This window comes from Anolis sagrei, chromosome 2 (genome assembly GCF_037176765.1).
Source record: "Anolis sagrei isolate rAnoSag1 chromosome 2, rAnoSag1.mat, whole genome shotgun sequence".
Taxonomy (NCBI): Eukaryota; Metazoa; Chordata; class Lepidosauria; order Squamata; family Dactyloidae; genus Anolis; species Anolis sagrei.
The window spans coordinates 110,260,713-110,404,891 of NC_090022.1; the positions used below are offsets into that span (position 1 = coordinate 110,260,713).

Consider the following 144,179-nt stretch of genomic DNA (forward strand, 5'->3'; position numbering starts at 1 on the left):
GAGTGACTCTACTCCAAGTTAGTTGGGCCAAACCACTTCCTAATTACAATTTCTAGTAGAAATCAACAACATTCTTGTTCTGCCTTCCTCCACATTTAGAATTTTTAAGGAGAAGATTGAAAATGAGGAGGAGAATAAGGAGGCATGGCAAGAATGAGGAAGAAGTAGAAGGGGGATAATAATGGCAACTTTTCCATCTCACTTATACAATAATTTGCAAATTTGATATCAAAAAGTAAACATATGGAACTTTTATGCATTTCCATTAGTCAGATAATCTCAAGAATAGCTAGTCCCAAGAGAAAACATGTTGTACCTGCTTCCAAAGAAGCAATTAAAGAGGAGGAACCTGTTGTTAAAGCATTAATTTAACAACAAAAATTGTAGTTTTAAAAAGCACTTCGAATTTAGATACATCAGTGTGCATGCAAACATGCAAACAACAGATAAACCTAGGGTACTTCCAGATAGCACTAAATAATGAGTTTTAAACAGGGGCCAAAATCCTGGGACTTCAGGAGGGGTCCACATGCAGATCTGTTGGTCCTGGGATTTCTGCCTCCATTGTCTAGACTTTATGCTTTGTTGTGAGAGTTAGAAGCTCCCAAGATGGCTACCGCAGGACTTCTGCTAGAAACTTTGGTGGTTTTTTTCTGGCACACAAACATTTTTTTTTTGCCTTCTACTCAAGTGTCACCTTCTTTTTAGGAAGCGACCAATCAGGTACAAACATCTAAAACCCAGGAATAAACCCAGATTAAAAATTCCTGTGATTTAAAATTGCAGGGACATACAGACATGTGAAGATCCACATATTTGGCTCAAAACCACAGTATTCCCACACCTGGAAATCTTATGTTTTTTGCCTTTTGTAGTGATTGCTTCCGTGTTTACAGGAAATGATATCTGGCCACCCTCCTGTTTGCTGTGGAAGCTCATGGGATAAAGGTACTGTTTGGATGGGCCTCTAGTTATACATCTCAGGCATTAAAATGACTATAAGCATGTGTGCATCAATTTTTCTCAGAAAAAAATCATAGACATATACATTTCTCAGAATAGCACAATATTTTTGCAGTGGTGGGATTGTGTGGGCCTTGGGAAGAGTCTCTGCTAATGGCAGCAGTGCTGATGAAAGGGTCTTCCATGTCAGATAGGATTTTGCTGAGGAGCCAGACTAAGTGTGGAGATGTGCAAAATTTTGGAGTTTGTTTCGAATTTTGGGAGATTTGGGTGATTCGTAATTAGGAATCACCGAAAAACAAACCAGGAAGCCAGCATCCGAATCTTTCCAAAACAAAACAGCCATTCCAAAATGTTTCAGAAAAATTTCAAAAACATTCAGAGATTTGGAGTATTTTTTTTACAATGTAACAAAATTGCCTGGGGCAGAGGAAGGAAGGGGCTGAATGTAGTAGCTGCAAAGCTAGTTTCCTCCCCTCAGCGAAAGTTGAGTGCTTGAGAGATCAATTCTTTGTTGATTAACACTGAAACTTTAAAAGGGTTTAAAATAACACTCCTCTTTTCCTAGCCCTAGCAGGAAGATGGAGTTACTATACACCAGCCAAGCCCTCCCAGATGGTCATACAGCATAAACAGTCCCCTGTTACATGGGCTTAAGTTGAAAAAAACTCCTAAAAATCAATAGATGAACAAATATTTCTGAAACCTTGCAGGATTTTGTCATTGTGCAGAAACTCAAAGGAATCCCTCTTGTAATATATTTTAAAAAAAATATTTGCAGAATTAAAAAATATTAAAAATCAATGGATGACTGAAAAGTTCTTGGACTTCGCAGGCTTACAGTCATAAATATGGCCTATAAGTGTGGCAAGTTTCATCCTGATAGCCATAACAATTATAGAGAAACAAGCCTTGAAAATTTCCCCATTACCGCTAATGTAACAAATCTTACCAAAACAATAACAAAACTTCTCAATTTGGATTAAAATCCCCCCGAATCTTTCTGAATCAAAAGAGGGAGCCACCCAAATTTTGAAAAAAAATCCAAAATTGATTTCACACACGTCTAACTAAATGTGCCAAGCAACTACTGGTGTACTGTGTGGGTGTATGAGGGAGGTGGTGGCACTGGTGGATGATCTCTCAGAGGCAACAATAGTGGCATCATAGCTAATATCTTTTAGCATTTTGCAGAAGACGAAGCGTTAGGGATGGTGATTATGATGATTGCTTTATACACATGTACCATTTTTGTTATGATACACTTGGATTGCCTTGTAAGCCACCCCAAGTCCCTTTCGGGAGATAGTGGCAGGGTATAAATAAAGATTGTTGTTGTTGTTATTATTATTATTATTTCTTACTTACCTCTCCTCATGGCTCGAGGAGGTTTACAACATTGCTAAAACACACGAATATCTAAAAGGATTCTGTGAAATACACATTTTAAAACATATCTGTACAAAATACATATTAACATTCACAGAACAAAGTTACAAGTTTAAAATTTGTGATTAAAACTGGCTGGGTATGTCTGCTAGAAGAGATAGGTCTTCAAGTGTTTTTTAAATTCTGAAAGCTGATCTAGCTGTTGGAGGTCTTCCGGCAGGTCATTTCACAGTCTTGGGGTGGCCAATGAAAGGGTGATGGTTGCCAGTCACGTTCTGGCAGGCTGGAGTAGCTGCCCACCATAAAACCTCAGTGTCTGGGGCAGATTGTACGAGTTTTGTAGGTAACCTGGATCCAAATCATGAAGGGTTTTAAAGGTCAAAACTAACACTTTGTACTTTGCCTGGAAACTAACTGACAACCAGCAGAGTGACTTGATATAGAAACTCTTATCTGCCTTGCTTACATCTAGATTGGACTATTGCAATGCGCTCTATGCGCTCTATGTGTGGCTGCCCTTGAACTTGGCCCGGAAGCTTCAATTGGTACAATGGGCACAGCCAGGCTCCTTACTGGAGCAAATTATAGGAAGCATACAATGCCCATTTTATAAAACAGCTTCACTGGCTGCCAATAAGTTGCTGAGCCGCATTCAAGGTGCGGATTAAGACTTATAAAGCCCTAAACCTATTTTCACAATTGGATCTCCCTCTATGACCTGGCACAAACTTTAAGATCTTTTGGGGAGGCCCTCATTTTGCTTCCACCACGATCAGAAGCATGATTGGTGGGAATGAGAGAGAGGGCCTCCTCGGTGGTGGCCTCTTGCCTCTGGAATGCCCTTCGTAGAGAAATAAGACAGGCCCCATCCCTCCCCTCCTTTCGTAAGAGCTTGAAGACCTGGTGGTTTCAACAAGCCTTTGAGAACAACTAGTTCTAGCTCAGGCCCAGACATTGTCAAATATGGCCAGATCTTTTTCTACCAATTACCCAGGTCATTTTCCCCTAATAGGCCCTGGAAATGAACAGCCATAGGAGATACCTGTTATTGTTGTGGCCTGCTATAGCACTGCACCTATTGTCCTGGGCCCTCTAGAAACTTTGAGCTTGCACTAGCCTCGGACTGGCCTTTTAAATTGCCCAACAGGCTGGATTATTTTTATATATACATGTGCTACTGTGACTTTTTATGCCTATATTGTTTTGTTAATTTATGTTTATGTTATTTACTTTGTATGTCTTGATGATGTTACTTGGAAATCACTCTGAATCCCCTCATAAAAAGGTGGTATTTGAAGAAGGGAGTTTCTGAATTCAATTACAAAAGAGGGGGGATACAATACACAACAAGTAACTTATTCCTGCATTTGTTAAACAAGTGCCAGCAAAGATTGATGTATTTAAACATGCAGCAATATCACAATTTTGACAGAACCATGCAAACCAGGTAATCCAGCCAATAGTTGCAAATGCCTGAGCAAATCAGGAGATTTTAACCAGTGTTGAAAGAAATACGCATTTGAGTTTGATGTGCCTCCCTGGGCAGTGCTTTCCAAAGCTAGGGTCCCTTATCTTTTGTAGATTGCACTTATCCTGTAGATGCATCACAGAGAAGAATTGTGCTCTGACAGTTTTAATGCCTGGACAGTTCTCTCTTTGTCTCTATCTCTTTCAAGAGCAGGGATGGGAATTCAGAAAGCTTCCTGATGTTATCAGACTTCAAATCCCAGCAGTCCAAGCCCACATAGCGAATGGTGAAGAATGCAGTGAACTAAAGCCCAGCTGCACCCGAAGGAACCCATGATTTTTACCCCTGATCTAGGAACAGAATAGGAACAGAGAGGGAAGACATTTTAGAGACCTTTTGAAAGAAGTATCCTTCAAACAGGCCTCATATTCTGCTCCCAAATAAGGTTAGCTAAATAGAGCAAGCAAGATGCTCCCTTTGGCTTTTTCCCTGCTATTTTTAGACATTCCCCACCATTCTCTCCAAAATAAGAGTACTGTGGAATACTGAACAAGTTTCACTAACAAGAACAACATTGCATTGTGTTTGATGTCTGTGAATGTCCTAGTCAATTAGATACGTGTGTGTGTGTGTGTCTTACACATACATATCAGGATATATATAATAGAACAGGCCCTCATCCTTCACCTCTACCTGTCAGAAAATATGCTTTTTTCTTTCCTTAACATGGGATGGCAGCAGTAGAGGTCAGGTAAGCACATAACCAAAAGAAAAAGAAAAGAAATCAAGATAACCTGAAAAGAGGGCAGTGAAGAAGGAGGGGAAATTCACCTTGTTCACCCATGCCCTCTATTGTATTTGACACGTGAGCTTTCCCCTTTCCCCCATGCTACTCATTTACACCAACATAAACATAAAACAGTCTAGAGCGCAAATATATGAGAGAGAAACATATCAGAAATTATTTTAGAAACTCATGGCCATCACCCTTTCCAGAGCAAATACCCAGATGATCTTTGGTATAGTTGTAGTATAGTTCTAGAATTTTTTCAGAGGAGGAAATGCGGGCGTCTATTTAGAACAAAGGACACAAAGGATTTCATTTCTCCTTTCAAGGGAAATGAAATGTAATTTTAGCTACTTTCACTGAACTATGAGCAAATATTTGAAAGCCACAATTTTCTAAAAATATTTGCAATTCAAGATTTATTCTATCAAATATTCACACATGCTTTGTGCAGAAAATTTTCTTGGAGGAAGCAGTATTTTCTGCATAAAAAAAGTTGTCTTCTGGACAAAACAATCATGTTATTGTTTGTAAAGAACAAATCCCAAATTGTGAAGATTCCTGTCAGCTTATTGTCATTTTGGTCAGAGTTCTAAGAAAAAACTTTTGATTTAAACAGAGAGGCAATTAAACATAAGTACAAAAGCTCATATTTCCCATTTTCTAATATAATTGTGATGGAATTACATTTTTAACTTATTAATGATTAACTGAATGCATCAACTATCATCTTAGTAATCATTAAACAAATGCAATAACCATTTTTGACTTACCACTGGTATTGATGAGCTATTACTTTTAGCAAAAAGAGAAGAAGATGTCTGGAATAAATGGAAAGCTGCTTTTGGTGTGGGAAAGTAAAAAATTATATCAAGGATAATTCAGAAATGAAAACACATAGAATCTTAAATATTTAAATCAGAAATGGAGACTCAAGCAGCATGTTTATAGATAGCAACATTTTTAAAGTGGTAAAAAAAAAACCCCAAGTAGGCTATTAAGAATATCAAAACAATCTTTCCAGATTACCTGAATGAGCAATATAAGGCAAAAGGTATTTCCAACTATACTGCTTCCTTTATATATTAACATTATCATTTATAATGCACCCAGTTAATGTTGCACATAACCAAAGCACAAATTCAATTAGCCATGAATTTTGATGTATCCTTTATTAATTGAATAGTGTTCATGAGTTAGTACAATTATCTCATAAACTATAGCTCATAAAGTTGTCAGCAATCTAGTGAGATATTATGCCATCAAAAATGATAGTTGAATTATGACATTGTAGGAAATGCATATTCCCAAAAAACGATGGTAACTGTAGCTAGCTACACCAGGACAATCAAGACCATTAAGCAATCTAGCTGATTCCATTGCACAATGTTTCCCAAAGCTCAATGTGTTCCAAAGCACAACTTGTCCCAATGCATAGTGCAATGGGAACCACCATTGTGCAATGGGACAGCTTAAATGATGCTCCATTGTACATCATTGCAACTCATTAGGATGCTTGGATATCATGTCACTCCATTTTCATAATCTAGTCTCTGATGTCAGATCTCAGCCAAGGTTATTAAAGCACAGTAAAGACAGTAATACAATTCCCAGGAACCATTTCTTGTAAACGTTTACTATTTCTGGTGAGCAATATGGTAACGTTATTCTATTGTCTTTTTTAAAGAGGGGAATCCTAATTCTATATAAACGGCAATTTGAGCTGTACAAAATAATTTTTCCATGATGAGCATTGATAACTGCTAGTTTTTGAAGAATAAACATTTGTGATAGAAATGGAAGCAGAGATCAATGAAAAATTGGCAACTCTTAAGTAAAGTCTTTTGCATCACAGTATAAACCTTATATGTGCTTCTGAAGTCAACACTTAAAATACACCCAGGACTGCAAACACAAGCTGCCCAGCATTTTAATGTTCTTGGGCTAATTATATTATTACCTTGACAGGCAGTATTTTCCATTCGTCAGCTAGTAGTGCTTTTGTTCTACTGATTTGTGGAATCCCATCCGCCACTTAGTGCAAGTTCTATCATACGTTCACAGAGGAATTTGACAAAGTTCTACTTTTCAGCCATTTTCATTCCCAAAGCATGAAACTGTGATACATATTTGTGTGCTCATTAATGCAGAGGCTCAAAGTGGTTTTATATCCTTAGGGGTCTTGTCATAAAGCTGGATATTTTAAGCCAACCCTCATTACCTTAAATTGAGCAAGAACAAGGTTGGACTGCTATGCCAGTTTAACAAAAAGTTTTGTTATCCACACAGCTATCTATCACCTGTCAGATAGATGCACTACAACTATTTGATGGGAATTGTATGCCTAGGTTGCTAGCAGCTAGGGTGTTAACAACCTGAAGTCCCTGGGGAGCTTTCACAAAATAGTCTGTTCTTATTTTAAAAGCTACCAAGAAAAAACTGAAACTTGCATGATAGTGGTGTGTGTGTGTGTGTCCGTGTGGTAAGGTATGCCACCTAGAGAATATGTCAGTCCCTTATAATTCATAATGATTTTGCTGTATACGGATCCTATCCCTATATTCTCTGTGTGTGTTAACAAAGCAACGAACTCTGCAAGGAGCTGATTTGTATAAAGTCAGAATTAAATTAGATGCCACAGAGAATGTGCATTTATTGTGATTAACCCACTTCCCTCGAACAGTTTTTAAGAGATCATCAATCAGACCCACAAATGAAGCCATATTTATTTTCTAATGGCCAAGAGCTAAACAAAACATGCGAAATGCAAGATACATACAGTAGCTGATAATCTTGAACTATGAAATACATATGTGTCACCATACAGAGAGCTCATTTGAATAACAGTGTTAGAACACAATAATGGTGCAAGATGTGGGTTATTTTAGCCCCCCTACAAAAGGAATTCAAGAGCATAGAAGCAACCTCCAAGAAGTTCAATGTATTGTCGAAGGCTTTCATGGCTGGAATCACTAGGTTCTTGTGGTTTTTTTCGGGCTATAGGGCCATGTTCTAGAGGCATTTTTCCTGACATTTCGCCTGCATCTATGGCAAGCATCCTCAGAGGATGCTTGCCATAGATGCAGGCAAAACGTCAGGAGAAATGCCTCTAGAACATGGCCCTATAGCCCGAAAAAACCCACAAGAACCTAACCTCCAAGAAGATTGTCTCTCATGTACCTATGAAAGAAGTAGCAGCCAATAGTGAAAGGGCCAAGGCAGAGACATCTCCAGCTCATCCCTTGTTTGGGTATCAGCCAGCACGTCAATGACTTAAATCAAGAAATAGTTTTCTAAGATCTACAGAGACACTCGCTGTAACACCCCAGCAAGCGAGAGTTCAAAAGTGGCAGGCTCAAACCCAGAACCTCAACCAATAGCTGATATCAAATGAAAGACTCCACCCTGGGCACACAAAAGACTGGGCAACTTGGAAGGCACTGAACAGACTGCGCTCTGGCACCACAAGATGCAGGCTACAAAGTGGAATCCACGACATGCGAGTGTGGAGAAGAGCAAACCACTGACCATCTACTGTAATGCAACCTGAGCCCTCCTACATGCACAATGGAGGACCTTCTTGCAGCAACACCGGAAGCACTCCAAGTGGCCAGATACTGGTCAAAGGACATTTAATCAACTACCAAGCTTGCAAATTTTGTGTTTTGTCTGTTTGTTTGTTTTGTTCTGTTAGAAATGTAATACAATTGTCTGGTTGCCTGACACGATAAATAAATAAAACCTATGAAAGATGTCTATGAGGACTGGGGGATGAAGGGGGAAATATCTTTTCAAGATTTCAATACTGAGACAAACATATAAAAGTTTACATTGTGCCAGAAATATATAAGTAGCCAGTAGAATTGTTGTGAGAAGAGAGTTGTATACTTCTTGTGACCAGTCCAAGTTAACTGCTAGATTGCAGTTTCTGAGCAGTTTCCAGAGGCAACGTCTATATACTGTTTTAGGGTAATCTAAAGGCAGTGTCTAAGGCATATATCATTTGGACGAGATCTGGCCTCTTTAATAATGGAAAATATTGGTGAACTATTTTAACTATATAAATGCACTACTGCAGACATCTGGGCATTCCAAGTCCAGGGTCAATAGGTGTTTCTCCAAACTGTGAAACTGTTCTCAGGGGTGGCATAGCTGTGTCTAGAACAGGTTGATTCCCTTTTTTAAGTCTGCCTTTTGACTGATCAAGCACATCTCTGTCTTGCCTGGATTATGCTTCGATTTGTTTGCCATCATCCAATTTATTAGATAACCAATGTGATGTAGTGGTTTGAATGCTGAACTCTGGAAGGCCAGTGTTTGAATCAACCATAGAATCCCACTGGGTGATCTTAGGCAAGTCTCACTCTCTCTGCCCCAGAAGAAGGCAATGGCAGACACCATCTGAACAAACCTTGCTTTGAAAATGATATGATAGGGTCATTTTAAGATTACCATTCATCAGAATGAGTTGAAGATACATGTAAGTCTATTGCTGACATCAAACAGGGATTTATACTTTCCTTGGGATTAGGTGGAGTAGAAACACAGAGTGTAGTGTGGTACTGAATCCCAGATCACCATAAAACTCCTCCAAGCAGTTTCATGTATATTTAAAATAGCATAGTGAATGAAACAGAAGCATGGGGCAATAGCCAGGATGTTCAACAGGAATCTTCCAGCACCACATTCTGAACTCATTTCCCTAGGAAGGTTATAAGCTATCATAAAATGGTGCCTCCGACTCCCATTCCAGAAAGGCAAACCAGAATGATACCATAGTCAATGTTATCAAAATCTACTGATAGGTCGTATAGAACCAACAGGGGTTTTTCTTGTCTGATTCAGATATGAATTAAACCCTGACTGAATCAAGTCCAAATTATCCCAAATTCAATTGGGGTGGTGAGACTAGATCTACTAGCATGTATTCCATTAGAAATTCAGCAAGATTGTGGAGACATGAATATTTAGACCCAAAACGAGATCTTCAACTTTAGGATCAACTTCCAGATTTTAAATAACAAGATCCCACATTAAGTAAATTGATTTGCCTTGCCAGTAAAGGTGATAAATTAATCTAGACAAAGTGGGAAACATGATTAGTTGCTGGGTTTTTTTCAAATTATAAAAGATCAGCAACAATTACAGAACAACCTACAAACTAGGAAAGAATGAACTATAAGGATAATTGGTCTGACTCAGAACAAATCATGCTACTTAGCAAGAAAGATCTTCTGAAGATCCAGATTTAAGCTTTGGAATGCACCTGAAGATTGTGTTTCTTATTGTTTGATTATTGGAAGAAATGTGTCAAAACTAATGTTTGGTCACATTACTTAGATGTATTTTAATTTATTTTATAGTTTACATTGACATAGCCCCACTCAAACGGTTCTGGATATGAAAATGACAAGACAAAATAGTGTGTCATATAAAATCTGAAAAATCTAGATATACTTGTAGATCTGAGGCAAACAACAGTGAATATAATAATGTATGTATTGGGTAAGCATGTTAAAACGTCAATGAAAATTGAGTCAGTGCTGAATACGAATGAACTGAGTCAGTGCTGAATACGGAGCGGGACGCAGGGAGCACACAACGCCCTTGCTGTCCCAGCTCCACTGGCTGCCGATTTGCTACCGGGCCCAATTTAAGGTGCTGGTGTTATCCTACAAAGCCCTAAACGGTTCCGGCCCAAAATACCTTGCTAACCGCATCTCGGCCTACGAGCCCACGAGGACCTTGAGATCATCTGGGGAGGCCCTTCTCTCGGTCCCGCCTGCCTCACAGGCACACCTGGCGGGGACGAGAGAACGGGCCTTCTCGGTGGTGGCCCCCCGGCTGTGGAACTCCCTCCCTGCTGAAATCAGACAGGCGCCTTCCCTCATGGCCTTCCGCAAGGGCCTGAAAACCTGGCTCTTCGAAAAGGCCTTCAACTAAGTGCTATGATTTTGGAATGACCAGCGGAATGGACTATGACTATGAGATTGATTACGACCCAAACTAGACGAAGCGGATTTTTAGTTTAATTAGTTGTTAGTTAGTTGTTGTATTAGTAAGATGTCGTGTATGGTCTTGATCTACTGTAAATTGTTGTCTTTCTATGTTCTGTACACCGCCACGAGTTGCCCTCGGGCTGAGAGTGGCGGTTAACAAGTGCAAATAATAAATAAATAAATAAATAAATAAATAAATAAAACTGGAAGAGAGGTATTTCTCAATAATCTTTTCCAGGTTGGGAGTGTCTGTACAAATGGAAAGCTATGAGTACAATATGAGAAAAGCATCAGTCCATGCTCATGACTTCATGTTCCTTCATAAAATTGGTGAAAGCAATATCAGCTAAGCTCCAAGCTGTTTATTGATTGGTGAAAGATGACTGGATGTGTGGTATCCAAGTAAAGTAGGAATGAATAACTTCATTTCAGTTCACATTTCCTGATTCATTAAAAAAACATAGCTCTATCCCATTAAATAATGTTCAATGTGTTAAAGCTGATTTCAGACGTGCTGGTGCAAGCCCTTCTTTACAAAACAGCAGCCTCAACACATGGATGAAAATAAATTTGTCAAGCTTTTCATTTCTTTGGTGTCATTTTAATGTCCAGATTTCAGGGAACTGTCCACCTTGATTTGCCTGAATCCACACAGGTTTTCCCATAAATGTATAGCAAAATTGTTATAGACCCAGAAACCCTTGTAAAAACATATGCCCATTCTATTACATGTGAGAAACTCAATGTGACTTCACCACATTGCATGCATCAGTGAGAGCTGATGGAATTGGATGCACAACTACCCTATTATGCCAATAGGGAAGTTGTGCATGCAATTCAAGTTTTAGACCAAACTATAAAGGAAATATACAAGGTGCTGAGCTCAGGTTCCACATACTGGCATGGGCCAATGAATCTGTTCAACATTATTAATTTTCTTGCTGAAGAGGAATCATTGCTAAATTTCCAGTACTCACAGTTTCTATAAGATTAACTTAAAATTATTCTTCTGCAATAGGGAGGTCCCTTGAGATGGATCAAAGTGGAGGAAACAAACTGACCAAGAATGCTAAGCGAGCCATATGTCACGCTGCCTATGGCATTATATGAACTCTGCATGGAATAGTCTGTCTTCAGATATTTTTTTGAATGTAGAAATTCATTTATAAAATGATGGTGTGAGAAGTTGATAAAATAAATCCACATATTATTCAGTCCTAGAGATGGTTGTACACATAACAACCTCTGCAGAGGCTTTACTAAGAGGTTTTACATGCATTCAATTAAGCATACATGATTTAAAAGTTCAAATAAAAAACTATGGTCTTTTATTGCTTTGAATATGAAATGGGGGAAAGAAAAGAGAGAAAGAGAGTCCTATAAACAAAGATCGAGGGTTTTTTTAAAAAAAATCATTTGGATATATCAGTGTGCCTGCAGGTAAAGTATTCATGCAGACACCCATGCACACAGATTCACCCTAGTTATACAATTCAGACACAAAAAAACCCACTGTAAACTTTAGTGCAGCAATTTTATTGGAAAAAAAAACTATGGATATGTGCATTTTCTTCATTAAAATACATTAAGGAGCAGTTGATGATCAGGAAAGAGTTATACCTTTCTATACATATTTATTTCCAAAACTATACAGACATTGGAAAACTGTCCTTAAGTCTCTGTATTGGCTATCAGTAATATCATTAATTCTGTAATGATAATATATATATATATAGATTATTCCTCCTTCCCAGCTGCAAGCCTACTTGAGATGAGCTTGTGTTCTCAGTATGTGACTGTAAAAAAGTCAGTCTTTATTTACATGTGCTTAAGTTTGCATAACTGAGCATTGCACAGATGTTTGAAAAGAAGCCAGTTAAATGACATTGACAATTCACCCAACTGGGTCTCTTAAAGCACACATACTATGCAGATATTGTTTATTAACAAAGACAATTCCCCCCCTTTCATTTTTGTTTCAAAATGGTTGCTATGCTATGTTTTAGCTTGTGATAGACTACATAACAACCAAGAGACCCGAGAGAAAGAGAGAGAGAGAAAGAGAAAGAGAGAGAGAGAAGGGAGTTTTTTTAAAAAAAACAAAAAACAACAAAACAAAACAAAAGGAGCACTAACATTATCACACAAATGTATGGTCCATATAGTGGAACAAATGAAAATGTCCCAGCTTCTGCCTGGGAAACAAATGTATATGTGAAAAGCAAACAGTAAGAACAATATTCAGTTCTAGTTCATTCAGATGGATCGTGCATCTCAGCAAACATATTCTAGGTACAAATGATGAGCATTTGGAGTGAGGAAAAATCCCTTCACTACAAACAAATGCTTCAAAAGACCACAGCCAATCTTGCCATACAGAATAATTGCAGGTTCAGTTGACATGGAAAGTGAGGAATAAAACAGCAGCTAACACCTGGAGCTAAGCTATAGACTAAAGTATTATTTATATTGGCCTTACTGAATTGTACCATGAAATGGGTATCATTTTGGTCAACTTTTTAAGGCTTGTCTACCTTCTCATGGATTGCACTGTTCGTCCAAATCTCCCATGCATGGTGGTAATGGTCTTTCTGCTTGAAAAACAAGATGATTTTTACCAGTATTTTTCTGCTACAGTAGCAAAATCAGGGATACAGAATGAAAGACAATACTGAATATGGTACCTTCATTCCATTTAGTTTGCCCCTGACCCCCCCAGTCTTCATGCACTAGACCCAAGCACTACAAGGTAGTGGAGTATTTACAGCATTTGTACATGCGCTCTTCAGGAGGGCACCCAAGCACACAATTTTTATTCAGGTGCAAAGAAAAAACTCTTTCCCCCTTAGTTAGCGTGGTCTGAACTGAGAGATGACTCTTCCAAAAAGAAAAGCCCACAGTGGCCAAATATATCACATATTTATAATCAATGATAACAAACTATACAGTGTTTTTTTCACTTTCTTAATTATAAATGATGACTATTGATAGCTAAAATTGTAATACTCAAACACTGAGCTTGTGAGGGCCTTATCCCACACATTCTCTGGTGGATTTCTAATTGATACTTGGTTTGGCCTGTATCAAATTTCTTAAAATATAGTATGAGAGCATTCAAGCCATAATGATTTTACAGTAGCCCAACAATGTTATGGTTAATATTTACTGAATTATGGCACTAAGGAATTGAAACCACTGTGTAATAAAGCTGTTCTAAGTTCCATGAAAGTCTGGCGCTTAATGCAGCTTAGATGAGCCAGGGTTGACCTGTTCCCACCTGCCCTCATTCATCCATGTCAGGGAATGCTGTGTGTGTGCATATTGGTGCACTTGCAGCATACTCCCTGAAACTGAAGAGAAGGTGGTGGCTCCAACTTGCAGGAACATCCCTGTGTTTGTTGGTCCACATGTTCACTACAGCCACTAAGTCATGGCATCTGAGCAAATTAGTATAGGAAACCATTTCATACATTTTTTGAGAATAAGGCTTGTGACACAAATTTCCTTTCTGCTTGTTTAAAGGTAAAGGTAGGACACCCAGTAGACCAGGTTAAACAAACAAAAGGCAGTGGGGAAGAATATGCGGGCATAAGAGTCCATTTTGGCAATGCGAATATGTATCCTCCCATGCCGCCATGCTCCTGTTCGGCAATCCTCAAAGCAGCAGAAAAAACTTGCACAGTCCTTGCCATCGAGACATTCATACCCATATTCTTCATCCCGTTCTTGGAGGTGTGTGGCATTGTTCATTTGGATAGTAGCTGACCTTGGACGGATATCAATTGTAGGTGCCTAGGACAAATGAGCCATGGAGAGCGGAAAAAAGGAAAAGAGTGAATGATTGCATTTTTTTTCAGCCAGTCCTATTTATACTAGTATTTGGTCTGTGAAAGTGTGCTACTCTACACAATGGACAAAAGAGGGGTTCCCCAAATTCTTAAGGATATTAATAAGGATGTTAACAAAGAAATTTCACTTTGAATTTAATTGGAACAATACACAGTTGGCCCTCCACATTTGTGGGTTTAACTTTTGTGGTTTTAATGATTTGCTGTTTCGATTAAGTTGCTCTCTCTATGAATATTTAGGTCACACTAAGAAAATGACGTCACACTGGAGAACATAGAGAGTTCCAGAGAGAACACCTCTCAAGGAATCTCTGTGTCCTCCAGTGCAGTTCTATGATCATATTCTGGTGGAATCTGACCATACAGGAGAACCTAGAGATTCCTAAAAAAGTGTTATCTGAGGTTCTAAAAAAATAATGTTTTTTTCCATTTTGTTTTTGCCCACTTTCATGGGGCTCTTAAATCCCAGAAAGTGGAGGACCTACAGCCCAGTGTCTGTGCTTTGAATTCACATTTCCATAAATGTAGGAATTTAGCAGGGTATAATTCCAAATATGAACATAGCCTAAAATGCACTTGATTCATTTTTCATTGTTCAAAGATTACTTGACATAGTGAAGCAATCATAATTAGCACTATAAAAATTTAAAAGTGAAGAAATTGATGCTTTATGTTTATATAAGTAGAAATCTAAAACTGGTTAAGGGTAAGGGGATACTACTGGATACATTACTTGAATGTAAGTTAGATGGTTATTTCTGATACTATGTATTTTTGATAACATGCAACTTTGAATAAGCTGTTCACCAACCAAAAGCTTCATAAATGCCAACACAGTGAATAGCATTTGTATGTATAATCATTTGAATATTGTTTTACCAATAAGCTTTTCTGATCCTTTGGTGGACATGCTGCATGAAGCAGCAGTTAAGTACATGAGCAATAAAAAAGAGTAGCTTCTTAAAATGAAAGCTGGAGATAGAAACATGATTAAAATTAGTTTTAAAAATCATTTAATTCACCATGAATTTATATTTTTTAAAACCCAGAAAAAGATATCTTCATTTCTAAACGATGGATATTTGAATTTGTTATACAGCTACTTGTATTGGTCACTTTGAATAGCGTGTCTGAAGACCTAGTGATAGCATTACATGTAAGCACCCTTTCAAAACTCCAATAGTTTTCATAAGAACAATATTGAGAATATATCCAAATGGTACTTCATTGTTTCATACAGATCTTACATAGATATAGAGTTTGCATGTCTTCAAATGAGATAATTAAGACTCAGAACCGAGTTCTAAAAGGGTTTATTGTGGATTTTCAGTGTAGCTGGATTGGATCCCATGGATAAACTAAAAGAGAGCAACACAGATGTTTGGGGTATACTACTAGGCTCTCTTCATTCATGCGATCCAAACATGTTAAAATCCTTTGAACTTATTCTAAGTTCAAAACGTTAGTGAACTGGTGTTTAGGCTGCTGAATCTACATCATGGTAATTTCTAAATGTGATCCATTCTACTTCACACCAAGGCTGTTCCAAGTAGAATGCAGAAATGTCTAAAAATCTATATTGAAGCTCTATTTGTTCAATTCAGCAGTCACATGCAGTGGATTTCTATACCAAAAATATTATACCTTGAATGAAAACATCCGAAGAAGCTTTGATTTTGTAGACAGAGAAAAGAGAATCAGAATTTTTAAATTAAAGAAAGGAAAAAGGGGAGGAAGGAGACAAAAGCAGCATGAATTAAAGATACTTTTCTAAACTATATCAAATTTTGGGGGAGGAAAAGAAATAGAAAATGATTTAAGATAGAATTTTCAACATGAACTTTAATTGAAAAAATGGCTACTATATAAGAAGGATCTAAGATATAAATAGTGAAATTCCACTTTAAAACATGTTGATAACAAAGGATCCTGTGATTTGCATGATTTCCAAATTGGGATAAAAACACGCTGTGGGCCAGCCATTCAAATGCTCTGTTTGATGACTCTTCCTCTACTGGGGAGAAAGACCCAGTAGTCTTGAAGAGACACCATTTCAAGGCTTCTAAACCATAGTCCACTGCCCATATTTTCATCCATGCTTTTCCACCAATGAATCACAAAATAAATAAATAAAAGGAACTCTGTTTATATAGAACACTTACATACCACCTTTCATCAATGATTTCAAGGCAGTTTATCAAAGGTAAAACAAGTAGAACTGAAATAAATACCTATAAAACAAACAGAAGATTTTTTAAAGAAAAAAACCTACATGTTTAAAGCTGCAATCATATAATTCATTGAAAGGGCACCTCAAGGGACAAGAGGCATAGAAGGTCTCCCTCCCCATGCACAATAAGGACATCCATGGACAGAGGAGGAGCTCCACTGTTGGTTCTCAGCTCCACTGTTGGTTCTCTGACACTTGTAATTGCAAAACGGGCACATGGGAGCTGGATATTTTGAATATATTGTATGCAAGAACTACCTATTTTCCCAAGAAAAAACTATGCCAGCTTTGAGGCTGGTGTATTTATTTATCCTCCCAAATAGACCAAAGAGATATAATTGGGAGTATGGGGTCACAAAGAAAAAATAAGACACACGAACCCTAACCAGACAGTGTGAGTCTGATTTAAGGATTTCACAAACCTTTGCCTAAGTGCCCTTTTACACTATACTAAAACCTAAGAGGAAGGAGGGGAATTAAAGCAACCTGCTTCCTCCTGGGTTTCAGTCATCATCCCTCACCCAAACCTTGGGTTTCCCTGGGAGGAGTGGCTAGATGGCATCATGGGTCAAACAAAACTTACCAGAGAGGCCTGCTGGCAGTGTGGCCTCTCTCTACAGGTCTTCTGGCATGAGGAAATGATGCATCAGGAATGTGGAGGAGGGGAATTTCTCCTCCATGCCTCCTACCTCCTGATGTTTTTGTAGCCTGAAGAAGCAGAAATAGCTGTGTGAACTCATCCCCAGGACTGCAGAAGCAGTCCCAGAAGTCAGTCTCCACAGGCTCAGCACCTCAACAAACTCGGACCTTTCATTAAGGTCTAGATCTATTGAGGTGTTTAATTAATCCAAAGCAAACCGAGAAAACCTAGTTTACTTTGGATAAATCTGGGTTTACTGGAGGCATCATTTGGACACATCCATTAAACCCATTACTTATCATGGATTTTGGGCCTGTGTAGAAGATGCTGTTTGTCTCACCCTATCTATCTCCCTGAAGAATTGCCCTGTCATCCTGAGTTTAAGACTTGTTAAAAGATTGTCCTATAAATGATTTTAAAGATAATGCCCATATACTGTAAATAAACAATAAAAATACAGCAGTGTTGAAGCCAAGAAACGTTTTTGTACCAGTTTTGATTTTAGTATTTGCTGATTATTTTCTGCAACTATTCTAAACATGAGGCTTCTCAAGTACAAATGCATTCAGGCAAAACTAACTAAAGGTGCATTTACACTGTAGAAGTGATGCATTTTGACACCACTTTATTCGTCATGGCACAATTCTATGGAGGCACGGGATCTGTATTTTGATGAGGCATCAGCACTCTTTAGCAAAGAAGGCTAAAGATGTTGTAACTACAGTGCTGATGATTCCATAGTTTTAAGTCATGGCAGTTAAAGTGGTGTCAAACTTCATTAATTCTATGGTACAGGTTCACCCTAAGAGATGTGAATACTATCGTACTAATAGAGGTGTTATTGCAGTGTTGTCATAAAAGATTGTATAATGTGAAGCTGATAAATCTGAGGCCCTCTAGAACTTATCAAGCTTCACTTCCCATACATTCTAGACGGTTTGCACAATGATATAGTATGATGAGTGCAATGTCCAGAATCTTGGGGGTCACAGTTATTCCTACACTCTGCCCCAAACTAAAATGGTAAATGGTAGGGGGGGGGGGACCAAAATGGAAAGTTCAGTCAGGGAAAAGGAAGGGGAAGGGGATAAAGAGAGACAAGAGAATCACGAGAAGAGACATTTCATCTTACAACATTTAAAATAACAACATCCATATTGTATTTCTAGGCTTCAAAGTGCACCCCATATGGGAGAGGTATCACAAATGGAGGTAACCGAATTGATCCCATTCCTTTCAGCTTTCAATATAAGTGTAGGATTCAGAAAATTTCAGGAAAAGAATGGGTCACGTTGCATGATAACCACAAGGGACAAAAAATCTACTAAGGTCCTTGGGTAGAAGAAGCTGCTGATAACACAATGTAGTTGATGGCTCTTGATGTGTCCCAGCTCTGCCTGAACATGACATAAATTGGTGTTGGCAGAAAAAATGTTATTCAGTTATGGTCATGATGTGCTCCATTACTTCCAACCAACAAGAACTATATTGTATACTATTAAAGCATGTTAAAGATACCTAACCTGCACCCTCCTTTCTATGGCGTGTATACTTTGTAGGGTTTGATGCTTTAAACATGTCCCATTGGGAGCTAATGGGAACACAACAATATGGCTACAAAAATATTCCTGTCTGGAAAACAAAATTAAAACAATGTCATAGTCTGTGATGTAACAAAATACATACAGGGTTTTTCTTCTTTTTGTCTTTATCCTTGCTTGGCTTCCTGTTACTGACAAAATAATGAAGAGTCCCGTACTCCACCAGTGCAGAAAACACAAAAATGAAGCACACTGATACAAACAGATCCATTGCTGTCACGTAAGAAACCTTGGGAAGAGATTTGCGAGCAATTGTACTAAGAGTAGTCATTGTCAGGACAGTTGTGATACCTAAGGAGAGACAATTTTTAAAAAATGAAGTTGTTTTTAAGATGAATTACTTACAGTGCAACATGAATAAAAGTTGAGACAGTCTCATGTGAAAACATAAGATGCAACCAATAAGTTCATCCAGGGGGTCACACATTGATTAAATAAATTAACTGGCCTATGACACAATAACCAGTTAGTTGGCAGCCTTTCTTCTTTCTCATTGTAAGGGCCCTTCCAACCAAGATAAGAACATGAAAATCATACTATCTCCGCCAAAGCATGGAAATTACTTGATAAAAACTACTGGTCATGAGAGACTTCCACTTTGCATTCAAACATTAACAGCCACTATTAAGAAAAGCCACATGCACAGAGCATTAAGTATTAATCTGCTTATTATGCTGAACCTTATTGGGGGAGGATCTGTGTATAGCATCTGTATTTTTCTTTTTTTAAAAAAAAGGTGGAGAACACCCAGCCAGTCACTATATCCTTCTAAAACCAAAATTAATCTTCTTTTTCTTGCTTAACCATAAATAAGCAGTCTATAGGGCACACACTATTTCTCCAGCTCCTCCTGCTCTACCAGAGGATTGCTAGCATTCTGGGATGCCCTCAGGAATTACTAATAGGGCTATAATCAAGGACTTGCTTCCACCAGATTCCCTCTTGAGATCTTCAGCCTGACTATGTTAAGCATGAGAGTTGAACTAGCATGGCTGAACAGATTTGGACCAGTTTTAGAACAGGGCATTGCTATTTTTCTGTATGTTGTCTGAACACGTGACAAGGAACTTCTAAGGGGAAGAGTCATGTTGTGAAGGTCCAGAAGTGTGTTCATAGAAGCCAACATGTTTTTGGATTCCTATGGGTTTTCCCTGCCATACCTTACTTTTTAAACTATGGTACAATTTCAATTTTTTTTTGTCTGAAGTGCATATGGGTTGAGTTAATCAAATGCATGAATGTTTATATTATTCAGTTCTGATTTCTCCCTCTTGGAGATTTTTGAAATGGTACCCACTTCCCATATTTCCTAGCTACATATCTGCCAGAATTCCCCCTAGCTATACTCCATCCTCTTCTTTATCTGTCTCTTCATCTCTAATTTACTATAAGTTTGTATAGCTCGTTTCTAACTTCAATTTATTGTTGTGTTGTCACCAGTTGTTTTTATTTGAATTCAAATTGTATTACGTTATTTACTGTAAGTTTTTATTTTCTATTACTTGATGTGCATTTTTATTGGTGTTTGTTGTCTGGCTGCTGGAGTTTGAAGCTCCATTTCAAGATGAATTTCAAGATGAATTAAGCACATGCACTACTGATGAGTTGTATAGCCCCAATGGGCTGAAAAATAAATTGTTTAAAAAGTACCAAACTTCATACTAATATTATTGTGCAGGACACACAGTCCACTTCTTCCCATACTTAACAGAACAAACCGAAGGACACTGTACAAATGCAAAATCAGCATACGAATTAAGCCTGATTTATTCTGGGGGTGGGGAGATCTGTCAAACTGCAGGAGATCACATTACAGTAGGAAACTATTGTAAATAAGTAATTTTTTATGCTGGTCTAGCACAGGCCAGTCTCAAATTATCCTCTTTCATGTTATCATATTTTAGGTCAGTCCATGTGGATAAGCCACAGAAACCATTACCTTCTATTTATAATGACAGAATATTATTTATCAAAGCCACCCTTAACATGGGTTGTAACTATGGTCATTTAATTCTGGCTCCTTCCATGTTGGAGGGAATCTTGATTAGCTCAAGATTCCTACTTACATTAACAGTCTACACATGCCAGGCATGAGGCCAGTTCACACATTGAACCAGAGCTAGCAAGAACTGCCTGGATTTTATGAATTTCTCTCTTAGATATGAATCAATGTGGAAAAGTGTTCATTTGAATCCCTGTTATTTAATTCCAGATTAACCGTCTACTTCCCAATTAGATTTTCTTTTTTTTTTATGATTATGGAAATGACAACAACCAACATTTCAATTCAATTGGCCAGGGTTGGCAAATAGCTTTGCCTATAAATTGTGATATATGTGAAATTCCTGTGAGAAAGGCAAGCATGTATTTCAGTGCCTCTGGTCAAGGTGAGTAATACATCATAATAATGCCCTTGGGTCTTTGCAAATGCCGCTTTTCCCCCCAAATCTCTCCAAGCATTTATAAATATTGATTAACTGAGCTTCCAAATAGCTCTCTTTTACTTAAGATCTATGTATGACCACTGACCGTGTAAACATCTCACTCAAGTCTGCCCTGAGGTACAAGAAGTGTCACAATATTGTTAATGGCAATGTTTATCACACACAGGATCACATTCATATGAAGTACTGCCTGAACTAAAAGAGCTGAATTTTCTATTTTATCTGAGGACAAGATTGTAATACACACAACAGCTCAAGTGCCTAACACAAGTTTTGTTTTCACACCATGGAGCTACTGAATTCACAAAGAAAGTGAATAATACAATACAACTGGGACACCAAGACATTTTGATCCTAATGCAACAGCATAATAAAAAGTAGCCTTTTGGATTCTTTTAAATATATCAGTAACTCAGGTTATTAACTGGTGCTTCTTACAGGAAAGGGTCAACCCTCCTGTTTAATGAGCTCCACTGGCTGCCGTTCATTTTCTGGTCCCAATTCAAGATGCAGGTTTTGACCTACAAAGCCCTGAACGGTTTGGGACCGCATTTCTGTGAACCCACATGATCTCTTCGATCACCTGGAGAGGCCCTGCTCACGCTCCCACCTCCTTCGCAGGCATGATTGGTGGGGACGAGGGAGAGGGCCTTCTCAGTGGTGACCCCTCGACTCTGGAACTCACTTCCCAGTGACATTAGACATACCCCAACTTTGGCAGTCTTTAGGAGGAGCCTGAAAACGTGGTTGTTCCCATGTGCCTTCCCAGAATAAGGAAACTCTCAGCAATATGCCCTCAAAAGGCACTTTACCATTGATCTAGGACTAACTGCATTCCCTCAATTCTCTCTAAAAATGCTCATGTCACGTCAGCATTATTTTAATTTTAATCTATTACATTTAGCCCAGCCATTGGTTTTTACCATGTTTGCATGTCACTGTTGATTGTTTATTGCTTATTTTTGTTATGTTTATATGAATTGTATTGTATTGATTGTTTTATTTGATGTTTTGTTTATTGATGTGTTGTGGGCTTGGCCTCATGTAAGCCACACCGAGTCCCTTGGGGAGATGGTGGCGGGATACAAATAAAGTTTTTTTTATTATTTATTTATTTTATTATAAGTATGTCAATTTTTTCCAGGTCAGGTGTGAGAGAATTGGCTGTCTGCAAGGACATCGCCCAGGGGATTCCCAGATTTTTGATGTTTTTTACCATCCTTGTAGGAGCCTTCTTTCATGTCTCCACATGGGGAGCTGGAGCTGACCGAGGGAGCTCATCAATGCTCTCCCTGGATTCAAACCTCCGACCTGTCAGTCTTCAGTCCTGCCGGCACTGGGGGTTCCTGATAATATGTCAAATAAGTACCATATATACTTGTTGACTTCATGCTTTGACGCATGAATAATTTCAGAATAAAACTTGCGGAGCGGGGGGGGGGGGGTGACAAACAAATCTTGGCTAAAGAGAAGGAGAATATCAGTTTATTTGTGGGGTTATTACCTCTGTGTGCATAAACTTAAAATGTCTACTTCAATACAAACACAAAAAGGAATATAAATGAGTCTAAAGAATAAATACCTCTGTTAAGGACTCAATGTGATGGCAGCAAAAAGAGGCACAGGAAATAAGTAGTTCACCCCACCACTGCCCCATACCCAAACTGGAGAAAGAAAGGCAACCCTTCCCTCCTTTTTCATATTCTTTTTCAGCTTGAATGGCATTCAGCATTGTCATTTTGGGCAGAGCAAAATGGTAGTGGCTGTTTTAACAGATGCTTTCTGTAGGCTCTCTGCAAATCATATGAAATCAGACAACACTTATACAGGAAGCCACTATAAAAATGGCCACTGATACTTCGGATGCTTCAAACATCCAAAACAGCAGGGAGCACAAATAATTTAGAGCACTGCGCCATGAATAAGTTAAATCACGTTTTGGTTTTTTTTTGTCAGATATTTCCAATGTATGTACAAGTATATATGATAGGTACAAATTAGGTAGTTGGATGCTACAGTTCTGTAGCTGGAGCCTAAATAAGATTCAAAAGAATATAATTACATAGAATGTTTTCTCCCTAAAAAATTCCATAGGTACACTTTAAAGGAAAAATGTTTCTAAACAAATCTCTGGATTTATGATATTTTATGTCTATGGAGCCCCGATGGTGCAGTGGGTTAAACCCCTGTGCCAGCAGGACTGAAGACCAACAGGTCGCAGGTTTGAATCTGGGGAGAGGCGGATGAGCTCCCTCTATCAACTCCAGCTCCTCCTGTGGGGACATGAGAGAAGCCTCCCACAAGGATGATAAAAACATCAAATCATCCGGGCATCCCCTGGGCACCTTGCAGACGGCCAATTCTCTCACACCGGAAGCGACTTGCAATTTCTCAAGTCGCTCCTGACTCAACAAAAAAAAAAGTCTATGTCTATAAGCAAAGGCTGCAACCCTGTGGAAATGTAAGAGCATTTTAAGAATATTACCAAATGAGAGAAAAGTACTGACTTACCCAAAGATGTTCGGGCTGGAACAGCATCCTTATTAATCCAGAATGAAACCCAGGACAATACTACGATGAGTGTGCAGGGGATGTAAGTCTGAATAGTGAAGTAACCCATCCTTCGGCTTAGGTCAAAGTAGACTGCCATGACAACATAATCTCCTGCAAAATATATTTTAGACAAGACAATACTCCGTGTTTCAGTAACTGGACTATTGGTTGTGGAAACCCTAGAGCTTTCAAGCTCTGTGGGTTTGAGAGAATTTAATCTTTTTCTCTAACACCGAAAGCTTGTCTTTTTAAATTCCATCTGCACCACTAGACCTTTGCTCCTTCCAGCTGGACTAGTCAGCTAATTGGCAATTACATAAGAACACCCTCTTGATTGGTATGACTATATGTAAGATGACTGGTCCATTAACTGTAATGGGCCAAGATAAGTGGGATTCAATTAACCTTGTGTCCACCACAAGCTAGAAATGAACAACAGCATGGATGATCCCTTCTCTTACCAGTTCTTATTACACTTTGCCATAGATACCCAATCCTTCAGTGTCAGATGAATGATCTAACTGGTCTAATTCATTATAACTGTATTATTTTATATACTCTCCTTCCAAAAGATTCTGCAGTTATCACACCTTCCTCACAGAAATTCTATGTGTGTTGTTAATCATGGGTGAAAGATATTGACAGCACAAAGTCATTCACATGCCCAACAGACTTTGTTTTTTGTTTTGTTTTATGTTTTGCAATCTTCTGGAAATCAATGTTTATGTAGTGAGAGTGTCCCACATACAGCCAGCGTCCCTGTGGTGCAAAGTTTAGGAATCACATATTTAGGCATTAATTAGATTAAAAAGACTAAATTATCTCAAATGATAGTACTTGTGTCATCAAGGCATATTAGATCAGGACTAATGCATGGGCCTACTTTGTATTGTTGGGAACATGCAGGCACTGACTTCCTCTCTGTTGCAACAAGGTTTTTGTTGAACTAGGCTATGCATGCAAGACTAAGGACAAGACAGGGGATGAAAGACTATATAACTAGAAATTTAAAATAATATATAGCATGTTTTGGGTTTCTTAACAACTTCATCACATATTTTATTTGAGGATTTTCTCAGATGGCTGCTGAAATGTGTTGTAGGCACCAGAAAGCCTGATTAGCATTGAATCCTAAATGTTTTAGTCCCTGATGAGTTAGTTGTATTCACCATATACAGTAAGATTCAGTTATTGTCAAGTAGATCCCAATCATTTATGCAGCATTATTTACAGTAGTGTGCTAGAAGCAGTGAATCTTTACTTCCGAAATCCATGCCACTGCATTCAGTGTGTTGTTGGGAGAGCAAAATATCCTACACAATCCTGATGGTGCACAGTTCTTTTGTTGAATAGCAATTTTGCATAATAGTATGCACCCTCAAATGTGCATCTGCTTGTCCAATGGCACCACATGTGAAACTCCACTTCTGTAACCTTGAATTGAATATAGACATTCTACAGTAGAAAAGGAAGTCCAACTATTTCCATTGAGAATTTATGTACGCACAAGATATCATTAGGTTTTCAGTCACCAGCTAAAACATAAAGCCTTAAGAGGTTCTTCCAGCAAATCCCTGCAATTCTCTTTGTATTCAAAGGAGGGGAAATGAATAAGTGAGTTAGTTCCAGAAACTCCCATCATCTAAGGGAGGGAGAAAACAAAATACCAATGGCTATTGCTAATAATAATAGTAACTTTATTTTATACGCCGCTACCATCTCCCCTAGGGGAGTCTGGGGGGCTTACAAGGGACAAGCCCAAAAATTACAGATAAAAACAGAGACACAATTAAAATCAATCAAATAAAAATAATAAAAACATAACACAGTCGTAGACATTGTCATAAAACAATATGGCTGAGATAAAAGTTATAGCTGAGTTCAGGCTCAATGAGCATACATAGGTAATGTGAGCAGAAGCAAAATGTAGAATTGAAGTGGGAATTGCTACAAGCAAAGCCTGCTTCCTTCCAACATAGAGAGAAAAGAAGACAGAAAAGCACAGCTGTTTGAATTTTCATGGGAACAGTGCCACTTTCTGAACACCACCTTCACCAATAAAAAAGAATCTACTGCAGTGGAATAAAAGGTTTGGATTATTCAAAAAAAAAAGGAGTTTACAACTATTATCAAGGTAGCAGCGACTTTGTAAATAAGCGAATCCAAGGAAAAAACTAATATTCCAAAACATTTTCAAAGTGTTGAAAAACACTTGATGAGAAGAATCCCAGACTGACAAGAATTTTCATCGTTTGGGACTTATGCTCTGCTAAATTCTTATATGGTAGTCTTGCTCAGGAAAACTGCACTTTGTATATAGGAAATAGCATTTCTCTATGTAGAAAAAAATACACAAAAACATTACTTCTTGTATAGAAAATGCTTTACTTAGTGATTTAAAATGTGCAAAATTCTCACGTGTTTGATTTGGATAGAAAACACATTTATTTATTTATTTATTATTTGAACTTATATGCCGCCACTCCCCTGGAGCTTGGAGCAGCTTACAAAAACAGGCTAAAATCGAACACAATTTAAAACAATTTAAAAACAATCAGAGATCAAAGGCCCATCGAAATAGATATGTCTTACACGCCCTGCGGAAAGCTGATAAATCCCACAAGGCACAGACTTCAGGTGGCAGAGTATTCCAGAGTGATGGTGCCACTGCTGTGAAGGCTCTGCATCTGGTTGCTGTTAGACGCAAGGTCTTGATACTGGGAATTTCCAATGGATCTTGGTCCTCCGAATGGAGGGATCTCTGGGGTTGGTAAGGGGTGAGGTGGTCCCTCAGGTACATCGGCCCCAGACCATGCCAGGCCTTAAAGGTGAGTACCATCACTTTGAAAGTGATCCGGTGCTCAATTGGTAACCAATGCAGCTGCAGTAAGATTGGTGTTATGTGGCATCTCATCGGAGTTCCCGCAAGAAGCCGAGCAGCTGCGTTTTGTACCAGCTTGAGCTTCCGGATCACCGACAGAGGAAGGCCAATGTAGAGGGCATTACAGTAGTCCAGTCTTGAGATGACCGTAGCCTGGATCACCGTAGCTAGGTCGTCCCTGGACAGGTAGGGGGCCAGCCGTCTAGCCTGCCGCAGATGAAAAAAGGCGGTTCTGCTAGTGGCGGAGACCTGAGCCTCCATCAGCAGAGGGTCCAAAAGGATTCCCAGACTCTTTACCAATGGTGATGGGCATAGCGCCTCGCCATCCAGGGTAGGCAGCTGGATATCCCCACTGCCTGGTTGACCCAGCCATAGGATCTCCATCTTTGCTGGATTCACCCTCAACCTGCTGGCATGCAGCCATCCAGTAATGGCCTCAAGGCACTGATGGAAACAATCGGGTACAGAGTCTGGTCGGCCTTCCATCTTCAGCACAAGCTGAGTGTCATCAGCATACTGGTAACACTCAAGCCCAAAACCTCGAACCAGCTGAGCAAGTGGTCGCATATAGATGTTAAACAAGAGAGGGGAGAGAATGGCCCCCTGAGGAACCCTACAAGATAGAGGGGACCTCTCAGAGACCAGGCCTCCCCTCTCCACTCGCTGTCCACGGTTGTGAAGAAAGGAGGACAACCAGTTTAAAGCTGTCCCCCTGACTCCAGCAACAGCAAGGTGGTGGGTCAAAAGATTGTGGTCGACTGTGTCAAATGGTGCTGTGAGATCCAATAACACAAGCAGCACTGACCCGCCCTGGTCAAGCTGGCATCAAAGGTGATCCGTGATGGAGACCAGCACAGTCTCTGTCCCATGCCCCGCACGGAAGCCTGACTGGAAGGGATCTAGTCTGGCTGTGTCGTCTAGGAATTGCTGCAACTGCTCCGCTGCTGCCCTCTCAATCACCTTGCCCAGGAACAAGAGATTCGAAATTGGGCAGTAACTGGAGGGAACCGAAGGATCTAAATCTGGTTTCTTCAGCAGGGGAGAGACCATCGCCTCTTTTAAACCCTCTGGAAAAACTCCTTGCTCAAGGGAGCTGTTTATGATCTTCAACAGAGGGTCACGTAATCCCTCCAAGCAGGATTTCACCAACCAAGAGGGACACTGATTGAGGGAGCAAGTGATCGGTCTACCTGCAGCTATGAGCCTATCGACAGCCTCTGCGTCCAGCAGGATGAACCGGTCGAGGACGGGCCCAGCAAGTGGCCACAGAGTCTCAAATTCTCTCACTGTATCAATTGTGGCAGGGAAGTCCCGGCAAAGTAGCGAGATCTTGTCTGCAAAATAGCTCTGAAAATCCTCGGCTGAAGAGGCGTGATCACTGCTTTTTGGGACGGTAGGAACCGTCGTTAGAGATAGAATTATTTTGAACAATTTTGCCAGGCGTGAGCTAGCAGACGTTATCAAAGAAGCATAATATACTCACTTTGCCTCGGTGATAGCAAGCTCATAAGATTCCCTAAATGCCTCATAAGCTGATCTCGATGCTCCGTCACGGAGTTCTCGCCACACGCCCTCTAGCAGTCTTTTTTCCCGCTTCATCAGTCGAAGTTCCTCGGTGAACCAAGGAGACTGATTTCGGCGGGGTCAGAGAGGGCGTTTAGGGGCAATCTCGTCAAGTGCATTGGATAGCCTGATGTTCCATGTGTCCACCTGCACATCGATCGAGTCGCTAGCAGGCTCCAGATCCCTCAGAGCATTCTGGAACCTACTGGGTTTCATAAGTCTCCTAGGGCGAGCCCAAATTGGCTCGGCACCTTTGCAGGGTGGGTAGGCGTGCTCCAACCGGACTCTCAGAGCACAGTGATCCAACCGTGGAACCTCTATAGTAGAGGCTTGGGTCACTTGAATTCCTGCGCTGAAAATCAGATCTAGCGTGTGTCCCGCCTGATGTGTGGGCCCAATAATACAGAGTGAGAGTCCTAGTGTCTATGCCCCAATTTGGCTTTAAGTCCATCTTTAAATCTCTTTTCCTGTCCATCAACATTATGTTTTCCGTGTATTGTCGAAGGCTTTCAAGGCTGGAATCACTGGGTTCTTGTGGGTTTTTTCAGGCTATAGGGCCATGTTCTAGAGGCATTTCTCCTGACGTTTCACCTGCAACTATGGCAAGCATCCTCAGAGGTAGTGAGGTCTGTTGGAAATAGGACAATGGGTTTATATATCTGTGAAATGGCTGGGGTGGGGTGAAGATCCACCCAGAGGAAAAGTGTTCCTGCCATACATCAAGGGAACCACTGACCGCATAGGGAAGCTGATGAGGAAACACAACATACAAACAATCTACAAACCCACCAAGAAAATCCAACAAATGCCACGTTCAGCAAAGGACAAGAGGGATCCTCTCACCTCTGCAGGAGTCTACCATATACCATGCAGCTGTGGACAAGTCTACATAGGGACCACCAAACGTAGCATTGCCCAAACACGAGTCAAGAAACATGAAAGGCACTGCAGACTACTTCAGCCAGAGAAGTCAGCCATAGCAGAGCACCTGATGAACCAGCCTGGACACAGCATATTATTTGAGAACATAGAAATGCTGGACCACACCAACAACCACCATGTCAGACTACACAGAGAAGCCATTGAAATCCACAAGCATGTGGACAATTTCAACAGAAAGGAAGAGACCATGATAATGAACAATATCTGGCTACCAGTATTAAAAAACTCTAAAATTACAACAGCAAAACAACAGAGAGGAAACAACCAGGCACATCTTAACACCTCTTAACAAAAGATTTTCCCAGGCTCAGGCAGGCCTTCAAATGCTAATGAAGGTGGTCAGTTGAAACATTCACCACCTAGCTCTAGCAGAGAAGAGCTCTTTGCCCCACCCCAGCCATTCCACAGATATATAAACCCATTGTCCTATTTCCAACAGACCTCACTACCTCTGAGGATGCTTGCCATAGATGCAGGCGAAACGTCAGGAGAAATGCCTCTAGAACATGGCCCTATAGCCCGAAAAAACCCACAAGAACTTATTATGTTTTCCGTTCTTGAGTTGGGAGTATAGTAACTGCTCTGGGATATGGTGATCGGGTATTTGAACAGTGTGGCCAGTTCAACAGAGCTGATAGCATTGGAGCATCACTTCAATGCTAGTGGTCTTTGCTTCTTCCAGCATGCTGACATTTGTCCGTCTGTCTGATTTGCAGGATTATTTTTTTTTGGAGGAAATGCTGATGGAATTGTTCCAGAAGTTGAATGTGACGTCTATAAACAGTCCACGTGTCACAGGTATACAGCAGGGTTGGGAGGACAATAGTTTTATAAACAAACACCTTGGTATCTGTACGGATGTTCCGATCCTCAAAAACTCTCTGCTTTATTCAGAAAAATGCTGCACTCACAGAGCCCAGACAATGTTGTATTTCAGTGTCAATGTTGACTTTGATCTGAACTCTGATATTCCTCTTACCCTCCTGCTTACACTTTACTGAGAAGTTTTAAATGATATTCTCAATTTAACAATTTTGCTTTTTAAAGTGACATGAGGCTCGATGTACTCTATAAATTACATATTTGCTTTTTGTCTAATCCATGGTATCTATATAGTTCTTCTCCATCATCATATTTCAAATGATTTCATTCTTTTCCTACCAACTTCTGGCCAGCTTTCATAACCAACCAAACATACAAATCAGAAATATTATGACATGGTTGATTATGACTTTGATATTTAATGATATACATTTTACCTGAGGACCTTGTCTAGTTTCTTCATAACTGCCTTTTCAGTCTTAGTCACTTTCTGATTTCACTTCCCTATACCTTCCATTTTGATGGATGACTGAGTCAAGGTATGGAAAAATGTTAATTATTTCATCCACTTTATTTATTTATTTATTTATGTATGTATTTATTTACTACATTTCTATGCAGCCCTTCTCACCCTGAAGGGGACTCAGAACAGCTTACAAGATATAATTGTTTCAGATTTGTGCCCTATTTTCTTTGTACTTCATTCTGGTCTTGATGTAATATAATTAAGACACAAGGAGTCATTCAATAGGTGTTGCTATAGCCGGGCAGCTAGGCTGTGTGGCCATGAAGGCTCTCTGCCCAGGAGTTGTAAGGCAGCAGGGCCAAAGAGGTGTTGCTATGGCCCCGCACAGGTGTTGCTAAAGTTATGTAAATCATCCACGGTTATTATTTCTGTTCTCTTAATACTCAGCTGTATGTATGATAGCACTTTCTACCTTATCTTACATAAGTAGGTTTTCCAAGTACTTGCTGGTTCCAGAAAGATTTGCATCTTTAAAAGTTTCTTTTGTCTAAGGTACAGAAATATGAGTTAAAATCTTAACTTAGAATCAAATTCAGTGGACTCACCTCAACTGGAGCCTGGATGACACAACAGAATGCTTTTCATGGGTTATGTACTCCCCCCCCCCCCCCAGTTTGTATCAATAATAAATGGTGCCAGAATGCCAGATGGATGAGGAAAGAAATGAAGGAAAAAACATCATGTAAGACCCAAATTGGCTCAAAGTTTCCTGTGTGGATTATCAGTTGTTTCATAATGCCTGATAAAATGTTTAACAGCTGGAGGAAGCATAGACCACTGTTTCAATGAAAGCCAGTCAGCACACTTTTCTTGGCACAATTAATAGTAACCACATGGCATAGAGGAACCCCAATATATACCAGCTGTTTTAACAAACAGTTGCTATTTACAAGGAGGGAAAACACGAATGAATTAACAGGTGGATATTCTGTTTAAATCTGGTTTCAGTTTAATTAACAGCAGTAAGGCAAAATATTATTTAGCCTGATTCCTTAGGGACAGCAAGTTAAAATCCTTTGCAGCTCTGTATCCTTCAGCGTCTATATCTCTGCAAATGTTGCATACTAATTATTTGAATGGGCAGTGAGATATATAACTCTTGATCACTGCAAGGCATTTGAAACTACATAGGTGCTAAATGCTACACAATGTGTCTGTCCATTACATAAGAAGCAAAGCTGCCCACAATTAATACAGGCACTGCTTGGCATTGTGAGTTACATCTGCGTCCTCTCTCTCCCTTTCAGGCTCCTACTTCTCAGCCACAATTAGATTTACTTACATAATGAAATGAAACAATGTTATGTCTCTGTCAACATTTATACCAGAGTTCATTTATGTAAGATTCTCTGTGGGATTCTGCTACTCACATGCTTGGCTTTTCCATTCTGTTCTGAAGTCACTGTATTCTGTGACTAATTCAATGTGTGCATTGATGCATTGTTTCTTTGAATAAGACACTATGTGCTTAACTACACTGAGTTCAGAGGAGGAAAAGTGCCTGGATAAGAGTATCCAGCAATGTGTGGTCAGAGCATCATGTATCACTCATGTCAAAACCAATTGGGGAAACTTTGCATACAGAATCTTGTGCCTTGTCGTGAGCGTCTTTTCATAAATCTCTCTCCTGACATGACACCTCCATTTCAAAATGTAAGAAGCATTCTACTACCTGAGTATATGGATGCAACTAAAGATTTAAGAAGTATTTTAAGAGTTCTAGGTCTATCATATTTGAATTCAGAAGCAATTTATTATTGTGTTATTTGTTTGAAGAATAATTTAGCTTTCCTTTTTACATTACATTCATCCTTTCCAGAATAAATTTCAATAAATTTCTACCCACTCTTGAAAAATACTTCCATCTACACTTCCAGTTGCACTGCAACCTTATGTATTAAAAATGCAGTGGGATCACTGTAGCCCACTAGTTCCTTATAAGTTCAGGGGCTCAATGAATTTTTACAGGATTCAAGATTTTTCAAAAGATCACCAAACATTTTAAGATAGTGAAGTTTGGGCGTTCCTGTGTACCAAACAAAACAACCCAGGAAGTGAATTCATAGAAGAAAACAATTTGCCTTAAATATCTGTGTATATATCATGGCACAGCTATGGAGCTCTAGACTATGGGCACTGGGAAATATGCACATCCTCAATTCCTAAGAATTCAAGTAAGTTCTATGTGTTCTTTTATCTGTGTGTGCCCATTTGTCATGTAAACACACACATGTATGTGTCAGAGCCTGTGTCTTGTTTAGTTTTCCATCCATTTAATTCAGAAAGGCTTATAAAACAGTACTAATTATAGTGTATATTTTTACTTCTTTGACAAAAAAATCAAAATATAATTCAGGCAAGTGCAACATAATTAAAAATAAATGAGACTTTTTTTCACTTAACAAAAAGAGCGCAGTATCTGCCTGGGGATTAACATAGAGATGTCAGGGCAATTTTTGGAGCTGAGGATTAGCATCGATGTGAAGAAAACGTTCTGATGTCATAGATGGAACTCTCTCTGAATGTAACATTATGCATCAATGTGTAAATAATCTACAAATGAAAATGCATCAACTCTCTCTGCTTTAATTTCCTCTCCAATAAGCTTCCACCAGAAATGAGAGCAATTTTTTTCTTCTTCTGAGCTGTTCAGGCTGGTTGAAAGATTTAGTTTCCAATTAACCTGCTGAGTTCACTCTTACACCAATAGCATTCAGAGAAATTGCTTTATGGTTGTGAAATGGGTGAGATTATAATAGAGTAACATTACCCATTTACAGAATATGTAATGCAACTCCACCACGCCACCTCATCCCTCACAAAACTTTCCAAAGCAAAGGCTAAAATTCTACCAGCTCTGTCATTTTAAACTCTCTAAAAGAACCTACAAAATCTCTCAGCATCAGGCTGGGAATCATGTGAACTTACAGATGCTGTTGGACTACAAGTTGCAGCCACTATTCTAAAGCCTTTGACTGTGTGGATCATAACAAATTGTGACAAGGTTTTGGTGGTATGGGCATACCAAATCATCTTGTCTCTCTCCTGAGGAATCTGTACAAAGACCAAGTAGCAACAGTAAGAATTGACCATGAAACAACAGACTGGTTCAAGACTGGGAAAGGCATATGGCAGGGTTGTATACTCTCACCCAACTTATTCAACTTATATGCAGAACACATCATGCAATATGTGGGGCTTGACGAATGCAAGGCTGGGGTTAAAATAGCTGGAAGAAACATTAACAACCTTAGATATGCAGATGATACCACTTTGATGGCCAAAAGTGAGGAGTAGCTGAGGAGCCTTCTAATCAATGTGAAATAAGAAAGTGCAAAAGCTGGGTTGCAACTAAACATCAAAAAAACCAAAATTATGGCAACAAGAATGATCGACAACTGGGAAATAGAGGGAGAAAACATGGAGGCAGTGACAGACTTTGTATTTCTAGGTGCAAAGATTACTGCAGATGCAGACTGCAGCCAGGAAATCAGGAAATGCTTACTTCTTGGGAGGAGAGCGATGTCCGTTCTCAATAAAATAGTGAAGTGTTGAGACATCAGACTGGCAATGAAGATCCGCATAGTTAAAGCAATGGTATTCCCCATAGTCACCTATGGATGTGAAAACTGGACCATAGGGAAGGCTGAGTGAAGGAAGATAGATTCTTTTGAACTGTGGTGTTGGAGGAAAGTTCTGAGAGTGCCTTAGACTGTGAGAAGATCCAACCAGTCCATACTTCAGGAAATAAAGCCCGACTGCTCATTGGAGGGAAGGATATTAGAGGCAAAGATGAAGTACTTTGGCCACATCATGAGAAGAAAGGAAAGCTTAGAGAAGACAATTATGCTGGGGAAAATGGAAGTAAAAAGTAAGAGGGGCCAACCAAGGGCAAGATGGATGGATGGCATCCTTGAAGTGACTGGATTGACCTTGAAGGAGCTGGGGGTGGTGACGGCCGACAGGAAGCTCTAGTGTGGGCTGGTCCATGAGATTACGAAGAGTCGGAAATGACTGAACAAATGAACAACAACGACTTCCCTCGATCTAGACACTATACTAATTTTGAGGCAGTCCAAAATCCTATTGGCTTATTCCGCTGCTTTTGTATTCTCATCCTGTCTTCTGGAGTATTATCTATCCCTCTCAATTTGGTGTCATCTGTAAATTTGATAAGCATGCCCTCTAAACCTTCATCCAAGTCATTAATGAATATGTTGAACAGAACTGGGTCCAGGACCTAACCCTGTGGCACTCCACTAGTCATTTCTTTCCAGGATTAAGAGGTAAGCACCCTTTGGGTTCAGTCGCTAAACTAATTACAGATCCACCTAAAAGTAGCATTGTCTAGCCCACATTTGACTAGTTTGCTTGCAAGAAGGTCATGGGGACTTTGGCGAAGGCCTTACTGAAATAAAGATATGCTTGTTGACTTTTAGTCATCACAGCTGTCCTTTCTAAGAAATTGCAGACTGCCTCCTCAATGATCTGCTCCAGAATCATTCCTAGTATTGATGTCAGGCTGACTGGACAGTAATTGTTTGGGTCCTCTTTTTTCCCTTCTTGAAGATAGGGAAAACATTTGCCCTCCTCCAGTCTGCTGGGACTTCTCAAAGAATTCTCAAAGATTACTGCCAGTCATTCTGAAATGACTTCTGCTAGTTCCTTCAGTGCTCTTCAATACTCCTGAAGACTTTAATTCATTTAAAGGTACCAGGTATTCCTGAACTCCTTTACTTATTTTGGGTTGCATTTCACCTATTACCCCATCCGCTCCGTAGTCCTCAGGTTGAACCCCAATCTCCTTTTGGGAGAAGACTGAGGCAAAGATGTTGAGCAGCTCTGCCTTTTCTATATCACCAACTTCTCCTCACAGAGCCATTACTGTTTTCTTCCTTTTTCTACTGACATAACCAAATAAACCTCTTTTATTGGTTTTAATCTCTCTGGCAATCTTGAGTTCATGTTGTGCCTTAGCCTTACGAACCTTCCCCCTACATATGTTTGAATTTATCTTTGTTGATTTCTCCCTTTTCCATTTCTTGTGCATGTCTCTTTTAAACCTTAGCTCAGTTAAAAGTTCTTTGACATCATTTCTTGTTGTTTTTCACTTCTATTTTTTTCTCCTTACTGGCACTGTTTGCAATTGTACCTTCAGTATCTCACTTTTAAGAAACACCTTCTCTTTTAATATCCCTGTCAGGAGCTGTGGTGATGCAATGGGTTAAATGCTTGTGCTGGCTGAACTGCTGACCTGAAGGTCAAAAGTTCAAATCCATGAGACAGGGTGAGTTCCCAACTGTCAGCTCCAGCTTCCCATGCAGGGACATGAGAGAAGCATCCCACCAGCAGTTTCTCGAGCCGCTTCTGACATGATAAAAAGTATTCCTGTCCATGGAATCACACTCTAGGACAGTAGGCCTGGGTAACAACGGAAAAATTTGTTTCTAAAATCGATTTGTATTTTGGGGGTTTTTTTTGTTTCGATATTTAAAATAATTACAAAATTTTCCTTTTAAAAAGTTCGATATTTACGAAATTTCGTAAATGGTAAAAAATTAACGAATCGATTTCCGAAACAATAACGAATCGATTCATTAATGGCGGACGCGACCGCGAAATACGCTAAAAAACCTCCAAAACCTTCTGAAGCTTCCCTCTCCCTCTGTTGTTGACGGTTGGTGTGATATTATAATTTTTTTTCACTAATTAAACCATAAAACTGGCCCAGACATGCGGAAATAATAACGAAACGACCACAAAACAATAACAAAACGAATACAATATCTAAATACGAAGCATTTACAAAACGTTTTTGAAAATTCGTTTTTTTTTATAATTGCTCCGGAATGGTTCGTTATCGATTTGTAATTGAAAAAATTAACGAATTATTAACGAATTACGAATTAACGAAACGAAACCGCCCAGCCCTATAGGACAGTGGTTCTCAACCTGGGGTCCCCAGATGTTTTTGGCCTTCAGCTCCCAGAAATCCTAACAGCTGCTAAACTGGCTGGGATTTCTGGGAGTTGTAGGCCAAAAACATCTCGGGACCCCAGGTTGAGAACCACTGCTCTAGGAGCACATGGTCACTCCCACCTAAGGATCCCACCACTTCCATTCCATCGACCAGATCCTCAGTGTTGGTTAGAATCAGATCCAAAACAACTGATCCCCTTGTTGCCTCTTCTACCTTCTGGGCAATAAAATTATCTGCAAGACAAGTGAGGAATTTGTTGGACTTTGTACTCTCGGCAAAGTTTGTTTTCCAACAAATACCAGTCCCCCATTACTACTATGTCTCTTCTTTCAGCATGGTCATCTGGTCAAGGAATTCTTCCATCTTCCTTGGAGCTCTATAGTAGACCCACACAACTACATTTTTTACAGTCCTTATTCCCTTAATTCTTAGCTAGATGCTTTCAACCTGGTTTCCAGGATTGAGGTCTTGTATCTCTTCAGAGGTGTAAATACTTCTGACATATAATGCTACTTCATCCTCTCTCCTTTTTGGTCTATTTCTCTGAAATAGGTTATACCCCTCCATTGCTACATTCCAATTACAGAACTCATCCCATCAGGTTTCAGTTATACCTATTACATCATAACTGTTTGTTGTGCTAGGAGTTCCAGCTCATTTTGTTTATGTCCCATTCTCTGGGCACTAGTGTAAAGCCATCTAAGCCCATGAAATATTCCCCTTAGCTGTTTGAGACTATTGTCCCCTCGCTGCTTAGTACTTGTGTTTGTCCAACCCTCTCTTTATCCTTTTATATGTTCATTCCAGGCCTTGATAAACTACTGTTCTTAAGGATGATGTCACTCTCGCCCACACAACCTAGTTTACAGTCTGCCTGATCAGGATTGCCAGTCTCTGAGCAAAAACAATAGGCCATTGTTCTTCCTGACACCATCTATGGAGCCAGTTATTCACCTTTACTATTTTTCTTGTTTTTTGCTGGGCCACGTCGTACAATGGGAGAAGAGATGAAAAGACCACCTGTGCATTAAGATCTTTTAGCTTTCTTCCAGGAGCTTCAAAATCCTTTCTGATCTTTTGAAGACTATGCCTTGCAGTATTGTTGATTCCTACATGAACCAATCTGAATGGGGGGGGGGGGGGGGTCAGTGAGTTTGATGAGCCTTGTCAGCCACTGAATTATGTAGTGGATTTTTGCTCCAGGGGGGCAGCATATTTCTTTAGATATCCTATCAGGTTTGCAAATCACCGCTTCTGTTCCTTTCAGGAGGGAGCTGCCTACGACCAACACCCATCTCCTTTGATGACTGACAGGGTTCCTTTCCTGTAAGGTGTTCTGCAGATCTCCTGTAAACTGACGAAGTTGCTGAACCAGATTGTGTAGCTCTAAAGTCATTGCCTCCTCAAATACATCTTTAGATTGATTTATATATGTGCATATACAGTACTCCCTAACTTGCACTGTTGGAAATATGCTCATTTGGAATTGTTAAGCTAGTGCTATGTAAGGGAGCACATCTATTTCTCAGTTACTACATCCCAACTGCTTTCAGAAAAAAAATTACTGGTTTTGATGGTGGTTTCATTCAATTTTAATATGCTGTTAATGTGAATCAGTCTTAAGGATTCCAATGAAAATGCTGGAGGGAGGGAGGGAGTGAAGAAAATTTACTGAAGGAAAATACATTTGATAAACCTGTGAGAAAGTAATATAAAATAAATAATTGTCTTAAATATAACTTCTCAAAATGTGAAAGATCATTGTTTCACTGTAATATTATACACCTACAGAGGAAGCTCAATGAACTTCCAATGAGGAAGTCAACTTTGTCCATCAACTTTCCGGACTAGCAGCCACAATTTCACCTATTCACATCCAATGAAACACAATGTCTCAAGAATTGTCTAGATTTTTCAGGGCCACTTCCTGGTATTTCTGGCAAAAGTCATTCATTTCAGTAAAATTCACCACTATCCATGGTTTCCTGTTTCCACGTTTAGTTCAGGAACATATCTCCTGAGAACATGACGGTCATTCTGTACTTTCCATGGAATACTTATTCAGCAATGTTTCTTCATACATATTATAACATGAGTTGAATCATGTTAGAGCTAGGGAGTACTGGCCTGGTTGTTTGGCAACATTTTAGCAGTAAGGATAAGTTTACTTCCTCTGTGGTGAAATTTTAAAGTGAAAAAACTTTCACAAAGCTTCCTCCACCATTCTGTACCTTATTTGGTTCAATTCTACATTTGGAGGTCAAATCAACACTCATAGATCTGAATATGCAAATTAACTCAAATTGTCTGGATCATCAAATATTTCCCTTGTGACCTTACTGATGAAGATGTGATGCAATTCTCTGTCTCTCACTGGTGGGAATTTGATTAAATTTTCACATTTTTCTGCTTTTCATATCAGTTTGTTCACTGGTGTCCAGACTGTCCTGATGTGAAGAGTATGGAAGGCCTTCTTTACTGATCGCCCTTTTGAACTGTCTGGTAAAATGCAGTGTCAATTCATATTCACTAAAAGCTTTTGAAGAAGATAATGTCATTGAGCATACATGAGAGAAAAGGGCACATCTGCCCACCTCACAAACTACTGTAGGTTTATGACAGAAATGATCCCTTGAATTAATGCCATCAGAGAGCAAAGTGTGTCATGTATAAGGATGATGCCAAAAACACAAATTGCACAAGCAGGTTAACACTCAGAATTTTGCTTCGTCAACTCTTTCAAGCCTCCCTAGATTGCCTGAGGTAGGATAAAAGCCAGCTGAACATTCCTCTAAAAGCCTTCCATTCCCAGAGAGCAGGGAAAGGCAAGGTTACTGCACATTTAATCTTTGATGTTTGTATTTCCAGCTATTTTCAAAGGCAAGGGACAGGATTACATAATAAAACTGGCAATTTTCCTTCTCATTCAGGGAGTTGCTCTGTGAAGAAACTGAAGATCTCACAGGTTCGTTCTGCCTGAACCTACATCAGCAGAAATATTTATACAAGGAAGTGCCATTAGAAAATGCACTGGCATCACACTGATATGAAACAAAAGGCCAGAGGGATTCTGTATTGCAGACAAGATGAAAAGCTGTTTTATAGCTACTATCATCCCCCACCCCATCTCAATTCCATGTATTTTTGCCTTCCATCTTCTAAATATTTCAAAAGACTGCATCACCACTTTTTTACTAGAACATTTCTTTTGAAATCCCCCAGGAAAGAAATCTAAGCAAGTAAGCAATGGATAAAATTCATCTTGATGCAAGATTCTAGAGGGCAAAACAAAAGCAGGGCAGATCAAAAGCAACTTTCTTGGAAGCTACCTGTGATCAGTCAAGCTAATAGCAAGCATTATAGGCACCATAATGTTAAGCTGAACTGAATTTTGGGTCTACTATGTGCATAAAAGATTCAGAAAGGGAGGAGGAATATTGTGTAGGGTGACTTTTGAAAAGAATGTCAATGCACACATTTCCTTAAGAAATCTGTATTAGAGCCAACACTCAGTTCCCCATGTAAGTTCAATTTTAATGTTAACAGTTTCTAACAAGTGAGTAGACACACATTCACTAAAATTAAGTCCTCCTAAATTGAAAAAATCTCACCTAGACCGCTTACAGCCCCATGAAAGTATTTACAGGCATGTAATGCTGGTGGGTAATAGACAGAAAGACAGAAAGAGGAGGACCAACCTGCTGCCAATGATAAAATGGCAAAATCTTTCTTTTCATGTACAGAATCAAAATATACTGGCAAGAGGATAGTGCCCTCCACTGCACCTGAGGGTAACAGAACAGGTTAGGATATGTGAGCGGGCTAATGCTGGGGACCTGGTGTGGGAAGAACTGGGTAATGAAGAAGGAAAAAGACAAAAACTAACAGGAGTAACTGAAAGTGTCAGTGAAGTGTGCAATGGAGCATTCTAACAGCATGATTATTTAGAAGTTCCATTAACTTCAGAGGTGCTTATTCTCAAGTCATTGTGTATAGTATTAGGACTTACGTGAGCTAGTTCTATTTCAGGAACAAGATTGGACAAGTGAAAATTCCAAAATCTTGTCTAAAACCTGTGGCTAATAAATGGGACAAAAGCATCATTCAAGGCCCATCCTAAACTGTAGAGGCAGATTTCCCAAGTGCATGGACCTTCCTGGTATTAGGTCTCTTTTACTAAAGAACTGCCAGACAAAACACTTGTGTGTGTGTGTGTGTGTGTGTGTGTGTGTGTGTGGAGGGGGGGGGGGGTGGAAGAGGAAAAAAAGTGCAAACACAAAACCATTAGATCCTCAATTTTTAGAAATGTCTTTTTTTTTTCCCCTGAAAATATGGTATTTTATTTTTTCCCCGTGATTATCCAACACCTTCATGAAAGATCCAAAATCAGTGCAAAAATCAGTGGGAACACAAATTAACCTCAGTCTTAGAGCAGTTGTCCATCCTGTTCTATAGTCACTATAGTTAACTAACCTAATACTTTCAAAATAAGCTAAACAACAAACAACATCAACCTTGGGACATTGAGGGAGAACTTAAAATAAATTTAAAGTAAGGCCCAGCCTTAGTTTTTAAATGCGTCGTTGTGTTACTCTTTTTAATGTTTATTGTTATTGCTTTAATTTTTTGTTTGCTTTATGAGTTTTATTGTTGTATTTGTTATGCTGTTGTTTTATTGTGGGCCTTGACCTTTTGTAAGCCGCACCGAGTCCTTCGGGAGATGTTAGCGGGGTATAAATAAAGATAACAACAACAACAACAACAACAACAACAATAATAAATTCAGTGCTAAACATATACTTTCTATGCTGAAGACTTCAATCTGAATCCTTGGTTTGCCCCACTGAAAAGATAGGTAATAAATGATGGGAAAGAAACCCAGAGTTGTTCTACATGGACACAATATCCTCAAATCAATCTGGAGTGTTGAGTTCCGGATCAACTCTGGGATGTTCTTACTGCCAGCCCCTGAGCTGCTATGGAGCCAGAAAGGAGTGGCACTGAACCCAGTTTGGCACCCAGACAGCCATCCTTTCTTTCTCTCTCCTTTTCTCATCATAGTAGCAACCAGCTGCTATGATGGAAAGGGTGGGAAATGGCTGGTGGCTGTCTGTCTTTGTCTGGAATGACATTGCCCAGGGTGCCGGAGAGATGTGAAACATGAGAAGGTAGAATAGAGGAATTTCCCCTTTCTTTCCTGCCCTCCTCCTTCCTTTTTCTGATCCCCCTTGCAACCTGGCAAATATCATTCCAGGTGATGAGCTATGGCTACCAGACATTTTGAATACCCTGGTCACCACTACAATGAGAATAAGATGGGGACTGTAATTGCCATCCCATGAGCATTACATGGCCATCCTATCTCAAAACCAATCCAACTGTTTACATGGGCCCAAAGTTGCAGTTTTCTCTAGATTCTTTAGGAAACCCTAGAGCAATGGTTCTCAATTTGTGGGTCCCCAGGTGTTTTGGCCTCCAACTCCCAGAAATCCCAGCCAGTTTAGCAGCTGTTAGGATTTATGGGAGTTGAAGGCCAAAACATCTGGGGACCTACAGGTTGAGAACCACTGCTCTAGAGCAACCTACTATTTTTCTTAATGTGGTTAAAGGCCCATATTCACCTGAATGAGCTCCATGTGTCATGGAGCTGTCATGGAGCTGATTCACCACCCCATGAGATTAAGTGTCCTTGGAGATGTGCCCCTAATCATAGTATACAACACTAAGCAAGATGTACCAGTTGTCCAGTGGCCATGCTGAATAGAAGATTATAGGTTTACAAAGCAAATTATTCAAAGCTCTGGTCCCCCTGCGAGTTATAAATCAGCTTGTTGTTTTTTATGCAGCTAAAGTACTACTATTTTTGTTTATGTTTAACATGTAGGAGTATTATTAATGTCTAAAACCTTTCAAAAATGTTATAGCCTCTTTATAGCTGCCACTTCATTCTAAGAACTCTGCATTTACTTAGAGTGGTAAAAATACCCTCATATAATGGTTCATTTCCTGTATAGATTTTTAAACAGATTCTTTTTTTTATTTTAAAGTCTTTTAACGACTACTTAAGGGATCAGACTATATGCCACAAATAATTTATTTAGCCAAACTAAGAAAAAGATCATTTTACATGGAAGATGAGAACAGAGCAGGTAAAAATCCTATAGTTTTAAAAGCAAAGCATGTTCTTTTTTGTGATTTCACTATCTCTTTTTTTAAAAGTCAGAAACAGCATGTACAAAGTATATCACCACCAGAGTAGCAACAGCAGGCAAGGTAGAATACCAGAATACAGTCCACCATTTGCACACAATGGACCAATCTCTGTTCAAATTAATTATTCTTTGTATTTCCTAGAAAAAATTAAAGTTTTAATTTGAGCATTAGTTATTTGGAGTAATTGGCAATTTGGGTCTTTCAATAATTTAAATTCACTTGACAATAGACGTTCCCAGCAGCATGTACATAAATACAAGTCATGATGTTATGTGAATGGCACCTCAATTCACAATGTAGTTACACCAAGGTATTTATGATCCCAGTCACTCCACATCTCCCCATTCAAACCACATCCTACACAAACCCTATTGATTTACATCCTATTTCACTGGTTCCCATTCACTCAGATCTCAATAAAAGTTCCTTTCTACAATTGGAGCTGGGGGAGGGAGGGCCTCCGCATATTAGCTAAGTAGGTTACCAAAGTGTGGTATAGCAACATGAAGTTGAGAAGCCAGTAACTTCAGCTACATTGTGAAGGGATTTAATTGGGCAAGAACAGCCTTGGAGGCATCTGTGTTTATTATTGAGGACATATATATGCCAGAAGCCAAAACCATTTTTCCCTTCATTTGAGCAGGATCTCTTCAACCTGAATTGCTTAGTAACATTCCAGATTATTATTTCTTTCTGTTGTAAATCAAAATGTGACAGTCTGGCAACAGCCAAAAGCCTTCTTAGTTATTCAAAGCATATTTTATGAATGCAGATAACAAAGAGGAGCCAAGCTCTACCCCTATTCAGGGCCCCTCCATGCAGCCATATAACACAGAATATCAAGGCAGATAATCCACATTATCTGCTTGGAAGTGGATTATCTGAGTCTACACTGCCATATAATACAGTTAAATGTGGATTTTATACAGCTGTGTGGAAGGGGCCTCTGGGTCCTTCCATACAGGCATATAGCCTAGGGCGACTCTGATAACTTCTTTATTGTTGGAGTTACTGCAATAAAAAGGGGGCTGTTCAGATGACATCCCAAATTAATCTGCCACAAACCAGGAAAAACCTGGTTTGTGGCAAATTAGTTTGATAGTGGATTTATTCTGCGGTTTCTTGGAAGGTGTGAGATAAACCCACAACTCCCAATGTATGGACTGGAGAATACTGCAGTCCAAACAGTATTCTCACAGTTTTCCAGGCTAAATTAGCCTGGAAAACTGTGGGAATACTAACCCCCTCCCCAAAAGCCCCCTAAACAGAGTTTACAAAGGAAAGAACTCACCTGGCCACCATTGGATGGCTGTTGGAGTTCTCCTGGTGCATACAAATGACACGCCAGGAGAAAGGGGGGAGTAGGAAAATCACCCCCCCCCCTTCTCATGGCATTCATTTGTATGCACCAGGAGAACTCTGGCAGCCGTCCCATGGAGGCCAGGTGAGTTCTTTTCTTTTTAAACTCTATTTAGGGGGGCTTTTGGGGAGAGGGTTACAATGTGCCGGTGTTCTACCAGGACTTCCCAGTAGAACACTGGCAGTAAACCCGTTTTAGGGGGCTTTTGGGGAGAGGGTTACGGTGTGCTGGTGTTCTACAGGGACTTCCCAGTAGAACATCTGCACACCCATCCCAGAAAGCTTGTGCTTTCTGAGGTGTGTGTGTGCTGCACCCCAAGAACATTCGTGTTTTTAAATGTGAATGCTCCTTGGATATAGCCCTGTCTGAAAAGGCCCCTATACTATCAAGGCAGATAGTCCACAAGACCAGCTTTGAACTAGGTTATCTGAGTCCACACTGCCATGTATTCAAGTTCAAAGCATAAAATGTGGGATTTTATTCAGTTATTTGGAAGGGGCCTGGGTTATCTGAATCCACACTGCCATTTTCAATCCAGTTCAGTCCATGTGGATTTTATACAGCTGTGTGGTAGGGGTTTCAGACATCTGAATGTTCTCCTTGTGTATCCAGATGCAGAAAGAGGAATTCTGTTCAAGCTGTCAGAATGAATACACAGAGGTCAGTGTCACAGGGGAGCCAACATGATGTAAAGATTTGAATGTTAGACTATGATGCCAAGAAACCAGGATTTAAATGTATTGGGTGACCTTGGGAAAGTCTCACTCTTTCAGCCTTAAAAGAAGGTAATGACATGTCTCCTCTGAATAAATCTGACCTTGGGGTTGCCTTAAGCAGAAACAATTAGAAGAGACACAACAAACAAACATATTGAGTCAAAGTCTACTACTCAGATTCTGCTACTGTGATGCTCCTTTCCTTTTGTGTATTGATTGGATGAAATTTTACTGTTTTCAGGGGTGGAGTCGCAGAGTGAAAATTGATGGAATTACCAGTAATGAAAATGCTTTTTACCCCCAGTGTAATTTACCTTGAGCTTTCAAATCTCTATCATTGTAGTTCCATCAGTTAAGCATTTAGAAAAAAAAAGTTTAGATAGACAAAGTGGGGGCAGATCAACGATTTAGATTTTGTGAAGACAGAAAATATAAATTCTGAAAGATAATATTTTTCAACATTTAAGTCTCTGTAGTGCTAGAAAGTTGGAGACTGAAGTGCTGTTTGGGGGAGACGGGGTATTTGGGAGAGCAATTGCCTTATTTTGCCCTCCCTGTAGCAACACCTCTGATTTCAATAGAGAAGATAAAGAAAAATCCTCTTTCAAGAGATTGGCATGCTTCAAAATATAAAGAGGAGATGAAGGGGAAAGGTGTCTTGTGGCATCTTTAAAACTAATTTAGGCCATCAGTACTGTTTACTACAACCCACTTCTTCAGATACATGAAGTGCAGCCTAGAAGACAACATTTATATACAATGTATGTGGGGGTGTGACATGTAATAGAAGTGCAAAATGTGCCAACACAGTGATAAAGTGCCAAGTACAGATTGTAATGGTGTTTGCTATGAGTTGTCTCCATTTGTGACAACTTCACTCAAGCATAGATCAGATAGTCACATGTACAAAAGAGAAAAGTCCTTCTCTTAGCAAGTAAAAGGGGGGTAAGAAACTATAAATATATACAAGTAGGAGAAAAAGGTCCAACCAGTGTCACAAAACATGCTGCAGTGGTAGTAAAGATAAATAGAAAAAGAATTCTAGCACAGTCATAAATCTTTAAAGGGGCCGGTTTAGTGTAAAAATCACCTAAGCTGGTATAGTCCTAATTGTCTTTCAAGTAAAAAAAAGCAAGCAAGAGAAAGGTTTGGAAAATATTATATTTAGTTTATATGCTGTCTTTCCCCAAGAGTACAATACAATATTTGTTTAATATTGTCCATATCTCTGAAAATAGGTCTTGACTCATCACTTTTTAACCTAAAAAGTTAATGATTTTCACCTTTTCAACCTGCTTTAACTTATTAATGTGTCTAATGAGTTCAGTTTATTTAACATGTTTCATGAATCCAGTCTATTTAAATGATTTTACCAGTTTAAATTATCTTCATATACTTATACAGATTATTCATGTACAATGCAAGTGTTATACAAATAATTACAGGTTATATGTGCTAACATATCAAAGATTTAGTTGGATGCATAGATCCATTTCAAGTTAATAATAAACTTTTATTTATATCCCACCACCATCTCCCAGAGAGATTCGGGGCAGCTCACAAAACACTAAAAGTGTGACATGCAAAATACAAGTGCAAAACAAAACATATGAGAATCAATGTCTCTGACATAAAAAGGTCAGAGAAATTGATTCTTGTATGTTTTATTTTGTTTTAAAAAATACCTCAAATTTTGCCAAATTGTAAATATGAAGGAAATTTGCAGATTTAGATTAATTCATTTAATATTACATTAAAATGAAATTCTCGTTCATTTCAAAAAAGAAAAAGAACACAAATATATCCAGCACAGCAAGCTGAAGGCCCTTCCACACAGTCATATAGTCCAGAATATCAAGGCAGAAAATCCCACAATATCAGCTTTGAACTGGGTTATCTGAGTCCACACTGCCATATATTCCAGTTCAAAGTAGATAATGTGGGATTTTATTCAGCAGTGTGGAAGGGACCTTAGTCTGAATAAATGATAGGGAATCTAGTGCCAAGTAAATTATTGTTTCAAGGTTAGACCCACTTGTTTGATATCTGTGTCACCTGTAGTTTCTAGGCCTGGGCGGTTTCGTTCGTTAATTTTGTAATTCATTAAATATTCGTTATTTTTAGCAATTACAAAATGAATACAAAACATTTTTTCAAACCCGGAAGGGTTTTTCAATAACGAAACGGCATCCTCCATCCTTTTTACGAGCTTCCGCCCGTTTCAGAAATGGGATGGAGGATGCTGGTGCCTGGGAGCCAATCCGGCGCTCCCAAGCACCCAAGCAGTGCACCGTGGCTGATTTTGATTGGCTGGGAAGCCCTTTAAAAGCGGCTCCGCGTGGCCGCTTTGCTCATTGTTGAAGAGGCGAGGGAGAAGGGAGGTCCGGGAGGGCGGCTTGCATTGGCTTGCATTGGCTTGCATTGGCTTGGCTTGGTTGGCTGGCTAAGCTGGATTTCCTTGCATTGATTCCTTAATTCCTTAATTCTGTTGTTGGGAGAGCGAGGGCGGTTTTTGTTAATTTGTTAATTTTCCATTTTTAAATATTTTTGAAAAATACCTTTCTTTTATTCTTAAAAAAAATCAAAAAATATTCTTAAAAAAGGAAAGAATCTTGTGAGCCTGTGTGTGTGTTTCCCCCTGTCTTGTGGCTGTTGGCTCCACAGCGGGGAGAGCATTTTGTTAATTTTCCATTTTTAAATATTTTTGCAAAATACCTTTCTTTTATTCTTTAAAAAAAATCAAAAAATATTTTAAAAAAAGAAAAGAATCTTGTGTGCCTGTGTGTGCGTTTGTCATTTGTGTAGTTCCAACCAGTGCGCTCCTTTTGCCAACAGAAAGTGCTATAATACAGTGCTCGCTCATTATTTGTGTAGTTCCAACCAGTGCGCTCCTTTTGCCAACACAAAGTGCTATATAATACAGTGCTCGCTCATTATTTGTGTAGTTCCAACCAGTGCGCTCCTTTTGCCAACACAAAGTGCTATATATAATATAATACAGTGCAATTAGCACGAATAACGAAATTTCGTAAATGCCTTTTGCGCATGCGCTAATGCGGTGCGCCATCTTAACGAATCGATTCGTTATTAGCGATGCATACAAATAACGAAATTTCATAAATGCTTTGCGCATGCGCCAACACGGGCGCCATCTTAACGAATCGATTCGTAAATATTTACGAAATTTCGTAAATACCGAACTTTTTTAAGGGAAAATTTTGTAATTATTTTAAATATCGAAACAAAAAAAACCCCCAATTACAAATCGATTTTAGAAACAAATTTTTCCGTTGTTACCCAGGCCTAGTAGTTTCCTATGCAGCTTTGGATAATAAATTCCTTTGTGCTTTGGCTTAAGTGACAATAGTTCTCCAACTTCCCTGACTCTGTGAAGTCAGCCACACTTAAAACATTTATAGTTCTTCAGGATGTCAGCAAAATGCAGGAAGGCAATGACTCATTTTGTGTAATAAGTGCAGTGGGCTGAACCGTGTGTTAGAATAACTGCTCCTGGAATAGGACTATTTCTATAATCCAAGGAGGACAGCTCTGTACTTTTGTATCACTCTGCATAACCAGAGATCATTTCTGGTAACTGGGATACAGACCAACGAGAGTGATCTATTTAGTTGAGAGATATGAACATACTCCATCATTTTATTTTACTCTGCCAGGAACACATGTGGGTTTTGTATGTAAGTGAAAGCAATTCCTCCCACAACAGGTTCAGGTCTTTGATTCCCTCCTGTGCTCAGGCATGTAGCCGGAGGGGGGGGGGCTTGGGGGGCTTCAGCCCCCCCCCCCCCCCGAAATTCTCATGGTGGTTCGCGAAAAGGCCTTACTGGTGCCTTATTTAAACTGTTACGTTTATTCATATCATGATCTGATCACCATACTCAATATATCCCATATGCATGGGGGTATTGGGGTAATGATACAAAAGGTTTGCTAGGCTAGACCCTCTTTCACTCAGACTCAGCCCCCCCCCGAAACTCAGCCCCCCCCCAAAAAAACCCTGAAAAAAATTCAGCCCCCCCCCCCCCCGAAACGAAATCCTGGCTACGGGCCTGCCTGTGCTAATGCCCTTCTAGCATTAACTCATTTATCTTTCAGATACATGTTATCACAGTTACAAATGGGAGCAGACTCTCCATTTCTGCCTTCTTTGGTCCTGTAAAATATTCTGGACTGCTATTTATTATTATTATTATTATTATTTTGGTAGTATTTTAACTTTATGCTGATTTTACTTTTTTTTTAAGTCATTGACAATTTGTTTTTAAAAAGCCAATCCTGTCAAACAGCAGAACAGTGATAATGTTTATTGATTTCCAAAATTTTTGAATCTAGATTCAGATTCAAGCCTAAATCCACCCAGTAATATTCAGACTATTGTCCGAATTGTGAAAATCTGATTTCTAAATGATTCTTCTGATTACTTCCCATCCCTACTACTTCTATTGAAGTAGTACTACTATTTTTATTTCTACTTTCTCCATTGATTATGCTGCTCATTTTCAAGTACTGACTAGAATTAAACTCAGGAAAACTAATATCTAAGAAGATATGTAAAGAATAGCTTGGTTTGTAAAGTCAAAATATGCTATCCAGTCCTGGCCACCATCTTCATCTGATTTAAATCTTTATGTGCATGTGCTTTCATATATCTTGGAGGAAAGTTCCTGCAATAAGTTAATGAATGAACTGAATCCATTGTTTTTCAGTGGTATTCAGCATACCTCTACTTCAATCAAAAGCTGTTTGGAACAGTACAATGAAATAATCTGGTAAATGCACTGAGTGCTTAAATGTCCTAGATATGATTGTAAATAATATGCCCACAGTAGCTTCCCTGAAATGAAAAAAAAAAAAAACAGCAGCAGGTACAAATTTTGTTTACAAAATCTACAGGTTTGAAATTAATATATTGGAAATTTAAACACATCTGCAAATTAGGGCTGGTCAATTCGTTTCGTTAATTCGTAATTCGTTAAAAAATTCGTTATTTTTTGAATTACGAAACGATTACAAAACTTTTTTTTTTAACCTGGAAGTGTTTTTAAATATCGAAACGGCAGGCGCCAAAAAATTTTGTATTTCCGTCCATTTCGGAAATACGTAAGATGGCCGCCTGCCGATGCTTGCTGGGAGCTCTCCTCTCTGAGTTGTAGGTTTTTTCAGGCTATATGGCCATGGCCTAGAGGCATTTTCTCCTGACTTTTCGCCTGCATCTATGGCGAGCGAGAGGGGCGAGCGAGAGGGGCGAGCGAGGCATTCTCTCCTGACGTTTTGCCTGCATCTATGGCAAGCATCCTCAGAGGTAGTGAGGTCTATATTTATAAGGGTTTATATTTATGTGGAATAATGACCAGGGTGGGACAAAGGACTCTTGTCTGCTGGAGCGAGGTGTGAATGTTTCAACTGACCACCTTGATTAGCATTTGATGGCCTGGCAGTGCCTGGAGCAATCTTTTGTTGAGAGGTGATTAGATGTCCCTGATTGGGTTGTTGTAGGTTTTTTCAGGCCATATGGCCATGCCCTAGAGGCATTTTCTCCTGACTTTTTGCCTGCATCTATGGCGAGTGAGAGGGGCAAGCGAGCGGCGAGCGAGAGGGGCGAGCGAGCGGCGAGCGAGCGGCGAGCGAGAGGGGCGAGCGAGGCATTCTCTCCTGACGTTTTGCCTGCATCTATGGCAAGCATCCTCAGAGGTAGTGAGGTCTATATTTATAAGGGTTTATATTTATGTGGAATAATGACCAGGGTGGGACAAAGGACTCTTGTCTGCTGGAGCGAGGGGGTGAATGTTTCAACTGACCACCTTGATTAGCATTTGATGGCCTGGCAGTGCCTGGAGCAATCTTTTGTTGAGAGGTGATGATTAGATGTCCCTCATTGGGTTGTTGTAGGTTTTTTCAGGCCATATGGCCATGGCCTAGAGGCATTTTCTCCTGACTTTTTGCCTGCATCTATGGCGAGTGAGAGGGGCGAGCGAGCGGCGAGCGAGAGGGGCGAGCGAGGCATTCTCTCCTGACGTTTTGCCTGCATCTATGGCAAGCATCCTCAGAGGTAGTGAGGTCTATATTTATAAGGGTTTATATTTATGTGGAATAATGACCAGGGTGGGACAAAGGACTCTTGTCTGCTGGAGCGAGGTGTGAATGTTTCAACTGACCACCTTGATTAGCATTTGATGGCCTGGCAGTGCCTGGAGCAATCTTTTGTTGAGAGGTGATGATTAGATGTCCCTGATTGGGTTGTTGTAGGTTTTTTCAGGCCATATGGCCATGGCCTAGAGGCATTTTCTCCTGACTTTTCACCTGCATCTATGGCGAGTGAGAGGGGCGAGCGAGCGGCGAGCGAGCGGCGAGCGAGCGGCGAGCGAGAGGGGCGAGCAAGGCATTCTCTCCTGACGTTTTGCCTGCATCTATGGCAAGCATCCTCAGAGGTCTATATTTATAAGGGTTTATATTTATGTGGAATAATGACCAGGGTGGGACAAAGGACTCTTGTCTGCTGGAGCGAGGTGTGAATGTTTCAACTGACCACCTTGATTAGAGGGCCCGCCAGAGTGAGTGCCTGCCTTCCCTCCTTAATAATATTTTTAATTTCTCCTCCCTATTCTACTAAATTAATAATTAAATTTAAAAAATATTGAAAAAATATTGAAAAAATATTGAAAAAAAAGGGCGCCATCTTTACAAAATGTTTTGTAAATATTTACGAAATTTCGTAAATACCGAACTTTTTTTTGGAAAATTTTGTAATTATTTTAAATATCGAAACAAAAAAAACCCCCAATTACAAAACGATTTTAGAAACAAATTTTTGCGTTGTTACCCAGGCCTACTGCAAATGTTAAAGTTGAACAGAATCAATTGGAGTCACCAACTGATTCTGTTCAACTTTAACCATTGGAGTAGAAATCTTCTACTGGTAGCACATTAAGAATAGTTTGAAAAATTCAGGGGACAAAAAGAAGCTCTCAAATAAAAATGATTCACCCTTCCTTGAGCTACCTTGGGTCTCTTTTGGGAAAAATACAGGATATAAATTAATCAAACAAACAAAAATACTGTGTGACTATGAAAGTCTGTTCATGATCAGGGCCCATTGTGTCACTCCCAGACAGTCAACTATAGGATTGTTGCCCAGGGAATAGAAATTGTTTGGCAATTAGGAAATAAAACAAACACATTTAAAAAATAAATGATTAAAAATAACCACATTGAAAAATATTAAATTGTTCCCTATGAATGATGAGTGGTTTTTATTTTTGTCACATCTTTTATCAAAGGATTTTTTTTTGTGTCAATGACTGCACGTGGCAACCACACAAGGCTGTGTGATTAATAAAAATAGAAATAAATACTTGCTCATGTTGGAACTGGGTAGGGTGATGTGGTCTAGGAAACCAGAACAGAAAAAGTTACTTTTTCAGCTATAGTTTCCAGAATTTTTCCAGCCAGGGTGACTGCTGGCTTTGGTCTTATATAACAATATAAAGTAGACTTATTTTTGCATTTCAAGCTATTGTTAAACACTCTAAAGGTACCAGAATCTGTTTGATCTTGGAAGCTAAAGAGGTCAGCCCTGGATGGGAGATAAACTAGATCATTAGAAATGTTGTGTAAGTAAGATAAAAATGAAATATAACATAACAGCATGCTATGCATACGACAGTATGGCAATTCCAGGAGGAAAAAAACCTAATGAGAAGTTGCCTTCATTCTATGCTCCTAATGATCATTAAGAATCCATTATTAATTTGGCTATATGCTTACATGATGAGTTTATATGCATAGGCAAAAAAAAAATCTAAAACAGGAGAAACAGCTTTAAAAAGAATTATGTTTTCATGAGATTGAAAACACTGTTATTTTGAGGGATTTATAAACAAATGCATTTGCCTGTCATTACACTCTACTATGATGATGATCTTTACATTCCACCCTACATCTCATGCTAGATATCTTAAGCAAATTATTTAAGGCATATAGAAAATGCTCAAGAAACATGGGGGAAAAAACATGTTCATTAATTTTACAAGAGGAGTTTCAGTGTCACATTATTTTTGTCACATCTTTTACCATAGGAAGCTAAGCAAGGTCAGCTTTCGTTAGTACTTGGAATGGAAGCTGACAATGACAACCAAGTGCTCTCAACAATGTTTTAGAGGGGGGGGGGGACTGGCAAAACCACATCAGACTATTTCTTGGTAAGAAAACACTAAGAAATTCACAGGGTCATCATAAGTGTACAGGCGACTTAACAGCATACATAGAACTGTGACTGTGATCTTTAAGGAATTGAAAACAGTCCTAAAATGATATTTAAATAACATTGTCTGTTAACTTATGGTTCATAAAAAATTGCTGTGGAAATAAAATAAAATAGACTGTGCAGCCATGCAAACGTAGCATAAACTGGAAACAGACTGATTGGTCCTTCTCCAGAGCACAGAGGAATTGCGAGGGGAATAGAATCTCTTCTGTTAGCCGTTCTGTACAAGTGGCAGATGGCATCTAAGGCAGACACAGATTACCAGTTTAGTCCATAAATCAGAAAATCTGAAGGGGTTTGTTTTCCCGTCAGTTTAGTCCTCTTATTACGAGCTACTCCTCTCAGAGCAGAGTTCCCACCAAAGACAATTGCACCAGAGTTAATTCCACACACAACTGGCCTCTTGAGTTCCTGCTGACAGTTCTAAACAATGTGGTAGAATGTTTATTTTCTGTGTTCCATTTGAACATGGATTTTATTTGGCTTCTTCAAATCTGATCAGCTGAGGGATTTTTTTTAAAAAAAGAACTGTCCACAAGAGACATGGCTACACAGAAGTGGTCTCTCTCTCTCTCTCTCTCCCCCCCCCCCCCCAAATCAGCACATGATTTGGGTTGGATCATCTCTTGCTTCTCTTCTTACTAACAAAAATATTTCACCATGTACAAATGAGCAATTGATATTGATCACTTTATTTGTTTAAGTAAGACAATAGGAATGGTGTGCCTTGAAGCATTAATAGCAAATCTGACCATTCAATTACCATTGCTGTGGTTCCTGAAATGAGATTAATGGTCACTTAGGGAAGGCATGTTCACTTAATGTGAATGGATTGTTTCCTTCAATGAGCTTTTTTCTTTTAATGTTGTGCAGAACCTCATAAAATTGATCAATGAAATATACATATCTATCGGAAGCTCTGAAAACAAAGAATGGAAGGCCAAACTATTTATAAAATATACTGATTTTTCCTTGATAGATTTCTCTTCCTTTTCCTCCCACCCTGGCCCCAATAAGCAAAAGGAGAGGAGGGAGATGATGGAAACCACGACATATAAGAAACAAGTTATGACTGAGGCTGTATACAGTTATTTCTGATGGTACACACTAGCAAAATAGAAGGAATACAAAGGCATTATTTTAAATGGTGAATTACTATCCAATGCAGTTTTCTGAATTGGTGCCTCAAATAACCCCGGGAATAGTATCTGGTTCAACTGATATAATACCCAAGGCCCACTATGCTATTTGGTCACATAAAGCATAGAATTCCAAAGGCACCTTTCCTTCTTTCTAACAAGGAAAACAGAATTAGAACGAATTAAATCAATAGCACATAGCTGCCATTTTGTGATAAAAATGATGCTTGAGAAATATTCAACTGATTCTAATTCATGGGTGGGAATTATGTTGCCTTCCAAAGGTTGTAGGACTGCAACTCCCAGAATCCCTGACTATGTTGCCTAGGGATGCTGGGTCTTCCAAACCAATAGCACCTGTATGACTCCTACCTGTCTTACCTAGCAATAAGACTGGAAGTGGGGTTTTTTTTTTTGAGAAACTAAACTGAAGGTTATAGTTTCCTTCCTTTTGCTCTTTTTGTATTATAGTAAATTACTAGATAAGTTCCACATTTACTAAGTGTTCCCCTGCGTGCAAAGAGAATTTATTTATTTATTTATTTTGAGTGCTTTTACCCCGCCCTTTTCAACCCCCTAGGGGGGACTCAGGGCGGCTTACAAAAGGCACAATTCAATTCCTAACAATTACAACATACAATACACTATACAATACACAAATTTACCATATAATATCACCGTTATAAAGAGAAAGAGAAATATGTTTTAATGAGTACAAAATTCCTCAGAATCTGGGAAAGTTTACATCTTCAACTATTAGTATTTCCACACAGGCATTATAATGTAGTTTGAAGCTGTCTCAAGGTCAGTCTACAAAATGTGCACCCACAATGCATGCTGAATCAGCCTGACAGAACCAGCATATTAAAAAAAACTCACCAAAAATTCTGGAATATTTCAGAAAATCTTCTGCAGCTGATCAGTGTATATCCCATGCAGAGCTGGAATTCGAGGCCAGGAAATGTGGAGCATTTGTCAGGACAGGGATATCATTGAAGCATTTGAAAAATGTGGAAACACAGCTTGGCAGAAGATAAACAATCCATCAGAGCTGGTCATACTGATGCCCCAAAGTGCATCCCGCCAGACAAGATAAGAAAAAAAATATTCCTGGGTTCATATTAATCCGCAGTTAGCAGATTTTCAAGACCACTGTTCCAGCCTGGAATCAGTTCCTGGGTTGCTTGTGTAGGCACTCTTCAGCAAAGCTGTTCTCTTTAATTCACTTCCTGTGTAGAACTGCCCAATGTTCCTCCATTCTAATACTTCTAAATTACTACCCTGAACCATAAGTACTTCACTTTCCAGGGGCTCAGGATGACACTTAAACATCTGCCTTTTCTATGGACTAGGGCTAGCCATCAAGTCTGGATATTCTTGAGACACCAGCATTGCCATAATTCTTATTTACCCCTATCTAACTTAGTACTGAAAAGGCACCCAAGAAAGGCAAAGGCAGTATGACATGCTGTCTCTTCCACCTTGAGATTTGCCCCAACTTGTAGGATCCCATCCACATGTTCAAAGAGTTGCATGGGCTGCATTGACTTTTGCTGCATTTACTTTTTTTCTCCGGGACTTTATCACAGAACAATGGCAAACTGGCATTGAAGCAAGACTTCACCAAGCCCAACCTGTTGCCAGTCTGCCACCTATCTGCAATAATCCCATCCCTTGCTATTAATAGAAAAAGACATCATTAGTCACAGATCATGCCATGTTCTTGTCACTTACTTGGTGTGATGAGCCCATTTTGCTTCTGTGTCAGCACGTTAACTCTGAAGTGAGATCAAGGGGTGGGATTCTCCTCCTCTCCCCTTTCCCACACAGTAATTAATTGATTTGAAATTGTATTTTTATTTTAAGACTAAGCTATGCTGAGACTGTGAAATAGGCTTTTATTTTAAAAAAAACAGAAAAGTGGAGCTGCAGGAGGCAGAGTGACAAGGCTAATCAGAAGAACAGCTGTGGGGTCATGGTTAAGCAAATAGGTGCAGTTGTACAAATGTGAACAGGAGTGATTGTGAGGGTTACCATCTTGTTATGTTACTGATATCTGTTTTCACGTGACTGCCATGGGATAGCAGGTTCATGTGATACAGCCCCTAGTCACTGCTGACTCTCCCCCCTTTTTCAGATACTTGCAGAGCACAAAAATGTAAAAATGTAATTACAGCCTGCAATAACAAAAGTCTAAGGGCATGATCTCTCTGCTTTTCTATTCTATTTTTAAAAAACTAACTCAAGGATAAAGGACCTATAGCATACAAAAGAATATAATTATGCAACATATTTTTATGCATTTAGTCATAGTCTTCTGACACACAATCTTTTCTGTCACTCCTGATTTCTTTCCAAAGCAAACTGTTGTCTTTATGGGATGTTGTCCTAACAGATTTGGTTACACAGGTACATCGAGAGTAACACAAATGGGTTGAAATAGAGAACGTAACTATGAGATATTCAGTCTGTCTAGCACAGAGGCACCAACACCAATTTGGTACTAGATTGCTCTATTTACTGCTGACCCAAGGCAAGGGCAAGATGGTGCACAGCAGCTTCTGAAACATATTACAAAAAGAACTATGACACCAAATCACAAAGACTTCTTTCTAAAATTCTTTTTTATCTTGCAGCTTGGCAGAAAAGAAAATTCTGATGACAAGGCAGCACAACCAACTAACTCCCTCAGGTTAGTCTTGTTCTACTCGCCTCAAAGCAGCTGTGTTCAAGAAATGAGTACAGTTGCCCAGGGTGTTTTTTATTTGATCCAGGTTAAGACCAATGGGTTCACAGAAATGGCTTAAACAATTGAGAAATAAGGATTGTGCAACTTTCCAGATGTTGTTACCACTCCCATGCTCCCTCATAATTAGCTATTATGGCTAGAATTAATACAAGTTGCAACAATTCCCACATTCTGTCTGTGTTTTAGATGTATCACTTGCTCAATTTCTTTAAAATGGTAGGTAGACATTAACATGCGTGCATGTTTCACAATATAAAACATCGTCCAGATGGACAACGTTTAAAAGTTAGAGATAAGGGGCTCCATCACCTGGAGGTCCTTAAGCTGGGGGACAGCAGAGAAATCCATTGGGCAGTGTGAGAAACCATCCTTGTGCCCCACATCACCCACATAGCCCCCTTACCCATAACATGGGGGAAATTATAGCTGCCCAGCTTCCCCCTGCTCTGTCCCTGGCTTAGGTAAGAGAACACAAGTAGTTACCCATGACCTGAGGACTTTGTCCTATGATGCTTCCAGGATGAAGTGCCACCAGAAGTAGCCCTGCATCATGTGATGGGCTCTGGCAGAGTCTGTCCTGGCTCTGTCCTGGAAGCATCGTGGGATGGGACAAAAACCCCATGTGACAGAGTAAAACCTCAACATGCTGCTTTTTGTTTGTTTGCTCACTTCTTTATTTGATATACAGTATGACCTCTAAATCCAGGGAAGGGGGGTATATTTCCAGACTTAGTATGGATATGTGAAATTAAGAATAATAAATCAAATGAAGGATTTTTGGCCCAAGAATATCATAGAATCACACTGGAAGATTTAGAAAATGCCTAGAGAGGATGCCACTTCGTTACACTAGATAAAATATCCATTTAAAATCCAGTTTCTGCCTTCTTCAGAATTCTGGGGTTTGTAGTTTAGTGAGGCTTTTAAAGGCTCCTCCCTAAATTACAAATCCCAGAATTCTGCAGGAGGCAAAAACTGGATTTTAAGGGGATTTTTTCTCTAATGTTGGGAACTCTGTTGTAGAGATGGTGCATTTCACCCCAGAGGTATTCTGATGCACTTTTGAGGTGAAATTTAACTGAAAATGTGTCACAGAACTCATTTGAAAAATTCTGTTTCCTGTGGCAGGGGTGCTTCACAGCCATTGGTGGGGGGGTGGAGGGGTGGGGTAAATGAACTTTGGGAGTTGAGGACTACAAGTTTGTTTTCATTCATAATGCTACTCCAGGAAACATTCGAGGCCATTCCATGACATTTTTGTTTGAATTTCTTAAAAGGTTGGTGTCTAATTATTGCCAAACATTATGTTTGGTGTAACTTGAGGGCTTTGGGAGCTTCAAAAACATTGCATAATGTTGTCAAAAGCAGCTCTTTTGAAGCATTAGACGAAATGCCTCAGGACTAAAGGGAGCAGTGAGAGGAGATTGGTGACACACACTAATTCTACCCTCAACAGATGCTGCCTCTGTCCACTCCATCTCATCAGGAGGGTTTGGAATATACTTCTAGGTGTATTCAAACTCATGCATTTCCACGTAAGGAAGAAACTTCAAGCAAAGTTTCCAATTTCTAAAGCCCCACTGACCATTTAATGCAGTTTGAAGCATTCCAGGTAATGAATGAATATGTTTCTTAAATAAGAGCAACAATAGCTGTCTTCCTGCTTCCTTCTTTCACAAGTGCTTGATTAATGTATAGCAGCTTTACCTACCTGAGGTTGTTGGCACTACTTCAGTTGTGTTTCTGAGCCCAATAAATGAGAACTGATACAGCCTCCAGGACCTTGTATCTCCCACTTCCACAGAACTGCGCTTCCACATGTAGATGATTTCTTCTTTGGGATAACCATCTTCAAAAGAATCAAAATTATAATCCCATCATTTTTTGTATTTATTGGTGTTGTGACATTCACTGCAGGATTTCTCTCCTCTGATTGCACGCAATATTAAATATGAGTGGAACAAAGTCCTTGTAAAAACAACCTCAGAAAAGCAAAGCTGTCTCAAGTTTCTTTCAGTCTTCAGTAGGTTTTGCTTTTCTTGTTTCTTCACAAGCCTCTTCCTAAAACTGTACTGAATTATTGCTTATACAATTTTAAGTTTAAATTTATTATTTAGTTGTACTTAAAAATTATATTTCAGTATGGTAAGTCACAATCAAAGCCAGGGCCAACCCTGTTGAGCACTTTGATGGGAAACCGTCCATGAATATCAAGTATTGTAGAATATATTTAAGAGAAAGAAATTGGCAAAACACCTCTTGAGTATTCCTTGCCTAATTAAATTCACGAGGTCACCATACATCAACAAGTGACTTTTGGACATATGTGCACATACAAATATGATAGGTCACATGCAGAACATTCGTACTGTCTTTTTGCAACCTGGTGTTGATCAGATGAATGGGAAAATCACCACCAACAATTCCAAACAGCACAGCAAGGTAGTTCTGATTCAAAATACCTACAGATTCCCAGGCTGTGGGAATTAATTTACATTGATAAATGTTTTACTGCTTGTTTACAATTACCTAACTATGTGCCAGACAGATCTGTACTAAAACTAAAAAATCTGATCATTTGATTGTCACTACATAAAAACAAAAGTATATATAATTCCTCAAGAGCAGGCAAGGTAACTAGGATTTTTTGACATCCCCCCATTTTTAGATGAAAATATAATATATTTAATTTTTCACAGAAACACATTTTGCACAAAATATGATGTTTTTGAACAAAACATAACAAAAAATAGCAGTTGTGTTTTTCCCTTTGAAAAATCACATGTTCTTTCAAGGGGATGTCCTGATATGTTGATGCATCATGCATAAGAAAATTTGTCTATATTTTTTTTACATCTCCAACTAAAACTGCAATTAAATATGCAACTACTATGGGGAAGCAAGAGTAACAAATCGCAGGGGCCAATTTACGTCCCTTGAGATGCAGAGACATACTACAAATATGCCCCCAAATGAAAACAGAGCAAAACTGGAAGTTCATTTTTAGTTTAAAAAATAGATGTTATGGTTTTTTTTAATGTTCAGGGGCTACGAGCTATGTGGAAGGTGAGAGGCAATTTGCACTCCCTTTTGCCCAGAAAAAATGGGTGGCTGAAAAATCTGACGTGGTCAAGTGTCACAAAACAGTCTTTGGGAATTACTCGTGGGATCAGAGCCGCATTTCTTCCAACTTGGATCTACCACTTATGATATAACCTTTGACATGCATTCTTTCCATGGAACAGCCACTCTGATGGATTGGTCTTAGAAGCTGATTTTGGAGCTCTGGGGTGTTAAATCACAGTCAGTGTTCAAGCTTACTGAAAATGCTTAGGTCACTATTCCTACCTATGGCTGGATCTGTACTGCTATATAGTACACTTCGAATTCGCATTATATGGTCAGGGTAGACCCATGTGATGCAGTAGAATGCAGTTAAGCTACATTATATTGGTCTGCACTGACTCTAAAATGTAGATTCAAATTACATTATATGGCAGTGTAGATCCAGCATATGTAATTTCATAAATTATTGTTTGAAGATAAATGAGATAAACAATGCATAACAAATACACATAACCCTGAGTTTTGAAACAGGCAAGAGTACATATGGAAAGGCTTGGGCAGAAATACAAATAATGTACTATCAATCTAGAAGGTTTTAAGTTGCACGCACTGCTCTAAAGCAAAAGTATCTATGCTAACACTGTACTGGAATTTGTTCATTTATCATTTTCTAACTTTTCATTATCAAATTATGCATAATTAGTTCATGCACCAGCTTTCCTCAACCTGGCATTTTCCTATGCTGTAGACACCAAATCCCATCATTCCTTAACAGTGAATTCATGGTCATGCTAACTGGACATGGTGGGAAGTTATACTATATATTTGCTGCTCAGTTTATTTTTAAAATTATATCCTTTTATTTTGTAAAGAAAACCAGTGTTTTGATATTGCTACTTACAGCTTGAAAATGCCAAGGGACAAGAATGTTCATCCATTGGGAAGTTGTGCAGCTGTAGCTGACACTCAGCATCTATTGTCAATCTGTGGAGAAATAAATATGAGCATTATTGCCTTAATCATTTGTGCTGTTCATAGCTCTAGAAATTTTAATTTTGCAATTGTGAAAGCTTCAGTATATGATCCCGGAGGAGTTACAAAATCCATAAGGCTCTGGTCCTTCCAGCCATTTTCCCTAGCATGTCTTTCCCTACTATGTTCCCTAGCATGTATTTATACCCTGCCACCATCTCCCATAGCAATTTGGGATACCTTTCAAGCATGTAAAATACAATATACAGCATTGTATTTTACAGCATGTAAAATACAATATATCAACATTAAAACCAATAACACATTTAAAACCAGATATATAAAATTAACAAGAGCAATTGAATAAATAAAATATGGCAATGGATGTTGATTAAAAGATACATACAATGAATTTAGCCTTCCCTGGCTAAAGATAGTAGTCTGGCTGCTATCTTAAACATTATCAAAGACCTGATGAAAGAGCCAAGTTTTTATCTCTTTCTGAAAGTGCTGTAGTGTGGTGGCTTGCTTAAGTTCCCTGGGGAGGGCGTTCCAGAGCCAGGGGACCACCACCGAGAAGGCTCTCTCCCTAGCCCCCACCATCCGCCCTTGAAACAGAGGCAGGACCAAGAGGAGAGCCTTCCTGGCAAATATTACAGCCCACGCTGGTTCGTAGGGGGAGATGCAATCACGAAGATAGGCTGGACCTGAACTGCGTACTTAAAATATATAATATCCAGGCTAAGCATCCACTGCTCATTTAACTGTCCTCATCAGTGATGACTGTATCAATTACGTGATCTTCCAGAGTCTTCTTGGGCATTGTAGTTCTTACAGAGGATATGTATAGAACTGTCAAGCTACCCTTTGTAAATAGATAACAAACCGGTCTAACACACTAATGTAGTTTGGAATGTGGAGTCCCACTCTACAATTGTGTTATATGTTAGCAATATAGAATATAGGAATGAAATCTCCACTTCATCCTCACAAGCAGGCATAGGCAACGCCAAACCTATTATCCTGTCCGCACAAGATGGTGAGATATTGCAGATTTCATAAGAAATCAGAAATGAGAATTGAGTGATGTTGTGTAAATTAATCAAAATTCTACAAACAAGATGGGGAACACAACAATGGTGTAATCCCATGGTCAATAATACTAAAAGAGAAGGGAGTTTCTTAAAAGGGAGATACTGACTCCGTCTACACTGCCATATAATGCAGTTTTAAATGGCATTATATGATCAGTGCAGACTCAAATAATGCAGGGAATGTGGATTATGTGAGTTTACCCTGACCATTTAATGCTATTTCAAATTGTATTATATGGTAGTGTGGATGGGGCCATTGAAGGTACCATTTCAAACAGTTCCAATAAGGAATAAAAATGGGAGGTGTCTAAAAAAATAGAGTGGATGTCTAAGTAACTTTAAACTGAGCTAAGATTAAAAGGGGACATGTACAAAATAAGGGAAATGAGGAAATCATCAAAAGTAAAATTCAAGTGAATAGTCGACATTGAAAGTCTGAAAAGCTAAAGCACAGAATGGGCTTAGTGTTGCTAGAGAGGTCAAAAAGAATTTAAAAGGCTTTTTAGTTATATCTTAGAAGGTGGAAATTGTAGAACCACTGCATGGAGCTACACCACAACTTCTTTGCCTTTGTCTTCTCCCAAAATAAAAACAGTGCTTAACTTGGGATAATGGAGCAAATAATGCAACAAAGATAGAGGGGTGTAAAAAATGTCTGGCTAATCTAAATGAATTCAAGTCTCCAGGGCCAGATGAACTACATTCAAGGGTATTTAAAGAACTGGAAGAAATGATCTCAAAAACACTGGCAAATAAATTTTTAAGACTCCCCAGAGGACAAGAGAAGTCCCAGTAATCTGGAGGAGGGTAACTGCTGTGCCCATCTTCAAAAAGGAAAAAAAAGGACCCAAACAATTACTGCCCCAGTTAACTTGATCTGATCCATATCTCAGCTACAAAGGTAATGATAATTATATATATATCCTATGAGTCATAATGAAGGATCCCCTAATAAAATGTGTCCTAGCGTTAGAAGGTAAGCTTTATCAGTTATACTTCTCTACCCCAACCTTTCTTGGTCTGGGTGTTTTCACAGGAGCAATACCTATAATACAATTTCACCACTGATTTTCTGAAGCCTGAACCTCATTTAAAGTTTCAACCATGATATAGCCTCAGTTCTCTTAGGCTTAGGTGAAAACTTCTTTACCTATAGAAGCACTAGAGTTCAAAGTTCAAATTACTCTGCTTCTGACTCAGGCTTTGAGTTTCATCCAAATCTAATACATATATCTAATTCAGTGCATATACTGGACAAAACGTAAACAGTGGTAAAAGGATACCTCAGTGTATACAGTACTCTGCCATCATTCCAGATCCGAAGCATCCGATTGGGAGTGGTTATCCAGTGAGCATCAGCCTTCTTTGAATTTCGGAAGAATGTGTCAGGTATCCATATCTTCCCAACCATGTTGCTGTTTAACCTTAGTACTTTAATAGTGCTGTTGAATCTCAGTCTTCTGTCATACCATGTTTGGGCAAAAAATATATCTATTGTATATTCCTGCAGTATTAAAATATATATCAAAATTCTGTAAGATCTCAAGAAAATCCCATTTTTCAAAATCTCTGCAATTTGGCTACATAAACTCTTTTTTAAAAACCATTTCATAGAGGAGACCAAGTTAGTTACATCAAGTAGCCAGATCCACAAAAGAACTGAATTTCTGATTTTAAGGTGACGTTTCTACTGTTGTTATATGGTTACAATGCTTTTTTTTTGTTTCAGAAACAACTTGAGAAACTGCAAGTTGCTTCTGGTGTGAGAGAATTGGCCATCTGCAAGGATGCTGCCCAGAGGACATCCAGATGTTATACCACCCTTTGGGAGGCTTCTCTTATGCCCCCACATGAGAAGCTGGAGCTGACAGAAGGGAGCTCACCCCACTCCCCGGATTCAAACTGCCAACCTTTTGAACGATCAGCAGTCCTGCTGGCACAAAGGTTTAACCCATTTGTCACTGGGGGCTCCATGCTACAATACTAAAATAATGCAATATTTAATTACACTGTTGGTTAAGCTATTTTTTCCTAGACCTTTGCGATGTTCTACAGCAAAACAATAATTTAGCAGAGTTGTGCATCAAGCCACTTCTATGGAATTGTGATCCCCTTTACCTGGGGTGCTACTCTAACTAGCAAGCTCTTTTATAATACTATGTAGGACATCCTGCAGCACATTTTGCAATAGTTTTTCAGTGTATGTCTCTTAGAGCCTTTTCACACAGCCATATATATCCCAGAATATCAAGGCAGAAAATTCCACAATATCTGCTTTGAACTGTGTTATCTAGGGGGCATTCCACACTGCTGAATCAAATCCCACATTATCTGCTTTGAACTGGAATATATGGCGGTGTGGACTCAGATAACCTAATTCAAAGCAGATATTGTGGGATTTTCTGCTTTGATATTCCGAGTTTTATGGCTGTGTGGAAGGTCCCCAAGTTTACACTCAGATAATGTGGGATTTTCTGCCTTGATGTTCTGGGATATAGGACTGTGTGGAAGGGCCCTTAGAGTCTCAAACAATTTAACACAGTTTGTGGCAGCCACAAAAATGAAGCTTCTGCGGTTTCTGAAGTTTTTGCACAATTAAACAGGAAATAACACTTTCAAACCAGTAACAGAATATTTTTCAAATTTTACATTGTGTAATTCAACAGAGCTCCACTAGGCAAAATATAAAATAAAAGTAATATTTGTGATTGAATTTCCGAATAAAACAAACTAAAAGATCAGTGCTAATAACCCTAACATAGTCAGCCAACTTTTGTACTAACTAATGGAAATGCTACCAGGTAAATAAAGTTGATTAAAAGGCGACATATCACTTCTGCTCAGTTCTTAGTAGTCATCACTTCTCATCAACAGGGGCCGGTAAAATGGGGAGAAAGGTATATTTCAGCCATTCCCATGTTTTTCTGGATTCAAGACCAATTATATATTTCACATGTAAGTATACACTGACAATCATTAACAGTACAATTCAAATATGGATAAATTTATGACCAATTTTTTACTTACCATATTGATTGCATTCACTGGGCCAATGCTATTGACATACATATCAGTATGAATAACTGTTGGCTGCACTGTAATAAAAGAAAAAAACAACTGCTAATACCACTAAAAGTAAAACATCTAGACCACAGATCACATTCTTATGTATAAAATGTACATTTAAAGCAGCTCCCCTCAGTCTGTTGCCTTCCAGACCAGATTATTTAAATTTCCCACCATCCCTAAATCTGCTGCATAGGGATAATGGGTACTGTAGGCCAACCTATCAAGAGGGAAGAGTAAAGTTGATTTAAAGGAAGGAGTTCCATTTCTGTCAGATAGGTTTAAATACAAAGGTATCTACTTTAAAATATTTTGAGAGAAAGGGAGAGAAAACACTTGGGTATCTGAAATTCATGTTGTTCTGTAAGTGAAAATAATCCTGTATTATTACTTGGATTACTGCTGTAAAGAAAAGTGATTTCATTTTATTCTACTACATTATTAATAATACTATAATCAAGACAATGTTTGTGCTTGAAACATATTTGGAAAGAAAGCTGAACATTTGTGTACCTATCCATGTGTGTATGCAGATGACTCTATTATATTTTTAAAAAAATATGAAAATATTTTACATTAGAAATCCTTCTTATGAAATCTCTATGGCATGAACTGCAGGAAGTACTGGAGATATAGAAAAGTTCCATCTAAAATCTATTATTACTACCAGTACTACTCTCATTATTACTCTCAATATTATAATTGGCACTGAAATGTATAAACTTGAATTATTATTCATTTACTCATTTTTAACTATAATGTTGTAAATATTGAATACTACATGTCACTAAGAAATCTAAAAAAAATCCTCAAATGTAAAGACAAATTATTAAATACATTAAAGTCAAAATCATCCACACTACAGTATTTCAGCTTTCTATAAATGGTTTTGAAAGCTAGACAGTGAAGAAAGATAACAAGAAGAAAATTAACTCATTCAATATGTGCTGCTGGAAGAGAGTTCTGTAGACTGCTAAAACTGAACAAATAAATTGGGCTAGGAGCAAATGAAATCTCAACTTTCACTAGAAGAGAAGATGACAAAGCCTTTGTGCATATGAAATAACACATGCTACTGGAAAATCAAAGTCAGCTTAATGGTAAATAAGAATAAAAACAACAACAACAACAAGCCTTTGACATCACACCAAATGTCCTTTACAAAAATGTATCTGTTGTACAATAATGTAAAAAATAATTCCGAAAAGGCTATCCTTTGGACTTCCTTCTGCTAATAATGCAGAAGGGACTTCTTGAGGCAAAATGAATTGAGCAACATTGGTTGTTTCAGAACTAAAATAAATGTTTCAAAGCTTCATAACAAGACATGAGCCTTTGGAACCCTGAACCTTTTTTGTGGGTTGGATTAAAAACCATGTCCCAAGGCTAAAAGGACAAGCAAGAGAAAGATTGGAGAGAGGCAATGCAATGATTTACTTGTTTTTAATAGACTTTAGTTATTTTCAAGTCAAGATGTCTACACATAAAAGCAGTTAACTTTTGCAGTAGCATGAAAAAGTCCTGATTTTACTTCTTATGTAGTTTTTCAACACAAACATATGAAATCTGGGGTCTTCTGTGAGTGTTGATTCACTTGGGAAAAATGTAGCTTGATAAAAGGCCCACCTGACCCAAAAATATCAAGAGAAGCAGACACATTCAACTCCATAGAGCTAGCAATGATGCAATTTGTAAGTTATTTTCTGCAAGCAGAAGACAGTCAAGACTTCCTAGGACCTGGCATCTTGTCTTCTTCATTGTCATATCAAACTGTCTTCTGTAAGTAGGACTGATCAAACAAAATCAAATTGTCTTTTCAGGGTCTCTCCAATTCTGTGATGGCACTTGTTCTACTCAAACTCAACTCTTTCCAGTTCCTAAATTCCCTGTCAATCTTATTAGACCAATGTCCCAGGCTGTCTGATGTCCCAGGCTGCTTAATGACCGGTGCTGGGCTTCTCCTTTTATCTTTCTTCAAACTGAACAAGATCAGCACCACAATTTCTGTTTAACATCAAACTATATTAGTGGTGATGGTGGGGAAAATGCAAACTCTGATCTGTATGTGGTCCCCAGACTTTTCTAAACTTCAAGCATCTCTGGAGTTAACCACTTGATGAAAAAACATCAAGCAGGAACAGTGGTTCTGAGATTACATGGATCAAGGGAAGGGGACAGGCCAGAAAAGGCCTGTGAAACCAAAACTTCCAAATCAGAAATTGACATTTCTGGTTTTGTTTTTGTGTTTTTCCCTCAACATTTTTTTCTTTTTCAGGCTGAGTGCTACTGAAGCAAACACTGAAGATCACATTTAGTGTACAGCCTCACCAAAATTTCTCACAATTTGTTGTGTGCCCATGAAAACTTTCTATGAAAAACCCTGACTTGTGTAGCCACAGTATCCCTACAGCATAAGCTTGAAGAGGTTGTCAAGACTTACATCTGGCATTATTGCACTGTTTTCCTGATAATGCTTGAAAGCCTTTTCTGATATAATGCACTTGACTTTGTTCATGAACACTGGGTGAGGATCAACAAGAATTTTCCTTTTGTTTGGATCCCGTATTCTCTCCTTCTCCTGTCATTATATGTGTTTGTAGTTTAATAGATCTGCAATCCGGCTGTTACATCTTGTGACACATTTATTGCTGTATGGCATTCTTCACAAAGAGAGAGACTGATCCCCAGTCCGATAAAGACTGTGTACTAAGGCTTGAGTCACTTAAATCAACCATAATAGAAGTTGTGCAGTGTAGCACAACTATATTGTGAAACAATATAGTTCTAACATATTTCCCTTGCCCTTGATGTCAGACCCTTCCACACTCATAAATTCCCAGACATTGAAACAAACGATGTTTACATTTTTTTTAATCACTCCGAGCTGTAACGTTTTTTAAAAACCCAAATAAATCATGCTGATCAGAAATGTACATTTTAAACATTTATCTCATAAAATCTGGGCTATATTTGGCAATTAAAGGAAGTTTTCATTGTCAGTAGTTTATTTTATGTACATTTCAACCATTTACTTCATTATTAAGTGAAATATTTTCATCTCTTCCTTTCCTTTCTATTTCATTCTTGTTGGGAAAAAATGTAATAGTATTCTTACCTCCTATATCTGGCCTTAGCTTGTTGTCATATCCCTCCAGTAGACCATTCAAAATAAGAGTAACATCACTCTCATGGATTTTGGGGGTTAAAACCCAGGTTTTGTTGGTTGTATAATCTTCATAATCATCATCACTTTTTTGACTAGAACTATTTTTTAAAAGATAAAGAAGAGAACAATGGAGTCACATGATGGTTCAACATAGTGATTATATTCAAAGGCAACTTTATTAGAAAGCATCATTACCAGACAACTCTTTTTAAATATGGACAGCCCTGTACAAAACAGTGCAACATCTTACAGAAAGAAGCTACAGACACAATATCACTTACTGACTGGTATTCCATTGTAGTGAATTATCAAATGTGAGGTACAGATGTCTTTTCCTTTTTCTATCATACGAGACTTTATGAAGGTCCCCTATCTCTTTTGCTTATTGAAATTAAATGTTTCAGAACAGTCAATGTATCACCTATACAGCAGTATATATGAGATACAGATGGATGGATGGATGGATGGATGGATGGATGGATGGATGGATTGATTGATTGGGTTATGTCCTGCCTTTCTCTTAACATGGATCCCGAGATGCCTTACAACAAAACTATAAATCTGCAGAGAAAACTTTGTTGAATGAAATTAAATTGTCCATCATTTTAAAACATCAGTAATTAAAGCAGAAGGTATTTCTAAATTCATCATGGATGATCACTCATGGCGGAGTCTGTAAATGACTCTGAAGATATATTCTAGATCCACATGGTCTTTCACATTGAAGACATAGATTACCAGATGGAGGGAGGTCACAACAAAGGTTTGCTTGATTTGCCTTCCTCTTGGCATATTTTTTCCTTTTCCCTGTATTCATGCCTCTTCAAAATCCATAGCACCATTGGTAACTGCTGACTTCCAGTTACACTGTTGAAGTACCAGGGCTAAAATCCTTCTCCACAAGAGTTAATGACCATATCTCTGTTTGTTTGTTCTTGAAAAGGGAGAGCAAAGAAGGTCCAGTCAACCCCAAGTAAAAAAGGATTTAACCACCTGAGAACAGTCGCTGAAAAGCCCCTCCTCTCATATGTCCTCACTAAATTGGCCCTTCTACACAGACAACCCATGCCAAGCCTATGTGATGTTGGCACAGGGACTCCCTTCTATTGCCTTGTGCCCACTGCCCAGCCATACTGAAGGGGTTCATTGCCCCTGGACAGCTATCCTAGGTGCCCCCCCCCCAAAATGTGTTGCAGCAGATCATATAGGGGCATAGACTGAATCTAAGCTGTACAGATCTGTATAGACCATAACTACAACATTGAAATCTGTCTAAAAATTGGTAGCAAGTATAATTGTCTCAACAGGGGAGTTGTATGTTCCCTGAAACCTGACCCAGTAAGTCTTCTAGCTGCACCATTTTGGACCCACTGAATTTTCCACACAGTTGTGATAGGGAGCCCCACATTCAGTGTTACAATGATCCAAACAGGTTGTAACTAAGGCATGTTGTCATGGTAGCCGGGGCTGACATAACTAGCAGTGAGTATAACTGGTCCACTAGTTTTAACTGTACAAATTTTCTTCTGGCTACCACCGAACCCTGAGCATCCAAGTTGACGTAAATTGAAGTATACACATACAATGCCTTCAAATTCTGTAGAAACCAAACCATCACTAGCATTAGTTCCCATAGTTCTTAATTCAAACTACAACAGATTATTCATTAACTGGCACCCATGGGGATTGGTAGATGCTGAATAAATGTAGTTTCTGGTTGCTTGAGAGTTACTATTAAATACTGTATCCTATACTATGCTGTACCATAAACTCTGTATTGACTTGATATTAATATTGAAATACAGTAATTAGAAGCAAATTAAGACAAACAGAGAACAATTGGACTTAACGTAACACATGTTTACTGTATAATAAAAACTGCTTTGTAAATGCAATATGCAATTTTATTTTTTTTAAAAAAATGGCTGGTTGCTTGACTTACAGTTAACTGAGAGTCTACTGTATTGGGATTAATTTATGCTGATATAAGCTCACAACTCTCTCCTTCAAGGTACGAAAGAAAAAGCATTTCTGGTTTTAACACATTTTACCTTTAAAAACCTTCCTGTGTTTTTTTCATATTGTAGGATATGTTAGCCCTATGTTTCATAGCATAGTAGAACATCCTCGGAATCTAGTATGGGAATTTTAAAATCTCTATAATGGCTTAGCAATGGCTTAGATATTCTCTAAAATATCTCTTGGTTGACCCTTTGTTATTTCGCTATCATGCTTGCCAAAGTGTCATTGCTCAGGCACCTCGCAGCCACAACACAGCATATAATGAGCTTTCCTTGTTTTATTGACTATCAAAAATGAGGTTTGTTAATTAGCATTGTGCTACACCACATGCATCTAGGTACAATCAAACAGGGGCACTAATAATTAAACTGGTGAGGTAAGCAGGTTTGTAAAGCTGTCTGCAATTCCAACCAACTAATTGCATCTCTAATAGACAAATCACACTGTCTCTGAAACTCCAGCCCACAGATTGGGAATGATGCCTTCTCTGAACATAGTTAACTGAATAATAATTTGCACCTCATAGGAAACTTAGGAGAAACATCATTGGTTACCTGAGTTTTCTCAGAAAAGATTGCTTAACCTCTTTTCCAGCAGAGCTAGTTCTGGATTCAAATGGCAGATTTGATTGTTCAAATGCACATAGGATTCTAATCCATACAGTTTCATAATGATGGAGAAAATTGATTGTGTGTGTAGAAATATGAAAAATATTTATAAATTCCTCATCTTTGCTGAAAAAGAATATCATATTCATTCCAATGGGGGAAAAGAAAATGTAATTTCTAGATTTTAGGAGGGAAATTGCATGATTTTTTTATGCAACAAAGGTTGTTTATGTACTAAAACAAAATTATGTAATATTTTTTGTGCCTGAAATATTGTATTTCTCACAGAGATCAGGAGGGCAACCTGACAGATTTACAGTGGCACAAGTCCAACTTAACATCATCATAAGTATCTTCTTCCCCCTTTGGTTACTGCAGTAGTCAGAATTCTTAATAAACCTCACAAAATGATTAAAATATTCCCTGGCCTCATTTTTTAACTGCTGCAGTTCCTATTCCATGTTTACTGGATTGTCAGTATCAAGCAGGAAGGCACTAGAAAAGTGTCTGACTACGTGATGGTGACTGCTAGGACTTACAGATGAATCTGAAAGGTCCTCAAGAATGATGTCAGATATGTGAATATGAAGTAAAATTGGTACAAATTAAACAAACATTTGCACGGATTGATCTCTGTGTTATGTACCCCAACCACTTAAAAACACATACTAGGATGGATTTTTTTAAAAAATTGTGTTGTACATTTGTTTGTTTGTTTTTTTAAAAAAATGTACATTGCAGGTAGCAGAAATCTGGGGTCACTGCTTTCAGTTCCATATAGATACTATAAAAATTAATCTGGAGTACATGGATATAATTATTTAATAGCTGCTTCTCATAAGAATCAACACATAATTTTAACATGTATTGTTGAAGGCTTTCATGGCCGGAATCACTGGGTTGTTGTAGGTTTTTTTGGGCTATATGGCTATGTTCTAGAGGCATTCTCTCCTGACGTTTCACCTGCATCTATGGCAAGCATCCTCAGATGTAGTGAGGTGACAAAACAAATTATTACATAATTTTGTTTTAGTACATAAACAACCTTTGTTGCATCTCACTACCTCTGAGGATGCTTGCCATAGATGTAGGCGAAATGTCAGGAGAAAATGCCTCTAGAACATGGCCATATAGCCCGAAAAAACCTACAACAACCCATAATTTTAACAATTTTATTTTCATTGTAAGACAGTATTTCAAAGCTACACAGTTTTGAAAGCCTGTTTTCTGTTTTGTCCAAAAATGAAGACAGCTTTGCATAAAAATCAGCATGTGCTATGTAGAAAAATTGTTATGTGGACAGAAAATTCAATTTCCCCACCAAAAATGTTGTTTTCTACCATATGTAAATTGTACATATAATAAATCACCAATTACAGTATTGTGTACATGGCACTGCATTTTCTGGGTAGGAAATATTATTTCTGTATATTGATATATCATTTTCTGCATAGAAAAGTTTGCTTGAATAGTTTGTTTGTTTGTTGCACAGAAAATATGAGTTTCTGCACAAAATAACCACAGACCTCATGTGTGATTTTTACTCAGACTACATCCTGAACTTTAAAATTTTTATTAATCCTGGATTTTTCTTGTCAAGGTTTCTCAAAGGTCAAAACTCGTGTTTTTCAAACAGTTTTTCAAATCTTTCATAAATACTTTTCATCCCTGCTGGAAGACTAAAGTGGATGATGGTTAAATGTGAAGTTTTTTCCTGGCTGAATACTAAGAAATATGTTTGTTTTCATCAATTCTTTAAAAATGACTTGATCTGAAATTTCAGCCTAGAGAGCACCCTGCTGCATCTGCCTGATGTGTGCATGGTTAAAGCTGATGACTTAAAACAAGGTTACATATTAACTTACACTAGACTGGGCTGCAGGTTAGTTTGTCAAATTGGAATGTCCAACCTTATAAATCCAGAGGATATCTTAAATTGCCAATAAAATATCCGTACACCTTTTCCAATATAAATGATTTGTGTGATTATAGGTTGGAAAACTACTTTTTTTTCACATATTTGTTGACTTTGTGTAATAGTTGCACCCCCATTTTTTGGGGTTCCAATTTTGGTGTTTCTTTTTTCCTTGCACAATAGTCATAGCCTTGATTTATCTCTGAAAGCCTCCATTTGATCACCCATCCACCCAAAGGCCCATGCACCTGCTTCACTCATGTGCCCATCAGCTCACCCATCTGCCCGCCCATTCTCCCACCCAAAGACCCACCCTCCCAACAACTCGTGCATGCACTCTCTCACTTGGTTGCCCATCAATTCACTGATCATTCCCTTCCAAGAATGGCACTTCAAGCAGATTTTTCCTTGCATAACTGTCATATCCCTTTTTTTAAAAAAAGAAGGGGGAAAAGTGTCAACTACTATGCGATGAAATATGGTATACTTGAATCTTCTGTTTGAAATACATAAATTTGCCAATTAGGCCTTTAGTGATGAAATACTGAATGGACACGCTATTGTTTGTATTATATCAAACTTCTTTCTCTCTTGATGCTTAGATTAAAACAATGTAGACAGTGCAGCTCTATTTCACACATATCTCTTAGAGTGTTTTATTTTGCAGTTTGATTTCTAATATCTTGCTTGGTTCATGTTCCTACTTCAGCATCATTTGTCTCCCATAGCTAATGGAAGAATGAAGTTCCTTGCTTCTGTTTCACTGACATCCCTTCAAAAAAGAATAGAGAAAAAACAGGTGACCTACAGTCAGCTATGACAACCAAGATTCATCAAAAGATAGTCTTGCAGTGCAATAGCTGTGTATGGGTTTATAAAATACTGCCTCTCAGGAAGGAAGATAGTTAGATATTCAAGGATAACGATATATATCTGTCTGCCATCTATCACGTCCATTTCTAGCCCATGCTTGGTTCCATCCAATTTAAATTGGTTCTTTCTTTTTTTAAAAGAACAGAAACTCTTTTATGTATATTTTAAGATAATGGCTATATTTTGGAGCATATTTTTAAAACTGATATATTGCTTGCACACATCCTTGAATGACACCACTATTTATATTCATATGTGTGCATTTTTATGCATAATAATAATAATAATAATAATAATTTTATTTCTTACATGCCTCACCTCATGGCTCGGGGGGAGGGGAGCAGAATAATTAAAATGCATAAAAACATATTTGACACTCTGCAGCATTGCCTGTTTGACAGGAATAGTACCCATTAGTCCCACTTTTTCCTCTGCTTTTTAAGATGTCCCAGTTTATCTTTACTTCTCCCACATTCTCCTTCCTCTTGTCTTATTTCAGTTGCTACCATCAGATTTCAAAAAGGAGAAAAAGTGTGCACTTAACACTTAACACAGTGGGGGGAAGAATCGAGGAAGGGGTAGAAGGTTGCCCTCTTGGTACATGTGTACTTTCTGATTGAAAACATTTTGTAACAGTTTTTTAAAAATATATGTTCCTGGTTTTACAGTGTTATTTCCTGTTTAATTGTGTGGTACTTACTTTGAAAGTGATTGTTATAATCCAGAAACTTAATTTCAGTGGCTGCATAATTTCAGACATAATTTCAGGTATTCTAGGCAATTAATGTTATACTATGAGAAGAATGTGGAAAAGCTTTATAAGTGACGGTGCTTATTATTATTATTATGCTTATTGATACCCAGCTTTTTCTCTCCACAAGGAGACGCAAAGTGACTTACATTAAAAACCTTTCAATACAGTTAAAAATCTAAAAATATACAAACCTTAAATCATAATTTAATATAATTGGTATTTTAAAAATTCAGCTAAAATCTATAAAACATATTTAAGACAAAAAACCACAGCAGCCCCCAACTTTTTCTTTAAAATCTTCCTCTTTCAAAGCCTGCCTGAATAAAAGGGTTTTAACGTGCCGCCGGAAGGACTGCAGGAAGGGGGCTATACTGGCTTCCCTGAGAAAGGGGGAGTTTCAGAGTTGAGAGCCGGCATCTGAGAAGGCCCTCTCCCTTGTTCCCACCAACCAAGATAGGACTGAGAGATGGGGATCTCCTGAAGATCTCAGGGCCCAGAAAGATTCATACAAGGGGATGGAGCTGAGCTGTCTAGGGCTTTAAGGGTCATAACCAGTACTTTGAATTGTGCTTGTAAACAGAATGGCAGGCAGTGGAGCTGCTGCAACAGAGGAGTTGTCCTTTCCTTGTAGTCAGCCCCAGTGCAACCTGGCTGCAGCCCTTTGGACCAGCTGAAGTTTCTGAGCACTCATCAAAGGCAGTCCCATGTAGAGTGTGTTACAGTAATTCAGATGGGATTTTACCAAAGGCATGTACCACAATGACCAGATCTGGTTTCTCAAGGAATGGGTGTTGGCAGAAAAGTTTCAATTGTGCAAACACTGATTCCAGAAGGATCCGCAAACTGTGGACTCTGTTTTGAGGGGGAGTGGATTCCTATTTCCTGATCTGCCTTCCAACTGACCAGGAGTATCCTGTGTCTTGTCTGGATTAGGTTTCAATTTGTTTGCCCTCATCTAGTCCATTACTGATGACAAGCACTGGTTTAGGGCCAGGGCAGCTTCCTTGGCTTTAAGTGGGAAGGAGTAGTAGAGTTGGGTGTCATCTGCATATAGGTGGCACTGCACTCCAAAACTCCAGATGACCTCTCCCAGCAGTTTTATGTGTATGTTCAACAGCATGGGGGAGAAAATCAAACCCTGAGGAACCCCACAGGACAATGGCCGGGGGGACTTTCCCAGGATCATCTTCTGGGTACGGCCCTCCAGGAAGGAACAGAGCCACTGTAAAACAGTGCCTCCCAGTTCCATCCCAATGAGATGACCCAGGAAGATATCACAGTCAATAGTATTGAAACGGAATTAATTGTATCTTCAAAATGCTGAAAAATCCTGTGTTTAGCTAGTGTATTATATTTCCATCTTGAAGGAACAAATTATTATCAGTGTGAAAGTGGCATCTTTACCCATGTTATATGACTACAGTCCACTCACATCCTTAAGACTCTCTAAACCAATATTATTAGTAACAGGCTGCCCTGTCCTCCTAATGTTATTTTTCCTACTAAAGTTATGAAATAAATCATGTGAAAAAATAATGATTGTCAGGATTAGCCTAGACATGCTAGATGTTATCAGAATACCAAGCTACTTTATAGAAGAAACAGGAGCACAATATTTTCAAAATACAAAAGTGTAACAACATTTTTTTAAAAAAAATTTCAGTGAATTATATATTACTTTCCTTGTGGTGTTAATTTGTGTTCAGTTCTGGCTGTTTAAACCCACTAATGTCAGTGGGACAAAATATATATTGACTAAAGAATACCCCTGAGCCCACTGGTGGTGCAGCAGGTTAAACCACTGAGCTGCCGAACTTGCTGACCAAAAGGTTGGAGGTTTGAATCGGGGGAGTAGGGAGAGCTCCCACTTTTAACCTAGCAGTTAAAAACATGCAAATGTGAGATCAATAGGTACCATTTCTGCATTAAGATAACGGCGCTCCATGCAGTCATGCTGGCCACATGATCTTGGAGGTGTCTACAAACAATGTCAGCTCTTTGGCTTTGAAATGGAGATGAGTACCACCCCCTCCCCCAGAGTAGGACACAAATAGACTTAATGTTAAGGGGAACCTTTACCTTTTTACTAAAGAATACCAGTGAAACGTATACAATACTTGCAAGTTTAGTATCATGTCACGTCATCTAAATCTCTGCATATCTCTGGGGATTCTTCAGATGAGTATGAATCAGTCTCTCATTCAGGGCATTGGCTTTTACATCTCTTTTCATATGCTCCCAACCCAAGCAATTGTTCTCTGGACTCTCCCTTCCCACTAATTCAAGTGAGACTGTTGTAATAGTTGACCATGATCCACATTGGATTCATGGAAGATCCATTATTGAGAGAGTATCTTTCAATCAGTCTACTAATACATTTCACTGGGATCTATGTAGGGGTTGCTAAGTACTGCTCCATATAGTCTGTTATGACTATGACAGCAACTATGACTGACCTATCATTTGTTAATTTAGTTATACTCTAAGGGTACATCTAAAGTAACCACTCAGGTCAGTGTGAAATTGGCAGAAAGGGGGAAAGTAAGTTCACTTCTGTGGATGATTACATGTGAAATCCTGGAACTGTTTTGAGGCCTGGATGATGCTGATACACAAGATAGAGGTTGATCTTGAACAGTGTTCCAGGACTCACAGGATCTGTGGCTTCATGGCCATTATAGAATTGTGTTTTTCCCCAATGCTCCCTGCAACAATGTGTATGAGCAAAGCACCAGAGCACCCATTCCTTTATTGGTTTCACCATGCAACATAATTTACACTTAGGTGCCCGGATTCACATTATGGGTTCTGTTTTATAATATCTCCTCAGCTTCATACCCAGTTTAAAGCCCTTAATGCACAGTTCTATGTGCATGCACAGCATCTAAACAAAGTTTTATCAAACTACCTTCAAACAGCATTAAGTGATCAGTGTAGATGTGCCTTTAATCTATCTTGACTGGACCTAACTTATTTCAACCCTGATTATTTGAATATATCCCTTGTAGACCACATTTTATGAAACAGGATGGATGGTGGAATTTGTGACTTGTAGAAGATGACCATGGTGCCAGAAGCATACTTGTGGTGGCAGTGGCAGTAGAGTATCAGCAGTTGTGATGACTGGAAGATTTACTGTAAATGGGCGATGAATTTTCTTCAGTTTTTAGTCCAGATCTATTTTGAGGTTAGGACTCAACATTTAAAACATCTCCATTCAAGATTAACATTTGAAACAAATTCCTCCCCCCTCACCTCCACCCAAACAGTGGAGCAACCAATCAGCACTATATAATATGAGTAATATGATACTATAAGCAGATGTTACTAAAAGTTTCAAGCAACAAGAAAAGCTTCACAACAAGAAGGCCTTATCTTTTCAGCAGGCTTGGGGTTTTGCCTGAACTTTTAACATATGGCTTATAGTAAATTCTATGAGCTTGTTTCATCTTGAGTTCAAGTTGTAATTATAATTTTTACTCCTTTTTAAGAAAGCAGAATGTGCATGGGTAGAGATCAGATTCATCTCATGCTGAAAAAGGAATGCATAAAATCTTAAGCTTTCTACTAGCTTTAAAAATATAGGTGTGAGCTGACAGATGACAGAATTCAATGACAGTTGAGAAATCCTCTAGAGCTAGCTTTTTTGCAAGCAACAAGAGATACCAGGAAGAGGCAAGAGGGAAAGGAATTTCCAGTATGTGTTTACGTTACACCAGTGTGATTCAACTTGCTGTAATATAGGGATAGGTGAAAATGGAAGAAAACAAAACTGACAGATCTGGCCCTTCTAGCCAAGTGTTTTAAGTTTTCAGCTTTCAAGGAGCTGTTTTTCAATCTTCAAATACATTCAGTTGTGGGTGGATCTAGACAGCCCCTTTATTGCAGAAACTTCCTAAATAAAAAGGGGGCTGGACAACATTCTGGACAACCTGGAATTAATTTGCCACAAACCAGGAAAACTCTGGTTTGTAGCAAATTAATTTGATAGTGGGTTTATTCGGTGCCTTCCTGCAGTCCAGACAGTATTCCCACTGTTTTCCAGGCTAAATTAGCCTGAAAAACGATGGGAATACTCACCCCTTCCACAAAGTCCTAAAGAAACCACTTTAAAAAAATAAAAGTACTTACCGGGCCTCTGTTGCAAAGCTGCCGCAGCTCTCCTAGCACATAGAAATGACATGCCAGGAGAAAGGTGGGGAGGAAAATCACTCCTGCCTCCCCTTTCTCCTGGCATGTCATTTCTATGTGCCAGGAGAACTGTGGCAGCTCTACAATGGGGGTCTGGTGAGTACTTTTATTTTTAAAAGGGGTTTTAAGGGTTTTGAGGAGGGGGGAGTAGAGTATCCCAGTGTCCTCCCAGGCCAGTCCCGGAAGGACATCTGGATGATACCCATCCCAGAAAGCATGCACGTTCTGGGGTGAGTGTGGATAGGGCCCCAGGAACATCTGTGTTTTCAAATGTGGATGCTCCTGGGATAAAGCCCTGTCTGGAAAGGCCCTGTGTCTGGCTTGGTAAATTCAAGTTTGCAGCTTTTTTTTTCTTTAACTGGTAGGTACAAGAAAATGGAACAGTACACATACTGAATGCTATACTATAGTATACTGTATAGTATAGTACTCTACAACAGGGATGCTAATAGAGAAGTTTGCCTACTGCAAATAAGTTTGGTTGTCCTTTAAACACTAATATGTTTTATTTGCCTGAACCTTTTGTGGACTCTAACCCTCTTCATCAGATAAAAACCTATGCCAAAATTTATTAATCTTTAAAATACCATGAGACTTATTTTAATAATAATTTGGTAATCTCAGGCAAGGCAGTATTGGTTTGTTCAAAGAGCCTTTTGTGTTTAGGACCTTCTAGAATGGTCTGTATTTCATCCAGTATAGGATGTAGACCTCAGACATGTCTACACAAATCATGTCTGGTCTCACTCCCCTGTCCAAATCCCAGAGAAAAGAGCAGTTGATTTTCTTTAACTGAAATCTTGCTGCCTTCAATCAACTTAAGAATTCTAAGCAAATTCCCATTGCTTGTGGCTTCTGTGATGAATATGAGCTCACACTGTACTGCTACCCAAAGAATTCCTTGAATTAGTCCATCCATGGTTCTTTGCTCTGGATTGTTGTCCAAAAGGTAAGTGATGATACTTCAAGAGTCTTTCAAGCACATTGAATCTATCTGGAATCCTCCCACAATATGAGCTGTGTTGATAAGCATGACTCATGCCTAAATTTGTGAATAGCTGTCCTCTTGCTATAGCTGTAAAATGATCTTCAAACTGAGAAATAGAGTAATATACCACATCCACACACAAAGACATCTCTTTATAATACACATACAATGGGAGGCGAACATTCTGGAATGACTGAAATGTTATCAATCGTACCTGCTCCCTGTAGTGTTCTGAATTCCACTTCTATTTTTGGCTCATTGCAAAAGGGAGAAGGAGTTTTAAATAGCAAAATACACTGATAGGTTTTCATGAAATTGCCCGTATTTCTATTCATTTAACTCCTCTTTGACATCTTCCCAATGTATTCTAAATGTCTCTTCCTAGAAGGAAGAAGTGACTGCATCCCCAAATTCTTCTTTCCAATTTAGTGCAAGCATACTCTAGAAATACAAAATGTAAAACATCTGGGAATTGTAAAGTCATTAGCAGCAGTCCCCAAACTAAGGCCCATGAGCCAGATCCAGTCCTCAAGGCAATTTTCCAGGCCCATGCTCCTTCACTTACAGCAGCCAGGACCCTTACTGTAGGGAAAGAAAAGAAAGAAAGAGCAGGGAAGGAAAGAAGAGGCGCAAAGAGAGCCATGGGGACACTGTGAGGCAAGCCCCTCTCAGAGTCCCCTTCTCTCCCTCAGTTACTAGCTGTCTACAGTAACAGAGATGATAGTAATGCATGCCCATCTTAAAGACGTAATAGTCATTTTTGTATCCCTAGGAAGCAATTATGTCCAGAAAAAGAAAAATGAACACATTTGCATCACTTGTTGTGACTGTCAGTGACAAATATGGAACCGAACATTAACTGTCTCCTCAGCCAAATGCTCACACTTACAATTGAAATTCTGTTAAGTTTATGTTGGTTTAAATTGTTCTTCATTTTAAATACTATATTGTTCTTTTATGGGGGTTTTGCACTATAAATAAGATATGTGCAGTGTGCATAGGAATTTGTTCAAGTTTTTTTAAAAAAAACTATAGTCCACCCCACCCCCTTAACAGTCTGAGGGAATGTGAACTGGCCCTCTGTTTAAAACGTTTGAGGACCCCCTACCGTAAGGGAATAACAACAAAAACAACAACCTATTTCTAACCTGCACCTCTCTCCCCAAAGGGACTCAGGGTGGCTAAGGGAAGAGAACTTTTAGTGAAAAAACTGGCATATTCAATAATTATTAGCTTCAAACTTTTAAAACCGCTATAACAATATACAATGCTTAATTCATATTTTGGTTAGTATATAAAATTGCATAGATTGTGATGTATTTATGAAATTTGCAACTATGAAAATCTTTAGTAAAACACAATTGTGAAAATAGCCTTGTGACAAATTATGTTAGCCATAAGGCTCCTGTCCCTCACCTTGATCCTACAAACCACTCCACTGGTTTGGATTTGCAACCCTAAAGTAACTAAAATTTTAGATAAGTCAACATGCTTAATTTGGGATTGGATTTTTCTATGGGTGTCCAGCTTCTCTTTAAACCAGTTGTTTTCAACCTGTGGGTGTTTGGGCCTACAACTTCCAGAAATCCCAGCCAGTTTACCAACTGTTAGGATTTCTGGGAGTTGAAGGCCAAAACATCTGGGGACCCACAGGTTGAGAACCACTGCTTTGAACAAATGCTTCTTGGTCAGAGATGTATAATAAAACAAAAATAATAGTTTATGCTATAATAATAATATTTATTTATTTGATCAGTCATATGACCATTTCAAAATAGAACATGAGTAAAAAAAACAAGGCAGCAAGTTTATGGAACAACAGAAGGTTCAACTATCTATCATGACTATGATTATTTCAATGTAACAACTTCTTTTAACATCAATTTAGCAACTTGGTCCTGAATTCTTCACTCAAACCTTTGCTACCACCTCCTGCCCACATACCAAAATCAAACAAACACATTTATCAATTAATCCCAAAGGACCAGTACTCACAAATTGGCCAAAAATGATAAAAACTGTAATTTCAAAGCTCTTTAAAATATAAATAAGCAATTAGTGGGACGCTTGTCTCAAGTAGTGATACACTGTCCACCTTGGAGACAAACAGCAGTAAAAGTAAGTTTGATTCCTTTTCCCTGCACCAAAAAGGAATGGTGGCACTGGATCATGTGGACAGTGGACCAGTTCAAACGAGAACCTGTTTAGCTGTCCATAGCAACCCCAAAGTGTGGAACGGCTCTGGAGTTTTGAGAAATCAGATTGTGTCTATTGACTTACTGGCATAGATAGTATCATTTAGGGAATAGATGACATGAAATTAGAATGAGGAATTTGGGATCAAATTGTTATAACTCTTCCTATTAGTTTCTTAGGAGCAGGAAAATGGTGTTATACTCATGACCCACGGCTGTGGGCCATTAAGTGATAGTGGTCGACTAGACCAGATAGGCCTTTGGCCTGATGATCCACCATTGTTTCCTGTTTGGAAAGAGAGAGAGAAAAACACTATCTGAATCTCTATGCTGCCAGGAACTGCAGAGGCTGATATTTTCTAGAAAAGAGTGAAAATGACCTTAAAATTAAGCAATTAATTGGCTTGAGACAGTTACTTGTTTTTCAGAAGTACTTTTAAAATGTCAGCAAATATTTGGTCTCAAAATTTGTAGATATACAAAATGGAAATAAAGGTGAAATTGGTAAAAAGAAAATGCCGGGTTATTTTTTAGAGGCAATGGTAAATACCAACATGTTCTAATAACAGTGGCCTTTAACAGAGACAGAATTACACTATATAAATCAAGATTCACAAAGTCTGTGACATTTATTATAACAGGCTTCTACATGTTTTCATTGATATTTTCAGATCTACAAAAAAAATGTTTATTAATCAGGTATTAAACTTAGGACCTCATCAGACACTGTGTTCCCTCCATTTCTATACACTTAAAAATTGAGTCCCATGGAGGCCATTAAACAAAGTAAGAACATTCTTTGGGTTGCCTATGTGGCTCAACTTTTGAAGTGTATAGAAATGGAAGGTTTTTAAGATGAGTAGGAATCAATTCCAGTGGTCTCCCTGTACATAGAAATAGTTAAAAGCAGGTAATTTAATGTGGGAATTACACTATATAATGGATGAGAGCTAACAAATTGAAATTGAATCCAGACAAGACAGAGGTCCTACTGGTCAGTCGTAAGGCCGAACAGGGTATAGGGTTACAGCCTGTGCTGGATGGGGTTACACTCCCCCTGAAGACGCAGGTTCGCAGCTTGGGAGTGATCCTGGACTCACCACTGAGCCTGGAACCCCAGGTCTCGGCGGTGGCCAGGAGAGCTTTTGCGCAATTAAAACTTGTGCACCAGTTGCGCCCGTACCTTGGGAAGTCTGATCTGGCCACGGTGGTCCATGCTCTTGTTACATCCCGAATAGACTACTGCAACGCACTCTATGTGGGGTTGCCCTTGAAGACTGTTCAGAAACTTCAACTAGTCCAGTGAGCGGCAGCCAGATTGCTCACTGGAGCGACATACAGGGAGCACACCACCCCCCTGCTATGCCAGCTCCAAAGGCTGCCGGTTCAATTCCGAGCACAATTCAAGGTGCTGGTTTTAACCTACAAAACCCTGTATGGTTCCGGTCCAGTGTATCTGTCTGAACGTATCTCCCTTTACGTCCCACCTCAGAGTTTGAGATCATCTGGGGAGCCCCTGCTCTCGACCCCACCACTGTCACAAGTGAGGCTGGTGGGGACGAGAAGCAGGGCCTTCTCAGTGGTGGCCCCTCACCTGTGGAACTCACTCCCGGGGGAAATCAGAACATCACCATCCCTCCTCTCCTTCAGGAGGAGGGTGAAGACATGGTTGTGGAACCAGGCTTTTGGGCAACCAGGCAATTAAATAAGACAACTAAATAAGACAATCAGATGTGTAAGATCAGCAGGATTGTCGAAGTGGAATCAAAAACAGATCTTTGAGTTAGTGTACACTGATGGGTAGGAGGAAGAATTAGGTTTGTATTGTTCTTATTGTTTTTATCGATTTTATAGATTTTATTGAGATAATGGCTTGAATTGTGGGTACTTTGAATTGTTGTACTTTTGTGATGATTGTTTGTGTGGCAGGCACCTAAGTGTGCCTTGCTGTTGTGAGCCGCCCTGGGTCCCCTTCGGGGTGAGAAGGGCGGGGTACAAGAACCCCAAATAAATAATAAATAAATAAATGGGACGGGAAGTGTTGTGTTTCTCTTTCTTCAATCTGTTAAGCTGGTGGTTCACTTAGAAGTGCAAAGAGGTTGTCCTGTTTGTAAATTATTTGGTTCCTGTAAAGATGGAATGCTATGGAACAGAAGACAAAGAAAATGATTCTGAATGCTCCCACACCTTCCACCCCTTTGTGGGATGAAGTATTTAAGATTATAATTCTGGATATTCAGAGTCTTGCTTTCATCTTTTTTAGGTCTAGGTATCAATGTTAAATGGAGTTTGCAAATAAGTTGTTGCTGCTGCTAGTACTGGACACATCAAATCACTGTGCCCCTCTAAAGTTTTCATCAGGATTGTTTTCCAACCTGGGACTTTCTGCATGCAAGGAAGATGCACTACAACTGAGCCTCCTTCCAGAATACAGATATCCCCAGGTAGACCTGTCTTGACTAGATACTAATCACAAAGTATAGCTTTCCATTAATGAAATGAGGACTAGATAGACAATGTCAAGGTCACACGAAGATAGCGTAAGAAACATATGGTTCTAGCTCAGCAATGGACTGACTAAGTTTCAAGCAGGGTCTTTTTTCTAAATTGATCTATAGGTGCCAGGAATTGAACCTGGGATATTTTGCATTTAAAACATGGATACTGCATGGGTTTTCTCATATGGTTGAATGCAAAGAAGAACTATAGATACTGTATAACATCAGAGTATTATTGGTTTCTTCCAGATGTCATGAAACTCAATTTTTCAAATCCCATACTGTTAGCCATTATGGCTTAAAATTGCCAGGTTTTGTAATGTCAGAGATATACAACTGGTATTCTACACCAGTTACTCAGTTATGTATGGATGACTAAATGATATAGAAAGATATGTTGTTTCATGAGTATCCCTCCATTTTGCTTCCATATATAAGGTCATTCTGAATAAGTAACATTTCCCAGGATGGCTTTGTCATTCTCATTAATTCACCTACCTGCCACATTTAAATTTAGCAAGATTTTTCAAGTTCACATTATGCTAAAAGGCTGGGCCACTGGAAATGCAATTTAGTTACTAATCCCCAATCTGGTGGAGAGTACAGACTTTTACTTATATCTGAAGATATCCTTATGCAGCTTAGCAAAAGCCTCATATGACTAGAATATACTATTTATATTGAAAAACTATAGAGTGCACATGTATGTGTGTGTATATATACACACACTTCCCCTGAAAAGTAGTATCTATTGGGTTCCCATTGCATATTGTCTTATTAACTTGTCTGAATTATTTGGAAAAAAGCAAAAAACAGAGGCAACACATGCACAAAAGTGTATACACAGTAGAAGGTGGCAATGTTCGGTACAGAGGAGAGTCATCTGTTGCAGTTTCTCTTCTTCAAGCATTCAGTCCAAGTCCCATTTAAATATAAAGAACAATTAAAAAGCAAAGCACAGAGTCTGAAACTGCCAATCAAAAGTTACCACCTGGGCAGCAAAACTAAGCAAACACACTGGTGTTCAGTGAATCCATTCTATTTCTATCTAAAATACACATTTGTTGCTAGACATAAATAAATTTTCTTGCATCCTCTTCTTTTCTAGGAAGGAGTGGTTTCCTTGTTTTTATTGTTTCATTGCATACCAGGTACACATAATCATCTCCATTAATTTATTTGTATCTGATTTTTCCTTACAAAATTATGCTTAAAGCAGCTTACAACAACTGGAAAATATAATAAAGTTAACATGGGATATGTCCAAGCCAAAGTGCTCATTAATCAATGTATATCAGACATAGAGTGCCAATTGGATCTAGCCAGCACCCCCAAGCTTTATTCTCAACAAAGCCAGTAGGTACCTTGCCTCCCCTATGATATACTTAACTAATCTATAGGTCCCCAACCATCTTGCCTTTACTTTAGCATGATGTCATGCTCTCCCATCACCTGTACTCAAGGTTCAATATCAGAAGTCCCCCACTCAGAATCAAATAAGATTTCCAAATGATTAATAAAAAGAAGATATATTTAAATATGCTAGTCAAAGCATCTCAAACTGAAAAAAGTCTTTCTAAATTAAACAATCAGTATTTATACCAAGATCTAAAAATGTCAAGTGGCATCAAAAATAATGTATGTAAAATAAAAGTAATTTGGATCAAAAATAATGATCCAAAGCTAACCTAAAGATTAGAACCTAAACAAGACCATATCTTGATGATCTCTTGGCACCTATAATAGAAGTAGGATAACCTTCACAGTTGGAGTCATTCAGGGTCCCACCCCATCAAGGAAGGTGGAAACAAGCTCAAAGAAGAGGGATAAAATATTGCAGGATACTCATCCAGAAGGTTTCCTTCAAACTAAAAATCCCACACACAACTTCTAAGTTTTGCCCATTCAGCATAGATGGAGATTCTAGACATGTTCAGCTAAGGGTACCTAGAACCTTCCATGTGATCAAGAACACTCATAATTCAGAGTACCTTACTTTGATTTTGCTTGTTTCCTGATAATTTCTTGTTCAGTGAATGCACAAAAGGCACAAAACTCTGACAATAATATTTCAAAGAATTACTTGAGTATAAGATAAACAAAGGGCATCACTGAAGCTAGAAATCAAATCACATCAAGACAGTTTAATTCATCAGCTTTGATAAATTTCATGCCCAAGCAAAAAGCCTCAGGGGAGGCAGCACTTGCATAAATTATAGAAAATAGACATTAAAATGACAGGATGGATCTTATCTGTGTTTCTGCAGATATTATGCATTAGTTAGATTTTTAATTAGCAGCTGCTAAATTTAAGACCGATGGAGAAGAAAGAGAAAGGGGATGATAAGATGAGGACAAGGAGGATGAAGAGAGGAACAACAAGTGAAAAAAAACCTACACTGAATTACACGCAGCCTCTATCAAGAGTCAATGGGACTTTAGTTTGGAGCATAAACATTTGGTGTTGAGAGGTGCACATTACAGAATCAGATTAGTATTCAGAGGGCCTATGCTAACCTTTTCTCTGGGTTGGCTATTGATTCTTACAGTACAGAAAGGACTTCCTGTTCCATAAAAGCCATGTTCATTGAACCAGATCTTCCTAGCATCTAATATAGTCCTTCTGTGTCTTAGATTAGCAACAACAACAGCAACAGCAACACGAATATGCTGATGAGAGTTATTGGCCACAGTTTCCCCACCTTTGTCTTAGATTGACTATAAAATAACTTCAGCAGCTTTACCTTTCACCACTATAATTTATTGCTGATAAAAAAAACCTCTTGGCATAATAGCAAAGCAATAACTACAGCACTAGCTGGCATCAAAAGACTAACTTCCTTATGTAAGGCCATGAGAACTTCATTAAGAAACAAGCTACTGGACATCTTTTAAGCAGCAGGTTACTAGTAATTCCTAGTAATTGAGTCATTTTTTACTTTCGGAATACTATTTAATTCCTCAGTCGTATATATGGGAAATGATTTATAGCATTTGCTGCCTACTGGCACAGGCAGGCTCTTTTTTATTTTTTTGCAAAGCTTCATATACTGACCTTGAGAAATATCCTTTGTGCTACTCTACTTACATAAGCACCACAGAAACCTAACCAGTATGAAAAAAGATCCTTAGACTAGGTGTTCAATCACAGGATTGCATACATCCCATATACATACATCTCATATGTAGCCCAGTGTGGCATGCAAGTCATACCAATGGGGTTAAGTTCACATGCTGCATCATGAAGTTTATATACAAGAAGTCTATGAGATGGCTAGAAAAGGTAGATGACCCTGAGAAACTGCATCAGTAGCAAAAAAAACATACTTTGTTTATGTCCTGTGCAACTGTCGTGTGCCTCGTGTTTCTTCTGAGATGTATTAGTCCCCCACAGGCAGGGATCCATCTTCAGATGACAGGTAAAAGGTAGTAAACTGAAATGTCTCTTTGACTACTACTTTTCCATACTTGCCCAGAAAAAGTCTTCTTTGGGTTTCCTGATTATGTTGGAGAACTACAACCTGCAGTGACGGAAGACATAGATTTCTCAAGCTATCTTGAAGATGTGGATATCTTTAAGGAAGAGAAGAATCTGTCTTGCTATGTTTTAAAGCTATTGAAAAAAAAAGATTAGCACAAGTTCACAACTTCCCAGTGTCTACAATATGATTGGGAAACATGTGTCCCTCCATATGTTTTGGGCTGCAATTCTCATTACCTCTAATAACTGGCTTTATTGACTGGGGCCGGCAGGAGCTGTTTTAGCAACATATAGAGGACAACAATTTCCTCAGATCAGGTCTACCAAATAGTCAGTGTGAGTTGTGATATGGAACACTCCCCTTCCCTATTTGTACAAGTGGGTAGGGTGACTCAGAAGGAGGTTAAGGGGTTGAAGAGGTGTACTTTCAGGGGAATAAATAAGCCTGCCACCTTTTCATTTGTGTAGAAAGTGAAAGGATTGCTACTTCACCTGAGAGGTATAGCTGATGGACGTTCCATTTCTAAAAAGTCATTACAAAATAAATAGTGCAAAAGGTTTTCAGTATTGTACTGGCATGAATGTCACAGGGACTTGTCAGTTGGTACACAGCCTAAAGGAACCAGATCCTGTTTGATCTTGGAAGATAAGAAGGGTCAGTTCTTGATAGTACTTGTATGGGAGAATGTTAATGAACACCAGGTGCTGTTGGTTGTATTTCAAAAGAAAGAACTGGCAAAACCACTTCAGAGTATTCCTTGCCTAAGAAAACCCTATGAAATTCATGTCACAATATATGAGCAAGCAACTTGAAGGCCCAAGCACTCACAAACACAGTCCATTCACTGTCACAGCCTATATCCTATATCCTATGTGCACTAGAGAAAAAAAATCCGCTTAAAATCTGGTTTCTGCTTCCTGCAGAATTCTGAGGTTTGTAGTTTAGGGAGGAGCCTTTAACAAACCCCAGAATTCAGCCAGAGGCAGAAAACAGATTTTAAGTGTGTTTTGTTTCTCTAGTGTGATGAAGTGGTAGGTGGACAAAATAACAGTTTCCCAGATACAAATATTTGTGTATTGCCCAATGTGATTGGGGCAGTGATCCCATTTCAACTTTTCATATAGACTCTAAGAGAGCTACCCAAGATGAGCCCTATCCTCAGAACTGGTTCAGCAGATTGGTCCTTAAAAGCTAAACTAAAACAAGAAGAAAATCCACTTCCCCACTGACATGGACACCCACTAGCTGCCATTGCAAAATGTTACAGTCTGAATCCTCAGAGGATGCAGCTGCAACACTGCAAGGAAAAAGCATAGACTTCCCCCCTCCCCAAATTAGCCAGCTTCCTGTATGTAATAATTAAATTACTGTCACAAAATATCTCAAGTTTTTTGTTGAATTACCTCCTCCCCTCACCCCCAACACAGCATACGATCTGCCAGCAAAAGATCTCCAAAACCTCTGGAGCTATTTACAGCATACTCAATTTAAAACTGAAAATCTGCCCAATAGTTCTCCTTTCTCATTTACATGGGACCAATTGGCATCACTAGATGGGTGTGGGAAACACAGTCTGCACTGGGCAAAACTATCAGAGGGGGTGACACAAAATGACTATACATTATTGTGCAGTGTTTTAGCAAATATGTATTACTTTTATAGAAAAAAATAAACCTGTAGGTAAATATAAGCACAACATCTTTTATAGGCCTTGAACACATATTGCATCAATATTAACCAGCTATCTGGTTAATATTCTGTTATGGGAGACAAGGGTTAAAACTCCATACTCTTTGAACTTTCTAATGTGCATGCACTTCAGTCAGACCTATCATTATTTCCCAATTTGTAATGATGTTTCAAATGACACAGGTCTCCACAGACTCTGAACACATGTCATAGTTTCTGTTTGTTAGTCACTGATTTTGTCACTACATTCAGTTACATATGGGAATTACGATTAATGAGAAACAATAATGCAAAAGACATTACTAAGGATTCTGTATGGTCTGGTATAGGAGGAGTTCAATGGGAGTGATACCATGAGTTACTGCAGCAAGTAACATGAACTCTAATGAAGCCACTGCATCATTCATTCATTCCTTGTGAAAGTGAAGAAGGTGCAGCTGGAGATTTGAGAGCACAGGTGAGGTTCCAATGTGTTTTTGTAGTTGTATCCTCTTGAATACCTTACACACATAAATAACTTGAATACAAACACATCAGCTTGCTTCCTGCAATTCATAAGGCTGGATGTGAAAATATTTGTAAATGTCAAATAGTCCTTTACATGATGGCCAGGCTGTTGACTAGCACATGCCTCCCTTGTAAACAATAGCTTTCTGCCACTGTTTCAAAGTGCAGGTTATGTCCAAAAAGGCCCTACGTGAAATGGGAACCAATAATTTGAAAGACTGTATTATCCTTTTAAAAGCTTGCTAGATTTGATGATCTTTGGGAAGGGCCTTCTCTCAATTCAGTCCCCTTTAAATGCAAGTGCCTTGTGTGTGTAAGGAAGGTCTTTTAAAACATCTTTTGTCAGAAAGGTAGATACAAATAACATAAGTAAACACATGCTATATTTTCAAAGAAAGACACAATTCACTCCTGCTTCAATTGGACAGTCTTCATGGAAACCAAATCCCTGGGAAATGAATGTGATACGTAACAATGTACAAGGAAATTGGGTTTTCAGAGTGAAAACTATAGAGGTCTCTTGGATTTTTGTAGGTTGTATAGAAATTTCAACAAGTATAGAAATTTCAACAAGTATTGATTGTTGTCCGGTTGCATGACAAGCAACAACTGCTGATTTTTCTTCTCTGACACAACTATTAAAAGTACAGGAACCCCCTTTAATTTCATTGGCAACCCTAGAAAAAACACTTCCAGTAATTTTCTGTCTTTAGAATGGTGTGGTGAATTTGTCATACCTGTTTAAGATATGAGAGAGAGAGAGAGAGAGAGCTGGGCCATATGTTTTATTCCAGTGTTCTATACACCTGTGAAAAATAGCTAATAATAATAATAATAATAATAATAATAATAATAATACTTTATTTATATTCTGTCCTATCTTCCCTTGGGGATGTAGGGCTGATTCCAACAAACAAAAAGGCAAACATTCAATGCCTCAATGACAATAAGTACAAATATAATAACCCAGAATAACCCTACATAAAAGGCATCTTAAACATAACAATTATAACTTAAATAAACATAATCTATCAAAAAATTATAACGAACATAAAATGTGAACATAAGGCATCCAAATTAATTTACAAAAGCAGCATGAAGGTTCATAGATGTGTGCAATGATTGTATGGGCAATGATGTTAAATGGGCTAATGTGGTCTAACAAGGTCCGAATGCATTTATACTTTCCAATCAGCAGTGTGGTAATAGTCTTTTTTCATCTAATCCTCCTCCTCTCCATATGCTTGTGAGCTGTCTTTTGAAGGAGAGAAGGGAAGGGGCCACCTTTATCTCGTTAGGGAGGGAGTTCCAGAGGAGGGGGGCAATCATGGAGAAGGCCTTCTCTCTCGTTCCCACCAGCCATACTTGAGATGGAGTGGAACCGAGAACAGGGCCTCCTCAGATGACTGCAGTGCCCAAGTTGGTTTGTAGGCAGATATGTGGTTAGTCAAATAGCCTGGACTCGAGTCAACTAGGGATTTGAAGGTAATGACCAGCACTTTGTATAACCCAGAAGAAGACTAGCAGCCAGTAGTGCTGCCGTAGCATTGGAGTGGATCTCTCCCTGTAGAGGGCTCCAGTTAGTAATCTAGCTGATGATTGCTGAACCAGTTGAAGCTTCTGTCTTCAAAGGCAGCCCCACACAGAGAGCATTGCAGTAGGCTAGGCAGGATGTGACTAAGGCATGGACTACCATGGACAAGTTTGTTGTCTCAAGGTATGGGTGCAGGTGGTGCACAAGCTTTAATTGTGCAAAGGTGCTCCAGGCCACTACTGACACCTGGGGTTCCAGGGTCAATGATGAGTCTAGGATCACCCCCAGACTGCGAACCTGTGTCTTCAGAGGGAGTGTGACTCCATCCAACACAGGTTGTAATCCCACACCCCAATCCACCTGCCAACTGACCAGGAGTGCCTCTGTCTTGTCTAGATTTACAGTCTGTGGAACTCCGTCTAAAGTATCATGTTTGGACTCTGGAGGAACATAGATATATCATTTACATGAAGGCCCATATGAATGTTAGTTTTACAATGCAGTTTTTCCCAGGTGTTGAAGTCCCACAGGAGTACAGATAAATTGTGCATGGTAATCCATCCTCTGGTAGCCATCATATTAGATTAATAAAATACATTAGTACATTGCTCTGTTGATATTTCTTCCTGTATTGTGCAACTTCCATTTTAGTGACTTCCAAAATCCATATCAGCTCTGTCTTGAGGCCTGATCAGAAGATGGGATCGCAGTGCTATAATTGTGCATGGTGAAAGGATCCCTGGCTGCCCACACTATGTGATGCAAGACAGGTGGGGACTGAAGAAAGGGTCTTCTTGGTAATGATACCTCACTCTTGCCTCAGGTAGATCAAGCTTGTGCCTATATTGACATAATTTTTAGTAAAGATACATCTTGATATTTTAAAACACGTTGTTGAAATGCTCTACAATTGCAAGATGACTCAATACAAAGCACCTCCTCATTTCCCAAGACATGAAGTCAATACAATGACAAGAAGTGAAAGAATAGTTTTTAAATAGAATCTCAAAGAATAACATGTTTGGTTGGGTTTAAAATGGTATTTGGGGATAATTTTGGAGTTCAAATGGAAAGGAATGACTTTGAGAAATGCATGGCTTCAACAAGTTTTCATCGAAGCTGAACTGATGGTAGCTGTTGCTTAAGGCCTACATCTCTAAAAGACAGCTCTTTTCAGGAGATTTATTGTCATTCTCATGGAATAGTTTTGAAATGGTCACAGAAGCAGCTGTTTTAATATATACACTCTTCTTTTAGACTGGCATGCTGAAATGTGAACATTTCCCATCATGAAAAGAAAGATAAAAGAGAAGTTATAACAGTGATAATTTTAAAATAAATTCAAGTTGAGACATCCAAATCAAAAGAGAGCCCAGATGTTGAAGGCCTAGGTATCTTGAATATTCTGCTGGAAATAGTTACAAACACCAACCAGAGATCAAAAGCACCCCTTTTCCAAATATTCACATATCTATTTTTTCCCTCTTGGATTTATTCGTAAAGCAGTACTTTCATTTTTGTTTCAGGGTCCCCCACCATTTAGGTTGGTGAGAATAAGAGGCAAATAAGGTAAGGATTGCAATGTCCTTTGTTTGTATCCTATGAAAAATCACAACAAGGAGAATATTAGAAGCAAGATAAATATCACCCTTTCTTTGTCGAGGGAGTGGATAAAAGGGAAGTGAGTGCAGGAAGTGATTGTACAAGCATTTCCCAAATAATACATGAGAAAAAGAGGAGGATCCTTGTGCCCCCATGAATACACCAAAAATGGAGCTTATGTCATGTTGGAGGAGGCTCTCAGGAGGACGCAAGGGGCAAATGCTTGCCTACCTTGGCCTCTCCAACCTGCTCAGGCCACAGCTATTTGGGGGGAGACACCAGTTCAGCAGCCCTGTGCTTACTTACCACTGCGGTAATCCTTGCTTCCCATTCCATCCCCCACCACAGTGTTTCTGAGCATCCTTCCTCCTCTCCCTCCAGCTGCCCTGGCATTGCATTCTTGTCATGCAAACACACAGAGGCACATTGGAGGAGCGGGGGGGGGGGGGGCAGAAGGAAGGAAAGAAGAGGCCCCTTGCCACCTCAGTGTCAGCATTTGCGTAGGAGAGAGCTCCAACTGTGGGCTGGGAGCCAGGGATCCCAGATGTGCACCTCCTTTGACTCAAAAGCCGCCTCTGCATGCCATCACTGCCCATGCACACCCCCCCCCCCCCCGCTCTCATGGCGAGAGGAATGTGGAATCCCTTGAGGTAGGTGCCTTGGGCCCAGGAGGCAAAACAAAAGACACGGCCAGGCTGTGCAGAACGCCGGCATCTCTCCTTAAGGTCTCTCTCTCTCTCTCTCTCTCTCTCCCAAGGCAGAGACAGCTATGGCTGCCTAGAGGCACCGCATGCCCAAGCGGGGTCTGCGTAAAGAAGCCAGGGGCGCACTGCAAACAGGGAGGGGGTGGCATCTCCCCTCTCCGACATCCCATCTCCCTCCCCCCCCCCCCTTTGGATCCAACCCTTCTTTTCCTCCCTTGTGGGGCATCATGATGATGAGTAGGCATTGCATCTATCCAGAGGCAGAAGAAGCGCAATAGAAAGCGGCGGGGAGGGGAGGGGAGGGGGCCCCGCGAGCATCCTCCCTATCTCCCCGTTGTGCCCCTTCTCACCCACCGCGCCCTCCCCATCGCGGGAGACGAAGCGTGGCTTACCCGTGGATGAGGGAGCAGAGCAGGAGCGTCCGCAGGATCATTTTGAAGGCAGGAGAGGAAGGCTCCAGCGCGGAGAGGCTGGCTGGCTGGGGAGGACTGGCTCTCATGCTCCCTCTCGCCTTCCTCGCACACATCTCCGCCCTCCCCCCTCGCCTTCCTTTCCGGAGACGTCTCCTTCTCGATTTCGGGAGTTGTAGTTCGGGTGCCGCCGCGCCGCTCTCCCCCTCCCTCCCTCCCTCCCTCCCGTTACCAGGTCCCGTGGCTGGGCTGGCCAGGAGACATGGCTCGGGCTGGCGCGCTCCCAGCTGTCTGCTTAATATTCGGCTCTGGGGAGGCAGGGGTTAACCCTCCAGGTTGGCATCAAGCGCTTGGACTGTTTTGCCGAAACGGAGAGGCTTGAATTGGGACGCGAATGGCGAGGGAGGGAGGCAGGCAGGCAGGCAGGCAGGGAGGGAGGCAGGGAGGGAGGCGGCGGGTGTCGGAGGGGCCCGCGGAGGCGCGCTCCCGAGGCCAGGCAGCCCTCCGCCCGGGAAAAACGAGAAGCGGGGGAGGGGGGCGCACGGCGGATTGGGGGGCGGGGCGGGGGTGCCAAGGGAGGCACAGCCTTGGGATTTCAAGCCGGAGGTCAAAGTGGAAACGATGCGCTGTTCTGCAGCCGCAGATTTCAAGGCATGCGTGGTTCCGACCGGGCTTCGGGAGGCTGGCTCCCTCCACCCGCCTCCCTGGGAGGCACAGGCACTGCCCGCCTGCTTTGGGGGAGCGCTCCCCGCGGAGCCCCCCTTGCCCAGCCCCCCCCCCCCCCCGTTCCCTTTCCTCGGAGCCTTCCTTGCGCTTGGTGGCAAGAGAGGAGGACCCGCAGCAGCGCAATGGTGGCCGTTGCTAAGCAACCCCAGCGGTTCGGAACAGCCGGGGAGGGGGAGAACCATTTTGGGGAGGTCTTGCCCGTGTGGTGCCCATCACTACCTTACAGGAACGAGAGAAAGAGAAAAGGCCCTCCGGATCTCCTCATCTCTCCTCTCTCTCCAGCCTAATAGGAAGATTCACATCATGGCCCAGTGAGCAGGGAAACTAGCCTGGGTGACTCACTTGGGCACCAGCCGGGCAAGGGACCTCCATGAGGCATCAGTGTACTCGATTTAAAAAGCTTGGCTGATCTTCTTTCAGCCAATGGGTTTGGTATGGGTGGGAGAGTGATAGGGCTCAGTCGGCACCTTGTCCATGGTGCTGAATTGTCCATGGTGCTGAATTCTACTGCAGCCCCGAGGTTTACCACTCCAGATGAATCATTGGGCTCTTCCAGGCAGGCCCTATAGCCCAGGATCTGATTCCGGGTTTTCTGCTTTAATTTGGATTATATGAGTCTGCACTGCCAGATAATCTGGGATAAACAGAAGGGCCATAGATTCCTAGAGTTGGAAGGGACCACAAAGGCCACCCAGTCCAAGCCCTGCCATGTAAGGACACACAATCAAAGGACTCTCAACATAGGAACATCCAGCATTTACTTTAAAAGTTCCAGAGAACGAGACTCTATCACATCCCCTATCAGCATATTTCACTGCCAAATATCTCTTCCCATCATTACTTCTTCCTAATATTTAGGATTAATACCTTGTCCTGTAATTTGAATCCATTGCTCCTTGTCCTAGTTTCTAGAGCAGCACAAAATCAGCTTGCCTTGTCCTTCCAAATATTCAAACATAGCTATCATGTCCCCTCACAGCCTTCTTTTCCTCAAGCTAAACATACCCAGCACCATAAACCACTCCTCATAGGGCCTGGCTTCCAAATCTTTCAGCATCTTGGTTACCCTTGCCTAGACATGTTTCAGCTCATTAATATGAGCCCCTTTCAAGTTCTGGTCTCATTCACCACTCTGCTGACCGAGCTGTTGGCTACCTAACTGTTAAACATTAGGAGATCGTCTAACTCTGGGTTCTTTTCTTTACAGCTCCAAATAATGTGGGCATTAATGTCAGGAGGTGAAAAATCTGAGATCAGTTTGTGAAGATGATCAGTTAAGGCAGCAGGCAAGAGAAAAGTGGCCTTTGGTGAAGCCTGCAGCCTTGAAGCACATTCAGACAATACACACTGCTGGCACGTTAATGGACAATCAGGGTAATGATTCTGGATAGTTTCTTCTGGTCAGACAGATGTCACTAACAACCATTTCTGCCCAGAAACATTTGGACACACTCGGGAGAGCTTGGCATTTTGGCAGATATATCTTCAGCGGATGCAGCCACATCTCAAAAGGTGCACCTTAACTTGTAGACAGTAAGGAGGAGGGGGTTATTTTAGCATTACCTAGGCCCTGTAGTGAAATCACTGCCACCCTGTTTAGGTAATTGACAACCTGCTAAGTGTTCTGTGGACCACAAATGTGATATTATATTGTCATCAAAAGGTGTGACATACATCTTCATGGAACTTGCTTCTATAAACATCAGGACAAGGTCATAGCCCTGGATTAAAAAAAAAAAAGATTGGGAGAGGCCATATAAGAAGTCAACACAATTTAATAAACAAAGATACGGAAGGAAAGCAGTCAGCTGATGAGATGCAGAGTATGTGGCCCATGGTTATATTCACAATTGAAGGGTGATTAACCCAATATTACAGCTCATGTCATGAGACATCACCATCACCTCTGTGTACAAGCCCCCAAATGAAGAGTTTTGTTTCTCCACCCCCGAGAACTTTGACAGGCACCAAAGGGCAGTAGTAATTGGTGACTTTAACAGCCACAGCCATGTATGGGGCTATGCTCAAGAGGACAAAAATGGAGATGCTGTCCTCTCCTGGTCTGAACTGCACAAACTATCACTCATTCATGATAGTAAGCTCCCACCATCCTACAACAGCGGGAGATGGCACCGAGGATATAACCCAGACCTCTTATTTGTGAGTAACAGCATTGTACAGCAATGCACTAAATCAGTGGGACCCCCAATTCCAAACACACAGCACTGACCAATAGTATGCCAACTGTTCCCAACAATGAGGGCCCCAGGAAGTTCAATTTAAATGAAGATACAACTTCAGAAAGGCAGATTGGACTAAATTTTCAGACATGTTAGATGACATGATCATATCGGTTGCGCCAATCCCTGAGGAATACGAGCACTTCATTGAAATAGTGAAAACCTGCTCACGGGCCTCTATACCGAGAGGCTGCAGAACCAACTACATTCAGGGCATTACTCCTGAAACAGCTGCCTTGTTGGAAAACTATTACAGGCACCACAACAAAGACCCATTTAGTGAGCAAACTCTTCAGGCAGCGCAGAGCATTTTGTCCTCCATCTCCGAATCCAAGAAACAACAGTAGATAAAGCTGATAACAAAAGTCAACAAGGGCAGGAGCAGCCAGAAGGCGTGGAAGCTGCTAAGATGGTTGAACAATGACCCCTCACAAACTAATATCCACGATAACATAAAGGCAGATCAGATAGCACACCAACTCTTGAAGAATGAGAAACCCAACCTTGCCACCAAAGAAGGAAAGAAACCAATAGCCAGACAACAAGAGATTGAGAACAACCTTCATGAACCTTTTACATCTACTGAACTGGACATGGCTCTCAATAAATGTAAAAATGGCAAAGCAGCTGGCCTGGATGATCTACGGATGGAACAAATCAAGAACTTTGGTCCAAAAGCAAGGTGCTGGCTGCTGGAGCTGAAGAACAACTGCACTGCATGCTGTCAGATCCCCAAAAGTTGGAGGAAAGCAACTTGAAACCAGGCAAAGACCGTAATGACCCAAAAAGCTATAGACCAATCTCCTTGTTATGCCATCTTTTTTTAGCCATCTTTACAAAGTTCCAGAGAGACTTATTTGGCATAGAATTATGGAAAAAATAGACCCCTGTCTGATTCCACAGCTTTTGCCTTTCCTCGGGAAAGGCAAAAGCTGCACATCGCAAGTGCTGAACCTGACTCAGCACATAGAAGATGGCTTTGAAAGGCAGCAGATCACAGGTGCTCTCTTCATAGACCTGTCAGCGGCTTATGCTACTGTAAACCACCACCTCCTCCTGAGAAAAATGTATAATATCACGAAGGATTACCACCTCAACTGCCTCATAGGAAACCTGCTACAAAACAGGAACTTTTTGTTGAGTTCCAGGGCCAAAGAAGCAGATGGCGGAAACAAGAACGGCCTGCCTCAGGGGAGCGTGCTTGCTCCATCAATGTTCAATATTTACACAAATGACCAGCCACTGCCAGAAGGACAGAGTTTCATCTATGCTGATGATTGTGCCATTACTGCTCAAGCTTTGAGATGGTTGAACAGAAGCTCTCCACAGCTCTAGGTGCTCTTACTGCCTATTACAGGGAAAACCAGCTGATCCGTAATCAATCTAAAACACAGACATGTGCTTTTCACCTTAAGAACAGACAAGCATCCCGAGATCTGAGGATTACCTGGGAAGGAATCCCACTGGAGCATTGCAGCACATCCAAATACCTGGGAGTCACTCTGGACCGTGCTCTGACCTACAAGAAGCACTGCCTGAACATCAAGCAAAAAGTGGGCGCTAGAAACAATATCATACAAAAGCTGACTGGCACAACCAGACACAGTGAAGACATCTGCTCTTGTGCTTTGCTTCTCTACTGCTGAGTATGCATGCCCAGTGTGGAACACTTCTCACCACACTAAAACAAGAGATGTGGTTCTTAATGAGACATGCCGCATTATCACGAGGTGTCTGCGCCCTACACTACTGGAGAAATTACACTGTTTAGCCAATATTGCACCACCTGACATCCGCCGAGAAGTAGCAACCAATAGTGAAAGGACCAAGACAGTGACATCTCCAGCTCACTCCCTGTTTGAGTATCAGCCAGCATGTCAACGACTTAAATCAAGAAATAGTTTTCTAAGATCTACCGAGACATTCACTGGAACACCTCAGCAAGCAAGAGTCCAAAAGTGGCATGCTCAAACCCAGAACCTCAATCAATGGCTGATACCAAATGAGAGATTTCCCCCTGGGCACACAGAAAACTGGACGACTTAGAAGGCTCTGAACAGACTGTGCTCTGGTACCATGAGATGCAGAGCCAACCTTAAGAAATGGGGCTTCAAAGTGGGATCTGAGACATGCGAGTGTGGAGAAGAGCAAACTACAGACCATCTGCTGCAATGCAACCTGAGCCCTGCTATATGCACAATGGAGGACCTTCTTATAGTAACACCAGAGGCACTCCAAGTGGGCAGCTACTGGTCAAAGGACATTTAATCAACTACCAAGCTTGCAAACTTTGTGCTTTATTTGTTTGTTTGTTTAAAAATGCAATACAACTGTTTGGTTTGCTCCTGACACAATAAATAAATAAATAAATAGCTCATGTGGAGTCTTTGGAGAGGTTTCCTTTTAATGTTAATTTATAGCTTTCTGTCCGCAACTTTGGACAGTTTTATATTTCTCTTGCTTTCCTGGTCAACATAGCTGAGAGGTGAATACTCAACAGCAATTTTTCACTACCCTTGAAATAAAGCATGACTATGAGATGAAATATGAGATAAAGTAAGGGAAGAATCCAAGTCATGTATTACTAGCATTGCCATCCTGGGAATACAAGAGCTGTCTAAATAAAAGGGCAATTATGGGACAATTCCACACTAAACGCCTTCACTTAGAGAAATACTGTGTGTGTGTTGGCACATAAGCTTGTGTCTTCAAGTCAGCTTATTGACTTATGGTTGGCCCATGGATTTTTAGACAAGGAATATTCAGAAGTAGTTTTGCCAGTTTCTTCCTCTGAAACAAATCCTAAAGCATCTGATATTTATTGGTGATCTTTCATTCAAGTACTAACCAGAATTGACTCTGGTTGTCTTCCATGATCAGATGGGACTAGTGTCTTTAGAATTATTTAGGTCACAGGTAGTTAAACCTAAAAATGGGTAGATGTCAACATGGAGGACAAGTTCCCCTTAAAAGACCTAACACCATTGCATCTGTTTCCAAAATACAGGTCTTTCCTTCATTTTTTTTTTATAATGACACACACACACACTTGCTCCAATCCAGTCTCAAAAAATCTGGAAGGATAGAAAATACTTGACTGAAATGACTCTGCTGTCATATTATGGTGATTTCCTGTAAAACTGATAGCTCAAGAGACAGCATTTGGAAAAAAGGGGGTTGAAATGGCAGCAGTCTTGGACTCATCAATCCAGTGAACAAGAAAACAAAGCTAGTCAAGAAGATGCAGTTTTGCTCTGGGCAGAATGTGTTTCTGTGCAAATGATTCCCTGCGTCCATGAGATGAATCATGCAAGAACCATGAAATATGTCTGGCCTCAGGATGGAGGAAAGCAAGCAATTCCCTTCCCCCAATTCCCTTCCCATCATTTAGGAAATCTCTGACAAGATTTATGGCCCTCTTATCTGTCAGCTCCTTGTGATCAAGAAGCGTGTCTCCTTGATTTCTTGTTGACATGATACAAAGAAAAGCCATCCAGAAAATCACATTGGGACAAATGTCTCTATTTATTTATTTATTTATTTATTTACTTACTCATTTCAAACATTTATATCCCATCCTTCTCAACCCCACAAGAGGGGACTCAGGGCGGCTTACAACTGTCAGCCGTTAGATGCCAACAACAACAAACAGTCACAATACAAAGCAAATTAACATTAAATAGACAATTAATTATAAATATACATTAAAATATCAGAACTTTAAAATGTTTTAAATAAAATACTTATTTATTAATTTAAAGATCTTATCTCATGCTTCAACCAAAAAGTCTCCCAAATGTTCTGCAATATCAGTGAGGAGACATTGACTACCCTCAGTTTTACAGTACAGAAGATACAACACAAGAAACAAATGGAGAAGGGGTAAGAAAAAGCAGGCTTGGGCACAAATTCTTGAACTCAAAAAATGTGTGTTATGACAAGTGTGAATGCAATCAGTTTTTGGAGAGGAAATCCCAAAGCAGAAGGTTTCTCAGCAGAGTTGCTAGAATGATCCTATTTCTAGTCTCTTCTCCCACTGTAGCCTGATGCAAGAATGAGTGATTTAATTTCTGTACATTTTTTTAAAAGAGCAGAATTTACCAGACCCTACAAAGTGTTGGTGTGAAGAAAGCAGAAGTAAATAGTTTCTAAGAATGGGTTAGACTTTATTTCAATTCATTTTTATGAGAATTTTCCAGAAATGTTAACATTTGGATGTATGAGAAAGTAAAACTGATGAGCAGTATCAAGCCAAGTCTTCTGGAATGACTGTTTGTGGTAGATAACAAGGGACAGAGGCACATCAAATGGAGTCGATCTCCTAATGAATGGGCCTTACCTCTCACCATTCCTGCAGGTGCAAACTGATAGAATGAAAATATTTATTTTCAGTATTAAGCTAGAATGAGGGAGGAGGTAGATTCTCAAATGCTCTGATACTGTGGCACACCAGCAGTCCCCCATTCCCCTGGTACCATAGTATTTTGAAATAAAACAAGCATGTGTGTGAGAGAGAAATGAATTTTGTCTTTTAAAAACATTCTTATAGATTTTGCAATTTGGTCCAAGATTTCACTGGTGAATAAATTCCATACAATCAGGGTCATGATAGAGAAGACATTATCCATTTCTCTCTGTCTCTTTCTCCTTCGCTCCTCTTCCTCTTTCTTCCAGCTTCATGAAGCAATTCATCACATTATGCTTCCAGAAATGTAGGTCTACCTGGAAATATATGTTATTCTGGTGGTTATACACAAGAGGCCAAAGAGCCCACCCTGCCTTTCCTTACACATACCTCAAACTGCTTTAGTAAAAAAAATATTAAAGCCTTACTTTAAAAACCGTTTTTTCTTTTAATAAAGGTAAATGTTTCCCCTTGACATTAAGTCTAGTTATGTCCGACTCTGCGGGGTGGTGCACATCTCCATTTCTAAGCCGATGAGCCGGCGTTGTCTGTAGACACCGCAAAGGTCATGTGGCTAGCATGACTGTATGGAGTGCCATTACCTTCCTGCAGAAGCGGTACGTATTGATCCTTGGTCCCCAGATTTGAACCGCAAACCTTTCGATCAGCAAGTTCAGCAGCTTAGTGGTTCAAAATGCCCCCTTTTTTTCTTTTACAATGCAAATATTTTTCTTTTACAGCATTTACTTTGTATTTTGTTTTGTCTTAGAATTCAGGAAACACACAGAGACATCCATATGCACACACACATACAAAACAACTTTGATTCTGGAATGGAAGACTAGGAATAGGCAAACTTTGTTATAAAAGAAGAATCATATGACCTGTAAACAAAGATGAAATGGTTGCCATCACTTCTCTGCCTCTCAATCTCTCTCTCTCTTGAAAAGGTGTTTTAGTCAAGTGTTAATTTGAAAATGATAGGGGAAAGAAGATATAATTGAACAGGAACAGATGATACCTCTTAAAATGTTTTTTTCCCCTGCACTTTTGATTAATGCAGGCAGGATGGGGTGGAAATGCAGAGATTGGAACCAATTGGGCATTTTATTCTTTATTTTTCATATTTAAGAATAAGTACATGATATATGCTTCCCAATTCTTAATATCTGTGCATACATGTTAGAGTGTGTAGTATTGTACTACTTTCTAGAATTTAGCTTTCAACTACAGAAAAGTAATGAAGATACTTAGGCATTTCCAGTCACCTGGAATGTTTTCAGATAATTTCACTCACCATCATACTGATAGATGGGGAGAATGTATTTGAAAATTTGAATGCATTTAGCATACGCTAAGACTGAATGTAAATAAAATGGCCATCTTAATCTGAAAGGATGCCATGTAGAAGATGGAACAAGTTCATTTTCGACTGCTCCAAAGACTATAACATGAACCAATACATTCAGACTGCAAGAAAAGAAATTCCTAAACATTAATGAGAACTTCCTGACATAAAGAGCTGTGCAATTATAGTATACTCAGTTCTTGTGGGTTTTTTTCGGGCTATATGGCCATGTTCTAGAGGCATTTCTCCTGATGTTTCACCTGCATCGTTTCATGTTTCGATGCAGGCGAAACGTCAGGAGAAATGCCTCTAGAACATGGCCATATAGCCCGAAAAAACCCACAAGAACTGAGTGATTCCGGCCATGAAAGCCTTCGACAATACAATTATAGTATAGACCAAGGCTTCATAAAAATATTCCTCTTGCAACCCCCTTTGGCCTAAGAAATTTTAATATTATTTGTCATTATTCGTTCAGTCACTTCCGACTCTTTGTGACCTCATGGACCAGCCCACTCCAAAGCTCCTATTTTTACATAACAGTTATAAAAATTAAACATTTGCTGATGAGAAATAAGAGTTTTCAAGGCTTGCTAAACAGGCCAATATTTCTTTTTATGAAGTATAGCGGAAACATCTTCTGCAGAGTCCACTGTAAACATGCAACAGATTTGTTTAAAATGTCTAAAACTGCCACTAGATGATGTTCAGAAAAACCTTTACTGTGGCTAATCTCTTTGGGACCCCAACACTGAGTGAAGGTGGCCCCATTTGAGGTCTGGACCCATAGTTTGAGAAGCAGTAGTATAGACTACCTGAGAAGACAGTGGACTTTTTTTCCCTTTGGAAGGTTTCAAAAAGAAGTTGGATGGAAATCCTGGGAGTCCTTCAGCAGTAGTTTCAATCCTTTGCCATGTATGGCAGAGGATTGAACCAAATGTTGCCTGAAGTCTATGATAACCCCATGGACTTCAGGCATGAACTAGGGAACTGCATACTGGTCAGAGTAATGCAAGTAAGAAAAGTTAAATCAAAACCCACTTCTTTAAAAAGTATTATTTAAAAGATGATCATGAGAAAATGAAAAAAAAATATACATACTGGGAACCATAGTATTAAAAATAAATTTATCATGCCCTGCTTTTTAAGTTTAATACAACACAAGGGCTGTGTAAAGATATGGGATGTTAAACTATCACAGCACTGATGCACCAATTGTAAAGAATGTTTATATGATCCCAAACGCTGCCAACCAAAAATATAATGTGATATGGGAGATTTAAGAATCTTTTCATCACATTCCTCCCCAGCCCAAGACATTGTGGAGTAAAGAGGACATTTGTAACCTCTTTCGTAGCAATGGAACCTTTTCCCTAGCTACCTTCCTAACTCCTAATTACCTAAATTACCTCTCCTAAACAGTTTACACCCAACAGTAAACATATGCATTGCAATTATATAACACACATCAGTAATAACTTCACTTTACACAATAATAAATGCATTAAATACATTACATTCATGAAATATAGTTCCTGCAAAAGAAAACATGTTAAGCAGAATAAACAAATATATTTACCTATATTTCCTCTGCTCTCCTGCATTACTTACTCAATCACTCTTGACAAAGCGTCAGCTATAACATTTTGTTTACCTTTAATATTCTTCACGACAAAATCAAAGTCTTGGAGTGTTAAACTCCATCTTTAATTGACTATATCCTGTCTATATTTGGCAGTATGGTTCTTCCACCTTAGGAAAGATCCATTCTAAACACACCTATTCCCTTTCTATCAAATAAACTTCCCCATCAGTCTCCTGTGCAATCTGCTGGACTACATTAGCCCTAGAGTAGTAAGGATTCAGCATATTAACATACAATTTTTTGCTTCTTCCTCCCTCAGAATCCCTAGACACCAAATAGTTTACATAAGACACCTTTGACATAACTGTGTATGGACCTTCCCAAACTACCTCAAGCTTCTTTCATTACCAAGGTTTCAATACAAAAGGACTAAACTTGGTGCTTTCATGAGGCACTTCACGATAAGCAAACAGGAAATGTTGTAGTTTTGTGTCCCAATCTTTGGGGTTCTTCTGCACATAGGTTTTCAGCATATGGTTCAGTGTGGCGTTGAATCTCTCTGTCAGACCGTTTGTTTGTGGATGGTAAATAGTCATCATCAGGTGTTTGATCCCACAGGTCTTAAATATTTCTTGCATCAGTTGTGACATTAAAGCAGTTCCTAAGTCTGTAACGATTGATCTTGGGAACCCTACGCATGCAAACATAGACAGCAAGGCGTTTGCAACATTCGTTGAGTCAGTTTCCCTCAATGGTACTGCTTTGGGGTATCTTGTGGCAAAATCAATGGCTGTTAAGATATAGCGATGACCATCTCTTGTTTTAGTTGACGTTGGACCTACAATATCTATCCCCACTTTATCAAATGGTGTAGTGACAACTGGGATAGACTGCAACAGCTCTTTGGTCTTGTCTTTTGCTTTCCTCCCAAACTGGCATGTCTCACAGGTCTTGCAGTATGTGGTAATGTCCTTGCCCATGTTAGGTCAATAAAACTGGGCTTGAATTTGCTCCTTAGTCTTTTTAATCTTTGTAGAGTTGTTTTCCTACACTCCATACCCTCATAACTCTGACTGGTTCTTCGTTTGGAGTGTGGTTTTCATTTTGTGGTTTTGCTTGTTCCACCACATTAACTGACTTTGGAGGGGTTACTGGCCTTTTGATGTTTGTTAGTTTGGGGCAGGCTGTTCTTATGTGGCCTTCCTAATGGCAGTTGTAACATAGAATCTTTCTAGCAGCATTTACAGCAATGGTGTCCTTTCTGACAGGATTTGAACCTCCCTTGTCAAACCTTCCCTTAGAGACTCACTCTCTCAGCCTCTTGGGAGCCATTGGGGAGTGACCACTGTCCCAGCCTCCCTCAAGCTCGTCCAGCAATGTGGCCACTTCAGCCACTCTCTTGATTCTTTTGTCCTTAACAAACCATCACATCTGGATGGGAATCAGCTTGTAAAACTGCTCCAAACAGATCAATTGTTTTAACACTTCAAACGTGGTGGTTTCACTGCCTTGCAGCCAATTGTCTAGACCTTTATCTAGCCTACAGCCCATTTGTGAGTATGTTTCACCAGCCTTTCTCCTCACATCTCTAAAAGCCTTTCTGCTGTGCTCTGCTGTCATATCAAACCTAAGTTCGACTCTCTCTTTGAATAACTCATAATCAGAGCTCTCCGTATCCCTTAGATCTGCATAGATCTCACTCAACTCGCCACAGATTAGGGGTCTTAAGTGTGCCATTTTTTCTCATTGGCAGGTTTTCTCAAAACTTGCCAGGAAAGATTCAACACAATCCCCTTTCTGATAGTGCGGAAAGTGTTTCAAATGGGAAGCCATTGGTTCAGTTAGATTTACGTTAGGTCTGGGTGTTCCCTCAGATTCCCTCAATCTAAGTTCCATCATTGTTTCCTCATGCCTCATTTGTTCTCTCTGTATCTCAAGTTCCCTTAGTTCTTTTTCAGCTAATCTGTCTCTGTCTCTTTGTTTAGCTTGAATCTCAAGTTCCCTTCCTTCTTTTTCAAGTTCCATTTGTCTCAGTTGCAGTTGAATCTGCAGTCTTTGAATCTCTAAGGAGGTAGTTATTTGTTCTGGACTTTCTTCCTCTACCTCAGTTCCAACCTCTTCTCTTCCTGCCTCTTCAGCCACATTCTTTTTTCCTATGGGTGGTGCCATGTCTTATTTTGGTAGACTATAATACTGTACTTCGGATATCTTTCTGAAGTAAATTTTGTTTGTGGTAGCTCTCAAAAGTTTACCTCGGGATTTCTCTTTAAACCCACTGGATTTAGATGTTATACGATCCCAACCGCTGCGCCATCAATTGTAAAGATATGGGATATTAAACTATCACACCGTTGATCTACCAATTGTAAAGAATGTTTATACAATCCCAAACACTGCCAACCAAAAATATAATGCGATATGAGAGATTTAAGAATGAAGGAAATTCTATCAGGCTGCGAGGATTACCCTTTGTTGGGAGATCTCACCGCTGCCTCACCAAATATGTAAAGCGATCCCACAAATATGTAAAAGATTATTAAATAAATTCAATTAAGTTTTGGAGGCTGCTGAGTCTTTGCCACCAACACACTATTTTCTGAGGTAATCTTCTGTGATTACTGACAACCACCACATTTAAAAGAATATTAAGCTTCTGGTTTGGCAAGAGATCCTAACCAAGCTGTGTTGTGCTGGATTTGCACTCAGAGCTTTGAACTCTGAGGTAAAATAACACTGATATTCCTTTAAACAAATGCTGCCACCATTTCTTAAAACTCTGTTACACTAATCTGCTATGGAAACTATTTCACATAGAGGCACTCCTGAGACAGTTAAAGGTTAACAAAGAATGAAGTTGTTTATTTGAGAGAACTTTGACAAAACAGGCAATTAATCTTAACAATTACATTAATGAATACATTAATGAATAAAAGTGTGTGGTTACTTCAAAGAACAGTTCAAGGTTTAGTTTCAAAACAACTCTCCACCCCCTTCACAAGAATCTAGCAGTCTTCTCTCTGACTAGACTTCTTTGAACTCCAGATAATCCTTCCCTTTGGATCTGTCTATTCTCTAGACTAGCTATTCTCCTTAATAGTTATCTATCTATACTAACTGACCTACTCCTGGCTTCACTATCTCTTCTTCTTCAAACACTCCCCAAAACCTAAATCTTCAGACACCAGTTCCTGACTCTTCAATCATCAAACCCTAACTTCACTGTCAGATTTTAAAATGTGCCTACTTCAAGGCTTTTTTTCCTCTTCCCTCCAGCTAAGCTCCGCCCACTCTCTCCCAGCCAATTACACAGCTTCCCACATTCCCTCTAGGCTGCTCCTAAGCTCCGCCCCCTCTAGGAACTGGGTGCTCTAAGATGGCTGCCTCCTTGCACCATCTCCTTAAAATGGCTGCTGAACTTTCTGGGCCTACTTTCTGGGTTTTCCCTGGCCTACAAAGGTAGGGAATTCATCACAGGCTGCTACAAAGCCATAAATATTTCCTACCATTAAAATACAGTGTTCATTACATGGCTAAATGAAACCATATCTAAGATTTAAGTTACAACCTAATTCACAGTGATGCCTATAATTACTGTATATTTCTTCTTTTACTTTTAAATAGCTACTCAAGCCAATTTCCTATTATCTGGATTCAATTGAATGCTAAATTCCTAATTGCCTAGATATTCACACAGGTCATTATGCCATTAATTGTCTCAATTACAGGACTGCTGCAAGAACAGTAGCATCTTAAATAAACATGCCAGTTATATAATATTTGGCAGAGGCAAAGGCTTGGATATGGCGAAGTGAATAAAAATGAAAAGAAAGACAAGAGGAAGCAAGACAAGAGAAAGCAAAGAGGATTGGGCTTTCCTAGCAGGCATCTTAGGGAAGCATATGGCTTCAAAACACATTGGATAGTTTTTGTAGGTGTGGCCCTCCATGTTGTGCTATATAAGTTGAGGAGAGCAGCTCCTTTTTACAATGGCACAATGGAATAAAAGAAGTGCATTTATATTATCTATCAATGTAGCACTTTGAGGTTGGATAAGATACGCAATGGAATTAATGTGACAATAAAATAAAATAGTACAATATTTTACAGCTTTAAAAATTCTGAAGCCCCAATTTTAGACAGTGATGGGTACCATGCAGCTCTCCAAATGCTGGACTGCAACATTCATCAGACAGCACAATAAACAATGCTAAGTGATGGGAGTAACAGATCAACAAATGGACGATGTAAAATTTACCCTTCCTTAAAATGGTTGTTTGTTTTTTTTGCTATTACTTTCCTGAGAAATGAATGATGAAAAGAATACTTACAAATGTTGCTAACCTAAATAAGAACAAAACATATCTGAATAGAGATACATACACATAAAATGGTCAGCTGCCACAAGATACACCTTTTTCTGCATTTGTGAGCATTGTATTAATAATTTTTTCCAATATGTGAGGAAAATGTAATCCTTGTTCTTATATACATATGAATAAGAAAATATTTGTATTTCTAGTCCAAGCCCTGGGAAGATGGTGCTAGCGTTATAATGCAGTTTAGATAAGACATTGCAATCTCAAGCCATCTTTACAGCCATCTAGGCATTCCAGTAATATGACTACTTGTAACAATTGCAGCAAAGTCATTTTTATGTGTTGTGTTATATTGTGTTGCTGAATTATCACAAAATATAAAAATATTTACAGACAATATATGGAAACCTGTTCTGATTAGTTTTATACAATTGGGGAGCAAGGGGGGGGGAGAGTGAAATATCCGGGGGTCATACTCCACTTTCAAGTCCCTCCAGTTCCCATGGGCTACACTTGCTTAACTTACACAGAAGTGACTGAATGACTATTGTAGGCCCCAATAATGGTTGCAAGAAAGTCCAACATAGCCTTAAATGTTTTAAAAAATGCACTCTCTGGCTATCTTCATACTAAATTATATTTAGTTCTTCACATTTGCAAGTTTAATTTTTGCAGATTTGATTTTTCATTGATTTGATTGTTCTGTCTACACATTTTTAAGTTGTTCAGAGTGGGAAATTCTGGTGGAAGGATTTCTAGAGAAGTATTTTCTCAAGTTAAAAAGGGTGTGTGTGTGGGGGGGGGGGCTAAATTTGTGGATTTCCCACTTTTGTGACAGTTCTGTATTCCTGACCCCCACAAAATTGTAAGTCCTATTGAAGTCAAATTAGTTCCACACAGATGTTAGCTATTTCACAGCCCTCTTGACTACTGAATACATTCAGAGCTTCATCGTTCCCCTCTCCAAATCAGTACATTGAAAGAATATATATGACAATGTATGGTGTCTTCTTTTAATACACCTACAATTCATTGATCAAAAGATTTGGAAGAACCTCCACTCCACAAACACACACTTTCTTGGAGGGGGGGGGGTCTTTTAAATTATGTTAGAGTTCCAATTTAGCTAGGATATTCTTGAATAACCTGACAATCCAATGCCTTAACAAAATAGAAGAATACAAATTACAAAGATTAGTTATGTTGAATCGTCATCCCATCTGAGCCATTATACTCAAAAAGTGAGAAAGACTGAAACTGGATGTAAAATGCTCCACTGATAGAGACAACCAAGAGATTCTTCTTCTCTTCTTCTTTTGTAGGGGATGATTCTCTGTCTGACCTTTGCAGATCAGTTCCTGGATTATGCTGTATCTCTTAGCACTGCAACATCTGGTTCCTCCAGCACTGATGATGTCATGAGGTGGATTAATTCCTTTTCAGCATGGAAAGCTGTAATTTCTTCTTAGGGCTGCACATTTCATTTCACAAGACCCGAGTGACACACTGTGCTACAAAAACAAAAGCATGCAATGGGAAAAATGCATTTTGGGGGGAATAAAGACTGGTAAAACTGTTATCTTCGGGCATGACCAATATCATACTAATGCCTATGCATTTGATTTGCCATTTTTGCACTATACATTTCTATCTATTTAAGAGCACATGTAGTTTCAGCTCGTGCTTTTATGTTTTGCTATTTTCTTTCTCCAGACAGCTAATCTTATACTATAAAGCAAGACTGGGAAAACTTCAGCCCTTCGGGTATTTTGGACTTTACCTCCCACAATTCCTTATAGCCGGTTGTGGGGAGTTGAAGTCCAAATCGCCTGGAGAACTGATTTTTGCCCATGCCTGCTATAAAGCCTCATCCATATTTTCAGGCCTTCTCTAGATTGTCTCAGAATTTAACTGGAGATGTACTTATAGGATTTTTTTTTAAAAAAATTAATATTAGGCACCTTCTATTCCAGTATATTTATCAAGAGACTGACCACCCAAAGCAGAGTTGTTGTTTTTTTAATATTTCAGGAGTTTCTATTATAGACAGCAGTATAGTGTGTCCCACAAAAATGTTTACATCTTTAACAATTTAAAATCCGATTTGTTTCTCAAAATATCTATGCACACTTAACAGAATTAAAGATTCCAATAGTAGAGAAGTGCTGTGAAATGACAGTTTCATCTGATTTTTCTGTTTTTAAGAGTCATTGAAACTGGAATTAAACTGTTCCTGATAGAATTTTAGCCCACTGTGAAGGTCAGTTCACATGACCATGGCTATGATAGACAAGTGATCACAAAAGCACAGGACAAGGGAGCTTTATTAATGGACCATATATTGTTTAAACTACTTTCCTGGTATATCTGCTCCCATAGCTATTAAGTGGATATGGAAGAGTAACAATGGCCAGTCAGCAGGACACACATAGGAAATGTCATCTTTGTAGACCTAACAAAGGTAATTACAGAGAAGTGATTCTGGATACCTTTTTGCAACAATCATAAAAGGACACAGAAATGATTCCAACCAGAGTTTTTAGTCATAAGTATTTTGACTGTGTGGATCATAATAAATTGTGGCAAGTTCTTGGTGGGATGGGCATCCCAAGCCACCTTGTCTCTCCCCTGAGGAATCTGTACAAGGACCAAGTAGCAACAGTCAGAACAGACCACGGAACAACAGACTGGTTCAAGATTGGGAAAGGCGTACGGCAAGGCTGCATCCTCTCACCCAACCTTTTTAACTTGTATGCAGAACACATCATGCGATGTGCGGAGCTGGATGAATGCAAAGCTGGGGTGAAAATTGCTGGAAGAAACATTAACAACCTCAGATATGCAGATGACACCACTCTGATGGCCGAAAGCGAGGAGGAGCTGAGGAGCCTTCTAATCAAGGTGAAAGAAGAAAGCACAAAAGCTGGGTTGCAGCTAAACATAAAAAAAACCAAGATTATGGCAACAAGAATGATTGACAACTGGGAAATAGAGGGAGAAAATGTGGAGGCCGTGACAGACTTTGTATTTCTAGGTGCAAAGATTACTGCAGATGCAGACTGTGGCCAGGAAATCTGAAGACGCTTACTTCTTGGGAGGAGAGCAATGTCCAGTCTCGACAAAATAGTAAAGAGTAGAGACATCAGACTGGCAACAAAGATCCGCCTAGTCAAAGCCATGATATTCCCTGTAGTAATCTACGGATGTGAGAGCTGGACCTTAGGGAAGGCTGAGCGAAGGAAGATCGATGCTTTTGAGCTGTGGTGTTGGAGGAAAGTTCTGAGAGTGCCTTGGACTGCGAGAAGATCCAACCAGTCCATCCTCCAGGAAATAAAGCCCGGCTGCTCACTGGAGGGAAGGATACTAGAGACAAAGCTGAAGTACTTTGGCCACATCATGAGGAGACAGCAAAGCCTAGAGAAGACAATTATGATGGGGAAAGTGGAAGGCAAAAGGAAGAGGGGCCGACCAAGGGCAAGATGGATGGATGGCATCCTTGAAGTGACTGGACTGACCTTGAAGGAGCTGGGGGTGGTGACGGCCAACAGGGAGCTATGGCGTGGGCTGGTCCATGAGGTCACGAAGGGTCGGAGATGACTGAACGAATGAACAACAACATTTTGCTGAATTTGGATTAATACCTCTTCCTTTTCCACTGGAACATCAATGTCAATGGATTCATAACAACCAGATACAATGTGGTCTTTCTACTTGAGGAATTGTTCATGCCTGTAGATGAGCACATTTTTAATTTAGTTTAAATAAATAAATAAATAAATAAATAAATAAACAAGCACTTTCCAAAACTTGTATCATTAACTCAATAGGAATAAAACAAAAAGGAAGAAATAGACAGAATGCATCAGAAACCAAATCCTATCCCTAGAATGCATCTCTATGTCCTATGTGGAACATTTTAGGTTGACATTTCTGCTTCCATGGAAACTTGCTGTGAATTCCCCAGCTATCAGTCAGGTAGCCAAGGTTGAAGATAAGAGTAAAAACAAGGAGAAAATAGGTGTAAGGTGCCACAGTTGATTAATGCAGTCTCTTGATTCTATTCACTTGTATTCAAATAGCAATTTCGGGCTCTTTGCATTAGTCACTCTTTCAAAAGAGAACTTCATCACTGGCTTCATAAAATCATAGGGTTAGAGGGGAACACAAAGGCCAACTGCTTCAACCCCCTGTGACACACAGTCATAGAATCATAGAATCATAGAATCAAAGAGTTGGAAGAGACCTCATGGGCCATCCAGTCCAACCCCCTGCCAAGAAGCAGGAATATTTCATTCAAATCACCCCTGAGAAATGGCCATCCAGCCTCTGCTTAAAAGCTTCCAAAGAAGGAGCCTCCACCACACTCCGGGGCAGAGAGTTCCACTGCTGAACGGCTCTCACAGTCAGGAAGTTCTTCCTCATGTTCAGATGGAATCTCCTCTCTTGTAGTTTGAAGCCATTGTTCCGTGTCCTAGTCTCCAAGGAAGCAGAAAACAAGCCTGCTCCCTCCTCCCTGTGGCTTCCTCTCACATATTTATACATGGCTATCATATCTCCTCTCAGCCTTCTCTTCTTCAGGCTAAACATGCCCAGCTCCCCAAGCCGCTCCTCATAGGGCTTGTTCTCCAGACCCTTGATCATTTTAGTCGCCCTCCTCTGGACACATTCCAGCTTGTCAATATCTCTCTTGAATTGTGGTGCCCAGAATTGGACACAGTATTCCAGATGTGGTCTAACCAAAGCAGAATAGAGGGGTAGCATTACTTCCTTAGATCTAGACACTATGCTCCTATTGATGCAGGCCAAAATCCCATTGGCCTTTTTTGCCGCCACATCGCATTGTTGGCTCATGTTTAACTTGTTGTCCATGAGGACTCCAAGATCTTTTTCACACGTACTGCTCTCGAGCCAGGCGTCACCCATTCTGTATCTTTGCATTTCATTTTTTCTGCCAAAGTGGAGTATCTTGCATTTGTCACTGTTGAACTTCATTTTGTTAGTTTTGGCCCATCTCTCTAATCTGTCAAGATCGTTTTGAATCCTGCTCCTGTCCTCTGGACTATTGGCTATCCCTCCCAATTTGGTGTCATCTGCAAACTTGATGATCATGCCTTCTAGCCCTTCATCTAAGTCATTAATAAAGATGTTGAACAGGACCGGGCCCAGGACGGAACCCTGCGGCACTCCACTTGTCACTTCTTTCTAAGATGAAGAGGAAGCATTAGTGAGCACTCTCTGTGTTCGTCCACTTAACCAATTACAGATCCACCTCACCGTAGTTTTGCCTAGCCCACATTGGACTAGTTTCCTTGCCAGAAGGTCATGGGGGACCTTGTCGAAGGCCTTACTGAAATCCAGGTACGCCACATCCACGGCATTCCCTGCATCTACCCAGCTTGTAGCTCTATCGAAGAAAGAGATCAGATTAGTCTGGCATGACTTGTTTTTGATAAATCCATGTTGACTATTAGCGATGACTGCATTTGTTTCTAAGTGTTTGCAGACCGCTTCCTTAACAATCTTTTCCAGAATCTTGCCCGGTATCGACGTGAGGCTGACCGGACGGTAGTTGTTTGGGTCATCCTTTTTTCCCTTCTTGAAGAATGGGACCACATTGGCCCTCCTCCAATCTGCTGGAACTTCTCCCGTTCTCCAAGAACTCTCAAAGATGGTTGCCAATGGTTCCGAAATGACTTCCGCTAGTTCCTTCAATACTCTTGGGTGTAGTTGATCTGGCCCTGGGGACTTGAACTCATTAAGAGCGGCCAGGTATTCCTGGACGACTTCTTTCCCAATTTGGGGTTGGATGTCCTCCAATCCCAGTCAAAGCACTCCTGACAGATGGCAATTCAGCAGCTGTTTAAAAACCTCCAAAGAAAGAAATTCCACCACACTCCAAGGGATCATATTCAATCGCCAAATTCTTACAATTGGAAAGTTCTTAATGTTTAGGTGAAATCTTCACTCCTGTAGTCTGAGGCTGTTGCTCTATGATATAGAGCTTGGCATAGAGATTATTAATCATTTCAGAATGTTCCATACCAGAGAATTGCACCAGGCTGGAGACTGTTTCACATTTTAACATATGGTTTTATTGGGAACTTTCAAATGTCTTAACTTGCTAGATCTGTCAAGACATTATTTTCAGACTAAATGGAATTATTTCAAGCAAAGTACTTGTGTAGAGATGCACAGAAATAAAGGCAAAATGCTGCTGTGGTAGTAAGTCTAGGAGTGGAAGTGGTAAAACCACTTCCAGCAATGAGTATATTGAACAAAAGGTTTATCCAATTCATCTTTGCAAGTTAGAAGATGAATGCATGTTCCAAAGCTGAAGACAAGAAATATCATTGCCAGGACATCTCAGCTTATTTTCCACAGAAAGCTGTTTGGAATGGACCTTTCAAAACATCCAGAAATGTATCTTTTATGTCCATTCTTAGTAACAAATCAATATTTGCCAATAGATAATTTCTCTGCAGTTGTCTTAAGTTACTCACATTTTTAAATTTAGTTCATTACATAGTTATTAATGGAGTTCACTTGCTAGAAACACCACAAATGAATAACAATACAACAACAGGTAAAGGTAAAGGTTTTCTCCTGACATTAAGTCCAGTTGTGTCTGACTCTGGGGTTGGTGATCATCTCAATTTCTAAGCCGAAGAGCTGGTGTCATCCATAGACACCTCCAAGATCATGTGGATGGCATGACTCCATGGAGTGCTGTTACCTTGCTGCCAGAATGCTACCTATTGATCTACTCGCATTTGCATGTTTTTGAACTTCTAAGTTTGCAGAAACTGGGGCTAACAGCGGAATCTCACACCGCTCCTCACTCCCCTGCAACCTTTCGGTAAGCAAGTTCAGCAGCTCAGCAGATTAACCCACTGTCCCACCAGGGGCTCCGATATAACAACAATAATCATAGAATCATAGAATCATAGAATCAAAGAGTTGGAAGAGACCTCATGGGCCATCCAGTCCAACCCCCTGCCAAGAAGCAGGAATATTGCATTCAAATCACCCCTGACAAATGGCCATCCAGCCTCTGCTTAAAAGCTTCCAAAGAAGGAGCCTCCACCACACTCCGGGGCAGAGAGTTCCACTGCTGAACGGCTCTCACAGTCAGGAAGTTCTTCCTCATGTTCAGATGGAATCTCCTCTCTTGTAGTTTGAAGCCATTGTTCCGCGTCCTAGTCTCCAAGGAAGCAGAAAACAAGCTTGCTCCCTCCTCCCTTGGCTTCCTCTCACATATTTATACATGGCTATCATATCTCCTCTCAGCCTTCTCTTCTTCAGGCTAAACATGCCCAGCTCCCTAAGCCGCTCCTCATAGGGCTTGTTCTCCAGACCCTTGATCATTTTAGTCGCCCTCCTCTGGACACATTCCAGCTTGTCAATATCTCTCTTGAATTGTGGTGCCCAGAATTGGACACAGTATTCCAGATGTGGTCTAACCAAAGCAGAATAGAGGGGTAGCATTACTTCCTTAGATCTAGACACTATGCTCCTATTGATGCAGGCCAAAATCCCATTGGCTTTTTTTGCTGCCACATCACATTGTTGGCTCATGTTTAACTTGTTGTCCACGAGGACTCCAAGATCTTTTTCACACGTACTGCTCTCGAGCCAGGTGTCCCCCATTCTGTATCTTTGCATTTCATTTTTTCTGCCAAAGTGGAGTATCTTGCATTTGTCACTGTTGAACTTCATTTTGTTAGTTTTGGCCCATCTCTCTAATCTGTCAAGATCGTTTTGAATTCTGCTCCTGTCCTCTGGACTATTGGCTATCCCTCCCAATTTGGTGTCATCTGCAAACTTGATGATCATGCCTTCTAGCCCTTCATCTAAGTCATTAATAAAGATGTTGAACAGGACCGGGCCCAGGACGGAACCCTGCGGCACTCCACTCGTCACTTCTTTCCAAGATGAAGAGGAAGCATTAGTGAGCACTCTCTGTGTTCGTCCACTTAACCAATTACAGATCCACCTCACCGTAGTTTTGCCTAGCCCACATTGGACTAGTTTCCTTGCCAGAAGGTCATGGGGGACCTTGTCGAAGGCCTTACTGAAATCCAGGTACGCTACATCCACGGCATTCCCCGCATCTACCCAGTTTGTAGCTCTATCGAAGAAAGAGATCAGATTAGTCTGGCATGACTTGTTTTTGATAAATCCATGTTGACTATTAGCGATGACTGCATTTGTTTCTAAGTGTTTGCAGACCGCTTCCTTAACAATCTTTTCCAGAATCTTGCCCGGTATCGACGTGAGGCTGACCGGACGGTAGTTGTTTGGGTCGTCCTTTTTTCCCTTCTTGAAGATTGGGACCACATTGGCCCTCCTCCAATCTGCTGGAACTTCTCCCGTTCTCCAAGAACTCTCAAAGATGGTTGCCAATGGTTCCGAAATGACTTCCGCTAGTTCCTTCAGTACTCTTGGGTGTAGTTGATCTGGCCCTGGGGACTTGAACTCATTAAGAGCGGCCAGGTATTCCTGGATGACTTCTTTCCCAATTTGGGGTTGGATGTCCTCCAATCCCTCATCCACTCCATCTTGCTGAGGTTGAAGACTCTCTTTTTGTGAGAAGACCGAGGCAAAGAAGGCATTAAGTAGTTCTGCCTTTTCCCTGTCCCCTGTCAGCATTGCCCCATCTTCTCCTCGAAGAGGTCTTATCGCCTACTATTTTTATTTATTACTTGCCTCCTTCCTCTCCTCCTCTCTCAGCACAGCACATGCCTTCCTCTCCTCCTCTCTTGGCCCCAGTCTTTCCCACTTTTCCTTATTTATTTACATACTGCATTTCCCCCAAAATGTAGTTAAAATAAACTATAGTTAGTATTAGAAGGATAAATAAGCACATGTACATTGAAGAAAGCTAGAATAATGGTTTAATCAGAGTTAGAGAGTCGTATCTTAAATTACAGTTTTATGAAAATATTCAAAAACATTTAACCTACTGATTCCTCAATTAATGTCATTTTATTGGTATCCGTTTTTATTTTGAAATTTACCAGTAGCTGCTGCATTTCCCACACTCGGCTTATACTCGAGTCAATAAGTTTCCCCGTTTTTAGTTTTTAGGGGTTTTTTTTGTGGAAAAATTAGGTGCCTCTTCTTATATTCGGTTAGGCTTATACTCGAGTATAAACAATATCTATCTTTCATGTATATATAGTGCACATTTCAAATAACGAACAGTGCTGGCATAGTGGAGGAGGTTTTGAAGGCCTTATTAATTAGGCCAGTTGGGAACCACATGGGACTGAACCTTGGGAGGTGGGGGTGGGCAGGAGAGAGTCCCCAAAGTCCACCCATGAAATATCCAGTATCCATGTCTAAGCAGCAGAAACAACTATGTCACCATCCGGATGCTCCTCCTTCTTCTCCGGGTGCCACAAAGCCATGAGGCTGCTGCCAGACTCTTTGAGCACTCCCCGCCTCCCTCTCCAGCTTCCAGGGTTCCAGGACCCTCCAGGCCTTTCCACACAGATGGATGTGATTCTAATGTGCCATTGAATCTAAAGCACACTTATATTTTAGCAATGTGATTTCACAGAAAAAGGTGAGTGTTACACTTGAGTAAATTTAGTAATTCCAGTAAAGATATATATAACTAAATGTAACTTGCGTCACATTTACTCGTCATGCCTCATAATAGTTATCTACAGACAGCTAGCCCAGATATGAAAATTAAAGGAGGGAGGTGCTAAATGTATTCCTTATCTGGATTACCAAAGCATGTCATCCGGGAAAGTGAATACCACCAAAAATAAAGACACCAATGGCAATAATGGCCCAAACACCATTTGATCTACTGCCGGCACAGTTTCAAAAAATGCTGAATAAACATGTTGCCTTTATAGTGCATCTATACTATGATCTGATATGATTTAACAACTTGCTATAACATTAGAACACTGTCTGGAAACTGAAACAGTGTAGTTGATGAAAGTCTCTTGGAGAAAATTAACAGTGACAAGAAACACAAGTTTCTCTTTGTCCAATACAAGGAGTGTTTCTCCATCAAAATAATGTCTTTCATTGGAGGAATTGATCTGCCATTGAACCATACTACAACATCTTGGAGTTTTGTAGTTTGTGGAGACACCTCTTTTTCTATACCTTTGTTAATTTCATCCAAGGTTAATTTTATATTTTGCAATTCCTTGACAGAGAGCTTTAGTGCTTCAATCTAAAGGAGTGGGCTTGAGGTCCCTTGCAGAGGATCCTAAGCACTAAAAATTCCAGGATTCTATACAATTAAGTGGTACCAAATTGATATAAATGGAAAGCATAGAGAGTTAGTCCATACTTTATCACCATAATTCTCTGCACCCAAAGGAAAACGAATAAAAAGCCCACAGAATCAGTTTTTATTTAGTCATTTTCTAGCATTCACAGGTAAGATACCTGGCCCTTACTAGCTCATTATGAAAAGTTTCATGCTCAGCTGTTTCATGTAAACATGCTTTAAAGCCCTGTTCTTATTGCTCAGTGAAAATAACAGTTAGATATTAGGCCTGAGCGATCAATGAAAAAAATGTTTCAATACTCATTACTAAGTTAGGGGTGGTGGAGCATAGTTTCTAAAGTGTTTCTAACATATCATAAGGTGTCTATATCATAACTATAACAATATAATGATTTTTTGTTATGTAATTGAGCAAGGGAGAGCTTCCAGGACTCCTTTCTCCCTCATTTTAGAGCTATCAGGCTGAAATGTGCTACGGTGGTAGAACACATTTACAACTGTCCACTCCTCTGCCCCCACCCACAAGTTTCATAATGTTTTATTTATCCACTGATTTTTGGGAATTTTAAAAAGTTGAGTAAAAAGAAAACAATGATATTGACAAAAATATGAACAACACACACACACACACACACACACACACACAAAGCTAGAAGACATTTCAGAAATCCAAACTACAAACAAGATAAAATACCTAGGAATAGAAATAACAACCACAAATGCACAATTACTAAAGAATAATTATGATAAGAAATAGAAAGACATAAAAAGAGACCTGGAAAACTGGAAAAATACAGGATTATCACTATTGGGCAGAATAGCAACGAACAAAATGATCATATTACCAAAAATGTTACATTTGTTTCAAACAATTCCAATAATAAGAAATACTCAAACCTTCAAAAGATGGAATACTGACTTATCAAGATTCATCTGGTTAGGTAAAAAAGCGAGGATAAAATTTAAGAATCTTACTGACAAAAGAAGCAGAGGGGGTTTGGGACTCCCCGACTTAAACTATACTTCGAAGCTTGTGCCCTGGACTGGTTCAAAGAGTGGACAACGTTGAAAAATAAAAGACTACTCTTATTGGAAGGAATCGACCTAAGACAGGGTTGGCACACCTATGTCTGGTATAATAAAAGGAAAAAGGAAAAGAACTTCACAAACCATTTTGTCAGAGCAGCACTTATAAAGGTTTGGGAGAGATACAAGAACTATTTCTACCAAAAAGACCCTCTTTGGATCAACCCCCAGAAGCCGTCCAAAGAAGAGAATCTGCTGGAGAATCTTGCCCTCCCTCAAAGAAATCCTGAAAAGACAAAATGGTAACTTTCTGTTAAAAACACAAGAGGAACTAAATAAAAAATTCAAACACATCTCATGGTTCCAATATAGACAGATCAGAGACTATTATAATATTGATAAGAAAAGAGGCTTTATGGCAAAGTAGACAGCCTGGGATAAAATAATGACTTCACAAAATAAAACTATTACCAAAATTTATAGGATGCTCTTGGATTGGACACAGGAAAAAGAGACAGTCAAAGACTGTATGGTAAAGTGGGCTGTAAACATCGGGCATACAATTGGACTCAACAAATGGGAACTAAACTGGAATACCAAAATAAAATACACATACTCACTGGAGTTGCAGGAAAACTGGTACAAAATGCAATACCAGTGGTATCTCACACCAGACAAACTAGCAAAGTATTACAAGAATCTGGATGCAAAGTGTTGGAAATGTGAAGATGAGAAAGGCACATTCATACACATGAGGTAGAACTGCAACAAAGTAAGAAAATATTGGAAAATAATCCACGCCGCAACTCAAAAAATAAGCCAAGAGCAAATAAATTTAAACCCCGAAATCTTTCTGTTGGGAATCACAAACAAAAAAAACTGAAAGGGATAAAGATATCCTCCTCATCTATCTAACATCTGCCACAAGAATTGTCCTCACAAGGCACTGGAAAACAGAAGAGATCCCTTTGAAACAAGAATGGCTAACAAAAATGATAGAGAACATGAAAATGGACTTACTAACCCAACAATTAGCTCATAATCAAAATAGAACTAGAAAAGAGACGGACTGGTCTCAATTAATCAGTTTTTAGAAACGAGAAGATGAAGTATATGCTATGAAACAAAAGAATAAAGAATAATTCAAGTATATGGAGCAGACAAACAACGTAGGAAAGAAACAGCAGAGAAAAATCCCAACAACCCTGGCCCATGATCTAGAGCAAGGAAGAGTTGTAAATAAACCCACCGTCCCCCTCTTTTTTCCTTTTCCTAATCTGTTCCTTTTTTTTCCTCACCCTTTTTCTCTCCCCCTTCCCTCCCCCCCACCCAACTCTACCTCCCTTATAACCGAATCCTTTTCTTTCTATTTTTAACTCTGTAAAGTAAAATAAAATCAATAAAGATTTATTCCAAAAAAGCACCCCCAACAGAAATAATAATAATAATAATAATAATAATAATAATAATAAATTGGACAAAAGACCTACTAAAATTTATTTGGAAGGGGAAAAAGTCAAGAATTAAGTACCAAGTATTAATAGATAAAAAAAATAGAGGAGGCCTGGGTTTTCCTGATCTCAGGCTATACCATGATGCGTGTGCGTTGATATGGACAAAAGACTGGGCTGCACTGAAAAAAGAAAACTTGTTAACTGTGGAAGGCCATGACCTTCGGTTCGGGTGGCACGCATACATTTGGTATGGAAGAGAGCAAAAGGAAAGGAATTTTGGTAATCATTTTGTCCGTTCTTCTCTCATCAGAACCTGGGACAGATATAAAAAATACTTTTATTCAAACACACCGCTATGGATTTCCTCTACGGAGGCTAAACAGAGAAGGCTGCTGGGCTGGACAACCTGGCCGACATATAAGGACCTTCTGACGAAGGGTTCAATGGAATTGAAGCCACACGAAGAATTAAAACAAACCTTTCCTAAAATTTCCTGGTTGAATTACTTACAAATAAAAGAACAATATAATCTCGATAAAAAGCAAGGTTTTCAAATAAAAGAAGTGTTCTGGGATAAGTTTATGGAAACGGAAACAAAATGCATAACAAAACTATACGATAAGCTACTTGAATGGTCAACAGAGACAGAAGCAATAAAAAATTGTATGATTAAATGGGCCGAGAACTTTAAAAAACCCATAGCGTTATGCGACTGGGAAATAATGTGGAACAAAAAGCTTAAATACTCCTACGCGATGGACCTAAAAGAGAACTGGTGGAAAATGTTCCATAGGTGGTACATGACCCCTGTCAAATTGCATCACATGTACAAAGGAACATCGAAAGCCTGTTGGAAATGCTCAGAACAGGATGGCAGTTTTTTCCATTTATGGTGCACGTGCCCAGCCACCCAGAAGTATTGGAAAGACATTCACAAAGAAATGCAGCTAATTTTTAATAAAAAAATTTCTGAGAAAAGCGGAATACTATCTTCTCGGAATTACAGACAAGGAAATAACTCTCGACCCCAACGAAGATATTTTATTTATGTACCTCACAACAGCCTCCAGGATGGTTTTTGCAAAACTCTGGAAGCAGAAAGAAGTACCAGACAAATTTGAATGGATAAAGAAGATAAACGAAATTAAAGACATGGACAAACTAACTTTTTTACTTAAAAAAAATACTGGTAACCCAATTAGACAGACAAACTGGTCGATAATAGACGAGTATATTGGAATTGGGTACAAAATTATTTAATGGAACTGAGGTAACAACAAACTGGAAAGAAGAAATATATAATATTAGACACTAAATAGAACGTACATGGACAGAATCAGAAGGAAGTCCCTTTTTTTTCTTTTTTCTCTCGTATTTTTGGAATTTTTTCGGTATTTTGGGGTATTTTTTTCCTTTTTTTCTCTCTTGCACATATTTTTCTAATCGTTCACTTGTATTTAGTCTCCTTTCATTACCAATTTCCTACTTTACTATCTTCTTGACTATATTCCCCCTCTTTCGCTGTATCCAATAAAACTTAATAAAATTTATTCAAAATAATAATAATAATAGTAGTAGTAGTAATAATGTAATCTACTTAATAAACTTTCAAATTACAACCTCTCAACTTTACCTACCTCACTGGGTTGATTCAACTCCCAATCATTATTTCTTATCTCGAAATCCCATTAGAGAATAAACACCAAAACTTTCAGGGAGGAATTATTGGAAATGTAGTTTGGGAGAGCAAGGACCTCTGTGCCAGAGAATTCAAAAGGCCCTGCCCTTAACTATGTTTCCCAGAATTCTGCTCGCTTCCTGCATTAAAGCCTCAATGTCAGTGTGGCCTCTTCCTGCCTCTCCTTGGCCCTGTCACATGCCAGAGGGGCTTCTTCTTTACCAAGCCATCCAGCCAGGCATCCCTCCCTCTCCCTCTCCCCACCCCCAATTTGGGAAAGAGCTGGGCTTCTCCCTCCACTCCAGCCTCACTATCCTACTTAGGGCCCTTTGGGGGACTCAAATCCAGTCCTTTTGGGGAAGAAGAGGTTCCCACAATAGAGACCTGGAGCCATTTACAAGATAACTCATCCAAAAGTCATAGGTCAGTGTTTGAAATCTTAAGTTTTTTGCACCGTTCCTGTTTCTTAATATAGAGTTGTATGTATTAATCTTATGAAATGGATACAACAAATGAGGCACGAATGAAATTTTGCACAGCCCAACTACATATCATGGATAATGGCCTGTTGTTGTTGTTCATTCGTTCAGTCGTCTCCGACTCTTCGTGACCTCATGGACCAGCCTACGCCAGAGCTCCCTGTCTGCCGTTACCACCCCCAGCTCCCTCAAGGTCAGTCCAGTCACTTCAAGGATGCCATCCATCCATCTTGCCCTTGGTCGGCCCCTCTTCCTTTTGCCTTCCACTTTCCCCAGCATAATTGTCTTCTCCAGGCTTTCCTGTCTCCTCATGATGTGGCCAAAGTACTTCAACTTTGTCTCTAGTATCCTTCCCTCCAATGAGCAGTCGGGCTTTATTTCCTGGAGGATGGACTGGTTGGATCTTCTCGCAGTCCAAGGCACTCTCAGAACTTTCCTCCAACACCACAGCTCAAAAGCATCGATCTTCCTTCGCTCAGCCTTCCCTAAGGTCAAGCTCTCACATCCGTAGGTGACTACAGGGAATACCATGGCTTTGACTAGGCGGATCTTTGTTGCCAGTCTGATGTCTCTACTCTTTACGATTTTATCGAGACTGGACATTGCTCTCCTCCCAAGAAGTAAGCGTCTTCTGATTTCCTGGCCACAGTCTGCATCTGCAGTAATCTTTGCACCTAGAAATACAAAGTCTGTCACGGCCTCCACGGTTTCTCCCTCTATTTTCCAGTTGTCAATCATTCTTGTTGCCATAATCTTGGTTTTTTTGACGTTTAGCTGCAACCCGGCTTTTGCGCTTTCTTCTTTCACCTTGATTAGAAGGCTCCTCAGCTCCTCCTCGCCTATAAACATTATTAAAATATAACAGATTTTAGTCACGGCATTTCTTCATTGTCTTTTAAAATACATTCATTGCTGTAATTGGAAATCATGGCAAGATATGCTATCAACAAGATTATCTTTTTTCCCTTTGATTTCAGTGCACAAGATCCAAAGGTTCAACTTTTCCAATGAAAGGAATAGGTTTGACAGAGAAAGATCCCTCGTGTTGGACAAAGAAAAACATGGTTTTCTATACCTTTGTTAATTTTCTCTAATAAGTTTTTATCAACTACTCTGACTCATTTTCCAGGCATTGTTCTAATGTTCAAGGAAATCGTCAAATGCCAGCTGCACCTTTTGAAAGAAGCTTAGGATGTTTGAAGAAATTTGTTGGTGTTGCTGATCCAATATATCTGTTATTTTACCATTGTTGGCATTGGCGTGCTGAAATTAAAATGGGGATCTGCCTCATAATCAAAAAACAATGCTCCTCTGATCTGTGGTATTTCCTCCCACTGTTTTCTATTTCAAACCTTATGAACATAAAGGAAGAGCACACATGCTATTCTAAATCTCCTCCTGATGCTACAACATGTCAGAGAAAATTGTTGAGAATTACTTTTAAAAAATCCAATTTTGGAAAGGTGAGAGGAGACAGAAATTGTTATTTAAGTTACTGAAGTGAAATCTGTAAGCTATTCAAGCCTGATGAGTCAGCTGGAAGGAGGAGAATCATTGTGAATTTCCAGTCCACCTTCTCTCTCTCCAACAGTTTTAGAGATTGAATTATTACATCATCAAATGTCAGATAGTTATTTTTGAACTTGGGATGTTAGATTTGAAAACTAATCTAAGAGTAGAAATTGGTAAATTAAGTCATTGCCATCAACACCAGTAACTCAAATTGTTTGATTAATTGTGATATTATTATCTGGATTTTAAAACATTTAAATTGATTATTTCAATCAATTTTAAGGGGTGAAAAACATGCAGCTTGTCAGCTTGTTAGATAACTGGCTAATGTAATGATAGAATGGTCTATGAACCCTGATTCATAATAATATAAAACAATGTGATTATATAATAATAATCAGGAGTAGTAGTTTATTCGATGCTTAGGCCATAGGTCTTTCACATACAAGGCAAGGCAAATAAATAAATACATGAACACCCAGATTATTAAATACAATATAAAATACACAATAAAATCCTATAAATCATTAAAATGCTACATAGATCGATGGCAAGATGCACCTTTAAGATACTACATTATATATAGACTCATACCTGCATAATTAAAAACCAAGTAAAAGCAAAAAGATACAGCATTATTAAAACCCTACTACTACTAGTAGTATAATAATCATCATCACTATTTTAATTTAATTTTAATTGTGGCTTTATATAAATTTTTGCTTAGTGTCTGCAATGTTTTAGGTTAGGTTAGATGTTAGATGTTGTTATATTATGCGATAGGTTATGTTATTATTTAATTTGGAGGTTATAAGTTTGTCTTAGATGTTGGTTTATGTTGGTTTATGTTAGCTTATTTTGGAAACTGATTGGTTTGTTATTTGTATTTGTCTTTATGAATACTTTATGGCATTGAATGTTTGCCCTTTTTTGTTGGCATTCAGCCCTTAGGGTTAATACAATAGGGAGGAATACAATAAAGATTTTTTTTATTATCACCATATCATCATCATCATCATCATCATCGAATTAGGCAGGGCTTAATCAGACCATCAGATCCCCATGAATTTCAGAATCTCCACCTAGCATCTCTAGAAGGTAGCTGTCCAGACTGTTAAAAAAGACATTCAGAGAAGAAGACCCCACCAAAATTCTAGGTAAATTTTCACCATTGCCAAACTGTCAAGAATTATGCTATGCAGAGATGGAAAATTGACTTGGCCAAACCTCTGATAACAAAGGAGCTTGGCTCATTTGCACTGATCCACATAAGATCAGAACAGAGTGACCCAATTCAGCACCGGTGTGGAACAGCTACATTGAAAAATGCTTTGACCATCCAAAGATCTGGATGGCAACACTCAGTGAGATAATATGGAGGAACAACAAGCAAGTAGATGCAAAGTGAGAGGAATAACAGGTGTAGTTGTCACTGTGATCTCTTTCAGATCATTATTTCTCTGAGTTATGTATCTACAAGATGTAGTCTACTCGTGAGTTCATTTATTTCTGTTTTGCTCTTTTAGATCTTGTGAGACTCTGCTTGAGGCTCATACATTGATCATATAAAGGGCAGTCTTATTCAATATAGACTCTTCTTAAAATTCTAAATATCTTGCTATTTAGGGATCCTGTTTGTGATTCAGAAGGCAAACTCCATTTTCTTTTAATTTGTATTGATCTTTGGTGTGAATGACCAGGAGTAACTGACTGAACTGAGTATTTTCAATATCCTAAAATGGTCTCATTTTGGGGGGGGGGGGAATTGTTTGCCATTGAATCAGCTCTCCTATTAGGAGAAAGAGGGAGGAAGGAACCATGTCTATTTCATTTAATCCTAGTTTTAAAATGCCAAGAAGGAAGAGATTTATTGGAGGGGGACACTGTTGTATGGAGCCCAAATGCTTCTGTTTTGGTTTGATAATGTTTATTACCTAATGGCTCAACCTCCATAATACAGTTTGATTTAGGCTAGCAAACATGGAATATTTGTTCCTTCATTAACAACAAAAACAAAACCCCCATAAAAATGGATACAGGAGGTTCTTCGTGCATTGATTTGTCTTTCTCCAAGCCCTTCATCTACTTTCTTGCTAACAGAGCATAAAAATCCTCTCAGAAAAAGGAGACCAGGTTTAAAAAATTCAAAGGAACACCTATCTACATTTATGAAACAGTGATTAAATAAATAAATAACTTTATTTACATTCCGCCCTATCTCCTTGAGGCGACTCGGGGTGGATTCCAGCACCAGAAGTCAAACATTCAATGCCTACACAAACAAACTGCAACTACAAATACATTGATAAATCATGCAGAACCCAGAATAAACTGACGTCTACCATTTAAACACACATAAATTGAATTAAATCTCACATGTCAAATCAAACTGAACAAACAACACAAATTGAATTAAATTATATCAATATAAAAGCATGAACCTGAATTTACAAAGAATTCACAGTAGTCACCAGGTTTATTTAGGATGACGTTAAAATTAATTATAATTGCTTGTATTATCACCAAGGCCAACCCAGCCAACTAAACAATTTCCAGGCAGCGGTGTATTGGCTGAACTCAGTTGACTAATCCTCCTCCTCTCCATGTGCCAGTGAGCAGAGGTGAGTCCTTAATTGCTTTTAAAAGGAGAGCAGGGAGAGGGCCATTTTTATTTCTTTAGTGAAGCAGTTCCAGAGGTCAGAGAGATCACGGAGAAGGCCCTCTGTTTCATTCCCACCAGCCATGCTTGAGATGGGGGTGGGACTGACTGCAGTTTCCGAGTTGGTCTATAAGAGGAGATGCAATTCATCAAATATTAATGAACTGAAACAGTAATAAAACTCACCAATTTCCCCAGTCTTTCATTTTTACTTATTGCAGCATAATGAGAAAGTGGTTAATGTTTCTTTTATTGTTATCCTAATTCTTGAGAAAATCTTGCGGCATCTAGAAGGAATCTGCACTACACAGTAGGGCTGTGTGATCAATAAAAATGTTTCAAAAGTCATTAAAAATTAGGGGGTGCTGGCATTTTGTTTCTAATGTGTTTCTAAGGTATAGTTAGTAACAATGTTGTTACTATAACAAGAATAACAAAATTTCATTACTTTTTGGTATAGTAATTGAGCAAGTGTGGAAACTTCAGGGGCTTCTTTATTCTTCATTTTTAGAGTTATTGGGGCAAAACGTGCTATAATAAACACTTTTAGCCCATCACTTTTCAGAACATTTCTCTTATCCACAGATTTTTGGGAAATTTTCAAAGTTTTTATAAACAACATTTTAAAATAAAACTACAAGAGCTATCGCCTTGAATTTTCTATACAATGACGCAAGATACCAGGGAATTATTTCCCCAACTTTGAGAAATATTCATACATCTACTGGTTTTAGAAAATTCTTTAAAGTTTTGATAGAAACATGTATTTTTTGTTTTGAAAAAGCCACAACAGCTATCTCATTGAGTGTCTCTCATATTAACCAATAGAGCTTCCATTTAGGGATTTCTTCCCAGCCCAGCACAGAGATTTATTTACTAGAAGTATCAGTCAATCCTCCTCTTTGCAGATTCAACGATTTATTGGAACACTGGTTGGCTGCTGCAACGGAGGGACAAATCTCTCCCCTATCCTGATTGGGGTTTTCTGATGCTGAGCAGAATTCTGGGAAATGTAGTTTAGGGCAGGGCCTTTTGAATTTTCTGGCATAGGGCTCCTCACCTTCCCAGAATTCTGTACTTTTTCAGTCTCTTTCCTAGCAAACTCTGCTTCTTTCCCTGTTGCTTCCCTTTCCCTAATGGTGAGAGGCCATTAATTTAAAGAGGAAAGGCAGCCTTTTTAGCTTTTCTTTAACTCCTTGCATTGAAAATGAAACTTGGGAGACTTCCAAGATTTACAAAATTAAAACAACAAAGTATTGGATAAGTTTTGATTTTTAAGTTTTTGGTGCAGGCCATGCCCACATGTCAAATATTGCATCGTAAGTACAAATTTAAAAAATTCCGTACAACTTATGACGACTTAACAAAACATTGCACATCCCTACTACATAGCTATAGCAATTTGGTATCACTTTTATTGTCATGGATCCATCCTATTGAATCCTGAGATTTAGAGTCTTATGAGCTCTTAGAATATTCTGGCACATCTATGCATAAATTGTAAATATCCTTCCAAACCTACTTCTCCAGGAAGCAGGTGCGGCATAGTGTTTCTCCACTTGTTCATGAAAACCCATTAGGTGACATTAGGCAAGTCACACACTCTTACCCTCTCCATAATAGGACCACCCTAAATTGGAAACAATGTAAAAGCAACAACAACAAACAACTAGCATTTATTTGTTTCATTCCTACTTGCAAAACTTGTTTTATTTTGTCTTTTTGTACAGAAAGCAAAGCTACACTGACGTTGTATATAGCAGTTACAAATTCACAGCCTAGAGTTACAAATCTATCCCTGTATTCATTTGCATTATGTAGTCAAAATTGTGCACCTATTGACAAAATTGTAAATGCCCTTCCAAACCTACTGCACCATAAAGTAGATGTATCAAGAGGGCTACAACAATCGGAAACAGGGTCCCTCTACCAATTCCTTGCTGCACCCTAAGTTGCTGGCAGAAAAGTGGTAAAAATATCATCTTTCTGTGCTCCAATCACCATATGAACAAACCCCCATCTTTTGGTGCAGCTGCTGTCTGATAGGATTGTGCACGGATCCATTTTTCAAAATAGGCTCTGGCTGTTTCAGCTGTTTTGGCCAGCCATAACGTCACAGGCTCTGCCACCAATTTTTCCAGCTGCAACAGACCACTTGGCTGCCAAAAATTACTGCTTTCTATTTCTTTTGTCTATACATGGAGTGTGGAGAAGCAGCCCTGTACACGCATGGATTTTCCCTGTAAGCCCTGCCTGTTAAGCCAATCAGAATAGAAGAAATCCATGATGTGTCCTTTAGCTAAGCTGAGCTTCTGCGAGAGACAGATCGGTGTCGTTCACAGCTCTGCATGACTTGCTTTGCTTTTTAACAGAAATAGCAATAAATAAGCAGTTTACTTTCTATAGACTTAAGACACTGCCACCAATGGTGCCTTTCACATGAGGCAAGCTTCAAATGCGTGGTAGGGAACATATTTCACAATTTCTAAAGCCATCATAAGGAGGATCCTTTCTCCTTATACCCTTTAATAAGACCTGGATTAAAAGCATCAGACTTAAGAAACGACCTTTCTGCTGGGATCATTTGCCCTCAATGCCCTTTCAATGAAGCTGAGTTAAGGCCCACTTTTTAATCATTTATTTCAGAAGAAACATTAGCCTATCTATCTATCTATCTATCTATCTATCTATCTATCTATCTATCTATATAATATGTTTCTTCAAGTGGTATGGCTCCCACTGAAATAAATAATTAAAAAGTGTGCCTTAACTCAGCTTCATTGAAAGGGCATTGAGGGCAAATGATCCCAGCAGAAAGGTCGTTTCTTAAGTCTGATGCTTTTAATCCAGGTCTTATTAAAGGGTATAAGGAGAAAGGATCCCAGAAAGGGTCGTTTCTTAAGTCTGATAAATGATGGAAAGGCCTCATAAGTTCCCCATTACCGCCAATAAGCCAGATCTTCCTGGATCTTTCAGTTGCCGAATGGAAAAACTGGGGTTTTTTTCCCAACAGAATTCAGGAAGTTCCTGAAAAACGGATCTAAGGGTGCACCAAATCTAAATTCCCTAAATCAGAATGGGTTTTAACCAAATTGCACACCTTTACTGCCTGGTAAAGCAGTTTGGTAGTGGAGTGAGGCAATTATACATACATGAAGTACTATATAGGCCCATGTGTTTCCTATTTGGAGATATATGAATCTGAACAAACTTTGCACATTTTCATGATTTGCACAACGTTATGCAAATTATGCAAACATATAGACTTTTCTATTAAAAGATCACATGTTGTTTTCTTGCATTTTTTCTGTACAAAACCAATACTTTTGCACAGAATTAAAGCTCTTTTATGTAAAATACATTCTTTCTGCTCCAAATATATTATCTGTGCAGTAAATACTTTTCTTTCCTCCAGCAACTTTGTAATTTGCTTTCTCCAACAAAGTCATGAAGTGTGAAGTATCTCCCAGCTGGTCTCCTTTCCGAGTTCTGCAACATCTTTTTAAATTTTTATCAAAGATGCTAATAAGAACCAGCGTTTTGTCTAGTACCAAAAAGGCCTAGATGGGGAGATGAAAGAAATCAAATAGTTTCACCACCTCCCCATCCCCATGCCTCTAAAAACATGCCAAATAAGGTACAGTTCTCTCTTCAGTAAATATTTGACCCCTGTTCTCTTTCAGCTCTGTAAACTATGATCCTCTACCCAACCATAATTTTTTATAAGACTGTCAACATGTGGTCTGACCACAAGAGGAAGAGTGTGTCTCTTCCCACATTTGCACAATTAGTTCTTCTTCTTTATGAACCATGGGGAGAATGTAGACCACATGCTATAAAGTTGCTCCTAAAAGACAACTAATATATGGCCATGAAACATCTGTGAGGCTGGTGGGTTTCAACATGGTGCCCTGCTAACCAAATGCTAACCAACTTCAAACAATAAAGATGAAAGAGATGCTACAGAGGCTTGGGGGAGAGAGTCAAATGCTTTTCACTGCCTGATGACTTTTGCTGATTAAGGAGCTTTCCTGTGAAGTAATTTATTAAAATAAAAAAAATAGGGAAGGGGGGAGTTGAACCAATTAAACATACAAGTGATGGTGTCTCTAAATCATTGTAAGTAGAAGCAGTTTATGTGGATTAATTCCTTCTTTTTTAAAATGGTGTTTCACAAGCCTAAGAAAATAATGGCATTGAGCAGAAATGTGATGAGCTGTTTTTATTCTGCAGAATACATTAGATAAATAAATGGAACGAATATTGAAAGTAGTTGCACACCTTTAAAGGCTTCTTGCAAAAAAAAATAGCTTCCATAAAGCAGCCTTTTGTTGAGTCAGATCATTTTTACCCAATACTGACTACTAAAAGGGTTCTGGCTAAGGGTCTCATGCACACGTAGCAAATTTGAATACTTGAGATCCTTTAACACCGTGGTTCTCAACCTGGGATTCCCAGGTGTTTTTGGCCTACAACTTCCAGAAATCCCAGCCAGTTCACCAGCTGTTAGGATTTCTGGAAGTTGAAGGCCAAAAACATCTGGGGACTCCAGGTTGAGAACCACGGCTTTAACACAAGTGTGAGAAACTAGAGGCCACCAATTATTGTTGCACTATAATAGTTTAGATCTCACCAGCATAACCAGTAGAGAGGGATAATGGAAGTTGCAGTCCAATAACACCTGAAGGGCTGCATGATTGAATGGAACATGCACAGGACTGGAAAAACCTGTAAATATATGCTCTGCATCAGACCTCTTTCTGTGTCAAGTTCCTGGAGAGGTAGGTTAGCACTCATAAATGATAGCATTTAATTAGTTGTTTTAAGAGTACTGGCTGAATTTCTCAGATTTGGACAACTTAAGCTGATTGAATCAACACTTCTAAAAGCAAAACACACAACAGAAACAAATATTAAAAACCCCAATTTCTTTTCTTCTTTTCTTCTCTTGCTCTTTATTTTTTAGCTCTGTGTTTATCATATTCTGCTTCCACAGCTCTTTATCTCGTGAGCTACACTTCGATATAATGCAGTTTGAACTGCATTAGATGGCTGTGTAAATCCAATCTGAGGGTCCTTCTATACTGTCCTGAAGTGCATTATATGGGCTTAGTCTGACCATATAATGCAGTTTGAACTGTATTTACATTGCAGTGTAGATCCAGCCTGAGGACCCTTCTACACAGGCACATAATGCAGCTCAGAACTGACATAAAAATGTTGGTTCTGGACTGCATTATGAGCACGCAGGGGAGTCCTTAGTGATGAGACATCTGTGATGAGACATCAGCCTGTCAATCCAGCCATACCAAAGCCAGCTTGGCACTGCCTGATTTCCTCACTTCCTGCACTCCCAATTTTCCCCAGAAAAGAAAGAAAAACCACCTGCCACGTGGTATACAGCCTCCTTTTTCTGGTTCCATGCCAGGAGCCTGGAAAGAGTGGCCCACCACCTCCAACTCTGAAGCAGGATCATCATCTTTACTCTCATGGCTTGTTCTTGGTCTTGCAGCTCTTCTGATGTCTGAAGTGGAGTATCCATTGGCCTGTAGATCCCAGTTTAGGTGTTTCCGTTCATCTTGGAGGAGGTGGGGTTCACAGATTCTTTTTGCGCGGTCTGCCAAGGCTTTAATGGTGCTTCTTTTTTGACTTGGGTGATGGTTGGAGTTTTTATATAGATATCTGTGTGTGTGGGTTTCAGAAGAGCTGCAAGACCAAGAACAAGCCACGAGAGTAAAAATGATGATCCACCCAGAGGAAAAGTGTTCTTGCCATACATCAAGGGAACCACTGACCTCATAGGTAAGCTGATGAGGAAACACAACATACAAACCACCTACAGACCCACCAAGAAAATCCAACAAATGCTACGTTCGGCAAAGGACAAGTGGGATCCTCTCACCTCTGCAGGAGTCTACCGTGTACCATGCAGCTGTGGACAAGTCTACATAGGGACCACAAAACGCAGCGCCCAAACACGAATCAAGGAACATGAAAGGCACTGCAGACTACTCCAACCAGAGAAGTCAGCCATAGCAGAGCACCTGATGAACTAACCTGGACACAGCATATTATTTGAGAACACAAAAATGCTGGACCATTCTCACAACCACCATGTCAGACTACACAGAGAAGCCATTGAAATACACAAACATGTGGACAATTTCAACAAAAAGGAGGAAACCATGAAAATGAACAAAATCTGGCTACCAGTATTTAAAAAACTCAAAAATTACAACAGCAAAACAACAGAGAGTAAACAATCAGGCACATCAAATCACCTCTCAAAGAAGGATTCCCCCAGGCACTTCCAAGCCATTAAATGCTAATCAAGGTGGTCAGTTGAAACATTCACACCTAGCTTCAGCAGACAAAAGTCCTTTGTCCCACCCTGGTCTTTCCACATATATATAAACCCATTTTCCTACTTCCAACAGACCTCACTACCTCTGAGGATGCTTGCCATAGATGCAGGCGAAACGTCAGGAGAAAATGCCTCTAGAACATGGCCATATAGCCTGGAAAACCTACAACAACCCAGTGATTCCGGCCATGAAAGCCTTCGACAATACATTTTCTTTATTACATTTTTCTGAGAATATTCCTCATTTTCAGGTTTAATTTGAGTTATTCTTCAACAAAGATATACAATAATATGTGACCTTTATACAGGGACATATGATTTAAAACTATTAAGGAGAGTAGAACATTCAGAAGATTATTCTGATATCTGTCCATTTGTAAATTTCTTTTATAAATCTGCTCTGAATGGATTAAAGCCATAATACATGGTCATACAATTTCTTTGAATTCTAATCTGGTGTGTGTGTGTGTGTGTTTGTGTGTGTATGTATGTATGTATGTATGTGTGTGTGTGTGTGTGTGTGTGTCAGATTTGTTTGTTTTTGCCTAGAGAATGTAAAAAAATTGTTTTTCACTTCAAAATTAATAGCTCCTGGGCTTTGCCTTGTCATGCAATAATGGGGAGAGGATTTTTAGACTTTGGTCAAGCTGTCATTGAGAGAGAAAAGAACACATCTTTCCCCTAGAACTGTTCTATAGATTTCAAGATATCAGTTAGATTCCAGATTTGGTATACATGGATAATGTATATCTATATATCTCCCTGAAAGTATTATTGAACAGGTTAGGTGCAGCCATAAGTAAAATGAAGCCAGATAAATGCCCAGGAAAGGACAGAATAAGAATAGAACATTTAAAGGTGTGAGGTTATAATCTTCAAAAGGAGATTGCAGAACATTTTACACAATACTTGTGACGTGCCATCTTACCTTAAGATTGAACAACGTCTGAAACCATACTTCTAATGATAAAGGAGACTCAAAAACCTTAGCAACTATAATCCTATTACAGTTGTCTCTCAACTATTTAAATTTTTCACAAGGATCCTACCACAAAGAATATCTCAAGATGTGGAAATCCACAGAGAACAAGCAGTCTTCAAGTGCAGCTACTCCACTCTTGATCATATCCACTCAGTCAAACAGCTACTGGAAAAAAGCAGAGACTATAGAGTTCTGGTTTGTCTTGCGTTAATTGATTACCAAAAGGCATTCAACTCAGTTGAGACAAATGCTATTCTTAATGCTCTGCACCAAGTTGGTGTAAATCCCGCATATGTGAACATAATAAAAAATCAATACAGGGAGCCCAATGGCAATAAAACTGTTGTCAGAAGCGTGTCATATTAGAATAAAGAAATGCATCAAGGAGATACAATATTGTTAAAAGTGTTTGCGGCGACTGGAAAGTCTTTTCCAAAAAAATAAATTTAAAGGCGAGATTTCAATTGATGGTGAACAACTTTCTCATCTGCTCTTCACAGATGATTGTGTCCTTTTTGCCAAAATATGAAAGATTTACAGCATGATCTCCAACAACTAACTTGATTCTCAAAATCAGTATGACTGGAAATGAACTTGAAGAAAACAAAATTGATGAAAAATGAGCAGTGTGCCCAGGGCCGCATTGTTATAAATGGAGATGAAACTGAAGAAATGACTGAATATGTATATCTTCAATAACAAGTACAATCAAATAATTTGGCAAATGGCAAGAAGCCAAAAGGACAGTGCTAACAGATGATAAGCTGCCAATGAAGGTCAGAGCAGATATTTTCAACACAACAGTTTTACTAGCAATGCTATACACATCTGAAACATGGGCAACAGCAAAGTCAAAGGAGGAAAAACTGGCAATAACTCAGAGAGCAATGGAAGGAAGGATGTGTAGTGTGACAATAAGACATAAAGTCAGCAATAAAGAGTTGTGTCAAAGAACCAGGGTCCATGACATTATCAGTAAAATCTATGAGGCAAAAAGATGATCAGGGCATATAGCACGAACAAAAGACAACCGATGAATATGTCAACTAACAAACTGGATACCAAAAAGACCACAAGTGGCCCTTGGGCAGACTTCGTAATTGATGAGATGAACCAACGGTTAAGCTGTTTGGCCAGAAATGGAAAAGAAAAGCACAGGATCATATGTTTGATTTGTGTGAAGCCCAAAAGAGTAGATCAGTGACAAATCAGATGGTATAGGCTATACATGGAGTAAAGTGGCACAACCTGGGTTCTCTGAACATGCTCTGAAAACTCTAGTATACTATGGGGGAAAGACATAGCTCAAGATAAAATAATGGTTTTCTCAAAATACTGGTGATCTTGAATGCTATGAGGTCTTGCACATCCCACCATTCCCAGTGTAGAATGGGGGATGTGGGGGTAATCTGGCTACTAGGGCTGGGTAACCACGGAAAAAATTGTTTCTAAACTCGATTCGTTTTTAGGGGGTTTTTGTGTTTCGTTTTTTAAAAGAATTCCGAAATTTTTCTTTAAAAAAGTTCAAAATATACGAAATTTCGTAAATTACGAAACAATTACGAATCGATTAGTTAATGGTGGAGGCGATTGCGCAATATGCAAAAAAACCCCTCCAAATGGGACAGGGGGAACTTCTGAAGCTTCCCTCTCCCTCTGTTGTTGACTGTTGGTGTGATAATTTATTTTTTATCACTGATAAAACAAACAACAACCCTAAAACTTGCACCAGACATACGGAAATAATAACAAAACGATTTCAAAACGATTTCGAAATGATTTCGAACCAATTACGAAACAATTACGAAACAATTACGAAATAAATTGAAAAATTTGTTTCGATTTTTAGTTGCTCCTGCATGGCTCAATATTGGATCGTAAGCTAATTTAAATACGAATCAATAACAAATTACGAAATTAACGAACGAAACCACCCAGCCCTACTGGCTACATCTGTCACCCCATTGATCACCAGGGTTGATTCAGGTTATCTGGCTGGCTAGGCGGGTGTCCCCTTACTCTCTCACCGCTCCATGTGCATCGCTCCCAAAGCTGCTCACTCAGTAGAAGAGGATGATGTTCCAGGTGTAGAAAGAATGTAGAATGGGAGGAGAAAGAGCAGGAAAACATTTACCTCTTTTCCTAAAGCTATTGCTATACACAGCATGGAAAGATGAGATCAGTGTTATTCATCCAGTTGTAGGAACATAGTTGGACATTTCTCTACTGCCTCCCCAATTGATCTCCAGTAGCTGTTTGTAATGGATGCAGCAGTTAAAAGGTTATGTGAAAAACTGAGGAAGAACACGCTGCATCTTTCTGCCTGTCAGAATTGTATTCATCTTCTTCCTTTTCCAGAATATGTTTGCTATGAAACATATAAGAGCACTGTTCTGTAAAAACCCTGGAAACCCTAGAATGCACAGAATCAATGAAAATGATCTCATCCATTATCCATTATTGGGGGAAAGGTGGGATATCATCACCACCATCATCAAAAAGCACATAGCTACAGTATGCAAAAATGCAAATGGGGGGGGGGAGCTATAACCTTTTTTGTACATCATATATGTGATTTCTTCTTCCCCTGGGGAAGGACCAAAAGGCATATAGAGCAATGAGTCTTCATCTTCATTGCCCCATTTAAGTCTCCTTATACCAAACAGCTTCAGTCATGCATCCTGATCAGTTGTAGAGGAAAATCACATGCTTAGCACCAATTCTGTACATGGCCAGAAGTACAGTTTACACAGACATTCCTATGGCTCTTTACCGTATCAGAGCAAAAGTTTCTGCTCATTATGGATATGAAAAGATAATTGCTTTTGACATATAGAGTCCACAAGCCAGTGGAATCTCAGAAGCAAAACAAGGTCAATCAGAACTTCACAGCTTTGCACATCTTCTATCTTTTCCATATGTCAAAAAGAGAGAGAGATACATTCTACAAACAAATCATGACATTCCAGTCCTTTGCCCTTTAAGTTGCTTTATGCATACCTCTTGAGGATTCACAGAATTGTGAAAAATCCAGCATGTGAGTTTGTAAGTTAGTGAATTGAGAGCACCCCTACCTCCAAACAAACAAAAAAAGCATCTCCAAATAAACAAATATTCAAATAAAGAAATAGAGGTATGCTTACTGTCATATCAGGCCACAAATCTTGCCATCATAAAGAGAACACTAAAATCTTTCTGGCCTAAATCCAAATGCTTGTTCATCAGTAGAACCTCCATTTGGTGCAGGTGACTTACCACCGTTCAAATACTCTGGTGGTTTGACTTTGATTAAGATCAGTATTTGAATTGAGGTTGTTATTTGAGGTGGAGGTACCCATACATTGTAGCATTTCACAGATGAAAATGGGAACCCACATGGCCAAGGCACATCAGGGCAAGGTTAGAAGTGTATGGCAGAGCAACCAGACGGCAAATGAGGAAGCACACAGAAACTAGTATTTTATAGGCCTGGGCGGTTTCATTCGTTAATTTTGTAATTCGTTAAATATTCGTTATTTTTAACAATTACAAAATGAATACAAAACATATTTTCAAACCCGGAAGTGTTTTTCAATATCGAAATGGCATCCTCCATCTTTTTTACGAGCTTCCGCCCGTTTCGGAAATGACTTTTTAGGGATGGAGGATGCTGGGTGCCCTGGGAGCCAATCTGGCGCTCCCAAGCACCGTGGCTCATTGTGATTGGGCGGGCTGCCCTTTAAAAGCGGCTCCGCGTGGCCGCATTGCTCATTGCGAAGGCGAAGGAGGAGACGGGAGGTTCGGGAGGGAGGCTTGGCTTGGCTTGGCTTGCATTCATTCATTCATTGTTTGGCTTGCATTCATTCATTCTCATTGATTCATTGTTGTTGGGAGAGCGAGGGCGGTTGTGAGACCTGGGCTGGGAGCAGCGGGGAGGCTTTGCCCTGTTTTCGCCCTACAACAGGGCAGGGCAAGCTTTTTGTTAATTTTCCATTTTTAAATATTTTTCTTTTATTCTTCAAAAAATTCAAAAAATATTCTAAAAAAAGAAAAGACCCTTGTGTGCCTGTGTGCGTGCGTTTGTCCCTGTCCTGTGGCTGTTTGCTCCACAGCAGGGCGAGCATTTTGTTAATTTTCCATTTTTAAATATTTCTGAAAAATATTTTTCTTTTATTCTTCGAAAAATTCAAAAAAATATTCTAAAAAAAAGAAAAGACCCTTGTGTGCCTGTGTGTGTGAGTTTGTCCCTGTCCTGTGGCTGTTTGCTCCACAGCAGGGCGAGCATTTTGTTAATTTTCCATTTTTAAATATTTCTGAAAAATATTTTTCTTTTATTCTTCGAAAAATTCAAAAAAATATTCTAAAAAAAAGAAAAGACCCTTGTGTGCCTGTGTGTGTGAGTTTGTCCCTGTCCTGTGGCTGTGTTCGCTCCACAACAGGGCAAGCATTGTTAATTTTCCATTTTTAAATATTTCAAAAAATATTTATAAATAAATATTTCAAAAAAATTCAAAAAATATTCTAAAAATGAAATTAACGAAATTAACAAAATTTCGTAAATACTGAACTTTTTCAAAGGAAAATTTTGTAATTATTTTAAATATCGAAACGCAAAAACCCCCCAAATACAAATCGATTTTAGAAACAATTTTTTGCGTTGTTACCCAGGCCTAGTATTTTAAACAGAGAAGCTCTGAAATATATGTTTAAGATGGGTGAGACTCCTTTCTCTTTTGTTGCATTAACAGCAATTTACAGCAAATAAGGTAAGCTGAGGATGAAGGGAAAAGGTGGCAAGAAGAGAGAGAAACAGGAGAAAAGGCTATAGCAGAGGATTAACTGACATTGTCTCTTCCAAACCAAGACAATTGGAGGGTATAAGGTACAGATCACATGGAGAATTCATTTTTACTTTTGAGGGCAAATGGCACCATAACTAAAGAGCAGGAATGTACTGGATACAACATGACTACAGAGTCTAGAGTACCAGGTAGCTTATGAAGGTCATACACAACAAATATCAGTAGGAAAAAAGGAGGGGGCAATTGTCCTTGTCCCATGCTCAAGTTATAAAATCCTATATGTTAATTGAATCCATACACTATTCTTCCTTTGGAAAACTGTTGATCAAATGCACAAAGGGAAGAGATTGCCTTCAGTTGTGAATAGTTATGGTTTCTCAGAAGTAAGAGATTAAAATGAGACCCATGGGGGCAGGCAAACACTATCCGACTATCTGAATGATTAAAATAAAGAAAATCACATGATATTTTCTAAAAATGCATCAGATCCTGTCCATTTCATATTTTTATTTTGTGTACTTGTTCCTGACTGACTGACTGACTCCACAATGAACTGTCTTGTCATCATTAATCCTTTGGCCATACCTTACAGACATTTTCTATACCAATAATAAACACAGAATTCATTCTATTATTCTTGCTCATTGCAAAGTTCCTCCCTGGGGCTGATTGTCTGCTAGCACTACTATGAAAGAGAATATTCAAAGCAAGCTGATTTCAAAGCATCACATCGTGAAACTGCTTTCAGGGTTTTTTTGAAGATTCAAATGTGCTAATGCTTTTTTTAAAAAAAAATGCTTGGTTTATTTAATTGGTTTCCAGTGAATTGAATTAACATCTTCAAAAGACTTTAAAAATTTTCCCCCTCTGGTATAAAATAAATCTTACAGGACAACTCAGAGATTATGCAAAGCTGGATAAAGGTGTTTTTTTGAATTGCAGGTCCTACAATTTTCCTGCCAGCATGGGTGAGTTTAGAGACTGAAGTATTTCCCATCTCTGAATTGATACAATGGTGTGACATATCATGAAAAATGAGAAATTTTCCCACCACTACTCTCTTTTCTATGGTACTTGACTAAAAAGCATCGTGGATACTGTAGATCAGGACTCAATTTTTCCAATCTGGATAGTAGCTAACTTTGCTCAGTTATGTGACAATAATATGAAGAAATAATAGGGAAGGTTGTGAAAAAGGTTTGCAAAATTTCAGATTTCTTGATGATTCATGATCTGAACACATCCAGAAAAGCTGTCAAGAAATCCCCAGCCTCTGCAGGAGTTCTAGCCTCCAGCATAAGAACAAAGCAAGGAGTGTTTTGCTTCTTTGTCACAGCTTCTATAACTTGCTGGAAAATGTCTGTGCAAAGATTGTTTTTCTCCTTTGTGGAACCAAACAAACTCTTACACACAGCAGACAGCAAACCCAGAAGGGATGGTTGTCCATAAAACAAGACAGCAGTTGTTTTATAAGCCTAGCTACACAATTTGTAGTTTTATGCAATTGGCACAAAATGTGTTCTCACAAGTAAAAAAAGGTCCTCTTGAGACAAATAAAAAAACATATCAGCCATCTAGCATGTGAGAACAGAAAAAGTGTAGTTTCTCATTCTTGCATGTGAGATCAAGACTAACGAATGTTACTTCATTATACATATATGTATGTGTGTGTATGTGTCCATGTAGCAGAAAGAAAGGAAGAAACTGCAGAATCAATAGGTGTTTTTTTTTTGGGGGGGGGGGGGGGAATGCACCTGCCAGAGAAGAGATACTATATAATGAGAACATAAACCTGGGATTCTGCAGTTGTCTGGAAGGAGGCGGCTTTGGGAAATGGCACTGCTTTAATAATTAAGATTTAGATTCTGTGATTAACTGGGAGACATTACTCATCAACATGCTTATATGGGTCTAAGATGCCAGAAAGGGGAGGACAAGAAAAGACAAGGAAATTTTCTTAGCACTCACTCTTGGCCAATCAGTTATGGGAGTGGAATGGCAGATGGCCCTGATCAGATAACACTATTATGTGAGGAGGTTCTGGATATCTACTTATGCAACATCAGAAAAAGTAGATTCTAACGTAAAGTCCCAAGCAAAATCTGGCCAATAATTTTCTATCTGAGCAAGTCTGCTAATCTAGTCATTTTTTATTGTTTGTAAATAATAGGTCTGCATGATGCAAAAAATCCTCTTTGTTGCCATTAATGAAATTTGGGCAACTACCTCTTTTGTTTTCCAAGTGTTTTGAAAAATTTCATGAAAACTCTGTATCTAATACAGAGTTCCCAAAATTAGTTTTTTTTTGTTTAGTTATTCATTCATTTGTGCTAATGGGGACACTTCTGGGGCTCCTTTCTCTCTCATTTTTAGGGCTATCAAGATGGAACTTGTTACAACTGCAGCACAGATTTACCAATGTAAGTCCCCCAGGTTTCAGAACATTTCACTCATCTGAATTTTAGAAAAAAATTGAAGTTTTTACAAACAACATTTAAAAAGCTACAAGAGCTATCCCCTTACATTTCTCATAACCAGAGAATCACTCCTCTCAAATTTCAGATAGCTTTGCACATCTACTGATTTCTTAGGGGAATTTTAAAATTTTGCCCATTTTTTTTTAAAAAAACCTACATGACCTATCCCCTTAGCTTTCTCTAAAACGACACAACATGACCAGGGCATCATTCCTCCCAAGTTTTAGAAAGATTCACATATCCACTGATTTTTAGAGAGTTCTTAAAGTTTTGTTTATTATTGGCTCTCAACAGCGGCATCCCTTTGGGCATGAGATTTATTAACACGCACACACTGCACTTTGCAGAATTGAATTATACTTTGAAAACCAGTAGAAAGAAAAGCACTACAAGATACTTGGTAGTACTACAAATGCCTGGCCACTATGGGGACGGAATGGAACAGATTGACTTGGTGGGTCAATGGTACTATACTATAATTCTTCTGCTCACTTGACTCTCAAAATAATGTGTAATATTGGCCCTAAACAGCAGAACCTCTCTGGGCACTTGGGATTTCAGAAAAGATTAAAGCATATACACACAGTACTTTGCACTGAATTGAATTATACTTCTAAAAGGAAAGTGAGAAGGTTAGACTATAACTACAACAGAATTAAAATAGACTAGAAAATAAAGAAAGCAGTCTGTATTTATTTATTATTTGTTTAAAACATTTATATTTTGCCCTTCTCACCTTGAAGGGGACTCAGGGTGGAGCACAACATATACATGCAAACTTTCAATGCCAGGACACAAATTCACATACAATACATAAACATTATAAAACATTAATCAAAATATTAAAATACACCATTTAAAAGTGTCCTAGAATTTTAAATTAAAGAAATCCAAAGGGGAAAAACTAAAACCCCTCCAAAAAGAATCCTAACCCCACACACATGCACACAGAGAAAAAGGATCTTAAAAGGATCCTAAACTTAGCTGTGGTGATTCTAAAAGAAATCCTAAGCTGAAGCAAACTAAGCTTTCATGACACATGTAAAACCCTTCAAGAATGGACAAATTCAACTCCTAGCTAGTCACTCACTACTGAGTTGCTTGCTCACTACTCTAGATCTCCAGCTCTCTCTCCCAGCTCACTTGCAATAGCAACCAAGGCATTTTAAAGGTTTTAAAGGAAATGCCAGGAGTGCCTCTTCTCTTCCTCTCTTCTCAGTCCTGATAGGATGAGGACAGCATGTGATATACAAAGTTTGCCTGCACCGCCCAGTAGCTGACTCACAGTGACTTTTGAAAAGTAATGAACTTCTTACAAAACCTTCGTAGATGGCTGTTTTCATTTGTATCTGTGAGGGGGCTACACAGCTTCGTAACATGGGTCATAAGTACAGATTTACCGAATCATTTATAACTTACGATACACATCCAGATTTTTTCACACCCTGGTAAATAACCT

At 39.3% G+C, this 144,179-nt stretch overlaps 1 protein-coding gene across 3 annotated transcripts; it reads right to left on the reverse strand.

The window, feature by feature from the left end:
- Positions 1–12,704: 12,704 nt before the first annotated feature.
- GABRG2 (gamma-aminobutyric acid type A receptor subunit gamma2) lies at positions 12,705–94,868 on the reverse strand. Of its 3 annotated transcripts, none has more exons than XM_060764982.2 (10): positions 94,413–94,868; positions 68,408–68,556; positions 65,254–65,321; positions 63,510–63,730; positions 61,062–61,144; positions 58,806–58,943; positions 23,881–24,033; positions 19,011–19,216; positions 16,099–16,122; positions 12,705–14,398 (listed from the first exon to the last, which is right to left on the reverse strand). In XM_060764982.2, exons 1-10 carry the CDS (start codon positions 94,544–94,546, stop codon positions 14,123–14,125), a joined length of 1,452 nt encoding a protein of 483 aa, XP_060620965.2. In that variant the 5' UTR covers positions 94,547–94,868; the 3' UTR covers positions 12,705–14,122. The 3 variants fall into 3 exon arrangements, with proteins under 3 accessions (XP_060620965.2, XP_060620963.1, XP_067319831.1); XM_060764980.2 differs by lacking the exon at positions 94,413–94,868 and adding an exon at positions 93,623–93,714; XM_067463730.1 differs by lacking the exon at positions 16,099–16,122.
- Between the last annotated feature and the right edge of the window lie 49,311 nt (positions 94,869–144,179).

Coding starts and splice junctions, on each gene's coding strand:
- GABRG2 (XM_060764982.2), bottom strand. CDS start 94,546: ATGTGTGCGAGGAAGGCGAGAGGGAGCATGAGAGCCAGTCCTCCCCAG. Junction 63,731..65,253: donor CAGTGAATGCAATCAATATG/GTAAGTAAAAAA, acceptor TTAATACTGCAG/GAATATACAATAGATATATT. Junction 19,217..23,880: donor TCCAGCCCGAACATCTTTGG/GTAAGTCAGTAC, acceptor GTCTCTCCTTAG/GTATCACAACTGTCCTGACA.